The 143,948-nt window shown below is 41.7% G+C and overlaps 8 protein-coding genes across 8 annotated transcripts; all 8 read right to left on the bottom strand.

Moving 5' to 3' along the window:
• Nucleotides 1–14,007: 14,007 nt before the first annotated feature.
• Nucleotides 14,008–14,940, bottom strand: LOC123830985 (olfactory receptor 13-like). The gene has a single exon (XM_045857609.1). It carries the CDS (start codon nt 14,938–14,940, stop codon nt 14,008–14,010), a length of 933 nt encoding a protein of 310 aa, XP_045713565.1.
• A 9,293-nt stretch (nt 14,941–24,233) lies between these two features.
• LOC123830984 (olfactory receptor 13-like) lies at nt 24,234–25,175 on the bottom strand. Its single transcript, XM_045857608.1, has one exon. The coding sequence runs from the start codon at nt 25,164–25,166 to the stop codon at nt 24,234–24,236; it is 933 nt and encodes a 310-aa protein (XP_045713564.1). The 5' UTR covers nt 25,167–25,175.
• An 18,269-nt stretch (nt 25,176–43,444) lies between these two features.
• On the bottom strand, nt 43,445–44,377 carry LOC123830982 (olfactory receptor 2A5-like). Its single transcript, XM_045857603.1, has one exon. The coding sequence runs from the start codon at nt 44,375–44,377 to the stop codon at nt 43,445–43,447; it is 933 nt and encodes a 310-aa protein (XP_045713559.1).
• A 32,159-nt stretch (nt 44,378–76,536) lies between these two features.
• LOC123830950 (olfactory receptor 6B1) lies at nt 76,537–77,490 on the bottom strand. The gene has a single exon (XM_045857574.1). The coding sequence runs from the start codon at nt 77,488–77,490 to the stop codon at nt 76,537–76,539; it is 954 nt and encodes a 317-aa protein (XP_045713530.1).
• A 10,486-nt stretch (nt 77,491–87,976) lies between these two features.
• LOC123830949 (olfactory receptor-like protein OLF3) lies at nt 87,977–88,912 on the bottom strand. Its single transcript, XM_045857573.1, has one exon. It carries the CDS (start codon nt 88,910–88,912, stop codon nt 87,977–87,979), a length of 936 nt encoding a protein of 311 aa, XP_045713529.1.
• An 11,021-nt stretch (nt 88,913–99,933) lies between these two features.
• Nucleotides 99,934–100,869, bottom strand: LOC123830994 (olfactory receptor-like protein OLF3). Its single transcript, XM_045857623.1, has one exon. The coding sequence runs from the start codon at nt 100,867–100,869 to the stop codon at nt 99,934–99,936; it is 936 nt and encodes a 311-aa protein (XP_045713579.1).
• A 13,451-nt stretch (nt 100,870–114,320) lies between these two features.
• Nucleotides 114,321–115,274, bottom strand: LOC123830993 (olfactory receptor-like protein OLF3). The gene has a single exon (XM_045857621.1). The coding sequence runs from the start codon at nt 115,272–115,274 to the stop codon at nt 114,321–114,323; it is 954 nt and encodes a 317-aa protein (XP_045713577.1).
• Nucleotides 115,275–137,479: 22,205 nt separating this feature from the next.
• Nucleotides 137,480–138,433, bottom strand: LOC123830992 (olfactory receptor-like protein OLF3). The gene has a single exon (XM_045857620.1). The coding sequence runs from the start codon at nt 138,431–138,433 to the stop codon at nt 137,480–137,482; it is 954 nt and encodes a 317-aa protein (XP_045713576.1).
• Between the last annotated feature and the right edge of the window lie 5,515 nt (nt 138,434–143,948).

Raw genomic sequence — 143,948 nt, 5'->3', positions numbered from 1 at the left:
AACAGAGGATGGTAAGAATGTCCATAAGAATGGATTAAAAAAGGCATAATACTTACTAATATTAACTTCACTAAATGAAGAAAAAAGAATGCAGGAGCCAGGAAAACAAATCAATTACATACTTTGAAATGAGAATATAGCCACATGAGTTTTAAAAAGCCGGTAAAGACAATAGTTTCTAGATCTAGTGTTAAAAAGGGAAGGCGTATACTGGAAAGTCCCATTTAAGAATCCATCCAGGTTTCAATACACAGACAAAGGGATACACGTTTGAAAGTGCAGTTTAGAGAAACAAACACTAGGTAGACAGACTAAACTTAGATATTATAAAGTTTCTAGAGCAAAAGATAAAGAGAATGGTAAAGAAACATTATCTGAAGAGACTTAACCAAAAACATTACAAAATTAAAGGACACTTAACTCCTTAATATGCAAAAAATCTTTCTGTTTAATGAGTGCAATAAAGAAAGATAAATGTACACTCAAAACTTCTTATACCTAATGATGACATAAATCTTTAAATAAAAAATGTACTCTGCCCTGGCTGGCGTAGCTCAGTGGATTGAGCTCAGGCTGCGAACCAAAGTGTCGCAGGTTCAATTCTCAGTCAGGGTACATGCCTGGGTTGCAGGCCATGACCCCCAGCAACCGCACATTGATATTTCTCTCTCTCTCTCTCTCTCTCTTTCTCCCTCCTTTCCCTCTCTGAAGATAAATAAATAAAATCTAAAAAAAAATGTACTCTGAAGATGGAATAGCACAAATAAAAATTAAATTCTCAATGAATAGAATTTCTTAGCAATGATCTCTTTGACTATTCTCTTTCTTCCATTCCCTACATTTCACTGTGTCTACACCTGCTGGAACCCCATCCAAACAGTGATGTAGTCAATGAACCTCTCTCATGTCTCTTCATTAATTACCCTTTCAGATTGTTTTCTCTTTTGCTGTCTTCACACTGTTCTAGACATGTCACAACTATATTCTAATTGCACACTTATTCTATGACTGACACCTGGGTGACATTTGTTTCATCAAAACATTTTTAAACAACTTTATTTTTGCTTCCTAACATTTTTAAGCAGATTCTTTTTACATCTATTGTTTTGTTTGATCCCTTAGAATCCCTTTACTGTTTCATCAGTGTTATGGTATTTCATAGAAGCTGGAATTTAATTTGCCTTTTAAGCACTCTTTGTTTGACTGTTTTGCACAATCTATATTTTGCAGGATTAAGAGGGAAATTAAAAGTTACCAAAGGAAAAAAAAAAAGTTACCAAAGGTAGAATACAATTACATTCACAGAAACAACCACCCAGCTGACGGTGACTTCTCGTCCATAGGAAAGGGTCTGAGGGCAATCAGATACTGTCTTCAGTGTCCAAGAAGGGGTAAGCTGCTGTTCTACAGTTTGATATCGTCAAGAGCACTCCTGAGTGTATGAGAGCAAAGTGAGGCATTATTAAATATGTGAATATGGAGGTATGAGGACCTACAGATCCTCCATGTACAAATAAAGTGTATTCCTCAACACAAATCCCAGTGAGACCACAGGTAAAGCAATATATGAAAACAATATAGAAACATAATTTGAAAACTATCTTGGCAAACTTTATACCTATTGACTTCAAATAATTACTCTGCTATTTTAAAACGATACAGGTAAACCTTTTGGAATTAATAAGAAAACAGAGGAAGAGACGTCTGATCAGTAAAGACTGCTAAGACTCTTGATGAGAACTGGAACTCCGAGTGACTTTACATTTGTTAGCATAATTCCTCAACTGGGATGTTAACACTTCATATACCTCATCAAAAATAGACATACAAAATATAGTTTTCAAAATTACATGACAAGTGAAAGTAACTAAAAGCATAATTAAGCCAAAACCAGGGGGAAAGCAACAAAGGAGAGATAAAGAGACAACTAAATCTTCCAATAGACAACAGAAAAGAGCTGGTATTAATACATTTATGCATACTGATTACCACAATAGTGTAATAAAACACAGAGATCATCACAATAGGACAAAAAAAGTCAAAGTACAAAATCTTTACAAAAAGGACACCTGAAATACCTAAATTTCCCCTCTCCCTCTCTCCCTCTCTCCCCCTCTCTTGCCCTCTCTCTCTCTCACACACACACACAGACAGACACACACACAAAAGTTAAAGATGAAATTACAAAAAACATGTCTAGCCATAAAGAAACTGGTGGTAGATTTACTGATAACACTTCAAAGCATTTATAAGCATATGGGAGTTACTAGAGAATAAAAATGAATGCAATAATCCACCAAAAAGAAAATTCAGGATCTGGTCCCTTATGAAGTTTAATTACAAAGTGATTCTTTTCATCAGAGAAAGGGTGTCCCCCAAACCTTAAGAAACATTATTTTTAATGGTGAAATATTAAAAAGTTTTTCTCTGAGTTAGAAAATGTACACCACTAACACAATTTGTCTTGGATGTTGACTCAATAACTAGCCAGCAATAAGAGAAAAAGAAGAAATAATGGCCATCAGAATTGAAATGGGGAATATAAAATATCATTATTCACAAAACACAATTGTATCCATAGAAAAAACTTCTACAGATGAACTACTGAAATTCATAAGCAAATATATAAAAACTTTGAATTCAAGGTAAAAATGCAAAATAAAAACATGATGTATGTCACAGGATTGGAAATTTTTTAAAGATTCAAAATCTCTCCAAACTGTCCTATACACTCAATGAAATTCAAGTCAGAATCCTAGCAGGGGGGTTTCTAATGTGAAAATTCATAATATTTTCTTAAATATCACATATGAAAATGCAAAAAGCCAAGGACAGCCAATAGGCCTTCAGAGAAAGGATGAAGGAAGAGGACTTACCTACTACTAGTAACATTAACCACAAAACCAACATAATTAAATCACTGGGGAACTGGGGCAAATGTAAACCAACAAAGCAACACAGCAGCTTGGGTGACTCTGAACTTCAGACACAAAAAGGCGGTGCCAGTGTATTCAGTGAAGTCCCCAAGGTCCGTTTGATATCCGTGGAGAAAACTCTAACCTGGCCCACCACACATGAGGCCCGAGATAAATTTCAGGTGGGCTTTCATTCTAAATATGAAAGATAAACACACCCTCCAGCATATACACCGGGGGGTCCCAGAGGAGCAGCATTTCTCAGAGATCCAGACAAGGAACAGACTGTCTCATGACAAACTTGCACGCACAGGCTGGCTTCTCTCACGTTTGTTTCTCTACTTTTAAAGTTTAAGAACAACACATTTTCATTTCAGCATCATTAGTTTCTAACACCACTACTCAAAGCAACTAAAAAAGTAAAGACAGACAGAATATATTTATATTTACAATTTTGTGTAGAGCACATGTTTTCATGGATTACTATGCGAGGTGCAGAAGTGAAGCAGAGAAGTTGTTTTCCTAGTAGAAGCATTTTATCGTACTTCCGCCAGCTAATACTTTCCCCTAAACTCGGGTGAGTGGCACTGTCAGCCACATAACCCCATTCTAGAATCTGACAATGGGTCTCCCTGGGATCAGGACAGCCATCCACGGATAGTAAGCCTGAAACACCGATTCAGGAAAAGCAAATCAGGCACCTCCACCAGCTTCACTGACACAAGAAAAACACAATGGGAGTTTTACTGATTTTCTATAGGATGCTCTGGTGGCCATGTGTCAGCACCTCTGTACAGGGCAATGAGGAAAAGAAGGCTATTTTTAGGAGGTGGTAGAAGCAGATGATTGTCAGCTAGGAAGACATGAAGGAGAAATTGTGTAACAGCTCCGGCTTCACCTTCCACTGTAAAAGGAGGCAGCAGTATTAGATGGCTTTCATGCCCCTCTCAGGTTGCTACCATGAGGCAGGGGCATGTAGTGGAACCAGGACCTCCCCAGAAATGTGACCAGGGAGGGGTTCTGACTAAGAGGAGTGAGAAACCTAGGCTTTGACAGCATGGGTGTCAGATGTTACTCTGAGCACCCCCACCATGGCATAGTGCAAGAAAAGGGTCTTCAGAAAAGTGTCTTTCTCTTCATCCTAACCCTGAGGACTTGGGCCAACCTTTCGTCCTGCACTTCTGTTAGTCATTAACCAGTTTATATATAACGATTCATATGTAGGAGGGTATTATTCACAGTATTTTGCCCCTAGTGGGTTTGAATACACAGGAAGAGGAGAGGTTGGGCTGAAGCACCTACTGCCTGAGGTGGGCTCCCTGCGAGATGAGTCACAGATGCCCTTTCTGTCCAGACCATGAGGACAGGACACAGGGGAGCTCAGGAGGCTTCTAGATGAGAGAGCTTCACTCTCTGACCACCTAAAGCCCACCCACTTCCCAGACACCTACCTGTGGAGTCCAGGGAACAAATTACAGAGCGTCCTCCCACAATTCCATGTCTTCCCTACTGAGCAGAACAAACCTGTCCTTCTGCTACTGACTCCAGCTTTGCTGTCTGAGGGTGTGAGTGCAAGTGAGTGTGTGAGTGACTGTGTGTGTGGTGCTAGTAGGGAAGTGAGAACTCAGGACAAATGGCAGGGGTGATCCACCTCAGCAAGGTCTCGCATGAAAATGTAACAGGCAGACAAGTCAGATGTTACAAGACGTGTCACAGCACAACCTCCACATCCCCAAACACCTGGATTCTGATCTGAGGTGGAGCCCACCTGCATACCTCCGAGGAGAACAGTTTAAGCTTCATGATGTGGTGTGTGTGGCCCCCGTGGAGCTTGTTAAGATGAGCACCTCAAAGGATTGGTTCCTCCCAAGGGAGTAAACCATCTTTGTCTGCTGAAAAGTGTTATTTTTACTTGGAAACCCATAGAGATTGAATCCTATTTCCTTATTTTTAGGGCCCTTTAAGTGACTTTGAGGACACCGAGTTTGCTATCCTGAGGTTGCATTCTGCGGGTAGTGCTGTTCACATTGACCTGTAATAGTAAACACTGATCTCGAACATTGCAGTTTGGGAAGAGGTTTGGCATGAGATGTTAATTCATGTCTATGAGCATATAAAGTATATTAAGCCACTGGGAGCGATGAGGTCCCATAGAAAGTGGTTGTTCAGGGAAGATGCACAAAACCTCAATAACCTTTACAGGAGTGTAACATAATAGGCAATTGCGGGAGTCCAGATATAATACAGGCAATAAAAGAAACAAATAAAGACTCCAACATAAACAAAATGAAAGAAAAAAATCACATGGTCATATCAACAGATGCTGAAAAAGCATTTGATAGAGTACAGTACTCATGAATGATAAAAACACCCGGCAAAGTGGGAATAGAGGGAGCATTCCTCAACATAAGAAAGGCCGCATATGAGAAACCTAAAGCTCACACCACACTCAATGGACAAAATCTAAAAACTTTCTTTCTAAGATCAACAACAAGACAAAGATGTCCGCTTTCACCACTTTTATTCAGTATAGTATCAGAAGTTCAAGATGCAGCAATCAGACAAGACAAAGAAATAAAAAGCATCCAAATTGGAAAGGAGGAAGTAAAACTGTCATTGATTGCAGATGACATGATAGTGTACATAGAAAACCCTATAGGTTCCACCAAAAGACTACTCAGCCGAATAAGTCAATGTGCAAAATAGTAGGATGCAAAGTCAATATTAAGACTGAAAGCATTTTTCTCCAGCAACAATGAAATATCAGAAACAGAAACTAGCAAAAAAAATCCCCTTTACTATAGCAACAAGAAAAACAAAGTACCTAGGAATAAACTGAACCAAGGAGGTAAAGGACCTGTACTCAGAAACTAGACAACACTGAAGAAAGAAATTAAGGTAGATACAAATAAATGGAAGCATATATGGTGTTCACGGATTGGAAGAATTAACATCATTAAAATGTCACACTACCGAAAGCAAGCCCAGGGGGAAACTGGGACAAGTGAAATAGAACACCAGTAAAAAACACTTCAAAGAACTGTAATTTATGTCAAAAAGGGAAACAAAGTTATAAAGAATGAAAAATAAAGTATTTCAATGAAGTACAAAATCTACAACAGAACAATTATTCATTCTGAAACAGCAATACAATGACTTCAATTAAGAAAACATCAAATACAACAGAGGGCTACGCACAACAGACAGCAGGACCAGTGACATTTCTGAAAACCAGTGATAAAGTACATATTCTCAAAACTCAGAAAAAATATTTGTTTATTACCTATCACCAACAATAATCATTGCTTTAGCTGTAAAAAGATACATCCTACTAGTGTCTTTTGCATGCGGCCCTGCTGGCAATGAAGACTTGGGTTGGTTGCTTGAGTTGTTTGCTTGTTTTATTTTTAACTTGTGTTTCTGTTTGAAAACATGTTCATTTCATCTTAAATTTGGAAGCATATTTTCCCAAACTTTTGGATTGACAGTTATTTTTCCACCACTTCGCAGATACTGCTCATTGACCTCTGACCTCCAAGATTACCACTGAGCAGTCAGAAATTATTATTATTGCTGTACCCCTCACGGTACTACAGGGGGGACCCAGTTCCATGAGGGCACCTGTACTCTAGTTCCCCGCCCTGCATGAGGGAAGCCTGGTCTCATAGGCCATTGCCATCCTTTCAACCTGGGGCCTTAGGGACTGAAAGGGACTTGAAGCCAGGTGCCGGCTGCAGATCTGCCCATTCAGTTGCTGATTCTGCCTCATTCTTGTCCTTGGAGAGTCTGCCTTACTCTCTTTCAAGCCCAGTCATACATTTAAGAGTTACGGTGTTTAAAATATTTTGTTCAATAGTTTTAGGTGCTTTCTCCTAACATGGTTTTCAGGATGGCCACTCTGCTGTATTGCCATGGTTTCTATTCCAGAAATCCCAGAGGTAACCTACCTGGGGAGGGAGTTGGATGCCTGCTATTTCCCCCCACAAATGAGCACTTGATGCAAACACAGCTGCACTGCAAGGATGCCAGCTCCCATCTCCGTCCCTGCCCACAGACACGTGTTCTTCCTGTGATGCACGTTCCTCACCCTTGCCCCTCCCTCCCGCTCCACTTTGTGGCTTGTGTTCTGTCATGGGACGCTTGTCACCTCCCTTTTCCAAATCTCTTGTGCTCATCTTTAATGCATCTGGATTCCAATTTTCTTGGATTCTCCCTTACTCCAGTAGATAGTCTTTCCTTGTCTGTACATGCTCAGATTTATAAACCTCTACTTGTTTCACAGATTTTCCACTTTTAAAACTACAATGTTCATAATTTTTGTATTTATTATGTAGACAATACATTACATATGCATATTTGTTATAGAGACAATTCATCATAGTTGGATTTGAAAATTCACAAAAACACATAGAAGAAAAACCTTTTCCTTATCATCACTGGGAGTTTTCTGTCAGCAATTGTATATTATACATATGGCATCAGTAATCTTCCTTTTTTCATTTAATATGGGTTGTAAATATATTGCAAGCCAATAAATATATAAAACCTGACTTTGAAGAAGATATTATTTAATATGCATATTCGATGTAAAATGTATTTCACCTGTCTCCTAACATTGGAAATTTTGGATGTCTTCAATCTTCAGCTACTACAAACCAACTCTACAGGGAGGAATCTTTGCTCACACAATTATTTCCTTGGATAAATTCTTTAAATGGGAATTACTGGATCAAAACTAACTTGAGGTGTTCATCTCTGCTCTTATGTATGAAATTGTCCTGGGCGAGATAAGCACTGTGTGGTATTACCTATTATCTCAAACCTTTAGTACAAAGTAGAAAGAAGACTCACAGATAGAGAACAGTCTGACAGGGGTCAGAGGAGAGAGGGTTAGGGGGCTGGTTCAAAAAGTTGAAGGGATTAAGCAAAAATAAAGAAATAGATCAAAGCCACAGCCACCTACAACAGTACGGTGCTTACCAGAGGGAGAGGGGAGTCGGGGAGGGAGAAGAGGGTAAAGGGGGAATAAACGGTGATGGAATGAGACTGACTCTGCGTGGTGAACACACAATACAATGTACACATGACATATTATACACCTGAACACCTGAATCATATATAATTTTATTTTTTAACAATTTTATTTATTTATTTTTAGACAGAGGGGAAGGGTGGGAGAGAAACATCAACGTGTGGTTGCCTCTCACATGCCCCCTGCTGGGCACCTGGCCCGCACCTCAGGCATGTGCCCTGACTGGGAAGGGAACTGCTCACCCTTTGGTTCTCACATAGGCGGTCAGTCCACTTAGCCACATCAGCCAGGGCTGAAACCGACATAATTTTATTAACCAATGTCATCCCAATAAACTAAATGAAAACATTTTTTAAATAATAATATTTAAAGACTTATCAACTTTAATTATAGTTAATAGTATCTTCTTTTTATTCTAATGTTTACTATTATATTTGTCCTGATAATTTGGGGAATTATTTTTTAAGTGTTCTGAGAATGCTCAAAAAGATACTTAAATGTTGTGTTCTGATCAAGCTTGGTCTTTCTTTTCCTTGAAACTCTTAAAACACTTTGGGAAAGAAACTAAGTTGTTAAGATACTTCATTCAGAGGAGACATCCAGTTAGAAACTGGAGGATTAATATGGATTACTGAAAGGTGGCTGGGCCAGCAGTCTTCTGTCTCAGAAAGGTCTCTTTCCTGTTCTCCACTGTGAGCACATCCCCAGGTGGTCTCACAGAGCTGCTCTGCTGCTGGCGCTGGCGCTGACTTCTCTGTGTTTTTAAGGCACACCTGCTTACACTAACATGGGCCAACATGCACAGTGCAGCAATACGTGAATGACCTAACCTGCATGACAGCATCTACTGTGGCCCCCGAATCACCATACTCACACCTTTGAGTGATCCCCTCCTCATGACTAAAGAACTATTTTGCAACTGATTGGGAAAGTGAACATGAATTCCTCTAAAAAGTTCTCAAGTTGAAAAATTAACCAACAAAGTTTATACTGAGTCATTTGAATTTCACATCTAAATACTCAAGCACGTTCTATCAAAAACACTGACCAGCTGGCAGCAGACTCCCTCAGTCACTCTGTGTCTGCTTCTCACGGCCAACATGGAGGTTTCCTGTCCAACCCCCCATACAAGTCATGAGACTCAGGCTTTGTCTCAGGAAAGATCTCTACATCACCATGTTTCATGAGTGCATCAAGACCTAGATCTCCGGGACCTACCCCTTAGGGCAGACGCCTCTCCCTCACCTTCTCGGGCCTCTCGGGCTCTGGGACCTCTCTGGGGCGCTCAGGTGATAACTCCGCCTGAGCCTCCTCACTCACGTCACTTCACACTCCTCTTGCCTCCTGACCCAAGGTTTCCTTTTGCCCCTGGGGAAAGTATCTCTGGATTACTTGGTGGCCACAGTGTACATACAATTGTCCTGTGGGATAACTGACATCCCGTGGGGTGAGACACACCATTTATCAATGAAAGTAAAAGTAAGCTATTAACTTCTTCACATCTATTTTCAGAGGGATACAGAGGGAGAAAGAGCGGGCGGGAAACATCAATGTGAGAGAGAAACACCGATTACCATAGTTACCTCTTGTACACACACCAACCAGGGACAGAACCTACACCCCAGGCACCTTCCCTGACTGGGAATTAAACCACTGACCTTTCCCTTTGGGGAAGACTCAGGACTGAGCCACACCACCCAGGGCTTAAGTTCTTTCCTCTTCCTGGGAGTAGCTGCTTTAAGGTGCATGCTGCTTAAGGCCTCTCATAAGGGATTCCCATGGGGTAGAACAGTTCGCTGTTTCTAACATCACACAGAGAGCAGCCTCAGTGAGTCACCCTTGAACATGCTTTCCCTACTCTTTCGTCACTCCCCTTTCCCTCATTTGTAATAAGTGTTGGTACATGAGCTTCTATATAGGGTTTTATTTTGGGGAGAATCCAGACTGGGATGTAACAGCATTGTCTGCCAACTTGGAAGCGTAAAATTCTGTTTCTCTAGTGACAATGAAGTATAAAGAAAAAGGAAGACAGGTAAGAAAGGTAGGTGGTCAGGTGCATGTGCACACTGGCTTTCCCGCTGTGGTCTGAAAGGACAGAGATAGGTTTGTTAGGTCTGACAAGAGTGAACCTGAAAAGCATATGAGTATTTTTCCACATCTCCCATTAGTGCCTCTGGGTGGAGGCCAACATGCGGGTCAAGTGCATAAGGCGTCATGGCCTAGGGAGTGAGGAGAGACAAGGGCTGCAGAACTAAGTTGTCTAGACGGACAGGCCTGAGGAAGTTCTCCTGGCTCCTTGCTGCCTCCACAATTTCTGGAAGAAATTCAGATGATTCTGCAAGTCCCCAGTGGTGGTGGTTGGTGGAAATATTGGAGAAGTAGGGCGACCACTTGCACAGGGAATCGCCATGGTGCCAGGGAAACAACCTGGTACCTGAGGGTGTCAGGATGGTCCAATGAGGCCTGAGATCAAAATGAAAGGCTCGGCCATATTTCCCAGAGGTTCACAGCACCAGGGAAGGCGTAATTAAGGTGGGGGTGACACCCCAAGGACGGCTCACTGACACTGTCACAATATACAAGAGAACCGACTTCGCACAGCCCTGTGCTCCAGGGTCAGAGACCAGACAGGTCCTGGGACACTTCCCGAGAGGCCAGATCTCAGCAGCTCACAGCTGCCCTCACCAAGGAACTCAGGTCCACAGAGAGACAGACACGTGGTCCCGGACGGCGTGCCGTGGGAAAGAGGTTCTTTAAAGCAGGCAAGGAAGACTGACAGAGCTTCAACAGAAATGTCTACAAATTCACGTGGTCCTGACACACATACAGAGCTTCCTTTTCCCCACTCCCAAACCTCCAGTGCTGCTAAATGAGATTATAAAGTCATGATCTAGAATAAATAAATTTCTTATTCCTGGTTCAACTATGCAGAACAAAAGAAAAATAGACTTGTGACCTGGTAACATATTTATGTATATGCTACATTAGAGTAATCCCAATCTCTCTTATTAGATTCTAAACCCACCTATATGTAGTTAGAAATTTCATACACAGATGACCACTGTATAATGAAGGGGTAGAACCCACCTATATGCAGGGAGTAGGTAAATTGATCCCTCATGAATTCAAAAATATGTGACTTCCTAAAAAATTAATTACTAACAGCCTAATGTTGACCCAAAGGCTTACCTGTAACATACTCAAATGATACCCACAAGGATAAAACAAACAAACAAACAAACATGGAAGTATCTTCTAGAGGGTGGGCCCATTGTAGTACAGGCTTCCCCCACTAGGTTACTGTTCTAGGAACTCATCTACATCAGTGTACCAGATGGCATTGTTGTGAGAGGCTGCGTTTGGCGACTATGAGATTTTTTGGGAGACTATTTCAACACATTTGCCCATTGCATGATGGGTGATTTGTGAGTGCACCTGCCCGCACCACACTGAGTGTGCAGCTGTTTTTGACCCACCCTCCACATTCACCCAATCTTGTCCCAGGTGAGTGTTTATTTCTCCCCTGGATGAAAAAGTCCTCAAAGAGAAATGTTTTGCCTACGTGGAAGAGATGAAACCAAAGAGGTAAAAGCACTAAAAGGAATCAAAATCGATGAATTCAAAATTTAGAGCATGGAAAACATGTCTTGATACTTGTGCTGCATCAAACAGAGAGTATTTTGAAGGTTATGATGTTTAAACATATAAGAAAAAATACACAATATTTTATAGAAATATTTCGGGGTTTGGGAGGTCCCTTTCATATTTCTTACATTTACTATACACTATGCTTTTACAATAAAGTAAGCAATAGACAAATGTTAAGAAAATCATGAGGAAGACAAAATACATTGACAGTATCAGTTGAGGAAAAAATCTGCATAAAAGTGAATCAACACAGTTCCACCCTGTGTTGTTCAAGGTCAGCTGTATTTACTCATCACTGTCTCACCAATGTCCAGCTCAGTGTGAGGAACGGGGGAAATGCTGAGTAAAAGGTAAAAATCATGGTACCAACAGCCTATCGGATGTTCAAGCCAAAGCAGATCCAAGTCCAGGACATTCATGACCCAGAATCTCCCTGAGCACGTCTTCAACAGCAATGACTGCATATGGCCCCCAAAGCAGGTGCGTAATAACATCCATGGACTAATTCTGTGTTACAGCCAGAATTGGAGACAACCAGATATGAACTACCCGAAGTGTCATACATAAATTGTGATAGATTTATAGAATGTAATGCTATGAAACAATTAAATGAATGAAAAAGAGGTACCTGTAGCAACCTAATGAATCTCACAAACGGTAATGAGTGAAAAAAGGAAAGGAACAAAGAATGCACATTTGGGGTGTAGACACATACAGACATAAATTTTTGCAATTTTGAATTGTATTTATCCATGTAGTTTTAAATGTTATTTCTTTAGAGAACAGAGATTGCTAGGAAAGACTCTGACTCATTTACTTCACACATTAGTTGAAATCTTGGCATTTTGCATCACATAAGGGAGTACATTATGTAATATTCCTGCCTTTTCTAGTGTAAGAGCAAATTTCATTTTACATTGTTTCATTCTTAAGTCATAGATCTTGATATTTTAACATGATAAATATATCCAGGCTATAATGTTAATAATTATAATTTATTGATCTCTTATTAAAATCTGTGGATACTGCTACACATTTTGTGCACAGTATTTTCTCTCTACAAACCCGTGACTTAGTTAATGAATTTCTTTTACACATAATAAATGTAAATTTCAAACAATTTAAGCATAATGTATAAGTTTGCACATCTAGCAACTGGCAGAACTTGGTAAAATTCCCAACTTTACCTAAATTCAAAATCATTGGTTTTAACATTTTTTTTTGGTAGGAATATTTATCTGTATAGCAGAACTTACAAAATGAATGCTTTCTAAGAAAGAAATCCATATTTTTTTCCTCTTTAAAAACTCTACACACAAAAAAAAACCCACTATTTTAAAAAGTAAATATTTCCTTTTGTCCCATTTTAAGTATTCAGGTTTAATTTAGCATGTAATTTGAGGAAAGTTTTGAAAACCTCTCTTTATACATGTTTTCCCACTACCTCTTAAACACTGTTCTGTCATTTCATAATAGTATTGGAGTTTCATGTTTGACTAAAGTGGTTATTTAACTCACCTAATGTCTCTTATTTTAAAGAGCAAACTATTACTGATAATTTATAGCCTCATATCTTTGGTCAAACAGTCATCACAGCAATTACACAGTCTGCCCTTATATGTGAGAATATTGTAAGTTTTGGTCATTTCCCCATAGGAGACAAGTGACCAAACCTATGAAAGAAAATGTGTAATTACTCCAAGGACTCTCAGCTATGTCCATTCTACCTTATTTCTCTCTTATCCACCATCCCGGATCTCCACTTATGCAGAAAAGGCACAGAAACATAGTGGCAGAGACAGTTCCTGTGTGTCTGTGGGTTTCAGCCTGACATCCTTCAGGGTTCTCTTCTTCTTGTTAGTTCCATCAGAGTGACACCCTTCATCCTCTTTCCCTTGAAGTCCTGGCTCATGCTCTTCCTAAATGAACTTGTTGATGCCTCAGAACACATCACTGGCATAGACATATGCTGGAAAACATCCAAATACTTTAAATATAGAGCACTTTTTGAAGATGACAGTTACTAAATTTAAAATATTTTAATAATTGCTACGTAATCAGTCTCAATTCCTTTATTTTAAATGTTCTGCCAATACCTTGTTTTCTACAAGAAAATTTGGTCTACAAGTCCTGATTATGGAATGTATAAATTTATTTCCTCTATTTGGAATATCCATCATGAACATATTACAAATGTGCACACCACGCAGAGAGCTGAAAGAAGGTTCATTTCCTTGTGCACCATCCTCAGAAGGAGGGACCAGAATGGGCATCTTGGGAGGTAGTCACAGGAAAGGTTCAAGAACATGTAAAGGATGCCCTAGGCCTAGAGCTTGTCTATGTACACTGAGTATCAGGTGGGGTGACTTCTCGGGTCCCTATAAGCTCAGTTACTTTCTATCTGTGAGGCTCTCACGAAGGTCTCCCCTTTTCCAGCCTCCTTCTCAGAGCAGCGTTGACTTCTCTGTTCCTCAGACTGTAGATCAGGGGATTCAGCATGGGATTGAAGAGGCTGTGAAACAGGAGGAGGTATTTCTTCTGCTCCTGGGGGTCCCCATGTCGGGGTCCAACATACATGATCATGGCTGTGCCATAAAAGAGCCCCACCACACAGAGGTGAGAGGAGCAGGTGGAGAAAGCTTTCTGGCGTCCCTCTGCTGACTGGATCTTCATGGCCGTCCGCAGAATGTGACTGTAGGAGACGACAATTGTGGACAGTGGTCCCACCAGCATGAACACTGCCCCAGCCAAAACAATAACCTCATTAAGGTGGGTATCTGCACAGGCAAGTTTGAGAACAGCTAGAATTTCACAGAAAAAGTGATTTACCTGCTGGGGCCCACAGAAGGGCAACAGTAAGAGTAACACCAGAGATAGTAGGGACAGGAGGAACCCTAAAGTCCAGGAAGCCACTGCCAGGGTGATGCAGACTCTCCAGCTCATGATGGTAGAATACCGAAGGGGCAGGCAGATGGCCACGTACCGATCGTAGGACATCACCACCAGGAGAAGACATTCAGTGAGAGCAAAAGTCAAGAAGAGAAAGGTCTGTGTCAGGCAGCCAGCAAAGGAGATGGGCTGGGCTGGGCTCAGGAGGTTGACCAGCATCTGGGGCACCGTGTTGCAAGCATAGGCTATGTCGACAGTGGCCAGCTGGGAGAGGAAGAAGTACATGGGGGTGTGCAGTTTGGAGTCCAGTGACATGAGCCCCAGGATGACCCCGTTGCCCAGCAGGGTGCAGGCATAGAACACGGAGAAGAGCCCAAACAGGATGACCTTCATCCTTGGGCTGAGCGGGAATCCCACTAGAAGGAACTTTGTGACAGAAGTCTGGTTGCCCCCCATTTTCCTGGGAAAGAGACAAGGGACATACCCCACCATGTTTAAATGCCCGAGGGACTCACTTTGCATGGTAGACGTGTGCGTGCCATTGTGTCTTTCCTCAGAAAATATCTTCAATGACACTTATGTCCTGTTTGTCTGTTACTAAGCGAGTACTATCTATGCATGGCAAATGACACAGAAAGAAATTTTTTAACCATGATAAATTAAATGCTAGTGTTCTATTACAGTGTTCAGTAAATCTGACCTTTATTTCCAAACCCACCACGGTTCAAAACACATTGACACACCTACTCCCTCCCTAACAGTGGACACTTTCCTCAGTCACACAACTGCTTTGGAGGCTGGCCTGGGAGGAGTCCCGACCCACAGTGCCCACACACAGCCACCGTGGGGAGGGGGCTGTGGGCCTGAGTCTGCACCCACACGTGAGGGTGGGAAGGAGGACCGGGAGCCTTTGGGAGATCCTCCTATGAGGGGATCTCACAAACTTTTGCCATCATTAGATGCCTTATGTGTTAGCCTTGTAATTTTTACTGGCAGTATCATCTTGAGTTCAGTTGAGCATGGCAGGCAGACTGCCACGACTTTAGCTGGATTTAAGGGAGAGAACTTTGTCTTTTCACTTTTGTACCCACAGACATTCTACTGCAATCAGTCTGTTTCATGATCGGATATTACCCATCACACACTTATCCCTATATAGATATTCATACTCTATGCCTGTATGTGTGGATAAAGTATATGTTATTATATAGTTGCATACACACATGTAAGCACACACATGCACTTGAATCCTTATTGCAATATACATTTATAGCATGTGAATATCATGTGCATATAGGTACATATTATGTGCATATAATCCTTATTATATTCTTATACTGACATAGAATACATTCATATTCTATGCCCGCATGTGTGTGGAAAGCATATATGTTATGTATATAGTTACATACACACATATGTGCACACACATGCACTTGAATCCTTATTATGTGGAACACTAGTAGCTATTTTCTCTATTATTTTCTAGTCTACTTCACTAGTAAAATGCTGCTTGAATGATTTCTTATGGGTCATCGCCTGGGATTTAAAACTGCTGATCAATATCCAAGGCTATAGCTAAAGCTCTAACTATATTCTCATATCCTTAGTACCTTTAACATATTTTACAGCTTAACTCTAAATGAAAACATTATTCATCACACATCTTTACTTTCTGTGGTTTAACAATCTTTAGAAAAGGACTTGTCCCACGGAGGGAACTCCGAGGTTTGACTTGTAACTATTAAACCCCTGCTTCTGTTTCCTTGTCTCTCGGACTCCATGTCCTTCTTCAGTCCAGCATCCATCTGAATTTCACTAAAATAAGAATCTCACAGAAATTCACAATTGTGGCCCCATATCAATTCTCCATTCAAATTTCCCCATAAGTTAATATTTATAAAGTTTGATAAGCAAAAGTGTGAAGGTTTCACCCTGCTTCAAAGGAAGAATCAGAATTCACAGCAGAAACACTGATAGATGATATTGTCTTAGTCCAAGAAATAACTTCGTAACAGGTGGAACCACCTTGGTGAAGAAAACTGGTAGTTTTAGTAGAACCGAACTTTATGTCAGTGGATGCTTTAACTCAGAGATTTGGACTCCAGTGTTATGGCAGAACTCAAGCAAGAAAAATGCTCGGGTATCTTCCAACTATAGGACGCATTGGCCCTAAATGTACAGAAAAGTGTTCACTGTTTTCATTTCAGGTTCGTTGCCACACTTGGGGTAATGGAAGACAGCAGTGGTATTTCTAAAATGTCCTATGATGAAGGACACAAAAAATTAAAGCAGAAGGACCAGTGACTGTCATGTCATCTTCCTCCTATCTGCTGCACGTAGCTAACACACAAAACAAAAATCCACAAATATTTACTAAACATATTCCATGTTCATACACATGTCTCGGCTGAGGACAAAGAAGACAATTCCTACCTGCTGGTGTATAGAACCTGCTTGGAGTGACAGGTCTGTTAAAAAGACTCAAAAGATGGTAATTCTCCAATTCAAATAACTCACCAAGTGGAAGTTCACTTTCAAAAATAAAACCTTCAGGACACTCTTCTGTCACAAACTCCTTTTGTGGACAGTGTGGTCCATTATTTCGTGAAAACATGACTTGATTTCATGGGACAATGGAAACACTTTAAAGCAAATCTCTCAAACAGCTGATAATTTAAACAAGGAATTTTATACTAAATGAATCAAAGTAATTGATCCACACTAGGTGTCTCTAAATGACCTGGTGACTTAAATGATCCTATTAGTTAAGTCTATAAATAGCAGCACCTGGCACTGACAGGCAATAACAATTCCCTTCTGCACTGTGATTTTTCATCATAGCCTGCCTGAAATTGAGTAGTGAACAAAGACTGGACAACATAAGAAACTTACCACAGACTTACAGCTAAAAATGAGAACCAGCTGAATGTGACTTGGGTTGAGCAAAAATACACTAATAAAGAGAAAAGTATCTATGAGTTAGTGTGGAAATTGCCATCTCATAAGGATCTCTTAGGACAAAAGGTGACTGAATAAGAAGAGATGGTTTATTCTCTGCTCTACTCCACCACTTGTCAATATACTGCTGAGTGTTTGGTGCAGGGAGGGAGAAGGACCCGCCAGGCACACTGCCATCAGCTCCCGTCCAGGGGAAAGGGGCCCCACAGGGACTCATCTCTGCTGTTCTCCACAGGGACACATGTGGCAAGACAGTGGTGCTGCTGATCCCTTTACTCACTGTGGGATGTGTGTTCATCCACTTAGAAGCTCTAGAATGACTTCTGGGACTCCTTCACACATCACAATGACCACACCTTGCACTCACTATGGCTCAAGAACTCAGTTTCCCCACCTACTAAACCTCCAAATCGAGTAGGTGGTACACAGGGCAGCTGGGGCCCAGGGGTTTTCCCATCTTCTAGGCTTGGCTGAGTTTTCTCTCACACCTGACCACAACATGTATCCTCTGTATTTTTTCTATGAATCTGATGGGAATCCAACAGGGAACAGAAACCATGCTGGTGTGGACAGTAGTAGAGAGACTTTCATACAACACAATGGTTACAAGGATACTGGGGAACTACAAGAGTAAACACAGAGCTCTCAGATGAACAAGCAGAACTGAGTGAAGCTGCCATCCCTAGGGTTCAAGGGCACACAGCAGAGGCTGGGTGATTAGAATCCAAAAGATCAGAGGAGTCGGGGTTCAGACTTAACCCTGGGAGGAGAAGGGGTGCCCCAGCTGCACTGTGTCCCCAGCAGGGAATGACAAGGCTGGTTCTGGGACCCTGAGTATCTAAGGGTGGGCAGGAGCCCTCTGCAGCCACTGCCAAGAGCTGTTGGGACAAGGCTTACAAGAGCAGTGGGCAGACAGGAAGGAGGAAGGTCCTTTCCCCTGCTCCAGGCTCCCAGTCTGCTTTAGAGCTCCCTACCTACACAACACAAGCAATTGGAAACCACTATAATCAATAATCCGCACTGGCTGGTGTGGCTCAGTAGGTTACACTGTCATCCCATAAACTGAAAGGTCCTGAGTTCAGTTCCTGGTCAGGGCGCATATTGTATTTAGGTTGAAGGATTGGTCCCACTCAGCACACATACAGGAGGCAACCAAGGCATGTTTTTCACATTCATGTTTCTCTGCCTCTATCCCACCCCTCCCCTCCCTCTAAAAATTCAATTAACATGTCTTTTCATGAGGATTAAAAATAAAAATCAATAATCCAGATTTCCCAATTGCATTAAGAAAAGTTGTAAGCTGGATACCAGATGCTGGGGTCTCAAGTTTATCAATCAAGAACAACCTCCACATCACTCAGAGTGAGAGTTCATAAGGGACAGACACAAGAATTACTTAAAAACACTAGTTAGAAGATGAGGTTTAGCTGTAATGCACAGAGAAGTTTCCTGATTCCTTACCTTGAAGTGAACGTGCTAGCTAGTCGCAGGCAGCCCTGTGAGCCACAGGCCCTCCCTCTAGGGTCCAGCCTGCGTCACACTGACAGTGCACAGGGGCAGAGGAGACCGGTGCTGCTCCATAAGGGTTGAAAACCAGAGGGAAGGAGGGCTGGGCAGTGACAGTGACTCCATAAAAGTCAGACAATTGCTGCTTTCTGGTACGTGCATGCATAAAACAGACTGACAATGGGACGTTCTTCCTGGACTGGTTAAATGGCTGGAGGAGAGGTTCTGTGTTAAGTGCTATCGATGTGTAGCGCACAGCACTGGGTGAGGGACTGACAAACACATTAGCTGTTATGATAAGAGCCCATCTGATCTTCATATTCAGTGAGCTCTGCTGCCCACAGGAGGTAAGTAAGAGTTGGGTGGCTTTTTAAAATGATGTTTTACGCTATAGTATTTAAAATAAAGGCAGAGAAAAATGTAAGAGATTTTTTTACATCCTATGAACTTCAGTAGCTAAATTTATTTCTATTTTTTAAATTTTCACGTATATCTTAAATTAAGTATATTTGGTGTACAAGCTAGTACTAGTTAGATTACATCAGGTATAACCATAGTGATCTGACATCTTCCAACCTTCCTACAGCATGAAAGATAATTTTTAAAAATCATAAACAGTCATCATCCTACCACTCTACAACCAATACTATACTATTGTATGTCATAGGTTTCACTATTTACTGCATATATATGTACCATAATTGCAATTATATAACATTTGTAATTGTTGGTTCACATTTTCCCTTTAAATCTTATAACTCTTTCCATGTATCTGTACAATCTATACAGTCATCATTTTAATGACTGTAATAAATAACTCATTGAGTCAAAGTAGTATAATTGCTCAATTTATCATTTTGTTAAATATGAGTTTACAACTTTCATATTAAAGATAATTTTAGTGGGAAAAAAGAGAATTGCACTGAGTGATCACTACTCCCCAAGAGAAGGGCACACACTGACTCTTCTGATCAAGTTCCCTGTGCACTCTCAGTGTGAGATGGAGAAAGACTCTGGAAGCAAGTGTCCACCCTCACCTCAAAGCGGGTTAGAAGGTACAGTTTACGGTAACACCCTCAGAGGCCACCTAAAGTCTGTGGGACCCATCCCCGACCACTGTGTATGAGAAGTAGAAGGAATCAGCAAAAGTCAATCTGCCACCAAGGCAGGAGAGCCACCTACACTCTACTAGTCACCTCCAGTGTCGGCTAAAATGTCCTGTGTCAGGATATGCATTCTCATGAGGGAAATGACACAGACCTGGACTAACCAGGTGAAAGTGCTGGTGAAAGACACTGGAAAACATGCAAAGAGTCTGTACATCTACATCATTCACAACTCAACACTCAAAGATCCTGGGGACCATACACAACCCAAACTGTTTCTCTGAGACCCAATGCCCAGCTCTGCCCTTTGCCGGCTACTGGCTCAGCAGCCTGCCCCCAAGGTTGTGAACAGTGAGCTCGGCTCCCACACTGTCTGCAGGTTTCTCCTTCTCCCCTCCCCCCTTCACACCCTGTGTTAATTCTGTTCCTTCACTCAGCCTGCTCGTTCACTCCCCAATAGGACTCTGTAATTTTCATATGAAATATCTCTGCATCATGCAACTAGAGCTCCCTGAGATGGTCTTTTAAGTGGAGAGTACAATCTGGGAGAACAGACAAGCAGCTCATCAGGTTTGCAGGACCACTTCCTTCCCCCACAGCTTTTTCATTTTTCCCAAATCTCATGACATTATGCAGTTACTGAGTTTACAAAGTTAAGGGTACAGATGGAGAAAGATTGTATTCAACCTTTGGAACCCACAATAGGAATTAATATAATTTTTAAGTTCACAGATATTCAATTCAATGAGCAATAAAAAAAATTGTATCTGATTAAAAAAAAAATCAGTGAGTGTTAACCTATGGAGAGCTTCCTTCAGAGGAAGAGGAAGAGGCCTGACCTCACACCATGAAGAACCACGGCAGAAGGGAGCAGCAGTGAGCTTCTCTGCATTCAGGTGGTAGCTGAGCACTTAGGCTGGGGATTCAAATGTCACCACAGTTAGAAATGACTCTCCTCCCACAGTGCTCTCCACAGGGCACCCTTGACATCTGTGTTCCTCAGGCTGTAGATCAGCAGGTTCACCTTGGGGCTGAAAAGGCTGTAACCAAGGAAAGGATCTCCTGCTGCTCCTCAGGATGGCGTGATTTTGGGGGCGCCCACAGACATGATGATGGGACTGCCATAAGAGAGCCTTACCAGGCAGAGGTGGGAGGAGCAGGTGGAGAAGGCCTTCCTGCAGCCCTCCCCAGACTGGATCCTCAGGAGGGCAAAGAGGATGCACGTGGAGGACACCAGCACCAAGCACAGGGGCCCCAGGAAGATAAAAGGTCAGGAGAAGCTCACCAGTTGGCCCAAGGATGCTAGTCACCGGATGCATGTCTTCAGTCTAGATGGATGGCCACAGTGACCAGGAATCCAGAGCCCTGGTCAGGAGGACCTCTGATTAGCCCCTCTGGCTCTGACTCCAGGTTCACTGCTCACCCATTAGGTGATAAATTATCTTCCAGGGTAGATACTTCTACAGCAAAGGTCAGCACACTTCCTTGCATCATGTGACTGGATAGTCACATTCCCAATTTTACGTACACGAATATTTAAGTATCCTGGCTTACATGTCGTTCCATGGTGCTTTGGAGAACAAGATGCAGTCCCTGAAGAAAGTTTCCAAAATGGATCTAAACCCTGAAAGCCAGACCCACAACCAATTTAACCTCAGTGAAGCAAGACTCAGGAATAGGAATGAATCCCTTTCCAACAGCAAGAGATGAGGTGCCTTTTTTTTTTTAGTAACAACTATTGATAAATTGTCAAATCACCTGGACCAAAAACACATCTAAAGCATGGATCAGACATTCCTCATACAGGACAAGAAGCACCCAAGCAGGTTGAAGGTGATGAGCAATGAGATTTTTTACTGTGAAAACGTGCTTCAGGAGAAAGGGCAGGATAAAGAAAAAGGTTCACATTCAAGATAAAATCCTATAAAGAGAAAATTAAACTACTATTGACCATCTCAGTCTTCCTCCGCTCACTCCACTGGCACCTAACATCTTTGTTTCTTGTCTGTGCTCTCTCCATCCCCACCACAAAAACATAGCCTCTCAGCCTCAGGAATCAAACATATTTAGAGAGCACATGCTAGCCACCTGACCCTGTCCTTAATGCTATGCTCAGTGAGACACACAGGTAAGACATAGAGGTAGTTATCATTTGGCTTCACATTCTGTTGCAGTAAATATGTTCTCATACACTCAGTAGGAACTTGGACTACACTGATAATAAGTAAATGTATAATTTAGACAATAACAAACATGTGAATTGTCCTGAAAGGGAACCTCCCTCCATGGTACACTCCGCTACAATTCCCTTTGGCTGGGGAAATCATTGCATGTGTTCCATCTAGTTCATAACAAAGAAATTTTTTCTTTTCTAGGTTTTATCTTTTCCAAGTAAATCTCTATCGCATGGATACTTCTTCACCAATAAAAATTGACCAAATCTTGAATATCTTTAAATAATTGCTCTATAAAATATACATCTAGTTAGAATCTCTACTAAAAAGATGAAAACAAGGCAATGGTGTACATCTTTACCTCATTATTTACTTATAAGGGAAGCTGTTTGCATTTCATTGTTAAGTACTATTTTTTCTGGGTGAGTTTTCTCACCAAGGAACTCAAGTCCACAGAGAGACTGACACGTGGACCCGGACGGCATGCCGTGGGAAAGAGGCTCTGTAAACCAGGCAAGCAAGACTGAGAGAGCTTCAGCAGAAATGTCTACAAATTCATGTGGTCCTGACACACATACAGAGCTTCCTTTTCCCCACTGCCAAACCTCCACTGCTGCTAATTAAGAACATAAGGTAATGACAATAGAAAAAATAAGTTTCTTAATCTTCGTTCAACTATTTAGAACAAAAGAAAAATAGACTTGTGGCCCAATAACATATTTATGTATACAATATATTAAAGTAATGCCAATCTCTCTATTAGACTCTAAACCCACCTGCCTGTAAGTAGAAATTTCATATACAGTTGACCATGAACAATGAAGGGATTAGGGGAACTCACCAATATGCAAGGACTGGGGAAACTGATCCCCCATGCATTTAAAATTATGTGTACATATTTGACTTCCTAAAAACTTAATTACTAATAGCCTAATGTTACCCCAATGTTACTGATAATTTATAGTCTTGTATCATCAGTCAAATAGTCTTCAGAGCAATTATACAGTCTGTTCTTATTTCTGTAAATGTTCTAAGTTTTGGTCATTTCTCATAGGAGACAATAAACCAAACTAATGAGAGAAAATGTTAATTCTGCCAAAGACTCTCAGCTACGTCCATTCTGCCTTCTTCCTTTCGTCTCCACCATCCCAGACCTCCACCTACGCTCCAAAGGCAGGAACATAGCAGCACAGAAACTTCTAATGTGTGTGCATGGGTTTGAGCCTGACATCCTCCAGGGTTCTTCTTGTTAGTTCCATCAGTTACACCCTAATCCTCTTCCCGTTGAAGCCCTGGCTCATGCTCTCCCTAATTTACATTGCTGATGCCTTACAAAACATCCCTGGCATAGACATATGCAGGTAAATAACCAAATATTTTAAAATATAGAGCCAGTTTTTAAATATGACAGCTGCTAAATTTAAAATATTTCAATAATTGCTATGTAATCAGTCTCAACTTCTACTTTTTGAAATAGTCTTCCAATACTTTATTTTCTTCAATTAAATTTTGTCTACAAGTCCTGATTATAGAATATATGAACTAATTTCCTCTATTCAATACCCCTCGACGCCATATTACAAGTGCGGGTACCGTGCAGAGACTGGAAAAGGAGTTCATTTTCCTGCGCAGCATTCTCACAGGAGGGAGCAGAATGGGCTTTCTCCGGAGGTAGTCACAGGAGATGTTCAAGAACATGAAAGGATCCCCTAGGCAGGCGTGTCTAACCTTTTGGCAACTGTGGGCCACGCTGAAACAAACAGACTTGTCTTGAGCAGCACCATAAATACACAAACAGTAACAAAACTAAAGAGAAAAAAAAAGGTTTTAAGTAAATGTATGACTCTGTGTTGGGCCCCATTCATAGCCAGCCCGGGCTGCATGTGGCCCATGGCTGTGATTCGAACACCCCTGCAAGGATGTCCCTGTATCCTGTGTACATCTCGGGTGAGGTGACTTCTCGGGTCCCTCTACACGCAGTTATCTTTTATCTGTGAGGCTCTCACGAAGGTCTCCCCTTTCCCAGCCTCCTTCTCAGAGCAGCGTTGACTTCTCTGTTCCTCAGACTGTAGATCAGGGGATTCAGCATGGGATTGAAGAGGCTGTGAAACAGGGGGAGGTATTTCTTCTGCTCCTGGGGGTCCCCATGTTGGGGTCCAACATACATGATCATGGCTGTGCCATAAAAGAGCCCCACCACACAGAGGTGGGAGGAGCAGGTGGAGAAAGCTTTCCAGCGCCCCTCTGCTGACTGGATCTTCAGGACTGCACGTAGAATGTGACTGTAGGAGACCACAATTGCGGACAGTGGTCCCACCAGCACTGACACTACCCCTGCGAAAACCACAACCTTGTTAAGGTGGGTATCTGCACAGGCGAGTTTGAGAACAGCTAAAATCTCACAGAAAAAGTGGTTCACTTTCTGGGGACCACAGAAGGGCAATGGTAAGAGTAACACCATAGCTACTAGGGCCAGAAGGACTCCTAAAGTCCAGGAAGCCACTGCCAGGGTGATGCAGACTCTCCAGCTCATGATGGCAGAATACCGAAGGGGCAGGCAGACGGCCACGTATCGATCGTAGGACATCACCACCAGGAGAAAACATTCAGTGTCAGCAAAAGTCAAGAAGAGAAAGGTCTGTGTCATGCAGGCAGCAAAGGAGATGGGCTGGGCTGGGCTCAGGAGGTTGACCAGCATCTGGGGCACTGTGTTGCAGGCATAGGCTATGTCGACAGTGGCCAGCTGGGAGAGGAAGAAGTACATGGGGGTGTGCAGTTTGGAGTCCAGTGAGATGAGCCCCAGGATGACCCCGTTGCCCAGCAGGGTGAAGGCATAGAACACGGAGAAGAGCCGAAACAGGATGACCTTCATCCTTGGGCTGAGCGGGAATCCCACTAGGAGGAACTCTGTGACAGAAGTCTGGTTGCCCCCCATTTTGCTGGGAAAGAGACAAGGCAGCTAGCTCACCATGTTTGAGTCCCCCAGGGATGAGTTTAACATGGTAGACATGTGTGTGTCCTCCTTTCTTCCCTCAGAAAACATCTTCAGTGACACTTCTGTCCTGTTCATCAGTTACTCTGTGAATCCTATGCACTGCAAAGGATACAGAAGGAATTTTTTTCACCTTGATAAATTAAACACCAGTGTTCTATTATAGTGTTCACTAAATCTTACCTTTATTTCCAAACTTCCACCACAGTTCCTAACACGTTAACACGCCTACTCTGGACACGTTCAGTGCACACTTCCTCAGTCAGCACAGCTGCTTCAGAGGCTGGCCTGGGAGAGTCCCGACCCACAGTGCACACACAGCCACCGTGGGGAGGGGGCTGTGGGCCTGAGTCTGCACCCACAAGTGAGGATGGGAAGGAGGACCAGGAGCCTGTGGGAGATCCTCCTATCAGGGGATCTCACAGATTCATGCCTCCATTAGATGACTTAAGTATTAGCCTTGTCATTTTTACTGGCAGCATCATCTTGAATTAAGTTGAGGGAATGGCAGGCAGACTGCCACAACTTTAGCTGGATTGAAAGGAGAGAACTTTGCCTTTTCACTTTTGCATCCATGGACATTCTACTCTGATCATCCTGTTTCATGATCGGATATTACCTGTCACACACTTATCCCTGTATGAATATTTATATTCCACTCCTGTATGTGTCGATAAAGTATATGTTATGTATATAGTTACATACAGTCACATGCATACACATATACTTGAACTATTATTATGTGCAAGTGTGCACAGTACTTGCTTTCTCCTATATTATTTTCTACTCTGCTTCACTAGTAAAATGCTAGTTGCATGGTTTCTTGATGGGTCATGGCCTGGGATTTAAAACTACTGATCAATATCCAAAGCTACAGCTAAAGCTCTAACTAGATACTCATATCCTTAGAACCTGTAACATATTTTACAGATTAACTAAAAAATGAAAACATTATTCATCACAAATCTTTATTTTCTGTGGTTTATCAATCTTTAGAAGAGTATTTCTACCAGGGTGGGAATTTCGAGGTTGACTTGTAACTTTAAACCTCTGCCTCCATTTCCTTGTCTCTCTGACTCCATGTCCTTCTTTCATCCAGCATCCATCTGAATTTCACAAAAATAAGAATCTCACAAAACTTCACAATTGTGATCCCATATCAATTCTCCATTCAAATTTCCTCATAAGTTAATATTTGCAAGGTTTGATAAGCAAGAGTGTGAAGGTTTCACCCTGCTTCAAAGGAAGAATCAGAGTTCACAGCAGAAACACTGGGAGATGATATTGTCTTAGTCCAAGAAATAAGGCCATAACAGTTGGAATCATCCTGATGAAGAAACCTGGTTTTTTTAGTAGGACCAAGGTTTATATTAGTGAATGCTTTAACTCAGAGATTTGGATTCCCATGTTATTGGAGAAGGAGAGCAAGAAAAATGCTCAGGTCTCTTCCAAATATAGGACTCATTGGCCCTAAATGTACAGAAAAGTGTTAGCCATTTTTGTTTCAGCTTCGTTGCCACACTTGGGGTGAATGAAGACAGCAGTGCTATCTCTAAAATGTCCTATGATGAAGGACACAACCAACTAAAGCAGAAGGACCAGTGACTGTCATCTCATCTTCCTCCTATCTGCTGCACGCAGCTAACACACAAAACAAAAATCCACAGATATTTACTAAACATATTCCATGTTTGTCCACATGTCTTGGCTGAGGCCAGAAAGACAATTCCTATCTGCTGGTGTATGGAACCTGCTTGGAGTGACAAGTCTGTTAAAACGACTCAAGAGATGATAATTCTCACATTCAATTAACACACCAAGTGGAAGTTCACTTTCAAACTGAAATCTTCAGGATGCTCCTCTGTAACAAACTCCTTTTGGGATCAATGCAGTCCATTATTTCATGGAAACATGACTGAATTTTATGGAACAATGGACTGACTTTCAAGCAAATCTCTGAAACAGCTAATGTATCTTATCATTTAAACACGGAGTTTTATACTAGATGAATCAAAATAAATGATCCATATTAGGTGTATATGAATAAGATAGTGACTTAAATGATCCTATTAGCCACGTCGCTAATTAGCAAACACCTGGCACTGACAATCACAATTCCCTTCTGCACTGTGATTCTTCATCACAGCCTGTCTGAAGTTGAATAGTGAACAAGACTGGACAACATATGAAACTTACCACAGAATTATGGCTAAACACCAGAAGACCAGCTGAGTGTGACTTGGGTTAAGCAAAAGCACACTGATGAAGAGAATAGTATCTGTGAGTTAGTGTGGAAATTGCCGTTTCATAAGGATCTCTTAGGAGAAAGTTGCCCAAACAAGAAGAGATGATTTATTCTCTGCTCAGCTCCACCACCTCTCAATATACTGCTTAGCATTCGCTGTAGGGAGGGAGAAGGACCCGCCAGGCACACTGCCATCAGCTCCCGTCCAGGGGAAAGGGGCCCCACAGGGACTCATCTCTGCTGTTCTCCACAGGGACTCTTGTGGCACAGCGACTCTTGTGGCAAGACGGTGGCTATGATGGTTCCTTCACTCACTGTGGTGCGCATATTCATCCATTAAGAAGCTCTAGAATGATTTCTGGGACTCCTTCACACATCACAATGACCACACCTTGCATTCACTGTGGCTCAAGAACTCAATTTCCCCACCTACTAACCCTCCAAATAGAGTAGGTGGGACACAGGGCAGCTGAGGCCCCTAGGTTCTTCCCATCCTCAGTCTTGGCTGAGTTTTCTCTCACACCTGACCACAACATGTATCCTCTGCATTCTTTCATCAAGTCACCACAAGGAATACAACTCATAAAGTAAGACCAGAAACCAGAGACAGGTAGCAGGACCTGTAGAAGGGGTCAGGAGAAGGAGAAGGCATCCCAAGGGGACTTGTTAAATCCTGTTTGGTAGGGTTTAACTGCAGTGCCGAAAGGGAAGGGAAACTCTCACCAGGAAACAGTCTCTATCCTATCACGTCCAGAGATCCTGAGTCAGGGGGAAGACATAGGTTCCCCTGGGACTCCAACTACTGCCGTGTCCTCCCCTTCCTGCAGTGGAACTGACCTCCTCTTTGACTTCTGGGCCATGCAGCTGAGACAGTCTGGTGGTGCCTTGGTGATTTAAATTTCTCTTGTACTCTCTTATCTACCTCTGTCCGTATACTGGAATACAAAGGTGGTAGAAGATCATTTCCTAAAGTTATTTCAGTGTACAGGCCACCCTACAAGGAAACAATGGAGGGACCATTTCAACTGCCAGAGCACCACCTGCAGGAGGTCTGAGACGGGCTTCCCCCGTTAACCCCTGTCCCGTGAGAGGCTCATCGGTGACGGGAGTCCGGACACCACCCTCGCATGTTGCAGAGACGCGGTGCCCCCACACTGATAGTGTCATTTTAAAATCTCCACTTTTTGGTCATGTCAATTTTTATTCCCAACACTATTTCATATATACCTTTCCCCTGTTTTTTTTTGTCATCAGTTGTATCTATTTTACTGGTGTTTATAAAAAGACCTAGGCTTATTATATTCTAATGATCTTCATAGTTTTTTAATGTTTGGCAATAAAATTTGCTCTTAGATAAATTATATCATATCTGTATTTTCATTCTTGATCATGGTATCTTCTCGAGTTAAATATTTAACTTAATTTGTCTTGTTTTGTTAATATATATAATTTGGGTTCTAAATTGGCTTTTTATCTACCACTGTGGCTGCACATCTCAAGTCTGATACTCACAATTTTCACCATTAACACCATCAGTAAAACACAAGTTATGTAGAAGTGCATTTTCAGGTTTCCAAATATTTTTATTATCTTTACTGTTTATTTTTAATTTATAATCACTGGTGTAAAATAATGAATCCTTGGGATATTGATTCTTTGAAAAGTCTGAGGACTTTTATTGCTTTGTATATAGTCACTTTGCAATTTTTATATTAATTTTCATGTAACATATTCTCTATTTCTCAGGCATAGGATTGTTTATGTATTTACTAGGGCAAGCTTGTTAATTTTGATATTCACAGCTTGGATATCCAAATTTTTTCAGTATTATCCATTTATTTCTCAAGGCATTTTGTTAAATTCCCCACTATAAAGTGAGGTTTACAAATTTTTTCAATAGACTCCTCTGTTTTTTTCCTAATTCTATACTGTGACCATGTTGTTACAGCTATACATATTAATAACTGTTACATCTTCTTTGTAGGCTATTACCTTTATTATTATCTAGTATCTCTCATTATACCAATTCTTTTTGCCTTATATAAATGTAAATACAAACAGCTGCCTCTCATTCTCTTGTTGCACCAACTAATTACAGATTTGCAGAGCACGTGTTCTTCATTGCCGTTACCCCGGCCTGTCTCTGCGATTGTGTTTTCATTACTCTTAACAACTGTATACAGCTGTGTTTTATGGGTTTAAAAAATCAATGTGAAAATAAGAGGATCTAATCTATTTGTAGTTAATGTAAATACTGAGACATTTAGACCTCTTAGCACTTGCATTGTCTGGGTAGCATCCTTTCCTTGGCTTTTATGCTTCTCTCCTCTGACAGCTTTACAGACAGAGGCCACAGCACTGTCGGGCCTGGCTGCCCCTTAATTTTACCTCTTTCATGTTTTGCCCTCCATTGCAGACCAAACTTCTAAATTTCTTCAGTATTTTCCCTCAGGGTACAAGTAATACAGATGCATACATCGACAATAACAGAATCATTCTGAAAAGCACCAGGTAACTTTAGAAATATTTTATACCAATTTTCTGTTCTTCCACTCTCACACTTGATCACATGATTTGTTTGCAATCATTTGTATAAGTGTCTTAATTTCACAGTGTTTTCTCACTTCTCTTTGCAGCAGATGGGGACCCAACAGGGAACAGAAAGGTGCTGGTGTGGTACGATAGTAGAGGGACTTTCACACCACACAATGGTTACAAGGACACTGGGGAACTACAACAGGAAACACAGAGCTCTCAGATGAACAAGCAGACTGTGTGAAGCTCCCATCCCTAGGGTTCAAGGGCACAGAGCAAAGCTGGGAGATGAGCATCCAGGTCAGAGGAGTTGGGGTGCAGACTTAACCCTGTGAGGAGAAAAGGGCTCCCCAGCAGCACTGTGGCCCCAGCAGGGAATGATAAGGCTTCCTATGGGACCCTGAGTAACTAAGGCTGGGCAGAGGGGCTTTGCTGCCACTGCCAAGAGCTGTTGGGCAAGGCTGACAAGAGCAGTGGGCAGACACGAAGGAGCAAGGTCCTTTTCCCTGCTCCAGGCTCCCAGTCTGCTTTAGAGCTCCCTGCCTACACAACACAAGCAATTAGAAGCCATTAAAATCAATAATCGGCTCCGGCTGGTGTGTCTCAATAGGTTGTAGTGTCGGCCTATAAATCCAAAGTTTGGGGCTTCGGTTCCTGGTCAGGGCCTGTATATACCTAGGCTGAGGGTTTGGTCCCAGTGGGCACACAAACAGGGGGCAACCAATGCTGTTTCTCACATTTATGTTTCTGTGCCTCACTCCCTCCCCTTCCGTCTCTCTAAAAATTCAATAAGCATGTCCTGGGTGAGGTTTAAAAATAAAAATCAATAGTCCAAATGTCCCAATTTGGTTAAGAAAAAATGTAAGCTTGATACCAGATACTGGGGTCTCAAGTTTATCCATAAAGAACCACCTCACATCCCTCATACTGAGAGTTCATTAAGGGACAGATACAAGAATTACTTTAAAAACACTAATGGGAAGATGAGGTTTAGCTGTGATGCACAGAGAGGTTTGCTGATTCCTTACCTTGAAGGGAACGTGCTAGCTAGTCGCAGGCAGCCCTGTGAGCCCCAGGCCCTCCCTCTAAGGTCCAGCCTGCGTCACACTGACAGTGCACAGGGGCAGAGGAGACCTGTGCTGCTGGATAAGGGTTGACGACCAGAGGGAAGGAGGGCTGGGCAGTGACAGTGACTCAGTAAAAGTCGGACATTTGCTACTTTCTGGTACGTGCACGCATAACACAGACTGATAATGGGACGTTCTGCATGGACTGGTAAAGGTGGCTGGATGAGATGTTGTGTGTTAGGTGCTATCGATGTGTAGCGCACAGCACTGGGTGAGGGACTGACAAACACGTTAGCTGTTATGGTAAGAGCCCATCTGCTCTTCATATTCAGTGAGCTCTGCTGCCCACAGCAGGTAAGTAAGAGTTGGGTGGCTTTTTAAAATGATCTTTTATGCTATAGTATTTGAAATAAAGGCAGAGATAAAATGTAAGACATTTTTTACATCTTATGAACTTAAGTAGGTAAATTTATTTCCATTTTTAAATTTTCATGTATATCTTAATTTAAGTATAGTTGGTGAACAGGCTAGTACTGGTTAGATTATATCAGGTGTAAACACAGTGATCTGATATCATTTTCTACAGCATGAAAGATAATTTTTAAAAGTCATAAACAGTCATCGTTCTACCACTCTACAACCAATACTATACTACTATGTCATAGATTTCTCTATTTACTGTATATGTATATCATAATTGCAGTTACATAACATTTGTAATTATTGGTTTACATTTTCCCTTTAAATCTTATAATAACTCTTTCCATGTATCTGTACAATCTATAGTGTCATCACTTTAATGACTGTGTAAACACCTCATTGAGTCAAAGTAGTATAATTGATCAATTTAACATTTTCTTAAATATGAGTTAACAACTTTCATGTTAAAGGTAATTTTAGTGGGAAAAAAGAGAGTTGCACTGAGTGATCACTACTCCCAAGTGAAGGGCACACACTGACTCCTCTGATCAAGTCCCCTGTGCACTCTCAGTGTGAGATGGAGAAAGACTCTGGAAGCAAGTGGCCGCCCTCAGTTCAAAGCGGGTTAGAAGGTACAGTTTGTGGTAACACCCTCAGAGGCCACCTAAAGTCTGTGGGACCCATCCCCGACCACTGTGTTTGAGAAGTAGAAGGAATCAGTAAAAGTCAATCTGCCACCAAGGCAGGAGAGCCACCTACACTCTACTAGTCACCTCCAGCATCTGGTAAAATGTCCTGTGTCAGGATAAGCCTTCTCATGAGGGAAATGACACAGACCTGGACTAACCAGGATGAAAGTGCAGATGGAAAACACTGGAGAACATATGAACAGTCTGTACATCTACATCAGTCACAGCTCAACACTCAGAAGTTCCTGGGGACCACACACAGCCCAAATTGTTTCTCTGAGACCCAATGCCCAGCTCCGCCCTCTATTAGCTACTGGCTCAGCAGCCTGCCCCCAAGGTTGTGAACAGTGAGCACGGCTCTCACACTGTCTTCAGTTTCTCCTTCTCCCCTTCCCCCTACACACCCTGTGTTAATTCTGTTCCTTCACTCAGCCTGCTCGTTCACTCCCCAGTAGGAATCTGTAATTTTCATATGAAATATCTCTGCATCATGCAACTAGAGCTCCCTGGGATGGTTTTTAAGTGGCAAGTACAACCTGAGAGAACGGACCACAAGTGGACCACATCCTTCCACTGCAGCTTTTCCTTCCTTCCCAAATCCTGTGACATATGCAGTTACTGAGTTTACAAGTTAGGGTACAGATGGGGATAGACTGTATTCAACCTTTGGACCCACAATAGGAATTAATATAATTTTTAATTTCACAGATATTCAATTCAATGAGCAATGAAAGAAAAAAAATTGTATCTGATTTTAAAAAATCAGTGAGTGTAACCTATGGAGAGCTTCCTTCAGAGGAAGAGGCCTGATCTCGCATCATGAGGAGCCATGGCAGAAGGCAGCAGCAGTGAGCTTCTCTGGATTCAGGTGGTAGCTGAGCACTTGGGGTGGGGATTCAAATGTCACAGCAATTAGAAATGACTCTCTTCCCACAGTGCTCTCTGAAGGGCACCCTTGACATCTGTGTTCCTCAGGCTGTAGATCAGTGGGTTCACCTTGAGTTTGAAAAGGGTGTGAACAGGAAAAGGATCTTCTGATGCTCCGCAGGAAGGTGTGATTTGGGGGGAGGGGCCCATAGACATGATTATGGTGCTGCCAAAACAGAACCTTACCACGCAGAGGTGGGAGGAACAGATGGAGAAGGCCTTCCTGCAGCCCTCCCCAAGTGGATCCTCAGGAGGGCAAAGGGGATGCACATGGAGGACACCAGCACCAAGCACAGGGGCCCCAGGAAGATAAAAGTTCAGGAGTAGGTGACCAGTTGGCCCAAGGATTCTAGTCACCAGGATGTCTTCAGCCTAGATGGATGGCCACAGTGACCAGTAATCCAGAGCCCTGGTCAGGAGGACGTCAGATTAGCCCCTGTGGCTCTGACTCCAGGTTCACTGCTCAACCATTACATGGTAAATTATCTTCCAGGGTAGATACGTCTACAGCAAAGACCAGCACACTTCCTTGCTTATTATACAGTTGCATTTCCAACTTTAAATAATTGAACATTTATGTACTTTGGCTTATGCAACATCGTTCCATGGTGCTTTGGAGAACAAGATTCAGTCCCTGAAGAAAATTTCCAAAATGGATCTAAACCATGAAAACCAGACCCACAACCAAGTTCACCTCATTGAAGAAAGACTTGGGAATACAAACGAATCCCTTCCCAACAGCAAGAGATGAGGTGCCTTTTTTTTATAACTACTATTGGTAAACTGTCAGATCACCTGGACAAAAAACAAATCTAAAACATGGATCAGAAATTCCACATACAGGACCTGAAGCACCCAAGCAGGTTGATGGTGATGAGCTCCAAGAAGATCTTACTGTGAAAACGCGCTTCAGGGAGAAAGGGCAGGATAATTAAAAAGGTGCACATTCAATATAAAATCCTATAAAGAGAAAATTAAACTATCACTGACCAACTTAGCCTTCCTCCACCTCACTCTGCCCCCACCTAACATCTTGGTTTCTTGTCTGTACTCTCTCCAGCCCTACCACAAAAACATAGCCTCTGAGCCTCAGGAATCAAACGTATTCAGTGAGTACATGCTAGCCGCCTGCCCCTGTCCTTAATGCTATGCTCAGTGAGACACACAGGTAAGACACAGAGTTAGTACTCATTTGGCTTCACATTCTGTTACAATAAATAAGTTCTCACACTCACTAGGAACTGTGAGGACACTGATAATAAGTAAATGCATATTTTACACAATAACCAATATCTTAATTGTCCTGAAATGGAACCTCACTCCATAATATACCCCACTACAATGTTCTTTGGCTAGGGAAATTACTCCATATGTTCCATCTAATTCATAACAATGAAATTTCTTCTTTTTCTAAATTTATCTTTTCCAAGTACATTTTTATCACATGGATAATTCTTCAATTATCCAATAAATTGGATAATTGTCATATTACCCAATAAATTGGATAATTTTATTATCCAGTAAAAATTAACCAAATCTTAAATACCTTCAAATAATTGGTGTACAAAATGTACATCTAGTTTTCCCCTGAAACTATTCATATGAATTGTGAATGATGCGCATGTACGTTTAACATTAATGGGAAGTATTTTTTCTGATACTTAAATGAGAAGAGGCAGTACCAGAGGGACAGTCAACAAAGAACAAGGTGCTACAACCCATCGAATGGATGGTAAAATAAAAGAAGGCAACCTAGTTAGCGCCAATATTTGGATCCAACAACCTCAGAGCGGGGAGCACCTGAAGGTCGGGCAGGCTCCTGCTTTCCGGAAGCTCCTGTGGGAGCTGCAGACCCTCTCCTTCGTTCCTGGTTGAAAATGGGGCAGAATCCTCAGAAAAGGGGGTTGTAGTCTCTAATGGGCTCGACCTAGGTGGCAGCCCTTGGGCCTCACTGGAGGGCGGGCCCTGACATGCAGTGCCTGGCCCCCGCCCCCAGGAAGGAGACAGAGCAACTCTCTTCTGCTGCTCGTCTCAGCTTCTGCTCTCGCCCCCGCAGGATGCGGGGTTAGACCCTCAGACCACCACAGAGCACTGCGCTGAGATGATGCCACTCATTGCAGAACCCAGATAATCGGCGCTGTCTGAATGTCATGCATCCCAGTACAGCCCTGGTCCCCAAATCTGGTCCCTAAACCTGGTCCAGGTGAACCCCTAAGGAAGCAGAACCAGTGTGATGAAGAGTAAGCTCCTGGCATTAACCTTGGTGTTTAAGCTGGGTCTCATGAGTTGCAGCAGAGGTGGCATGAAAGGAACCAGAAAGCCCAGCTGAGTCCAAGTGACAACTCAAGGTGTGGAGATGCTGTAGACAGCGGGTTATGGAGGCAGCAGGGGGTGGCCTGGGGACTCCAGAGTATGGCCATGGTGTCCCCATGGGGCTTATTAGAATCTACCTGAGAGAGGGTTTCCCAGGGCACAAAGCATTGGAGGTACCCTCTAACCTCTATCCTGACGTGGGGAGATTGGGAGTCCAGCCCTTCCAGGGAGGGGAGGAAAGGACCCTCTCCCAGGTGGCTTCCCCTCCAAGCTTCCTGCCTCTTCTGGGACCTGGAGAGGATCTGCTACCTAAGACTTTGTCATATTTACTTGTGCTCTGCTGCACTCTCATACTGAATGTGATGGAGTCAAAACGTTATTTTGGAAATCTCATATCAATAAAGCATTCGGTTTACACACTAATTCATTCATTACAGTGTGATTCCTGACTTTCTGGGATCACAACCTGAACTTGGGAAAACTGAGCAGTTAATCAAGTTTTGGGAACAAGTCCACCTGTGCTCTGACTCTACATTTCCACGGTGACAAGAAACACCAAAAATGGCTTCCGATCATATGAAAAGCCTGGTGCCTACCGGGCAATCCACAAATATTGGCATTTTTCTTCTTCCCTTTTTGTTTTATGGTACAGGTAATCTTCAGAAAATCTAAAAACTGACATATAGGTGACAATATTAGCAGCCAACTGATCCTGTGAAAACAGTAGTTTAGGACATGGTTTTCCAAGATTGTCACCATCTGACCATCAATTATAAAAATAAAAAATTAGAAGACAATAAATAATAAAATATTAATGTTTATGATACCAAACAAACTATAACCTAGGGAAATGAATCATGTCAAAATACTTGTTTTTATTGCATTACCAAGGTGGCATTCCTATAACGTCTAAAAGTGATCACAGCAAAGAACACACATGCACAAAACACAAATAGACACAAAGGACACTGACACACATACAGCACAGCCAGCTCTTAACTGCAATAAACACGTGCTCAGGTATGTACGTTATCCGTCAGCAAGTGGCACTTCCTGTGATCACAGCTCTCATTTCAACCTGCATTGATATGGGTCTGGCAAGGTCCTGTAGAATTTGATTATACTTTCAATTTGAAAGCAGAATGAGTAAAAATCAACACACTAACCGTTTAAATGACTCCCAAACTAAATGACCTGAAAACTGGTTTTCAAGTTGTTGGTTTTTCACTGATGTGGGAAATACCCAACTCGAGAATGAATGGATTCTCAGAAAGCAATGGCAGTCATATAATGGACAGAAAATACTTGTAAATTGTTATTAATTGGAGTTACGAAGTAACTGCATGTTAAAAGGTCAAAAGTCCCATGTTTTACTTGGAATCTTGAAAAATGAGAAAAGAAGCCCAAGTTGTTGGAGCTCATTGAGCCCATCCAGCTGGGTTCTGATTACAGAACTGTGGTTCACGGGGGTTATTTTTCTCTACGGTTTTGAAAAACTACCCTTCCATATTTTTCAGTTTCATTTTCTCCAAGTCTGGGTTCCTTGACCAATGTTTTTGCTTATTTGTTTATGTTTTATTTATTTATTTTTGGGTGTTTTAATCCCCTTTATCCCCCTCCTCCCTGCACCCTACCACCCTCCAGCATCCCCCCGACCCCCACCCCGGCCCTTAGTTCATGTCCATGGGTCGTACATTTAAGTTACTTGGCTTCTCCATTTCCCATACTATCCTTAACCTCCCCCTGTCTATTTTGTGCCTACCTATTACGCTTCTTATTCCCTGTGCCTTTTCCTCCCGTTCTCCCCTCCCCACTGATAACCCTCCAAATGATTTCCATCTCTGTTCTAGTTGTTTGTTCAGTTTTTTTTTTTTGTTTTCAGGTTCAGTTGTTGTCATTGTACTGTCCATAGTCATGTTTTTGGTTTTCTATACATTTCTCAGATTTTTGACGAAAGGCCTGGGGCGTCATGGACAATGGGAGTGAAGACTCCTTTTCCTGGGAAGAAATGTCCCCGCTTCTGGAGGCGGAGATTGGCCCCGGGGTGGCCAAGCTGCTGAGAAGCAAAGACAAGACCTACCTGCCCTGAAGCAAGGTCAGAGGGCGCAGCTCCGGGTCAGGTCTGGTCGCCGTGTCCACTCCTCCAGCCCCTTCGCACCTGGCTGGTGTCGCTGGCGGCCACGCAGAGAAGGCGCCCCCGGCGCTGGGCCTCACAGGGGCGCTGGGAGGTCCCCCCCACCGGCCTGGCCGGGCCGCCCCGCGGGGGGACTGGTGGCTCCTGCACAGGCTCTGAGCGCTCTCTGGCCCCAGGGACCTGGGGCCGCACAGTCCCCGTGTCGCGCAGGCCGTGGAGCACTAAACACCTGCCCGGACCACGGACGTCCCTTAAGGGGGGAAGCCCAGGGCGCGGGGCGAGCCGCTGAGGCCCCGCCCCTTGCGCTTTGACCTCTCCCTTCCTGCCACACGTGCGCACACGCACCTCTCACCTGGACCTGTGCAGGGAGATGCAGAAGCTTCTGCCCCGTTACCTCCAAGTGGGCTGGGGCCGGAGAGGAGTGGGCAGGAAGGAGCGGCTCCCCCTGTGCCCTGCGCTCTTCTCTCGAGTTTGGCGCACCCCCAGGCCCACCCATAGGCAACTTGCGCTGTCAGCTTCGCCTTTCCCGCCGCTGCTGCCCTTTCCCACCCAGTGGCCGTCACCCAGTGGTTTTCCCTTTCGCTGTAATGAAGACTCTGCTGGGCTGAAATCACCCCTCCGCTCCTGCTCCTGCTCTGGGCCCTGATCACAGAATGTTCCATCAGGATTGGGCACTTTTACCATCCGGCCGTTACCTCCAGCCCAGGAGGCGGTGTCCTCTACCGAAGGCCATGGGGACTCCTCTGGGGATCCTCCCGTCAGTGACCTGGAAAAACCCTCCAAGGAAGCCCATGCAGCCTGCTCCTGATTCCATGATGTGTGGACACTCCAGAACCATCCCCATCTCTCCTCCAGGGCACGTATTCTCTCTCCCGCGTTCACCACCTGAGCAAGTACGCCGAGGCTGAGAAACCAGGACCATCCTGACCCACCCACTTTCTTTCCCAAAGGAAATAAAGGGGAAGGTCCAGGAAGAGCTTCCAAAGAATCAAGAGAATCACACAGAGACCAACGAACTCAATCAGAACAGCTTCCTTAGTGGTTCGGATCTATTACCGACATCTAGGTCCTTGGAGACCAATGGTGTCCCCAGTTCCCACAAGCAGTCCGGGCCCCTGGACCTACATCCCAAGCACGCACAAGACAGCCTGAGTGGGGATGCCCAGCCGTCTCCCAGGGGCTCCTCCTCCGAAGGCCAGGGGTTCACAGCTCACACAGCCCTGGGGGAGGTGTCCTGCCTCCTTTGAACCTGAGTCAGATGCGGCAGCGCTCTCTGACCCAACCCCTGCAGCTCCCCGCTGCAGGAGACCCACAGAGGATGTGCTGGGTGAAGACCACCCGCCCCGCTTGCCAGGTTCACACATGTTGGGGAAAGACATGCACCATGTCCTACAGACTGGTCATCAAGTACCGTATTTTTAGGACTATAATACGCCCGGACCATAAGATGCACCCAGGTTTTAGAGGAGGAAAATAAGAAAAAAAATTTTTGAAGCAAAAAATGTGGTAAAATATTTAATAGCATAAATGACATAATGTTCCATCACCACCACCCCCCCACAGCGAGCCGGGTAAGCTACATTCAGACTATAAAACACACCCCCGTTTTCCTCCCAAATATGGGGAGGAGTACATCTTAAAGTCCAAAAAATACGGTACCTATTCTCTCACTGGCCTCTGCTAGCAGGAAGCCCTGCACACAAAACATCTCCTCACCACCTTTGTTACTGCTGCCACCCCTGCTGTGAGACCAAAGGGAGCTGCCCCCCAACCTACTCTTCCTTGCATTTGTCTGGACAAAAACCGGCTCGCTGCGAGAACACTGAGTGTGTCAGGCGGGACAAGAACTCAGAGAAGGAAACGGAGATCACAGCTGCCTGCAATGACACTCAGACTGTCCCTTCTTTGTCTTCGCCACACACCCACCTCTGGTCACCCAAACTTGGCAGGTCCCTGCTAACACCAACCATGTGGCTCCCCCCCAGGACCTGTTTGTCCCTGCACCTTCTCTGACATCAAATTTTGGTCAGGAAACAAGAGACACATTCCCTCACCCACCTCTCACTGATCACGTTGAGTCTCTTTATTCTAATTGCATTTTGGGAATTCCACTTCAAGAGAATATAGTCCTTGTTCATTCATTCATAACCACACAGCTCCTATTTTTGACTCCACACACCTACTAGGACCTCAGTTTCTTCTTTCTGTGGCCTTTTGTGGAAATGAATCCCCAAAACAATGAGTATAGATCCACCCCTTTCTCTTCTTTCAGCCAGCCATCATCCAGTCCCTTCTGGAAGGACGCCAGTTTACACTCTCAAACCCATCTCGTCTGTGGCCACCCCTTCCTGCATCACAACCAAGGCCTCTGCATATCTGACCTCTGAGCCTACATTAGACCCTGACATCACTGACATGGACACTACCCTCCTTCCTGTGCTGTCCCATTCAGATCTTCTCCAGGCTCCCGTGTGAGACCCCTCCCCCCTTCCCAGGTCCAATGCAGTGTGCAGCTGAGGCACCCCGCAGTCTTTTGTGTCAACCCATCTGCATTGAAGAACCCCTGCCTACATCAGTCCATTGCATGGCCCCCAAACCACCCCAGTCCACATTAGAGACCCCTGATGCTCAGCAGAAGAGATCTCTGAAGCCGGTACTCCTGTTAGCTCCAGACTGCCCCTCACAGGTTCTGTAGTCACGAGTGCTCGTGTAGACAGCACCTCTGCAGACTTGAACCCTGCCATGGACACCTGCGTTATGGACACTGCTCCTCTTTCCCAGGCTGTGATTTTCCATTTTCCCTGTGGGTCTGGGGAGAACCACTCCCAACGACCATGGCACTACCTAAATCTGAGAACACACCATTCAGTGGCAGCATTCCCTTGGCTGATGTGTCTGTCCATTTATCTAAAACAATTAGCAGAGGGACCCAAGTTTCCTACCCTCCCTAGGACCCAGGGGCCACCTCTCAGCCCACATCTGGGGCCAGTGATGGTCAGCAGGCTAAAGCACCTGGGCTGAACTTCTTCAGCAGCCCAGCTTGCCAGAGGCAGCACAGTGCTCTCAAGTAGTGCCAGTTTGCAGTGGCTGGACCCCACATTTGATACCACTGTCTACACCAAGCTGGCCATGGGTGACGACCCACATGCTGTCCCCATTAGCCCATCCTTCTTCTTGTTAATCTGCCTTTCTCCTGCATCTTCACTCTTTAACTCAGCTGTAGAGGAAGAACTGACACACATCGTGATGTGTCGAGCCAGATGTAACACGGCACAATTTTTTGCATCCCAGTGTCGGGGATGTGGCAATAGGCACGTGTTATGAATGCAGGAGCTGATCCTGAAATCTTGTTTTGAGTGTAGGGGATGACAATCCAGGAGGAAGTAAGGTCCACAGAGGGAGAGGTGGGGTGACTCACCCTTGCCCCTTCCTTCTCCTTGTCTATAAAAGGAGGCAAAGAATGTCTGCCTCACAGTGCGACTGGTGACATGCAAACAGGATAATATTTGGGAAACACCCAGCAGAATCCTCAGCATAAAGGAAATGCATCCTTTTCCCTGTTTCTCAGCTCTTTGAAAGCGGTGGCTCATGTTAAAAGAATATATAAAGAAGTTATAAGAGCAAAATATAATTTGTTTATTAGAATCCTAAAACTCACATATTAAAACAGTTAATAGAAATCTCTCATATACTCAGACTTTTCCTGCCCATTTCTTAACAAGATACAGTTTTGCTATGTTTTGTTTTATTCTTTCATTTTTTGGTCTGAGCTACTTCTCAGACCTGCTGAAGGACCTCTCTATAATTCACCTGCACCAGTTACCTTTGCAAAAGCTTGGGGCTTTTTTTGTTTTATTGTTTTAAGTATTTTTGAACTGACAAGTATTTTTGAACTGATGTTGGGGAAGTATTTTTTCCCAAAGTATTTTTTTTGTATTTTTGAACGGACATAGAAAAAGTGAATGCCATCCCCTAATTTTTCTAACAGGCCCTTGTGGAAATATTCTAAATTCAGAAAACTTATGGCTCATATTCTATGTGAGAGAAATTATCCCATATTTTCCTCTTCTTCCTTTTTATGGTTTTAACCTTAACACATGGTATACACATATTTTAGAGAAAATAGTAATTTTTCAAGGTATAGTTAAAAAGCCATTTTCTAATTTAAAAATTGCCTGTTTTTTTCCTTTGTACCTTTAAAACAATAATTCCATAGTGGTTTTTGTTACATTTAGAGCCAATATCGCTTGTTTAAAATTGTTTGTATATTGGGGTTGGGGGGTACAGAGCAACATTTGTGGACTCTGGGGCTGGAAATGTCCTGATACTGTGGAGATGACAAGACTAATGGCCAGAGTCAAACGGTTTGCCCAAATGAGCAGAATAGTCCATGAGCAGAAGAGATAGTCAGCAGTGAGGCTTTTGAGGACTGAAAGGAAGATAGGAGGGTGGAAGAGAAAAGTTTCCCTTTTGCCTCCCAATTTCCTGGGAGAAGAAAGATACAAACTAGTAATCGTGTACGAGAGAATTAGGGTGCAAAATGGATCTAGAGAAAGCAGATAGTATACGATCACATGATACGTTAAGTGCAGAGAGGGAGAGAATTCAAAAGACACTACAATTACCATGTTAAAGAAATCACTGTTATACTGTGCTGGCCACGTAGGTCCCGAACTTGTGCTGAAAGAAAATAAGTGCCTCTTCTGTATCATTCTGACTGCTTGGGTCCAGAAGAAGTGATTGATAGCCCCTGGAGCTGGTGTCCTTTGGAATTGCATTGAGGTTCCTATAAGTGTTCATCAGACTTGGTCGTGCTGTGGGTTCTAAGTGGGGGTCTGCCATGTTCCATCAAGCTGTTTCCCTCCTTTCGTGCTTTCTTCCTTTCACAATATTTTCTTACTCCCATAACATTTTATGCGGTCATCATGCTAATGGGCCATTGTCGCGTACATCCAGCTCTGTCACCTGAACCCTGGGAAAAGCAACGCTCCCTAGTAACTGACTCATATTTATTCTAAACATCAGTTCTCTCTAATCAAATGGTGCAGAATGAAATGATGAAATGAAATAACACAAAGATTCTGATATTTCTGCCTCTCACATAACACATTTCATATCACTAAACTTTGCTTTTCACATAGATTCATTAGGCTTGGTTTTTCAGATTGAATGTTGTCGTCTTCAGAGGTGACACTCCAGAGCAGGGAGGTGGCTCTACCCATAGTCCTTCCTGCATTTCCCCGTAGGGGGCTGCTTGTCCAAGGTGAGTATTCCATCTTGTTAGAGGTGCCCTCTTTCTTTTTAAGATTTATTTATTTATTTTTAGAGACGGAAGGGGGGGAGAAAGAGAGGGAGAGAGAAACATCAATGTGCGGTTACTCTGAGCCGTGGCCTGCAACCCAGGCATGTGCCCTGGCTGGGAATCGAACCTGCGATACTTTGGTTCGCAGCCCGCGCTCAATCCACTGAGCTACACCAGCCAGGAGAGGTGCCCTCTTGTAGCAGCATATATTGTGGGACGGTTAGCATATACACACAGCAATAAGGACAATGAATATTACAGAGGAATTGAAGAGGAGGTTAGAGAGAAAGATTCTTCACAGAACAGAAACCGGATGCTGGGTAGTGCTGGGAGCTGGCTGCAGGAATCTGTGGCTGTCTGCCCCTCTGCTTCCCACTGTATGACTCTTGTCTCGGGGCCTGTGCTCTCTGTGACTTTCTGCCTGTGGTCCACATTCTGGACAGTGCCCCATCTTCAGGACAGAATCTGATTGATGCACACTCTTGATATCAGAAATCTAAGACACGAGATGTTTGAGGAGTTACATGACCATTCCTCCAAATCTCACAGAGAACAAATCTTCCACCTTCAAGACTCTCCCTGGCATCCCTCACACGGATTTCTGGGTCCACTTCACTCTCCGCAGGGCACCCTTGACCTCTGCGTTCCTCAGGCTGTAGATCAGTGGGTTCAGCATGGGGTTGAAAAGGCTGTAAAACAGGAAAAGGACCTTCTGCTGCTCCTCAGGATGGCTGGACTTGGGGGCCATGTACATGACGATGGCGCTGCCGAAGAAGAGCCCCACCACGCCGAGGTGGGAGGAGCAGGTGGAGAAGGCCTTCCTGCGGCCCTCCCCAGACTGGATCCTCAGCACAGCAAAGAGGATGCGCGTGTAGGAGACCAGCACCAAGCACAGGGGCCCCACTAAGATAAACACACAGGCAGCAAAGATGACAAGCAGGTTGAGCCCAGTGTCCGCACAGGCCAGTCTAAGGACAGACAGGATCTCACAGAAGAAGTGGTTGATTTCACGAGGCCCGCAGAAAGGCAGCCTGAGGATGAGAACCACATGGACCAGAGCCAGGAGGGAGCCGCATGCCCAGGATGTGGCCGCCAGGACCATGCACACTCTCCAGCTCATGACGACAGAGTAATGGAGGGGGTGGCAGATGGCCACGTACCGATCATAGGACATCATTACCAAGATGAGGCATTCAGTGTGAGCAAAAGCCATGTATAAAAAGGTCTGTATTATGCAAGGGACAAAGGAGATAGTTTTTTTCTTGCTCAGAAAGTTTTCCAGCATCTTTGGGACATTGCTTGAAGCATACGAAATATCAACAATGGCCAGGTGGGAGAGGAAGAAGTACATGGGGGTGTGCAGGCGGGAGTCCAGTGAGATGAGCCCCAGGATGACCCCGTTGCCCAGCAGGGTGAAGGCATAGAACAGGGAGAAGAACCCAAAGAGGAGCATCTGCATCCTTGGGCTGAGCGGGAATCCCAGGAGAATGAATTCTGCCACCCATGTCTGATTTTTCATCATCTCCTGGCGACAGTGGCTGTGTGGGTCACTGCAGTGTGCTTTGTGCTAAGGAGCAAATGCAGATCTGGATTAGTTACTAAGCAGAAACGGGTTTATGGTGTACAACTGTGTGTTGACTCAGCTAGCAAACCTTTTCAGAGTCATTGTGTCAATTCCTTTCCTCCACACTTAGGCAGAAATTCTACAGCATTTGATTAACTTTGATTGCAACATCCACATTTTCACCATCATAATGTTTTCCATAATTGTTTTCCAGATTAACTAGTCCTTTCATTTTTGAGAAAGGCCCATAGCTATATTCTCACATAGCTTTACTTTCTGATTTATTTCATTTTAAAATTTTGTTCCTCTTTTCTCTTTCTCACTTGATTTGCCCCTATTATATAACACGTGCAGAGTACTTTACACTTTGCAGGTGCTCTGTAAATGAGCACAGAGTAAATATATGGATTAATGAATTAGGAAATGAGTTTACAAATGTAATGTCAAAGAGGTCCATTTTTCTCTGTGTCCACTAGGTTTAGGGCTTCAGTAGATGCCCTAGTAAATGTTGGCAGTAAGTTGCTTTACTTACTGCTGCTACACAGGAGAAGCTGGCTGACTCCCTCCTGGGCATGAGCACAGCGACATCACTAATCTGGTCAGCATCCAGGGAAGTAATTTATAGTACAGGGTCAGGGCAAGCAGTTATCTATGTAAGGAGTTAACAATGTAAGATTACCTCAGCCTCTTATGGGGCTTCTCCCTGGTTCTGAGTAGATGCTGTTTCTGGGACCCACCACATTTGAACAGTGCCCAACACATTTGTTGGATGGATGGATGGATGGATGGATGGATGGATGGATGGAAGCCATTACATTAGGAGTGACATCCTAAGTGTACATCCTGGAATTTAATCAAGTTCTTTGACTCTTCTTTTATTTTCTCTGGCGCCATTCCACCAACCATACAGCCACAGGGGTACTGAAAGGGAAAACCTAAGATGTCCCATAGAGGTGTACACCTACTACATGACAATTCATGAGAAACAAGATCATTCGCAGTGGGGAGCTCAGATCTGCACATTCCAACCCAGTCTTAAGCCCAGAAAACTGCCTGCCCGTAACTTGACCCTGTACTTCCTATTCAGTATGCTGATTTCTGGATCCCTTCCTTCCTCCAGACCCCAGCTTCCCTAAATTACCACACTTTGCCAAAGGCCCTTTACTCACTGTGGCACCAGCCTGGTGTTATCTCAGAGATATTAGATTTAGAGGGAATCACACAGAAGCGAGGAGAGATTTTGCAGGTTGGAGCTGAGGATCTCACTCCCTCCAACAGTCTTGGAAAGAGGGACTTTGCAGGTCGCTTCTGTTCTCTCGACACAGGGATTGAGGCCTGCTCACTTCCAGCACCAGCTATAAAGGTTTTAGGCAGGGCATTTCCACTGAAACCCTTCTCAATGGTTCCTGAGGGTCCCTGAGGGTCCCTGAGGGAGATGGGGCAAGGACACAAAAGACACAGACATCATCTCTACCTGGAGAATCAGAAGTTGTTTGTCTTTCCGTCTCCATTGCTCTGGGCTCTGCGGACCGATGTTCAGAAGAAAAGGAGCTGGTGTTATTGACTTAATACCCAACTGGATCCATGCACATGAAGCACATATAGTAATAAGGACAAATATTCTCCTGGGACCACATTGCAAATTGTAACCCCTAAGCATCTGGAGGGTGATGGGCTCCTGGGTCTCAGCCTTGCCCCAGATAGAATTAGTGGAGCTTGGAGGAGGCAGAGCATCATCCTTATGAAATAATGACTTAAAAACTGGCTTTCAATTCTTCCTCCTTTTCTCCTAGATAATTCTCAGTTGGGTATTAGTAGATAAGAAAAAACATTTCCATCAACCTTCCCATGCTTTGGTGAGAAAGACGCTGGGACCTTCCCACATAGTACCTGAGATTTTTATATAGAGTGTAGGAAGTAAGAGAAGGCAAAAACCAGAGAAAGCTGGCCTTCAAGAGGTATCTTGGGGGTTTAGAGGGCAGGGAATGTCAAATTCACATCTTTACTATGCTATACTCATAAAGTTCAGTGAATGTTGTGATATAATGATGCATTGGAATGAAGTGTCATTTATAAAATATAAAGAATTTCTTGAAAATTTTTCTGATTGTCTCTCTTATGGGCCTGCACATGTATATGTGTATATTTACGTGTGTCTGTTCAATGGGCAAAGTTCATTTACCAGAACACATTTGGTTCCTTACTTTAGAGAGAAGCAAGTTTTTAATGTGTATGCATCATGGTTCTCTGTTGACGAGGAAGGAAAGAAAATATGCCTATGGTTTTTGATTCAGATCTTAATGTATAATTCAAAACACACATATTTCCATTGGCAGAACAAAGAAGCTCAAGGAATAACTATCCTAAAACCTCTCAAGGAGTGATAAGAAAAGTTTAGAAGCCGTGTACAGTGATTGCAAACTAACTGAAGCACTTAACTAGATTAAATAAATTTATTGACTATCTAACACTGGAGAATTTAGTAAAAATATTACCAAGATGAGTTTCAATTTTTATATAGCATCTCTCCATAATTATTTATATGTAGACATTTAACTGAATCATTTATTTATTATTCATCCATTCAATTTATACTTAGGGAGTATCTGCGATATGTGGGCATTATCGTAGACACTGGAGAAACAAACATTAATGAGATACTACCTTGAACTTCAAGGACATTACAGTTTTCCCATAGAATGAGCCATGCAAATAAACAATTTAGGGGCTGTTTTAGACGTGTGCACAGCATACCATGGGACAAAGGGAAGGTGTGCTAGATTATTCTGAAGGGGGTTGAGACCGGCCTCACAGTGGATGGGATGCTTAGACACCATGCGGGAAGACATCAGATGGATGGGACATGCCGGATGTACCTTAGGGTATGAGGAGGAGGGCACAGCAGAAGAATAAGAATGACATTGGAAAGGAGGTTCACAGATGAGCTTTGGCCCCATGCCATAGATGTTGGATTTCATTTGAAATCAAGGGTAGAATGGTATGACTAAATAAGTGATTACAAAGATTACTTGTTGTTTAGTGCAGAGGAATGTTGAAAAGAATAAGGTCGGAGGCTGTGAGGCCAAGCTATCTGAGGAGTCAAGATGTGCAAGTGACAGATGACTACCTGAGTAAACACGGGGACAGGTAGGACAGAGTGTACTTGAAACATGTACAGGAAACTCAGGTATCAGTATTTCATGACTTTTTACTGTGGGGTGAGGAAAAAAGCAGAGGTCAGCTATTTCCCTGGTTTCTGGCTTATGTGGCTATATAGAATGGTTTCATTCACTTACACAGACGATACTTGGGGAACAGATTTTGCGGCAAGGGTTTAAAAGGAGTATAGTTTTTAATAGGGTGGGTTTGATGGGCCTAGGTGGTATATAGCTGGGTGTGTCCATTAAGCAATTAACTAAACTTTTTCAGAGTTCAGTAGAGATATCCAGGCCAAAGATAAGGACTGGGGAATCACATGCACTAGGTGATGAAGTCAAGGTTAATTAAAAAGGTCATTTGAGGACAGCAGGTTCAGTGAGAAGAAAAAAAGACAAAAACAGTATCTTATAAATGACCAATATTTAATAGATGGACAGAGAAAGATACACCTCCAAAACTGAGCAAGAAGAAAGACCAGAGAAATAGGCAGCAAATCAGAAAATATGGATGAAGGAAATCAAAGAGCTACGTTTACTACCTATATGTTATGCCAGGACACAAACTAAGATATTCTCTCTAATCCTGTAAGTGATTCTAAGTATGTTTTTAGATACAAGAAAATTCTGCATACAGCTACACTGCGGTTTATATCACAGATTAAAAAGTAAAATAAAGCCTAAGTCACTGACAGAAAGCCACTGTTGGCCTTAAAGAAAAGTGTAACACTTTGAGCTTCATTTCCTGTCTGCACCGACCTGCCCAAGTGTGAGCATCATGCAGCATGAACGGAACATCTCAATCTACAAAGAACCAGTTAGGAAAAGGTTAGCCAGAAATAGCATACAAACATGCAGCAACATCACTGGGAAAGTGAAACGCAGCTCTTACCCTGTGTGAAACAAGGACTGAGTGGGTAGACTATGATGCCAAGGGTGGGGAGGCAGATGACCAAAGATGGCCAATGCGTGACTTTTCAATGGTGCCCCCTACCAGAAATCCATCTCATTCAAAAGGAGCTTCTGCTGGTACTCTGGAAACATATCTATATTCCAGTCATGTATCACATTATTCTTAATTGCTCAATACACTTAGAAAGGGCTGATGACTTGGAAAGCAATGGATATCACTCCTTCTTATTTTTCCCCAATTTGGGGACAAAAGCCAACATGATCTCTCTTATCTACAACACCACAGTATAAATTTAAGGGGACAAACAAGGAGCAATGTCATCTTTAAAGACAGAAAAATCAGAATTGGATATTCAGTATATTAATAAATGTGATTCTGGCCCTGCTTGGTGTGGCTCAGTGGATTGAGTGCTGGCTTGTGGACCAAAGAGTTGCCGGTTTGATTCCCAGTCAGGTCCCCAGCAGGGGGTGCATGAGAGGCAACCACACACTGATGTTTCTCTCCCTCTCTTTCTCTTTCCCTTCCTTCTATAAAGAAAGAGAGAGAGGGGGGGGGGAGAGAAAGAAAGAAAGAAAGAAAGAAAGAAAGAAAGAAAGAAAGAAAGAAAGAAAGAAAGAAAGAAAGAAAATCTTTTTAAAAAATAATGAATTCTGAAATAATGGGATGAATAATGAAATCATCCCTAATTTAAAAAATCATGTGATTCTGAAGGACAAATTGTATGTCTGTTAATTTGTTGGGGTTTTTTAAAGAAAACTATTGTATCCTCCTTTTATCTCTCAACTGCTAAGCATTTGGTAGAGTCTTTAGGTGACAGAAAAGTGTTTCTCAAAGTCTGGTCCAGGGACTGCCAGCATGGAAAGAGAACTTCACTCTTTATAAGGAAACAAAAAGCACTTTGTAAATTCTAAAGCTCAAAGTCAATGTAAGGTGCTGTTTAAAAAAAAAAAAAAACTTTCATGCATGCATGGAATCTTAGAGACCACTGTGACCAAAGGTGGTGTTTTGAAGATGAGAATACTGATGCTAGAAGAGGTAAGACTTCCTCAAGACAAAAGGCATATATATTTAAGGCAAGAACCCAGGCATCTCAAATTTAGTGTATTCAAAATGGAACACTTAATTTTCCTTGTTTTACCTTTCACAGTAGGTTTAATTGCTATGCCTCCAAGTTACTCAAGTGAGAAACTAAGTCATTCTTGATTCTTCTTCCTTTCCAAAATTTATTTATGTTCTGTTCACTTCTCTGCATCGTCGGTGCCACTGCCATAAACCACGGTCTCTGGGGAATGTTTGGGTTAGAAAAGAGGGAGAAAGATTTGTGACCCATCGTTCATAAGGACCTTAAAAATGTACATTTAGCATTCATCCCTAATTTAATAATATAAGCAGATATAGATTTACTACATGAATTAAAACTTTGTGATTTTTATTGATGGGTGGCAACTTTATACTCCTAGGTATCTGCTAAATGGTGTACAATTAAAGACGCAGCATTACAGAAGAGCAGGCAGCAGAAATAAACAGAGCAGACTGAAAGAAAGATCAATCTTCATTATTTTGCCCATCTTTTCATTATGTGTGCACAGAAGCATAAATGCAATTTGAAATCTTTTAATGGCAATAACGTTACAATCACGCCTCTATGTGACCAACATCTTAACTCCAAATATTTGATCTGTAATGTGTATATAATCAATTTCTCATCACACAATTAATAAAATGTATTTTTCCCACTAGAAACCAGCAAGTAACTTTTTTGTGTTTATTTTTTTATTTTTGAAGAAATATGCACCACACAGAACTGTTCTGTTGTGTGGAGGAGGCTCAGCTGAAGAATGAGGAATCACAAAGAACTGATTGAGGCCCTGACTGGTGTGGCTCAGTGGATTGGGTACCAGCTGGCAAACCAAAGGGTTGGTTCCATTCCCAGTCAGAGCACATGCTTGGGTTGCCAGCCAGGTCCCCAGTAGGGGGCATACCAGAGGCAACCACACATTGATATTTACCTCCCTCTCTTTCTCTTTTCTTTCCCCTTCTCTAAAAATAAATAAATAAAATCTTTAATATTAATAAAAAAAGAACTGATTAAATTCATCAGGGCTAAAATCTCCAAAAATATGCTATAGAACCCAGGACCATGGTGGCTGGTTTCTTACTTATTTATTTAGTTAGTTAATTAGTTAGTTTTATTGATTGATTTGACAGAGAGAGAGACACACATCAATTTGTTGTTCCACCTATCCATCCATTCATTGGTTGATTCCTGTATGTGCCCTGACTGGGGCTCGAACCCTAACCTTGGCATATGGGGATGATGCTCCAACTAACTGAGCTACCTGGCCAGGATGTGGCAGCCAGTTTCAACGAGCCTGGGCACTGCCCGACCCCCACACTGCTTCACCCTCCACCACCATCCTGTCTCGCCAGCCCACACACCTAAAACTTTATGGTGTGACCTGAATTCTGTGTCCCACTTCTGGACCACACTGCTTAGAGTGCTCTGTAAATACCATTGTGTTATTGTTTTTGCCTTAACAGCATTACTTTGTTAAATTAAAATACTTGATCTGTATCTCTCTTAACCTGTGTCAGGCTTTATTATTTTAAGTGGGGGGAGGGGGAGGGACAAAATCCACTGTGCTAACGTAAAGTCTCTTAACCTGGCTGTGGGATTCCATTTCTGCCACCAAACAAGACACTCTCTACATAGTAACAATTACTCCTTTCAAATGCAAAGCATATCATAGACTTCTCCTGGTGAAAAACCTGCAACCTTAATGCAGACACCGGGCTGCAGTATCGTGTCATTATGGATAAAATGAGACATTCACACGAACTACTGAGTCCGGTGGAGGAAAAGGGACAGCATGGCTTTTCTCTCCAGGGGAGCAAAAGCCTCAGCCTATAATGACAGGCCTTTGTAGGGTTTCCCTGCCCATTCCATGATGGTCCTGGTTCACTGTGCACAGGTTCGCTTTAGGTGGTTACCTTTTACAGAAAACAAAGGAGCCAATGCTGCTAATCACATCACAGAAGAGGGACATTTGCAAATGAAAAGGGAAATGTGGTTGAACCGGTTACACTCATCCTTGGAAGGTTTAGCATGGATTTTAGGAAGTTACTTTGCAGTAAATGTCTGCTAAAAATCAGGGTGAGGGAGTTTTTAGCAAAAAGCAAGATTCATAGCGGCCTAGGTACAATGCAGGCCTGATTCTCCAAGGGAGAACTTATCCGTGGGCGTGGGTCTTGTGCATCTCCCAGTGGGAGCTGGGCCCACACCACGCAGAATGGCGTCACAAACAACCTGTATTCAATAATACAAAATCCAAATGCCCTTTGAAGGCTTTGAAAGCAGGAGTGGTCCGGCCCTTCCTCCTTCAGAAAGCACATCTCTCTGGTTGTTCCTCTTTAGTCCATGTGCAAAAGCCATAGTGGATCCAGATCAAGCTGCACGTCAAACTGGCTCCTTTCAGACTCAGGGTTCTTTTCACTCACTGGTCCCTATGCCAGGACTATGGTCTTGTGTTACTTGTAGTTGTCACCATCTACTCCAAACACTCTTCCTAGCACAGCAGCACACGTCACAAACTAATATTCGTATACCTTTTCCTTGCTTCTCATAGTAGGTGCTCAATTAAAGTGCCACATAAATAAGCCAACACATAGCTGGTGATGAGCCTTATTTCATAGTGACTCATTGAAAAAAAATAAGGACATAATATATCAGTCATTTTTCTTTATGCTTTTCATGAAATGCATATTTTTATTGAAAATATCTTATTTTATGGCCTTAGAAAAGCAAGTTTTCCTCATATGGTTGCTGGTGAATTGCCACTTTCATTCAACTTTGTATGACTTAAAAGATACTCAGTTACAGTGCCCTCAGCCTCTAACTTCTATCATTCCTGGTGCTTTTTTCTTCTGATCTCCTTTACACGTCTTTCTTTTCCATTATTTTCTCCTTTCTCCCTTAACCCTCTTCCTCTCTTCCTTTTACCTTGTCCTTCTTGCCTGTATGTTCTCTCGGGCCCTTTCTGTAACCGGAAAAGACACCAGCGTTTGGGCTGCCTGTCACTACCAAATCCAATAAGCAATGACAGTGATTGAATCTTTTATAGGCACTTTATTCAGATGGCCGGCGATCCGAGAAGATGGCGGGTTCATACCCTAACAAACCATCTTGCTCTTTTTTTTCCCAGCCAGATCTTTTATAAGGGGGGTGGGGGAGGGCAAACAAGGTGTCAGCGAAAGCCTTTGAAATTCAACAGTTGCCTCCAAGGGGGAAGGGTAGTCGCTTACTTCTTCCTGGTACAGAAGTCTCCAGATGAGGTAATCCCCAGTCAGTGACCCAGGAGGTCAACTGCCAAATCCCAGGTGCCAGGATGGGTCTTATCTGTAGTTACTGAAACAAAAACTTAACATACACATTACTTGCTAGATTTATGACTATTTACCTTAAGCTAAATTTTCCCAAGTCTTAAACCCCTATCATTTCCTCTCAATGCTCTCTCTTCTGAATGTACATTGTTTCCAGGCACAGTTTAAATCATAATTTACTGAACAATACCAGACAGTGTATTTGAGATAACAAGGTAACAAAGAGCAAAAATCAAGTCAAAACAAACAACAACGAAAAGCTTTTTAGCTGTCTCGGACTTTCAAGCTCCTGTACCGACTAATTCAGAGGACCGGTGTCCCCCGCCCCTCCGGCCCCCCCACCTCTAGAAGCCGTAAATGTGAAATAACACACAGGCCATTGAGTTAGGAGCCTCACTGATCCAGCTATCCCTCCTCTTTCAGATGGCCTAGTTCAGGGGTGTCCAACTCATTTTCACCGGGGGCCGCATCAGCCTCGCGGTTGCCTTCAAAGGGCCGAGTGTAATTTTAGGGTTGTATAAGTGTAGCTACTCCTTAACAGTTAAACAAGAGCTCGGTGCTGCCACCGGGCAGAAACAAGGCGCCGGGCCGGATAAAACAAGGTGGAGGGCCGGGTTCAGCCCTCGAGGCTTGTATTTGCCTCCTGTGGCCCAATTCTTTATTTTCAGAGAAATCTAATTTGAAATGTGTCCTTCCCTGTTTTTTTTTAAATACCTTTTAGATGGGTCTTTAATAACATAGTTAAGTAAGGAATGGGTCTTTTCCAAAAGTTTAGTAGCAGACTTCTTGTAATTATATTGATGTTCCTCATTGAGTGCAGCTGGGTGTGAGCTACCATGCATATGAAGAAGGCCCATTGGTTAGAGTGGAGGAGCAGCCATGAATCTCAAGGGGTTTTTTGCAAGTTTTTTAAAAAAAGTTGTTTCATGTCTTCACATCCTGAACACATTGTAGTAGTGAAAGTAGTAGCAATATAATTATCCTGCTCCTCATCTCAATGGCAACTTGCATAAAGTATTAAAAAATCTGAAATACTTGTATATTAGTCAAAGACTAGTGATTTACCATTGATCAAGAGCATAAGAGGGGTTTCATGGTTTTATAACCAGAATGGGACAAACCAAAATGAAGTTTAGGAGGGCCAAGAACATGACGTTCAAAGCGAGTTTTCCTTTCAGTTTCCTAGGCTGAGATCTAGGTGAAATTCCCATGATTTAGTGATTGCTGATGTGGAATTGTCCCACGTACAGAATCTTAAACAGTCCCAAAGCCATCTTATCTCCATGACACGGGGCAGGGGGTGGTCAGAGACTTGAGATTTACTGTCCCCTGCACCCACTGTCACCTGCACAATACCTACAGATGACTGGGAATGAACCCTGATGGTGAGTTTCTTACCTGTCAGTGCCCCTTCGATAAATTAGTTTGAAATACATTTAAGAAATGTCTAGTTTAAATTTATACTCTGCTTGGTCGTATTCTCTATCTGGACTGATGGGGTTTTAAAAAATATTTTATTTATTATTTTTTGAGAGAGGGGAAGGGAGAGAGAAAGAGAGGGAGAGAAACATCGAAGGGAGAGAGAAACATCCACCAGCTGCCTCTTGTACATGCTCCGACTGGGGATTGAACCTGCAACCCAGGCACATGTCCTGCCCGGGAATCTGATTGGGAATAGAATCAGCCATCCCTTACTTTAGGGAATGACTCCCACCCCCTGAACCACACTGGTGAGGGTTGGACCTACATTTTGTTGCTAACTATATCTAAAAACCTCCCAATGCGTTCACATTTATCTCTAGAAACATAATCCTGCCTCTTCTAAGAGCTCAACTGGGAACGGCAACCGACAAGTTGGTTCAGTCTTGGTACATGTCAGGAACTGTTCCGGAACAGCTCCGGAACGGCTCTCTCGCGTGCAGCCATGGTTAACAATACATTGAAAACGGTATGCGTTCATGTGCATGAGAACATTGAGCCTTCAAGAAGTTAAGTCATCTTGAACCCAGGTCTGTCTGACTGCAGCTCCAGGCTCCTAACCCCCGCTCTCTCCCTTGTCTGCCTGCTGCATCTAGGAAGCCCGGAGGAGGCACAGGAGTGAATATGCGTGCCATGTGGCAAGACGGCCACGCTGTGTGACCAAGTACCATTTGCCTTAGTGCTTGTTACACAGGACAGCTTTTTTCGTGTATGCATCCGTCCCTGACTTTAAATTAATGTATAAGCTCAGAGCAGAGAAAAGTAAAATTCACCAAGGCCACCACTCAAGAGGCAAATGTAGTTAACAGTTGCTATATTTTTTTCAGATATTGTATATTTTTAAAACATAATTAAGCTCATAAAATTTCCTCTGCTGTCACACTCACCATAATAATCTAGGCAATCTATCAATAAACTTAATTTTAATAGTTGTATAGTATCCCATTGTATGAGTACATTGGAATTTATTTAATCATTTTGGGATATTGAGTTTTCTTTCATGTATTAAAATATACTATTTTAAAATTTAGACCAATATTATACATACTACAGAATATACATATTTTATATAAGTTTAAAATTATTTCAAGATTATTTATAATAATCAAATAATATTTCAACAAAGAGAAAAAAATTCATCCTTAAAACAAAATCATCCTTGCCAACTCTCTAACCTATACTGAAAATTTTAGAGTTCAGCTTACATTATGCAAGGATTTGGGAACTTACATACCCATGTATATCTATAATCACTTCTATATTTTGGTATATATTTTAAAAAATGATTTCACTAAAAATGATAACTTGTACTTCAACAAAATTAAAAACTTCTGTTTTTTGAAAGGCACCCTTAAGAAATAAAAAGGCAAGCCATAGAATTAAATAAAATATCCCCAACACATATGTCTGACAAAGGACATCTATACTGAATACATCAATATCCCTTAAATTTAATAAGGAAACAAATAAAATGACCCAAATAAATAAATGGGCAAATGGTTCGAATGGATACTTCACAAAAGAATATACACAAAGGCTCAATAAACACATGAGAAGATGCTCAACATCATTAGCCATCAGAGTAATAAACACTAAAACAGGAGATGCCACAATACACCCACTAGAAAGGTTCAAAATTTAAAAAAGCAATCCAACCGTGGTGAAGATGTTTCTCAGCTGGAATTCTCGTACACGCTGGTGGGAATATAAAATGGAACACGTTTTCAGGGCCCTATGAGCTAGAACATACACTTCTATGTGCTAAAGGAAGGAAATATTTTTAGGTATTTGCCAAAGAGAATGAAGGCATAGCTTCACACGAAGACATGTACAAAATGTTTAGAGCTGCTTTAAAAAATAGCAATAAGTTACATGACAGAAGCTAGGCAGAAAAAAATATTCTGTATGTTGTGTTCACGTGAAATTGTGGAACAGGCCAAACCAGTCTAGAGTGGCAGAAATCTACAACAGCATGTTAGTGGTTGCTTAGGACAGGGTGAAGAGGCATAAATCCACTGCACAGGGAATTTAGGAGAATTTTCTGAGAGATGGAAATCATCTACATCCTGCTCATATTGATTTGTCCTAACTCATTGGACTGTTACTCTTAAAATAGACACATTTAATTGTGTATAAATTATACCTCAATAAACTACTGATTTAAAAACAAAATAATTTCATACTGATTGCTCCCATTCCAACCTTTCCCCTCTGGGAGTTTTCTAGCCTGCCACTATTGCAAAGTTATTAGTACCTTTTCCAATTGTGAGGAAGTCCTCAAAGTATTGGCTTATTTGCTCAATGCCTCCCATGTCCCAACCATGCTACCTGCATACTTTGCATCCTGGGTGCCTCTGAGACCTGTTGGTGGGTCCCTGTGTCATCTTCCCAACCCGCACACCCCCCAAGCAACTGGCTGATTACTGGTTTCTAGGAAAAGGAGGTGGGGAAGTGGGACTATTTAATCACTAAACTTTATAGTTACAGTCTCTTCATATATGTTCCCACTGAATCTTTTTTTCTTTTCTGTATTTGCCACTCACTGGAGAACCTCTATGTGGAGGAGCACAGGACCGTCCAGCTGGCTATTTTGTTGATGTGTTCTCCTGAATGTCTCTTGGACAGATGGCTTACCCGACGACTTCGGCAGCCTCTAGTCTGATTGTGAGCAGGAGGGGAAGAACGGACGTGAGAGAGAGAGAGCGTGGGGTGCGGAGAGCAACTGAGCTCACGCGCTGCACCCTTCAGCGCTCAGTAGCTTCGTCCCTCTGCCTTCAGAACCAAGCCTCACTGGATTCTGCCTTGCCTGGGGCCCCCAAATCTAAGGCTTTTATCTTCAGTTTCTACATAGAAGGAGCCTCCCCGCTTCTGCCCAGGGTTCGGTGCTGACTGGCTGTGTGTGGGGGCGGGGCGGGGGGTTGGTGCGAAAGTCCAGAGACCCAACCGCTGTGATAACAGACTTAATAGACTTTCTCCTTATCCCTGTGTTCACCCCTTGGCCTGCCCTTCCACTGTGCCCGCCCTGTACTCGGGTCTGCGGCCCCTCAGGGGCCCTTGGAGGGAACCTGCCTTACTTCCCATGCTTTTCTCCTGCATGTGCCTTAGTTGGTAGCTTTCTCTCTAATCAGTTAGTCATCATTCCTCTGTGTGCTTTCTATATATAAAAAGTGTGCTTCAGTTTCTCTTACTCACTCATATCTCCTCTGCCATTCTGTTTGCTCCTGTGGATTATGCCTTCTGCCCCATTGCCATTTCAATGGTATCTGGGAAGCAAGACGAGATAACTATGCACAATACATTTTCCTTGTGCTAACAGACCCCTTAGTATCACTTGATATTATTCCTATCAATTCTTCACTCTAAGAATTCTCTCTCTCTGTGGTGTGAATTGAATTGAATTGATCTCAATTTTTGCACAAGAAACTTGCCCTAACATATTCAGGAAAATATTTTAACTATTAGTAAGTTGCTGGCTTTTTTTTTGGAGGGATTTGAGAAATGGAGAATTATTTACCTTTGAGTCATAACTGAAGACACTGTATTCAGGTCCCTCAGACATAGCATGTCGATGTCTCTCCTGCCTGAACGGTCTATGATAACTCAGCCATCCCAGGTTCTTCTTCCATTTACCTCCACCCAACCCTTCCACTGGCATGTTTGACAGATGGTGAGCATGAAAACCAAGGTAAACACAGGCCAAGGGACTCAAAAGAATTGGTCATTTCAGCAATAAACATCAGTCTGTTCCGTTACTTAGCTTCATGGACCCAAACTTACTTCTGCAAAACAGTTTAATTAGATGTTTTTCATCATGAGGCAATTGATTAATTGGTTCGGTAAAAGGTCCAAGCTGGTTTGTGTGTACACACACACACACACACACACACCCCTATATACACACACTTTGGGTGCTGATTTCCTGGGATGAAGGTGAAGGGATCGCCTGCCCTATCCATCAGATTAATTAAAGACCTGAGGTAGCCTGAGTCTGGGGTCGGGGTTGGTGAGAGTATTTATTTTCCTCACTGCAGACCTGGTCAGGGATCAAGCACCTAGCTGACAGGACATCACTCAGAGGCCCAGAGCCTGCACTAAAACATGAAACTCATTGAGAAGCCTCAACCTATCCGTGACCTACTCAGTCCTTTTGGAGTTCCCTCCCTCCCTCCCTCACGGCTGTGCAGACATCTAGGGAGATGGCCAGTTGAAAGGCGTGTGTACCCCTGAGCCTGCCCAGGGAAATCACCTTTGGGTTTCTCAGTTTTCTGGCCCTTGCTCCAGCTCCGGGAGCTCCTGCAACTTCAGTGATTTCACTACAGGACCTCAGGGCTTGGGAGCCGTTTAGAGAACTCATTAAAAAAGCACAGCTGGAAAGTTGCCTCAGGCATCTTGACAAAGACTTTTTCAAAAGTTCTTAATTGATCTCAAAGGGATCAAAACTATTTCAGGACCTAAAAAGTAAGTGTCAGGAAAAACATGTCCTTGTGGAGTTCATTAAAACTTTGCCACTATTAATTACATCAGGAGCACTCTTGGCAGGCCGCTGCTCCGGGGACTATGGAGACACTTGGCCTTCTGGGAAAAAATTCCTGGTTGCCCAGCAGTGAGGCCCTAGAATTAATGTTTAAGTCGCATAAGGAGACACTCTCCTCAGAGGCTGAAGCTCCAAGGATCTTATCAGTGGATTGAACTCTTTTCCCATTCTTACATTTATATAAGAGAATAACAAACCATATAAATTACAATACATTCCATGCATAGTACTGAGACCTTTACATGAATTATTTATTACCGATCACCACAATAATATTTAAAAGTGAATAGTTCTTGCCTTCCTGTTTGCTAAAGAAGAAGTATGTTCAATCAAGTTAAAAAAACAAAACAAAACTCATTCAAGGTCATGTAAGTGATAGCCCCCCAATTTAAAACTGATTCCAAAGCCTTTTGCATTTTTCAGCTGATAGAGTCCAGTGTGAACTTAAGCATAGTCTGTCTAGACCCACTCACAGGCCCCAGTTCAGCTCCCCAAACAACCACTCCGCTGGTTTCTTCCTTGACAACAGCAAGAAGACAAAACAGGGCTGTTAACTCAAGACATGATGATAAAGGATATAAACAAGAACTTCAAATTAACGTTAGTCCTAAATTAACATTTCCCACTGCTAGCATATGTCTGCCCCAGTTGCTGTTAGCCCCAGCTCTGAGTCCACCGTCTCCTTGTCATAGTTCATTTAGATGCCTTTTGAGGGCACCAGTACTACAGAATCTTTCCCAATGGACAGACAGCAAGGTGATGCCCAGTTATTCAACCCTCTCAGTTCTCCTGTCAGCCTTAATACCCAAGGCATAGAGGAATGCTTGGGGTTCAGAGGCTACAGGGTTTGTCTGGGTCCTCCAAGAGCCGATGCCCAGACAAGGCTGGGTGTGCAAGGGAAACGCCATGAAGAAAAATGAGGGGGGACCCAGGGAAGGCCGGGAGAGCCATCTGATGAAGGTCCAATTCCTGTGAAGGGAGAGCAAGGCAAATGTATCTATCACCTAGACTCACAGCCAGAAACCGATGGTTCACTCAAATTTGGTAATTTGAAGAAAGCTTAGCAAAGGGTAGTGCAGAATCCTGGGCTGGGAACAGCACTCCTTCACAAACTCTAGGCCTAAAGGAGGAGAGGAGACTGCCGTTCCCAGGACCTGGAGACAGAGAAGAATGTGCAGGAAGGTGGCCAGGTAGAAACTGGAATCCTAAGTCAGTTGGACCAGTGTGCACCGAACCTGCAGAAAATGCATAAAAACTAGAACGTCCTTCTTGCTGGTCTCTTGTCTTTGTTTCCAATGAGCCAAATGCAAGGAGAAGCCAGAGGGCAATGAAGCCCCATCATACCGGACGCAGAGCTGGGCAGAGAGGGGGGGAGGGTTGGTATGGAGGGGCAAGGGGAAGATGCTCACAGAGCATTTGAGTTGTGTGTTTATCAGAACTGGCCGTGGTTTTGGACTCCACCAGATCAGAAATCTCAAGGGCATTTCATACGTTTTATTTACAAATATTTACTTAGAGAAATAAATGACATTGCGAATAGTCACAAAAGGTACACAAGTTCACAGTGATAAGAAGCAAGAGAGAAAGTTTCTCAGAAAAAAACTGTCAACCAGTAGTTGTAAAAAGCAGTGACAGAATTAGAAAATCACAGTTTTGTAGCCAACTTAATAACTGACTTGGGCAGTCATTGGATGCTAAAATTATTGGCTGAAAATAGTGTTAGGAGACAGGTTCTTCACCTGGTCTCCCAGATCCAAACTACAGAATGCTAAGTAATTTCGAAGAAGGAAAAAGGTTCCATTATGACGCAGAAATCTGGTGGAAACCACGTAACCAAGTCACCAAATTTGACATTACTAATAATGCTGCAGATGGACCTCTCGTGCCTCCCGACAGGATGCACTCAGCAGAGCACAGCGTCATCCGTGTAGAATTCCTCCACAACGAGTGTTACCAGAACCTAGACACGAGGAATCCAAATTCCAGACAGTCTACAAAACAACGAGCCTGGACTCTTCAAAGCTGAAGAGTCCAGACAAAGACAAAGACAAAGGCGGAGGAAACCCTTTGAGATTAAGTGAGACAGAAGCGATAAGAAACTAAATGAAATGCTTGATTGGACCCTGAATTGAGAAAAAAAAACACAAAAACCCAAAGAGCCATCAGTACACAATATTATTGTATTGATGTTAAATTTTGTGAGTGCAATAATGGTATTGTGTTTAATATTTGTTTTTAGGAGATACATGCTAAGTCATTCAGGAGTGACTAAATGTGTGCATTCCTACTCTATTAAAGGTCACCTATGATGTCTAAAATCATACTTTTACATGATTCAGTGAAAATACATATTTTAATCATATATTTATTTTGTATGTATTATTGCATCATTACATATAATATAGAATATTTTTCTATAAATTTATAAGTATTTATGATCAATATGTGTTTATTTTATATATACTATTTATATATAAATGTATATATTATTTACTATTTATGCATATATTTATATAATACTATGTATACTATATATTACTATTTGTATATACTATTTTTATCTATATTTATATACTATTTATATATAAATAGTATATACTATGTAATAGTATACTATATACTATATTTACTATACATATACTATATACTATACTTTATACTATATTTATATATATACTATTTACCTATAAATAGTATACTATTATACTATTTACCTATAAATAGTATAGTATAGTATAAATACTATACTATTTATAGTATACTATTTATGTATAAATAGTACATATAGTACATATAGTGTACTATATACATATAAATAGCATACTATACTTATATATAAATAGTATATATAGTATATATAAATAGTACATATATATTTACATATAAATTGTATACTATTATATATACTATTTACAAATACATACTATTTATACTATATGTTTATATGTACTATTCTATATATTTACTATTTATATATGCTATTTTATATATGCTTTTCCTCAGCACCGTGGACTGAACAACTTTGGAGCAGATAATTCTTTGCTGCGGGGGGCTCTCCCTGTGCTTCACCTGCCAGATACCTCCCTCCCCCAAACACAATAATCAAAAATACCTCCAGACGTTGTAAGTGTCCCCTGAGGAATGGGCACAAAATTGCCACTAATACACTGGCATGTGCATGTGTATCTACACGAGGGAGGGCAAAAGTAGTGTCACAGCTGCACTGTGACATTCTTTGAGTTAATAAAACTATTGTAATAAACATAACCTGCGTGTCTGTTCCCATATGACCGAGTATAAACCCACTTTTGCCAACATCTGCATATCTGAATCAAGGTAGCTAGCTATCAAGAGAAAAAGCTAGTTAGAGATGTAGGTAAAAATATGTCAAAATACTGACTATTAGCAATTTAAATAGAAGAGGAGTTATGGGTGTTTATTATATTATTCTTTCCAAAATTCTGTAGATTTAAACATTTCATCAGAAGAAATTAGGGAAGAAGAAAAATTAAATCAAATAATATATCAACCAGATTATTAATATATTATTTGTTATATTATTATTCTATCTATTCTGATAGAAAATGCCTCAGTCTAATCAGAACGTTTCTCCAGGTCTCTTTTTACATTTAAAGCTTCTGAGAAGGAGATTTATCTTCAGCTCATTGTAAATTCAGGTACTTAAGCTAAGCTTAATAATTTTGCCAAGCTGCTTTTTAAAGAATCAGACTGTGATTTTAAAAGAAAAAAAAAAGGAAGTACACTATGTACCTCTTATTCACCTGCATTTCCCATCCTCTTTTACTCTCTGCCATTGTCACACACTGAGCCCTGTGGCCATCCATAACCTTTCAACGTGAAATCCACTCATAAGCGTTTTCCATTCACTGAAGCCCATGTCCCCCCCGCCGCCCCGTTCTTTGATCACATAGGAACATCTAGTCTTTTCATTGTTCCTCCTTTTCTTCTATTACTTTTCACTTCTTCTCTTAGACTGCTTAGACTCCATGAGCCATCATTTTAACAGTGTTTTTAACAATTATCTCAATCTTATTGTCCTTTCAGTGACTGCCTGGAAGATACACCATTCTTGGGTCAATTCCATGGTCTTGTCTTTCACCTTGCACTCTGGCTGTGCGCATGGCTAGAAAAAGTGGCATTACTGGAGAAGTGACTTCTAATATCTGTCCTAGAAAATTCAATGACAGATAATGAACACTCACAAAAGGAATGTCTCCACATAACATGTAAAAATGGTAAACAAACATTTCTCCATAAATTTGTAAGACATTAGTGAAGCTCTTTTCTCTGCACACAAAAAGAAGGCTTTGCAAGAATCAAGACTTTTACGAGAACCAAGAATTTAGGAAAGATATGTTGATGTAGCTGAAGGAGGTGAAGTGTGAAAATACAAAGCTTAAAACAGACATGAAAAGCTATGTCAAAATTCTCCAGAAATGAAGTAGCAATTGGAATGGGGAAAAGAGAATGGACACACTGGTGGAAACACACTAAGGAGTATTGAGCATCCAAGTGATAAAAGCAAGCAAAATTAAATTGAAATAGACAGTTAAAGTGAAATAGCAGGAAAATAAAAGATATAGAATATAGGCAAGTGAGAGCTAATACATTTATTTTCTAAAATATGTAATAAATCATAAACTACAAATATGTTAAAATTAACTCAAGAAAATTTTCCTGAAGTAAAAAAATACATAAGTTTAGAGGTCAAAAAAGCAAACTACGTCCCTGGTAAACTGACACAGAATGGTCATATAAGAATATACCCTACAAATATCATGAGATTAAAAAAAGGAATTATGTAATTAGCTGGAAAAAATTTAAAAGCTACTTATAGCAAAAAAAAAAAAATCAGTCTGAATACACACAATTCCAAAGCAATATTCAATGCTAAAGTTTATGATGGAACCCTACACCATCCTTCAGGAAAGAAAGGGATCACCCAAGTTTTACACCCAGCCAAATGAGTGTACAAAGGCAGAGGCAAAAGTACTGTAGAAAATGAAGAAATCAAAGAATATTAGCTCTAAAAATCTATGGCAAAAGAATTGGCAGTGAGCATTAAATCTTTTTAGTTGTAGGACAATGATGAGTATGAAGATTAAGGGGGTAGAGCAGCAGAATTCAAATGCTTAAAATATGCCCTGACAACCTAGAAACAAATATTAATAACCAAATTTGAAAGGAAAAGATAGGAAATTGTGTAACATTGAATTTCTAATCCTTTATATGTGAAATCCAAAGTGTTTCACTTAAATATGACAAATCAAGTAAAAAAGGATAGATGTACATTTAGTTGATGAGACTAATTACCAAGAATAATAATTAGGGCAACAAAAATCAGGTGGGGGAGGAGAAAGAAAAAAGGTAGGATAAAAACTACATAGACTAATTTCATTATTGCCTATACTAGGTAATTACCTACATTTGGCAGGTAATTTAATTCAATGTAAAGAAATAGAAGAATAAGGATGTTATACAAAATTGTAGACACAAAACATAATATTTAGAATGAAACCATAACTCTGAAACCACATAAAAGATGTGGCACAAAAATACAATGGAATATTGCCCAGCCATAAGAAAAGATGAAATACTGCCATTTGCGACGACATGGGTGGACTTGGAGAATAGCATGCCAGGCAAAATTAGACAGAAAAAGTTAAGAACCATATGAGTTCACTCATATGTAAGATATAAAACTGAAAGCAACACATAAACAAGAAAAAAAAAAACAAAACTCATAGACCCAGACAATAGTATGGTGGTGACCAGAGGGAAGGGGAATGGAGGATTATAAAGGGTAAAACTAGTCAAATATATGATGAGAGAAGCTGATTTGATTTTGGGGGGTGGGCACACAATGCAGTATGCAGATGGAGCATGGAAATGTACACTTAACACCTATCTAATTGTATTAACCAGTGTCACCCCAGTAGCTTTAATTAAAAAAAAAGGAAATCACAAAAATACAACATAGTTTTTAAAGCTATCAATCTACCAAGCTTAACATAAAATCAGATGATAGAAACCAGAGCACTGTCAGCCTGTTCTTTATTTCAGTGTCTTTGGTTATATTTTGCTCGTTTCTTTGTTTTGTTGCTTAGGTTCCTGTTAAAGGTGAGATCATATGGTATTTGTCTTTCACTGCCTGGCTTATTTCACTTAGCATAATGCTTTCCAGCTCCATCCATGCTGTTGCAAAGGGTAGGAGCTCCTTCTTTCTTTCTGCTGCATAGAATTCCATTGTGTAAATGTACCATAGTTTTTTGATCCATTCATTTGCTGATGAGCAGCTAAGTTGCTTCCAGCACTTGGCTATTGTAAATTGTGCTGCTGTGACCAGAGGGCAGAGAGGAGGGAATTTCAGGGGAATTTCAGGGGAGAATGGGAAGGGTTTATAGGAACAAATATAAAGGACACATGGACAAAAACTATGGGGGGTGGAAATGGGAGGGAGGTGGGGTGAGAAGGGTGGGTGGGCTGGGATGGGAGTAAAGGACAAAAAAACTATACTTGAACAATGATTAAAATAAAATTAGAAAAAAATAGAGCAGACATTTTAGTCATAGGAATAAATATAAATAGACTTCAATTATTAAAAGAGTTTAGAAATTTAATAAAAAACAAAGCTCAATTCTATGCCATTCACCAGAAACATGGTTAAAGCGGAGAGATCCGGAGTTTCTAGAAAGAAAGGCGTGTGGAATGGCAGACAGGACAACAATGCAAACAAAAGTCAAGCGTGAGCTGTATCTTAGTATCAGACAAGGTACAACATAGACCTAAGAAACATTAATAAATCATATAAGGGCACCGATAACACCAGGAAACAAAATTAACACAGACTACATAACAGTTAGGACTATGTAACTTCAAATGATATAAGCCTCATAAAGCAAAAACCATAAGCTACTTAAGGTTTATTGAAGATAAATGACAAGGAAAAACAGAAGCAGGGAGAGACATTAATTCACCCTGCTCACTCATATCAGATGGTTGAAAAAAATTAAGATGTAGAACATTAAAAGTATCATAATTAATAAAGTAGATATAATTAATATTTCACAGACTCTTAATCCTGACACAGACAATGAATTTTCTTTTCAAATACTAGAACATCCACCAAAAAGAGAGGAAAAGAAAGAAAAACAAAAGGAAAAAATGGCCATTAGTTCAAAAGTAGAACTAATACAAGCACTATTTTTAAAACACAATTAAAAATAGGAAATACTAATAAAAATACGAACAATGGAATTCCACGATGTCTTTAAAATTTAACACAATGTGTAAAAATTCTTGTGAGGCAGCAGCCTGATCAAAGAGAAAATGTATCATGTTCTTGAATAGGAAACCTGAGCATTGTTTAAGTGTTCTATTTCCCCTAAGAATTCCATCAATACAAAGCAGTCCCAAAGTAGCAACAGGATTTGTTTTTAAATTAGATAGGATGATGCCAAAATCTTAGGGAAGAGTCAAAAGCATGAATAACCAGGAAATTCTAAAAAACAAGAATTACAAGGAAGACCAACCTTTTTGCATTTTTGTAACAGGGTGCAGCCAAGAGGGGGGGCCCAAATAGGGATTTGAAATGGGGTCCAGAACTCAAGGTGTTCAGGAAATATTAGGATGTCCTCACCTTCCCCCCACAGATGTGGGTTGGGGGAAGGGACACATGGAGCAGGGCCATTGAGAGCTGTTTTGCATAGCAACAGCTTTGCAGCTAACCTCTGGCGTGCTCATTTAACATATCTATAACCTTTTACTGGTTGCATAGATACGTTAAATAGCTGTGGCCAAGCTCTGAGCCAGGGGAGTAGAAGTAACTTCCTCACCAAGATGTAACTGTGGGGGGCAGGTCCCCTGAGTTACAGCACCTGCCTGCATGAGAATTTGGAGAAGATTGGCTCCATGACATGGGGCCATGCCTGCCCAGACTCATGATGGCAGCCCAGTGAAGTTGGAAGGATATGGAGGGCTAGCAAGTGTAGCCGATGGTGGGAGGAGTCAGAAATGGGGCTGCAGAGGAAGATTGGCTCAGAGATTTAAACCCAGATGCAGAGGCTTTTGTGCAGGGGAGAGCCACTGGGTCTTTAGCAGAGTGGGGTCTCCCGCAGCCCTGTGAGAGAGAATCACCATGTGGCTTTAGCAGAGAACTGCCACTCGGCTTTGGCAGAGTGGCGACCCCCCTCCTTGCAGCCTTTGAGGAGGGAGAACCACAAGGCTTTGCCAGAGTGGGGACCCCCGCAGCTTTAGAAGGGGAACCACCACCCGGCTCGATCAGAGATCTCAGCGACACAGCTGATGGTGCCGGGAACCGAGGGAGGCCTACCAGCTGAGACGGATTACTGAGAAGAACCGGGGGCTGCCTGAGCCACCAACTTCTATTTTTTTTCCTGAGTTACAGTACCCCAGACTGGGCAAAGGGGGAAGGAAGGGCTGTGTATGTCTGTGGGTGTTTTAAGGGACTTTGGGATTTTGGTGAAGACATTAGGTCACTACTTTAAATTTGTGTAGTATTAAATAAACATTTCCTTTCCTTTTCACGAATCTCTGGCATTGAGAGACGTCTTTCCTCTGGTGGCGGACATAACGAACCTGGGGGTTCCTTTCGGGTAATAGTACATTGCCCTTGGTCCCTCTTTGTTCTGTAACAGTTTCAAATTCCATAAAATTTTAGTAATTAAATAGTGTGTTGCTGGTGCATAACTAGAGAGATACACAGATCAGAATAAAAAGAACTGTAAATAAACAAATGTATATTGGAATTCTGTTTATGATGAAAATGGATCTCAAATCAGTGGCGCAGAAATGGATTACACAATAAATGTACTGGGACCACTAAATGTACTGGGAAAACAGAACGTACAGCTCTCACGTCATAGAGATGTTGTCTGCCACATAACCCAATCCATCCCCAAAACACAGGGAAGCAAGGTTCCCTTTTTCACTACTCTTATAATTTTAAGCCAGTGACAAGAGTATCTTATAATACTCCTGAATTTTAAACCCTGTAAATGCATGATGGTTTTTAAAAAATAAAATGACAAGACCTTTACTACATTGTTTTGAAATCGTGTATTTTCCTGATTATAAAGCTAACATATGTTATAGAAATGTGAATAGGAAACACTCAAGACAAACAAAAAACCCAATCAATGCCAGTAAGAAACAAGCAGCCTCATTACGTTCTCTTTTATGCTTCTATTTGATTTTATTACACTGATTTAAATCACATGTAATATTCAATAATGAATGATTTAGGTGTAATACTTAAAATTGTTTTTACTGATTGATTTCAGAGAGAGGGGGGAAGAGAGTGAGTGTGTGCAAGCTCACGTTAGCAAGAGAGAGAGGGAGGGGAGAGGGAGAGAAACAAACACTGATGTGTTGTTCCACTCATGTATGCGCTCATTGGTTGCTTCTTCTGTGTGCCCTGACCGGGGATCGAACCAGCAAGCTTGGTGTATTGGGATAACGCTCTAACCAGCTGAGCTACCTAGCCAGGGCTGGCATAATATTTTTTAACTACATTTTTTGCACCAGTTTTATTCTAACTCTTATGTAGGCCTTTGACATCAGTGTTGGTCATCGGAGCTACTTTTTAAGTCATCTTACACAATTTTCAAAAACATGCCATTTTCACTTTCCTTTAAGTTATTTGAAGTACACTTTTGGAACTAATGTATTATCCTTTAATGAATCCCATTCTAAGCAACAGGGGCTTGGTCATATAATATGGGAGTATTTGTCTTTTTTCTTCATATACATTTATAGTTTTTAATCTAACCACTATTCCTTAAAATAATTTAAATTACAAGCTTCAAGATATTACCTTTGAGTATATTCACCACACTGACTCAATTTAGTGATTCAGGTTTATGGTTTATGCTTTACCTTCTCACACCAAATTGACTGAAATCGCTTTGAAATATTGTATTTGTGTCAGCACTCATTTCATTTTAAGGAGTCAACGCAGTCTTATGTCATCTTATTCTTATGGCCATTGTCCCCTAAATGTGTCTTTGTTCTGACCTTCCCGTTGCATTAGCTGCCTAATCCTACCCAGCTTTGAGGATTCAACACAAATTCCACCTCCACTAAAAACTGCACTTTTTATTCACTGAACTCTTAGCACATTTTTAATCTTATGAATATATAGAAGTTTTATATATATAGTTTATCTAGCAGATTTTACTAATATTAAATATGTCTAGTATTTTATTGTCACCCTTTACAAATCAACGTCTTCTGTCCCCACGTTGGAGGTAGGGTATGTGAGTTTATGGGCCATGTTTTATAACGCTTAGCACTTAACAGTTTACTCCATATAATAGGTGCTCTGTCTTATGCACACATGGAGAAACTCCTTAAAGTATCAAACCCACAGTTTATTCATTTGTATAATGAAGACTTGTAGACCCGAATATTTTCAAGGCCTGTCTCAGACTACTTCCCCAACGCCAATTTAATTGTTGAAGCATTACTCGTGTTTCCCACTAGATGGTGCCAACACCAAATAAACTCTGCTTGAGAAAACTATGTTCTCTCATGTGTTGTAAAAATGAATAACCAGAAAAGGTAGCGTGTTTTGTACAAAAGTTATAATTTGTGAAATAAAATAGAGAGAATCATTGATTTTTCTCTACTCTTTAACTGGAGATATATTTGGTAATAAATAATTTAATGAATATCCCCCCAAAACATTATTTGGAGTAATGTTTATAAAATCAATCCAAAATACATTATTTAACAAATATTCCCTGAGTGCCTACTCTGTCCACAACAATATGAGAGTATTTGAGGCTACACAAAGACAAATCATACACGGATGCTCTTAGAAGGAAAATGAGACACATGCATTTTTAAAACCATAACACAAGTGAAAAATGGGAACATCAGTGGGTACAGATATTACTTCAGCTGCAGAAGTCAGCATTGCTCTTCATGGGAATTGGAATATTTTCAAGGAATTTTGAATAATGGGTTCAAGTTGTTGTGTCACATGAGAAGAAAAGCATGTTGAAGCAGACACTGGAGAATACTGCACGTCAAACTAAGGTCTTTGAACTTTATTCTGTAGCTGACGGGACAAAATCAAAGACTTCCCACACAGTTTCATAATCAGAGCTGTGTTTGTAAAAATCGTGTCTGCTCTCAGAAAGGCGGCATGATCTCACTCGTAAAAGAGTCGAATGCATAGTAGCAGAGAGCAGTGTGGTGGCAGAGCAGCCAGAGGAAGGCAGAAATGGGGGAGTTGAAATGGGGGAGTTGATGGCCAAAGTGTACAAAGTTTCAATGATTAGAAAGAGAGAGAGAGGGAGGGAGGGAGAGAGGGAGAGAGAGAGAAAGAGAGAAAGAGAGAAAGAAAGAAAAGAAAGAAAGAAAGAAAGAAAGAAAGAAAGAAAGAAAGAAAGAAAGAAAGAAAGAAAGAAAGAAAGAAAGAAAGAAAGAAAGGAGAAGAGAGAAAAGAAAAGTTCAGGAGATCTACTACACAGCATAGTGCCTAGAACTGACAATACTGCATTGTATACTTGAAATTTTTTTAAATGATAGAATATGCTCAGTGCTCTTATTACAAAAATAACAATGAATAATAACAACAAAAGTAAAGAGGGCCAGGAGAAACCTTTGGGGGGTGATGGATATGCCTGTGACCTTCATGGTGGTAGTGATGGCTTCATGAGTTATATACATTAAATATGTACTGCTTTGTACGCGTCAATGATACCGCCAAACAGTGGTTTTCTAAGACAACGTCCTGCTGGAGGTGCGGCTATTCGATGAAAACGACAGGAAGGAAAGAGGGCCGCTGGTGGAAAGGATACAACAGCACGTTCCCGAGGAGGCTCTGGTGGCTTGAAGGTGAACGATGATGACGGTGAAGAAGGATTTAAGGCATCGAGGACGTCAGTGAAGAGTGGGTGCAAGGTGAGGGCAGGGCAAGGAGAACCAAGACGACTGGACAGCAGCTGGAGAAAACTGCAGTCAGTTTGCATTTTGTGTCTTACGAGGGAATGAAAACTCATTCCTTTTGAACATCTTGAGTTTTAACGACTGCCACTACTGCTTCTCTCTCAGTAGATCTTTTTTCTTTCTCTGCTCAGTGGCAGCAGCATGCCACAGATGCGCTGGTGAGTTTTCAAAAGCTCCTGGGTCTGTTGAGTGAGTGCTATGATTGTAGCACCGTCTAAAGCACGTAACTCACGGCTGGGTCTCTGTCGAGTCTGTTAGTAATAGCCACAGAAATGGGTGAGTCTTTTGGTTTCTTCACTTAAGGAACCTTTTCAAGATGTTTAGAGTATTGGAGAAACACCCTGCACAGCCCCCAGGAAACGTCTTTGTCCCTCTGTCCCTTTCCTGTTTCCTCAGAAGCACAAACTCTGCCTTAATTCAGTTCCATTTGGAGGAACGATGTTGATGAAGCTCTCACTGCACACCAGGGGCTGTGACAGACGCCAGGGGCACGAAGAAGAGTCAGATGCCTGCTCCTCCCAGCCCAGGGAAGAGACACTGGGCACCAGACGTGCCCCTGGCAGGAGTGGGAGGCCCTGGAGCCTAAGGTTCCTGGAGGAGGTGTTGCCTAAACTGAATTAGGAGAATGAAAAAATAAAATAAAGTAAAAAAAACATCTAATCACATCACTGACGACAGAGGAAGGTTTCAAGCCCAGAAACGCATCTAAACAAGACAGGGAGGCCATGTTGTACTTGAGATGTGACAGGAAGATGAAGAACGTCAAAAGCCAGCAGAGGACCAGGCGCTGCCCTGGGGAAGCAGGTGCAGAGGGGGAAACGGAGGGGGAAGTGGAGGGGGAACACGTCACCGTGCACCTATGACCAAGGGAAGGACCCCATCCTTGCAGACGATGGAGACAAAGTGTCTTAAAGACGAGTAGACGAGAGCACATTAGCATTTTAATTTAGGAAGGAATTGCTCTATCTTAGAAACAGCAATAAAACATCTATTGGACAGAAAATATGAGGTAAGTGAGAAAGGAGTCAGAGGACCGGTGGAAGAAGGCAGAGATGCAGAAAACATGCAATCCATCCACTCCGAGACAAACATTTCTTCAATTTCTAACTATGCTTGCCATTTTTTTCTCATTTGATTCTGAGTGACCCCATAGCTTCAGCACACCAAGCCTCAGTCTAAACATAAGCAGAACGCTCCAAATGGTAAACATGTTTTATGCAGAGTGATCACAGCTGCTTTGGCTGGCTCTGGGTGCTGAGCCCTGCTGTTGCCATGACAACCTTCACAGCACAAGGCCAGGTTGATGACGTTGATCTGATCCAGAAGCTTTGCCTTGCCCCTGGATGCTTCGTGATTTTTCACATCAAATAAACCCCAGCCGCCATGGGCACGCTCTGTCGAACATCAGGATCTGAAACTAGCTACGTTTCAGATTTCAATGGGGCTTGTTTCCCCTGTGTGTGTACTTGTGCGGTCACAGCCGGGACAATCCACATAGATCCTCCTGGAGCTCAGAAAATCTGACAGCGAACAAAAGGGGAAGTGTGTATATTTAACCACTGAGGGTTCTTCTGCCTTGATGCAAGGTCCTCAGGAAAACGTGAGAGCCAGCAGGGCCCGCAGAAACCTGCCTCGGTTCTCTCCAACGCTGTTGGCCTATTAAACCTTCACCTGATTAATATCTGACCCTACTTTCTCCCATGATTCTCTGAACTTACCAGTGCTTCCTCCCTCTTCCCTTCTGCTTTCATGGAAGCGCGTTTATGCTATACGTGCATGTATTTTCATGGGCTCACACTGCAGGTCATTTTCGGGATTCCTTATTGTAAACCCCATTTTCTTCCCAGTAATATTTTATGAGCCACTTCTATGCCTTTTTTTCTAGCTACACCATTTTCCTTCATGAGGACGTGCCACATTTTAATCTACCCAAGTCTGCTGTTTTGGTTTGTTTTTAATGCGGCAGTTCTATTTTTTCCATTGTTCTCTTGTAAACAACATCACAAAGAACATCCCATTAGTTACTTCCTCACGTACACATGTCCTTAGTGTATGTGTCTATATAGGGGCCATTACACTACAGGTTTCATTGTTCTCCCGGCATCATTAGCCTGCTTCCTAGACGTGCTACCCTAGTTCTCACTGTAGATTAAGATTCTACGCACAATATCTGTTCTGCTTTCAAAACTCTTGCCCCAAATAAAAATAAAATGGACTTTATCAAACACTTAATCTCTTCCAAGCAATAATCTAAGTAGTTTACCTGTATTTACTCATGCAATCTTCAAAACAATGCAGTGGGATATTAGCCTCACTTTACATAGGAGGAAACCCAGGCACAGAAAGGTTAAACTTGGCATATACTCAGCCCCAGAGTCTGTGTTTTTCAGTCACTACACTGTGACAGTCTGGCTGCTTCCTGTCCTCCAGGCTCTGTGTGACATGCTGCCGTTTCAGGCCTGGCCAGACACTGTTAGGAAGCACTCCTCAGCGACAATGAGTCCTCACCACGGTGCTTCTGCAACACCTGCCCCGCCCCACCCACTGCCCCTCCCGCTCCGCCCACTGCCGCAGTCTAGTCTCTGACAAATAAAGGATGAACATGAGCCACTATTTATCTAACCTGCTAGTAAGATTAACAGCAGGAAAACAGAAGAGATTGTTCCAACAGCATTTAGGAACAGAAATTTATATAGTCAGTCAGGAAAGGAGTACCAGGTAAGATACCAGAGTTCTATATAGACCTGGTGAACTTCTTACAGTCCAGTAAGCCATATCGACTTTGGTTCAGCCTCTACCTAGGCTGCAGAATTAGAACATCTTCCCAATGCCCCCTTGTCTCACCTCTAAGGAACTTGCCATTGGATTTAATGCCCACTAAGATACTCCAAGACAGTCTCATTTCAAGATCCTTAACTTAATCACTTTTCAGATAAGTTCCCAACCACAAGTTCCAAGTGGAGGATGTAGACACAGCCTCTGGGGAGCCACCATGCAACCCACCATACTAGGCATGTATGTATGTATGTATGCACTAGGTATGTACAAATACACTCTCTGCTCTGAGGGTGACAAGTCTGTGTGTCGTGTTATTAATGTATCCCTACCACTGAAAATGGTGCCTAATGTGTACCACATACTCAATAAATAGGAGCTGCATGAATTGGTTAATATGGTCACTCAGAAAACATACTATATGTGTAATTAACATATTTTTATTTTATTTTATTAACTTCTTTGAGCTTGGTGATAACTAAATCCTGAAGGCTTACTCTCCGGGCAGTCTGCTAAAACTACGGGAACCTATGTCACGGCTACCTAACCGGAGAAGGCTGGCTCAGACCCTCGGCCCCACGCTACGTGCCCCGCCTTGCAAGGAGCTGTCTTCCGTGAGCGCGTGCCCATCGCACCGCCTCCAGTCTTCTCTCCGTGGATTCCCCACACGGGTCTGACCCTCTGCTCTGTTTAGCCCATGGTGCAGGCATTCCTCTCACAAAGAGGCTGAGGTGACATTACTGATTCCCTTCTGCTCTTCGAAACACAATTTATTATAATTTGTGGAGAAATATTACTTTCACACACTCCCTCGCCCGGACACTTATGGGAAAGAATCAGGAGACAAACAGCCCCTAGACGTGGAGTCTCCCAGGTCACCTCTGCGGAGCTCGGTCGGTGTGGGCTGGTTGCAGACAGACCCGGGCCCTTCCCAGCTGGCTCCCCCACGCAGGCACCACCTGAGCTCCAGCCTGCTCTGACCTTGCACTAGCCCAGGTCTTGGCAACAATCGAGATGTTTTGCATCATGTCCATTGGTCCATATAACCATTACATGAGGGAGGCAGAGCACGCATTTTTATTCCCATTTTGCTTGCAAAGAATTAGTGTCTCAGCAGGTTGACATGGTTTGTCCCAGGCCACCTGATAAAAGTACATCTGGGACTGAAACTCAGATTGTGCGACAACCAGTTGGTTGTTTCTAGGCCTTATTCCTGCTGAAGATGACTTGCCTGCTTTCCATGCACGCACTGCGTAGACCTGTAGGGCTTTGCCATTATGTTTTGATTCATATGAATTGTCTCAGAAAATAATCCCTTTTCTTTATATGCATGGGTTTTAAATGGCAATGTATTCCTAACCTTTTTTAATATTTATTCTCTAAAGTGAGGTAGGCTTGCATTTTACCTTTGCTTCTTTTCTTCCCTGAGGCCTGCACTTCATATTTGTCTGTGTTTATTTTATCAACAGTCCTCCAGATGCAGTCACTGAGGACTCCAGCCACAGCCCTTGCACGATTAGTTTCCACACTCGGCCTGTGGAAGAAGCGTGTTTGCGCTCTAAGGAGATCCATGAGCTAAGAGAGGACCCGGGCTCAGAGTCAGGAGACCTGGGCTTTCGACACTGCTCCCCACTGTCTGTGCCTGGACATGGTGAACTTCCCTAAGCTTCTGTTCTGGGAGTTTATAAAATGCAGCAAAGAATCCCACCAAATGCCTCTTACTTCAAAAGAAAGAGAAAATATTTTTGAAAATATTTGTTCTTAGCTAAAAAAAAGTGGCAAATGCCAATGCCATCTTACGTTAAACTCTTCTAATGAGAGGTTTAAAATCCCACCGACAAGCGCTTGTTTTATGGGATACAGTGCAAAGCCCAGCTCCCTTGGCCATTGGCAGAAGTCTGAACCAGGAGAGGGCAGGCATATGGAGTGTTTGGGCGCGTGTGATCAGAAAGGACTAGTGTGCCCAGCAGGGTGTCAGACAAACACAGAGGGGAATCCAGACTCACTGGGGCATAGAATGAAAATCTGTCAGTTCCGAAAACAACCTCATCGCTGTGCGTGCTGTGTGTGGTGAAGGAGGGGAGAACGGAGAAGGGGAAGAAAACTGGCGAGGAGCGAGAACACCGAGTTCAGAAGAAAAGATGACTGCGGGAGGCAAGTTTCACTCCACAACAGTACATTTGATGATTTTACTTGTCATCTGTTTTGTGCTCATCCACTAGAGGATGCCAACAAACCTGTTGTGACATCTAGAAGGGAAGGGTGGAAGCCAAACACAAAGCAACTGTATAAGTGATATCAGAACACGGGATTCAATTGTATAAGGTACATGTCACGCACAGATAACAGAAAGCGCTATCGCCATTGGAAACAGGAAGGTATCTAGTATGGGGAATCAGGTGCTGACAAAACACGGTGGAAGGCCTAGCAGAGCAGTCTACACTCTCTGCCACCACGACTGACCCCCAGCTCACCATCCAGAATGAAATTGTGGGGAAGCCACGCCCCCACGCTCAGTCTGGAAGCCGGGAGCTCAGGAAGCCAGCACCAGTCTGTGGGTCTCGAAGCCCTTATACGAGCTGTATCCGCAAAAAGCTAACCCATAGGCTGCCACCTCTCTCCCCGCCTAACTCAGCTTAGTATTTACTCACAGCCTAGAAACCTCATCGTTGGGGCGCAGCCAAAGAGAATTCTCTACACAAGGGTTATTCCCACAGAGCACAGCATACATGCTCGGAGGCAGGCCTCAGGAGGTGAGCAGGAGCCTGTGGTTGCTGGGGATGTGCTGACGCCCTGTTCACAGGAGCCCCACCCAGCTGAGGCGTTAAAGGAGAAAGGACTGGGGATGGAAGGGCAGGCCGCACACCAGATCCTGTGTTTCCTTCTAATCATTTGTAAGAGACGACTCGGAGCACATGGCCAGGCAGTAGAGCAGTTTCTTCAGAGCCTCCTTGACCTCTCGGTTCCTCAGGCAATAAATGAAAGGGTTGAGAGCAGGGGTGACGATGGCATAGAAGATGGAAATAACTTTGTTCATGTTGAAGGCGTGGATGGCTCGGGGCCGGGCGTACATGAAAATCGTGGCCGAGTAGAAGACGGTGACCACCACGAGGTGGGAGGCGCACGTAGAGAAGGCTTTCTGCTTTCCCGTGGGCATGCGTAGAACAGTGGCCAGGATGCAGCCATAAGACAGGACAGTGACAGACAGGGGGAAGAGGAAGATGACCAGCGCCAGGATGAAGTCCACCAACTCGGCCAGGGACATGTCGGTGCAGGAGAGGTTGAGCACTGGAGAGATGTCACAGAAGAAGTGATTGATGACGTTGGGGCCGCAGAAGTCGAGACGAGAGATGAAGTAGATCTTGGCCAAGGAGATGCCAAAGCCTATGGCCCAGGAGGCAAGAGCCAGGCGGAAGCAGAGCCCGTGGCTCATAGCGGTGTGGTAGTGCAGTGGGCGGCAGATGGCCACGTAACGGTCATAGGCCATGGCGGCCAGCAGCACACACTCTGTGCACATGAGCGCGATGAAGAAGTAAAGCTGTATCATGCAGTGCGTGAAGGAGATGCTGCTGCGCACAGACCAGAAACTGAACAGCAACTTGGGTACGGTCACGGAGATGTACCAGGTCTCCAGGAAGGACAGGTTGGCCAGAAAGAAGTACATAGGCTTGTGCAGTGGCCGGTTCTGCTGCACCAGCAGGATGATGATGGCGTTTTCAGCCACGGTCAAAATATAGGCCACGAGGAACATCAGGAACATGGCTGCACGAGCGCCCCAGCTCCCCGGGAACCCCACCAGAATGAACTGGGTGACCCGTGTCTGGTTCTGCACTTCCATATTGGAGACACAGGGCTTAGCTCTGCTGGGGGAGAAATCACACAGTCAGGCGCCATGGTCCAGTTAGAATCTTCCATGCTTTCCCTTCTCCAACTAGCCATGACCGTAAGAGGTATCATCTAGTGAAAATATATTATAAGCTAGACCATACGCTGGGTACATTATGTACCTAATACAATTTAATTCTCACATAGCCTCTTTGCATATGTTATTACATCCACTCCAGTGATGAAGACACAGAGTCTTGGAGCGGTACGCATTAAGGAACTTACCGAGTTCCCACTGGTAGCGGGCAGGAATCACATTCACGCCTAAGTCAAAAGTCCATGTTCCGTCTAATGTCCTACATTGTCCTTCACAACCACATTAAACAGTATCGGGCCTCCATGCACATGTTCCCATCACCAGTCCCAAAGAACGTACCTGAGTTTCCTTGCCTGTCACTACTCAGAGCTCTGTAAGTTCTTCTTCACAACCCATCACCCCTCACCCACTAGCGCCCCACCTTTCCTCTCCATCTGCAGAGAGGGACTGCAGCTGTTCACGTCTGCGAGGGGCTCGTGGAACATCTGGACCACGTCTGCCCTTCATCTGCCACACGAGGTGGGGCAAGTTAGGTTTACAGCTGTTTGTATGGAAAATAATACAATAACTAATAAATAACCATACAAGAACAAACCGTTTCACGTACCCATAACTGTAAGCCTACTTCTGCCCCACCCTGTGTGACCTTGAAATATGGTTCTTTCCAAAATCCCATTTCCGCTTCTGTAAGTGGAAATATTAATATCCATTCAGCTTATGTCATTGTGGATCAAACCCAAGTGAAATCGTGTAAATGCAACTTTATATTGCATGAACGATAAATAACAATCAGGGCGAAAGGGACTCGTAGCCCAACACAGGCATTAAGAAGCTAGGTCTGGGCTGGAAGCGGGAGGAGAATAGCACTAGGCACCCGGCGGAGCAGTGAGCAGGAGACATAGGGGCTTCCCCGCAGGAAGCTTTCAGTCCTGGCAGGCGGGGCCAGAGTCCCTGGGTGGAGATTTTTTTCAAATAAGCAAACAAAGACAGAAATACACAGTGAAATATGAGACATTTTCTATGAAGGTTGAAAAACAGAAAATGATACTAGTGCGATCAGCAAAGGCCTCTAACCAATGAGGCCGTGGCATTGGGCAGGGAAGGGTACCAGGTTCCTCGACCTTGGGAGAGTTGAGCTGGGCTGAGCTGAGTTGAGCTGGGCTGGGCTGGGCTGGGCTGGGCTGGGCTGGACTGGGCTGGGCGGGGCTGGGCTGGGCGGGGCTGAGAGGCACAGTTTGACAGGCCCCCGCCAGCATGTGCACGGCGCCCTGGGTCAAAATGAGGGATCTGAAAAGGGTTTTCACACAATGCGAGGCAAGTGAGGGATGGAAGCTGAAGAGGGGCACGGTAAGATTCATGCTCTGGAGAGACGGCTCTGTCATCGCAAAAGACTCCATGGAAGCAAGAGTGGGAGGTCATGACACTGGCTGGAGGCTAATCAGAGGAGGTGACAGTGACCTTGACCACTAGCGTGGTTTCAGAGAGGTGGGTGGATTTAAGGTATGTATTAGGAGAATCTCTCACAGTAATCAATGAGTGGAATATGGAAGTAAAGGAAAAAGAGAAATCAAACAGGAATCTCATGCATGTGCTTATGACACAGCTATGATGCCATGTGCTAATAGGGGGGAAACTTGGGAGGTTTCCAGGCATTTCCCTTATAGCTGAGGACATGGCAAAGGGCAGGAATTTGGGAGAGTTACAGTTCGATTAGTTTTGACATGAAGCCTAAGCAATCAGTCCAGAAAATTCTCCAACATTAAGGTATTGATTACTTACTCAGGGCTGGGAAGTTTGCCAAGTACCTTTCACACAATATCCCACTAACCCCACAAAACACTACTAATGAGGAATTGTTGCCCCGATTTCACAGAAGACTCTGTGATTTAGATTGCATTTCTGAGGGAGAGAGTGGTGAGATCAGAATTACAACAAAGCTGAGATCTGTCTGTCTGGGCAAGCACACCCTTAACTACCGGGACGCCGCGTGAGGGTGCCAGGTGGCAGGCCTGGGACTCACCACCTTTTTATACACTTAAAATTTCTGACTATTTTAGGAAATATTATCTAATCCTATTGAAATTTCATCTTAGGCACATACTATTATAGATAATCCCAAGTTAACTTGGGATCATGTATAAATTTATGTATACTTATATATATTTATTCATACATCTATTTATGTGTTACATATAAATTTATTATGTTATATATTATATTATAGTATACATATACTATATATTATGTAAATATATAATGTACATTTATAAATATATCAGTGCATATTTATAAATACATATTTAAAATATATTTTAATATATAAGCATATAAACATTTATTCATATAATATAGTATAGTTTAATTATATATTATATTATGTTTATATAATATAACTTGTTTATATAGTATATTTATATATTTACATATTGATTTATATAGTATAATTTGATGCATATTCATTATATTTATCTAATTATATATTAATAAATTTATGTAAAATATTTAATTTAGTCATAGATATATAAAATGTATCTTTATATAAGTATATATCTTTATATTAACATAATATCTTTTCATGGATGTACATAAAATATATAACTTTATATAAATATATAAAATATATTATATATATAAAGTGTTTAGTTAGTCAAAAAGTTCATTTAGTTATTTTCCATAAAATAAAAGACACCTTTTTAATTTTCACCAATAACATTATTGTTTTATTTTTCAAGTGTGTGGTCTATCTCCTGCTATTCACTTCTAGTGGGTAGAGGCCAGGGGTGCTGCCAGTGCCTAACACAGCCCCACAGCAAAGAGTTATTTAGCCAAATAGTACCAAGACACTTTGCAAACCACTTTTGACATATTTGACCGGTCAAAGCTCTTTCTCCATACACAGCACAAGTCTTTTTTTGCATTTCAGTTGCATTTTTACCTTTCTTCAAATAATAAAGTATAATACACCAAAAATGTCACATACTTCCTTCCATCTTCAATATCAAAATGGCTGCACAAAAATTCACCAATTTTGATACATTTTTTTAAAAATGCATGCTGATATGACAGCTGTCACAATACAATCTAAGAAAATTCTATCGAATGAAGTGAAAGACAACTAAGCACTACTAGAGCCATTGTACAGAAAAGATAAAAAGAACTTTTTGGCCAACCTAAAATATGTAACAGAGATACATAGTCCATCAGACAGGCAAAACAGAAATGAGCATATAGAAATGCTTGGTAAATGTATCAGAGACAAGACAAGCATTGGATCAAGTCTTGAAATATAAATAAATGGGAGGACAAGGCATTGCAGGCATATGAATAGAGCTATGCAACAGCCTGGCGTTTTCAGGAAGCGTCTCAGTATGGCCTGATTGCTGTGTGAGTGGGCAAAGTAGGAATGGACGAAAGAGTGAAAAGGGACAGAGAGAGAGCGAGAGTGAGAGAGAGAGAGACTGTAACTAGTGTCAATGGCTACATCATGGAGACTTTTGTATGCAATACTAAGGCATTTAAGAATTACTCCATAGTAGCCCTGGCTGGTGTGGCTCAGTGGATTGAGCCTGGGCTGTGAACCAAAGGGTCACTGGTTCAATTCCCAGTCAGGGCACAAGCCTCGGTTGCAGACCAGGTCCCCAGTAGGGGACGTGTCAAAGGCAACCATGCACTGATGTTTCTGTCCCTCCTTTCTGCTTCCCTTCCCCTCTCTCTAAAAATAAATAAATAAATTTTTTTAAAAAGAATTACTTTATAGTATAGACAACAAGTAAGAACTGGATTTTTTTCACCAGACTCTAACATCCTCATATTTCGCCCTGGCTTTTGGTGTTGGGGATGGATCAGGATGGGTCACAACTGCCAGACCAGACACTGAGGGGCTGAGAGACCCTCAGAGCAGACTCCTAAAGATACACACAAACAGTGTGGGTTAAAGAGGCATAGGTGGATGTACCTGTTCAGAAATTACACCAGTAACTTTGCACTCCTAAAGGAAGCTTAATAAAATAACATTTCCCTCATCCTCACTAAATGAAGAATGCCCAGCACTAATTATTGCATACTAACAGGAGGAACTGACCATATTTATTGTCAGTGTATTATTTTTACTGTAAAATGTGTTCACCGTTCCACTCATCATAGTTTCTACTCTGCTACAATGTGTACTTAAACTTGTTTCCATCCCAAGCAGATTTTTATCATTGATCCAGAATGAAATATCTTAGCTCCTTCTCTCCATTCTTATGCCAGTTGTGTATGCACCTCCCTTAATTTTGTCTGGGTTGTGCATGAGCGCAGGTTTCAAGTAATTTAAATTTGGGGAAAGTATCACCTTCGTCCCTGCCAAGGCAGCAACAGTCTCTGTGACCACAAACACAAGTGATTTACCAGGAAGACACAGCAGCAGGCAGGACAGGATGCCAGAGGGCATGGGAAGAGCTGCCAGCTGGGATCAGAATCTGGGGCACTTATTTCTGACCCACCACCAAGAGATGCCCCTCCAGGGTATAGGGGAGTCTGTTCCCTCCACTCACTACACACCAGGCTGCAACAAATATTCAAAAGACAAGACTCTCAGCTGACTGCTGGGAACTGAGTTTGGGTGGAAGAAGGGTGTGTGGCAATAAGATTAAATACTTGGGATTTAAATGCTGCTGAGCCACAGAGCTGCCTGCGTTAATGAGTTGTTAAAAAGTAATTCTCTGGGAGGGGACACTTACCTATGCCCAGCAGCCTCTGGTGGCGTAGAATGTGAGAAATTCTTCAGTGATTCTAAAATAGGAAGAAGCAGAAAAGAAAGAGTCAGGTATTGAACAGATGTGAGGAATCCACTCTCTACACCTAGCAGTGAGGGGGCACAGGTTACCCAGCTGCTGCCAAATGGACAGCCAGGGCTGGGTGAGAGGGGAGCCCAGGGTTCGACGGCCACAGCGGTGCCTGGCGTGGCCCTGGGCTGGCTCTCCGAGCACCCGGGGGCCAGAGTACCCATCACCGTCCCAGGGAAGCTGCCCTGTGAGGTCTTAAACCCCTCGAGCTGTGAAGATCTTTGGATTCCGAGGGCTTTATATGGTATCAAGCCTTGCCCTGACTCTGTGGAGACCCAAGAGAAAAGAACCTGGATGGTGGCAGGTGAGGTCTCTGTGGGAGCCACGAACAATTTCCATGGGTCTGTTGTGGCAGTGTTACTTGTTTTATGCGATATTAGTTCCACAGGGGAAACCCTCCTTATAGCCACATGCTTTGAAAAGAACCACGTTTGAATTTATTTCTCACTGAAACATGAAGAGAAAAAAATGACTACTTTTAAATCTATTTGCAGATTGTCGATTATTATTCAAGGTCTTATCAGTGTTCTAAGGGAGCTATTGATACCCAGAGTAGAATTATATTGCTACACCTTAGTACATTTTGAATTAAAGGTTTTGTTATAAATGTCTGTGCCATAATTGTGTGTAAATAAACTTATCATGTGAGGGGATCAGCATGACTGTGTCAACTGCCTTTGGGAGCCACTTGACCAATAGTTCATGTTCTGAGACAGAACTCTGGTTTACCAAACACCACCTCGCTGTAACCTGCTAAACTGCGAAGTTGCCCTCACAGGAAGGAAAGTGGTCATGTTCACTGTGGTTCCATGATGGGAAATGGCAATATGAACAGTCATAATCAATTGAGTCTGCCGTGCTTGTTAACGGCATAAGCAGCCTTTGATATAGTTTCTCTTGCAGACTGAAACATCAAAACCAAATTGCAGCAAACAAATATAAGGCAGTTCTTTCAAATCTCCAGCCTCAATCTAACTAGAAATCCTGGAAAAACTCTGACATCCTCTAGAATGTACAATTTGGTATCCACAATTTTGCAACATGGATCTTAAATATATTGTGATATGGTGGTCACTAATAGAAATGGAAATGACAGTGTCCACCAAAGGATAGTTGTGTTAACCATGTGTGGTCACCTCTGTGCTGTCAAGTGGGAAGGAAATGGGATCAGGGAGTGCACGTCCCCAAAGCATGCCCATCCATTGCGAGAGGGTTCTGTGCATTAGCGTGACTGTGACCCTTTATACAAGATGGTTGGGGTCCAAATTTCATACAAATAATCCCAAATAGGTTGGAGATGGTCAGCAGGTACAAACTGGCTATAGTCCATGATGCACTGAGACTATCTTATCCTGGGATTCAACTACACAGGCTTTTCTTGAAGCTATTTTTGCCTATGCCTGTTGGCAGTTCTAGTTGGAGAACTTTTCAGATCCCTGTCCAGAACACATGGGAGGAAATCAGGAAACTCTGGGAAATCACTGTCGCATTGTCCTTCAGGTCCAGGCTGCTGCCTGGTTGTCAGCCTTTTCTTTCCCCCCAGTTTTTTTTCTATCTGTGTTTGTGTTATGGCCAGGATTTTCAATCATAAGGGGAAATTATTTATTTTTATTGCTGAGCAGTGTTATCACGGTTCATTATCTAGTCACCATTTGGACAAGTAAGGGGTCCTGAAGCTTCAGGTCATTAGCTTGATGGCAAACCTGCTTCTGGATGTAGGAGAGGAGAGCTATGTAACTGTAGATGCAATGTCTGTGAGGCGACCGCAGAGCACAGGGAAGGAGTGACCGTACACATTTGCATGGAAGCTGCGCTGGGGAAGAGGGGTAACAAGACAAGGTATGGGGGGGCAGGCTGGTAACGGATCAGAAAAGCATGCTAGGGTGAATGAAGTAGAGGCAAAGTGTGTTGGAGTTGTACTGTATGGAGTTAACTGGAAAGGCAGGAATCAGAGGGAGTGGTCAGAGCGGGGAACTTGACACGGAGAAGTTAGAGGTAGTTCGATGACTGGCAACAGAAAGGTTTAGGCAGGGGTGCCCAACCCGGGGCCCAGGACGGCTATGAATGCAGCCCAACACAAAATCGTAAATTTACTTAAAACCTTTTCTTCGCTCATCACTTTTTGTTAGTGTGTGTATATTTAATGTGTGGCCCAAGACAACTCTTCTTCTTCCAGTGTGGGCCAGACACACCAAAAGGCTGGACACTGCTGGTGGGGTATAAGCACAGCAGTAGGTGACCAAGAGTGGGTTAGAGGTCCAGACACTGGAAGGAGATAAGAAGTCAACCAACTGAGGGGCCAGGATACCAAATGGATCTGCACAGATGTAGAAAATGGCTGTAGTAGCGCTTAGTTGTCTTTAACTTCGTTCGAAAGAATGTTGTTAGATTGTATTGTGACAGCTGTCACAACAGTGTGCATTAAAAAAACTTATCAAAATTGGTGAATTTTCGTGCAGCCATTTTAATAGAAGATGGAAGAAAATATGCAACATTTTCAGCATATTATGCTGTATTATTTCAAAAAATGTAAAAATACAACTGAAAAGCAAAAAAAAAATTTATGCAGTGTATGGAGAAGGTGCTGTGACTAATCAAACGTGTCAAAAGTGGTTTGTGAAGTTTCTGGGTCCTATTGACATTTTGGCCAAATAATTCTTTGCTGGGGGGCTGTCTTAGGCACTGGAAGATGTTTAGCAGCACCTCTGGCCTCTATCCACCAGAAGCCACTAGCAAGAGATAGCCAACATACTCAAAATATCCAAATCCATAAAGTTACTGGTGAAAGTGAAAAATGTGTCTTTTATTTTATGGAACAAGCTAAACGGACTTTTTGGCCAACCCAATGAAATGAAGAGGACAGACGGTAAGCGATGAGAAAAAGAGGGTGTGCTGGTGCTCTAGCTTGGCGGCATATGCCTCAGAGAACCTGGGGTCATTCAGAGAAAAGTAGAAAGGTCTGGAAGGAGCAGAGGAGCAGGAGAGACACGCTCTTCCCCGTTCCACCCACCGCCGTCAGAGGAGGAAATGTGGGAGGCAAAGCGTCTGTGCTTGAGAGGGCGGAGGGGAATCAGAGTGAGTTCTCAGTGAACAGTCAGGTTCAAATAGAACAAGAAGGAGAAGACTGCGTTCAAGGAAGACACTCAGAAGAGAGAGGTGTTTGCTGACAACAGAGCCCGAGTTTCAGGTGACCATTAGGAGTGATTGTGGTATCACAGGAAGCTAGCATTAGGCCAAACGGAGATAAAAGTCCAGGTGAGGAAGGACAACCTGTGCGGTGTGGACTTCCTGCCAGGCCTCACAGAAGCTGGGCTGTGAGCCGTGACAACATTGCCCAGGACAGTCCCTTAAGGGAAGGTGATGAACCGGATCTCATTAAACCCACTTTCTCGACTGGGCTCTATCCAAGTCCTCATACCCCGTAGGGGCAGCAGCTTTGTTTTGTACTTACCAGTCTGGCTTTGATTTCTTCACTTTCAACACATGAAAATGTATAGCTTTTAAAGCTTAAGTTTAGAAGGTTTTAGCTTGTTGCCTGTCCTATCACAACTTAGTTTTCATGCCCCCAGTCTTTTACTTTAAGCCATTTTTTGGTGCCTGAAGTTCTTTCCACATTTCTTGTCATAAGCGTAATCATCTTTTAAAGGATAAATGGGTAATAATTTTATTGAGCTCTTGCCTATGTATTTATGTCATTATTCAAAAGCAAATGATGTCAAGAGAATGAAAAGATAAGCTACACCCTGGAAGGAAGTTTTTGTAAAAGACCCATCTGATAAATAACTATTATCCAAAATATATGAAGAACTCTTAAAACTTCACAATAAGAAAAAAAAACCTGATTTATAAATGGCCCTATACCTTAACAGACACCTCATCAAAGATACACAGATGAAAATATGTTTTGCAACATATATCATCAGGACAATGCACATTAAAACAATAATTTAATACTACTACACATCTGTTAGAATGCCAAAATGCAGAACACTGACAAACACCACCAGTTGGTGGTGAAAAGTGGAGCAACAGAAACTTCCATTCACTGCGGGTGGGAATGCAAAATGATACAGCCACTTTGAAAGGCAGTTGGTGGTTTTTACAAAATTGAACATATATTTTTCATATGGTCCCACAATCATGTGTCTTGGTATTTACCCAAAGAAGTCAAAAGTATGTTTACACAAAGCCTAGCAGCTTTATTCATAATTACCAAAACTTAAAACAAACATGATCATCAGGAGGTGGATGGATAAATTGGAAAACATACAGATAATGGAACATTATGCAGTTCCAAAAAGAAATGAACTATTAAGCCATGAAAAGACATGTAGGAAACTTAAATGTATAATACTAAGGCAGAGAAGCCAATCTGAAAAGACTACATACCCTATGATTTCAATTATATAATATCTGGACCCTAAAGGTAGGGTCACCTACCTTTTTGCCACCTAAAGGTAGGTTTGCAGTGAGATACAATTGACATGTACTATTGGGTATTTCTTTTTGTAACTTTTTCTGCTTATTATATTTATGGAGCAGAAAGAGAAGGTAAATTAAATGGAATAAACTAGAGGATCAAACTTCAAAATAATCTTGGCAGATTGGTTTGATGTGCGAAAATCAGTAACAACAATTAGCACAGCTAAATATATGCACTTATATTTAAGCTTTTAAAAAAAGACTGCAGTGGGTGTGGAGACTTTGTAACCAGTTTATAGAAAATAGATCTTAGAAAATTAGTTAGATAAAAGACTATAATCATGAACAATTTTGAAAATAGATTTGGTGATGTTTACACACCACTTTTGAATGCAACTAATGCTATTGAATTGTGCTCTTAAAAGATGGCTAATGTGGCAACTTTTATGTTATATATATTTTACCACAACAAAAAAGAACATAGTAAAGCCACAGATATTTTGCATATTAAAAGCAAAACTGCTTCTTGAAAAGCAAATGAGATCCAATGTGCTGGTCTGAACACATATCGTGTTTGTGTATTATTTATTCCAGGATATGACATCATATTCTAGATGAAGACACAAATGGTGTTAGAAGTTAAAAAATTGCTGTTATTTAAGAAAGAGTTGGAGAAACTATTTCTGATTATTCTGGAGGAAATAAGGTCGTTCTACAGGTAACTGGAGTATTGTCCGGGGGAAGAGGGACAGACATTCTCCACTCTGTTCCACAAGGTAGAAGGAGCCCTAATCTGTGGAAGTCATTTATCTAGTGATGCCAAATACCAGGCCTGCCTGATGGAGCCACAGATCATTCCTGCTGACACTGATACACCAGTAAAACCAAAAGGGTCATATGAAGTCTAAATACCACTGGATACCCGAGACAAGAGGGTCTTAGACGAGCCTCTCTCGTGGCTCACTGACATAAACCATCTATTATTGGCCTGTGGAAGACAATTTATTAATCAGATGGAGGAATATTTCATTTGAATGCAAGGATTTGACCATAACAGTCTTCTTCAGTGTAAATGTAGGAGTCCCATCCACATTAATGTGATCTCCTCCTTGTTTTGATGATAGCTGATGAGAAGTTCTTACAGTCTTTATCTTTTATCTCTGAATTTCTCTTAAGAGTTTCTGGAAAGCAGCCATAACGTCCTTATTTCTCAAGCTGTAGATCAAGGGGTTCAACATAGGTGCCACCACAGCATAGAACAGTGCGACTGTCTTCTCCTTCTCCACTGCAGAGGCCGAGCGTGGCCTCAGGTAGGTGAAGATGGTAGCCCCAAAGCACATGCAAACCACAGTGAGGTGGGAGGCACAGGTCCCAAAGGCTTTGCTACGTCCCTGAGCAGAGCGAATGCGCAGAATGGCAGCAACTATATGACCGTAGGAGAATAGGACCAGGGAACAGGGAAGCATGATCACCAGAAACCCTGAGATGGCCACCATGACCATATTGAATGAGATGTCCACACAGGCTAGCCTCAGCACGGCCAGGGTCTCACAGGCAAAATGATTAATGATATTGTGACACAGGGGAAGCCGGAAGGTGATGATCGCTTCCATCAGGGAATTCATGAAACCAGCCACCAGGCTGCCGGCAGCCAGCCCCAGGCACAGCCCCCCATGCATGATGACCGTGTAGTGCAGCGGGTGGCACACCGCCACATAGCGGTCATAGGCCATGGCTCCCAGCAGGAAGAACTCAGAGCCGCCCATCGCCAGGGACACGTGGAGCTGGAGCACACAGCTGGGGAACGGGATGGACTTCCGGGCTGAGAAGAAGTGGGCAAGCATCTGTGGGACAATGCTGTTTGCATAACAAAGGTCCACAAAGGATAAAACGGTGAGGAAGAAGTACATGGGGGTGTGCAGCCTGCTGTCCAGCCTGATCAGGAGAAGAATGAGGACATTTCCCACAACGGTCACCAAGTACATGGTCAGGAACAAGACAAAGAGTGAGACCTGAGCTTTCCAGTCCCTGGCCAGCCCCAGCAGAATGAACTCTCTCACCCACGTCTGGGTTTCATTTTCCTGGTTCATGAGCTTCTGAGGACCAAACTAAAGATGCTAATGTAAGAAGTCAGGGAAACTCGGGATTGGCTTATAGAACTTTTTGGAACCCATCTGAACTTAACATTTCCCTACCACATCTCAGCCAAACTGTGCCTGAACACATTCGCAGACGAAAAACACCACGGGGTCAGCTGTGCAGCTGGAGAACAAGGAGAAGAGGTTACACTCTTGGAATTCAGTTTATTGGGACGTAATTTCCCCCAAACACTTGTTCTTCAGCAGGAGGGGGACATGAAGTACTCAGACTTACAACTCCACTCCATTTAGTAGTTACGGCAGGGAAGCCCCTGTCCTCCTAGGAGTGAGGCAGTGTTCGTCCACATGGAAGATGGAATTCTGAAAAGGGCTCAGGAGTACCGTTTCACCACTTCTTGTTTTCTGGGTTTCCTCCCTAAATATCTCCGACACACCCCTACTCACCTCTCCTCAGTGGGATGTATCTATGAAATCCTAAGTGTTTTAAATAAAAATATTCTTACAGGGTATTTTTCTTTCATTAACTGGTTTTGAATTTAGCATCTGTAACTTGCCTTTTCTCTTTCAGAGTGTCAAATGGGAGACCCCTTCTCCACCTACGTCACACAAGTGGCCCAGTCAGGCAAGACCAAACCACAAGGGTCTGTCTAATTCAAGAGTCAGGTGTTGCATAGAGAAAGGGTATACATAGCTTCTAAAATTCATCTCTTATGTGCCCAAGAGGAATTTAGTGTCATGTTTATTGGTGTCAGGTAATTACTTAATAACAGTGTTCTCTTAAGGAAAGGACAGCTCATTCCCTCACAGTATAACATCGATATGTCCTCACCAGTGAAGACAGAAAGATAGAAGGTCAGGGCACAATTATAGAACCCAAGGCCATAGACTGTAGTGGTTCTTTGACCCCCAAACAGAAGTTCTTTATGTTTGCTCACCCACAGAAGGAAATTCCCCACAGAGGGATCCACAACGAAAGGATGCAGGTGAGAGTCTGAGGTCTAGGAGATGATTCTGTGATAATACTTGTAACATCATTATTCGAATGGCTTCTAGACTGTTCGGGCCATGACTAGAGATGGACCCCAGACTAGTCACCTCTACTGAAAGCTTCCTGTTTCAATCTTTAGAGTGATTGTTAGATATCAAGTCGCTAATGACACAGGTGGCTTGGGGGACTTAAGACTATAGTTCATTCTTGTAAAGATAGCAACATTCAGACAGTTAGTCATAAAATACTGAGAAATTAGTATTGTGTTGAATAAGGCCCCAAATTTCAAGGGATTTATTAAACACAGAGCTTTCAGAAGGCGAACGTCACACAGTGGACATGATCAAACAATGTCAGACACCACACTGACGGCCCGGCCCTGGCAGCCCCTGTCACCCACACCGAGATTAGCTGGAACATGATACTGAGCTATGAGACTGGCAAAGACATGCAGCATGCTTACACATGTAAGTGAGATTCTTCACTGTGGGGAAAGATAAAATAGAGGATTCAAAATCTTCATGACAAATAGGTAGTTTATAATCAAGAATGATATTTTTCTAGAAGGTTCCATATTAACAGGTTGTTTAGCCTTGTGGCTAGAAATCAATGGTGTCATCTTAATTTTTTGTTGTCCCTCCCTTGTAATTTTATTTTGCATCATACCTAGTTGCACATCAAGTTCTTTTTGTTACTCTACTTTGCACATTGGAATAGGAAATATTGTCATTGTACTGCATGGAACACTTCCTTGTCGTGAGATTCCAATAAAAATATAGACAGGTAATGTTTACAGTGCTTTCTTAGCCTTATGTAAATGGGCTTCTGACACCCTCATGCTTTTTAAAGGTCCACCAACACCTAAAGGGAACACTACAGCTAAATACAGCTAAAAGCAAGACACATCCATCCTTCTCCATCCAGCTGCTTTGTTCCCAAGGTATGACTCCCTACACTTAATGGTTTTCAGAATATTTGGACTGCAGGGTCATGAGGTCCTTGTTGATAGGCAATGGAGTTTTCTGGAAAATGCATTATAACTATTTTCCCTAGGGATATCATTTTAAATCTAAATATTTGAAATGTATTCCCTTTATTTTCCCTTTATTCCCTTTCCCTTTATTTTTCTCCTTTCCACTTAATATCCTGGTGGCTACAGATGGCACAGAAACATATACACGTATTTCAAAACTTGTTGACAATATAGGTGTTGAAGAAATCAATAGTTATGCTGTGCTTCCTACTTTGTATTAGGGTTTCATGAAATAAATTAAAAGGCTATGCAAATCACACAACCTAGAATATACCGAAGTGGGGTAAATTGTTTTGAAGAAGTATTTCTACTGTGTCCTGTTCCTTAAGGCACACCGGTGACTTGTCCGGCACTGTATGTGAGACTTATTCCAAATAACCTTGCTTCAGGCCTGCCTGCCAGGGGCTCAGATGTAACCGTGATGCAGCAACTCCTCCAGGTGTATCGGCAGGTATATATGTGCACAAGGGTGGTGTGGACGTGAAGGGGGTGCTTATTGGTGGATTCGTTTACACTGTTTATACCAGCTCTATAACCAGGACTGAAAGAAAGGTCAGTTTTTAAAAATCAATCTGACAACAAGTGGTGTTTCCCACCTATTTCCAAAAACATATCCGAAGCAGACTATTTGTGCTTAAAGCCACGTAGTCTTTGCTCAGTTATACAGTCCCACAGGTGTACTTCCAAGTGACACGTTACTTGTGAAAGCAACTTTTAAAATAAAATATATATGTTTTTAAAAAATGAAGTTAAAGTCAAAGTAAAATATGTTGCTTTATAAAATTGTTCCAAATAACTTACCCAACTCAATTACCCTGTGAATTACTGAAAGGTCAGGTTCAATTTCAGAAAAATCTTCTCAGTCTTGTCTTATTCTGATGGCAGATGGCAGGAAGAAAAAACACCAGCTCCTGAAGTATTCTCCCTAAGCCAAAGTGCAAAAGTTCCCTGGGGTGGGAAGAATGTTAAGAGATGAATTTAATACCATAACTGCACTTTTTTCAATATCAAGTTGATATAAACACTTAATTTGCCAAAAACCTATTCTACACCAGACATTCTATTAAATGCTTCTTGTATCTATTAATACAATAGAACGTAATGTAATAGAATGATCTTCACAACACTGACCTTTGGTGCAGTGTCTCTGTTGCGCGGATGGAGAAAACAGGTGGAGCGAGCAGACGGTGGAGGAGGCAGCCGGTGAACCGACCGTCTGACAACCCAGGGCCGTGGCTACGCGGCTCCTATGCACAGCACGGCCCTGGGTATGTGCAGCACAGAGATGGCCGTCGTTTAAAGCCTGTGGATTCACCAAACACAAAGATTAGGAGGCGCATCAAGAGGACTGAGTTCCTGCTTTTGGTCCCTTTCGCTTCAGAGCCATGGTGGACCAGAGCAGGCCCGTCCCACTCACCTGTGAACTTGAAGTCTGGCCTTTCAGCCACATCGCCAGCATGACCGGAAGGGAGAGGAACACAGCACACATCCCCCGTTAGGGATTCTCTTCTTGCGGTATTTGATTAACTGGCCTCTTTTATGAACTTGAAAAGGCTATCATCTACTTCGTGTCAGATACGGCGGTGAATACAGCAGCTTAGAGTAGATCTTTTCTTCCTCTAAGAAAAATACGGGGCTCTGATTATGCACAATATCAGAAACAGATAAACTGAGTGCTTATTTCTAAATATCAGCGTGCAAGCAAGATTTGAACCTAAGGGTATTTTTGTCTAGCTCAGAGAATATCCCTGACAGGTGGAAGGTGAGGCATGACAAAGGACCCTGCAGTATGGGGACCAGTCCTACCTCATTGAGAAGACTTGTCCCTTCTGAGCTGTTCCCCACAACCCGAGGAACTTGGAATCTATTCTCCATAGTGGTGTGTGCTTATAGACAGTACTTCAAAGTCCCCCACTGTTGTGTAAATAGTTACTGCCACATTAACATAAAAAAGAGATTATGTTTCTGGGTCGTTTGGCAACCACATCAAAGGCAGAGGTAAAATGTTGAGCAACCCTGCAGCGAAGCCAAAATCACTAGGGAGGTGGAGGAGAGCGCCAGGGGTTCTTTCTGTGGTCACAGGAAAGTCTTCTCTCCAGTGTCCCCTCTGGGTCCCACACACAAGCACACTCCCACGTGCCTGAGCTGTGCACAGACTCCTCTCGTGCCTACTTAGCTGTACACGCACAAATATAAAACCAAGACGGTATTGTGAGCACACTAAATGTCACTGAGTTGTGCACTATGAAATGGTCGATTTTGTGTTACATGAATTTCACCTCAGTGTTTAAAAATGCTGTCACAGACTGGTGAAGTGTACTTCCTAAATGTCTTCCTCAAAAAATCAAAACTAGCCCAAACTTAAATGAATAAATAGTAGATAGATAAATAAATATCTGAAAGGGAAAGCTGTGTAAAATGGGTGACAGAAAGAAAAGGAGAGGATGGTGAGATGTAAAAAAGAATAAATAAATGAGAGGAGTTATTGAAAAGCTAATTATGGAACAAAGTAAAAAGTTAGGGATAGAATGAGTGGTAAGAAAGGAAAAAAGAAAACCAGAGATGAAGACAAAGGAAAAAAGAGTACAATGAAGAAATCAAGGCAATGAAAATAAAACCAAGTAAGGAAGAAGTGGAAATCATGAAAATGAAAGAAAATAAAATTAAAACTAACATTTATAAATACCATTTTCTTGACATTTAGTCAATTTCTACATTGCTAGTTATCTAATATTTTATACATCAGGGATTCCAATATTTTATTTATACTGGTATTCAGTCCTGGAGTACGGTGTTTAGTCCTTCCTTGCAGTGAGATTTTTCTAGAATTTGGTTCTATCATGGTAAAAACCTTGTTCAAAATATATTTACTGAGAAAATCAATGGGTCCCTAGAAATTCTGAAATGTGACATTTTTCAAGACAATTCCCCACACACACACATACAAATCTTCAGGACAATTTTTTTTCAGTTACATTAAAAAAAAATTCCCCACCAAAAGATAGAAGACTGAAAAACACTTAGCTGAGGTACATACTTGGCATGACTGACTTATTTCCACACAAGCTTTATTTCTGTTCTTCGGCCCCATTATGGTCATCCGCTTTGTAAAGGAGGAGCACGTACTCTGCCAGAATCATCCTTGCGTTGTCCAAGCACAGTGGGGCTGATCGCGGGCCCATCTCCCTTTACCCAGAGCTTCTAGAACAGTTCTGAGAGAAGACTGACACAGGATGAAGAAGATGAGACCAAGTAAAATGCGCGGAGAGCAGCATGGAAGCGGGGCCAATGGCACAGATTTGAGGTGGAGAAGAAACGAGGGTGTCCGGGACACCTGTGTCATTTGAAGCAAGTGCAGTCGGATAAAGTAACTTTCTTTAACTTTAGTGGTGATGTCTCCAGGGGCCAATTATGTTTTGTTTATTAAATTTCTTGTATTTTCCCTCCCCCGTCCGGTCACTTGTGCACCTAATACCCTAACCTAGATTTCAACTTTGCCAGTGAAAGTTTCGTTGCTTTGTCCCTGGAGGGTGGGAAGGAGCTCACCAAACTTTAATTTCTCAAGGGGAGGGGGGCATGTCTGAGTCTTCAACCTGAAAATGGTGGGGACTTTATCCCCCTTGACGAGCATGAAGATGTGGTTCCATCTTGACACCTTCATTCCGACTTGCCCGTCTCCACATTCCTTTGAGCAACAGCCTCAGGGGCCAGGCCATCTCTGGGGCGCCCTGGGGGACATTGTCTTATCTGAGCGTGGGCAGGGAGACCTTGGCGTGCCAGTCTCTAGACAGATGCTGCTCCCCGTGTTGGTGATCCCACCACCACATCCTGCAACCTTTAGGAACTTCGCCTTGCCTTTCACTTTAGGGAAGACAACCTTCCATACCCTGGTGTGTACTGAGGGACTTTCAGTGTTCAGCACTGTTAGCGCACTGCGATCTTCCTGTGCGGAAGAACATACTGAGTGTGTTCAGCACTATGCAGTGAAGTGTGGGGTGGGGGGGGGGGTGCAGGGTTTGCCCCCCTCCTCTCCCCATGAGGGAGAGTGACGGTTTCCCCTCATGGGCCCTGTCCACCTGGCGTTGTCCCAGGAAAGGGCTTGTGACGCCCTCTCCCTGGCTTTTTCTGGGAGCTGGCGGCCACAGCATCTTCTCCCAGCCAACTTTCTGAGCAAAAGAGACAGAGGGCTGCTCACGTGAGCGCTGCAGTGGGAAGGGGAAGTGTAGCAGGGGCTACGTTAGCTTTGGGCCTTCAGAAGGCAAAAGAGGCCCCCTCAAAGTTGCTTTCTAGCTTCCAATTCCTTGTAAAATACTGGCATTCCTCATAAAATACTGGGGTTTTTTTTTTCACTGGTTACAGTTGACTTTCAATAGTATTCTATATTATATTAATTGCTGGTGTAGAGCACAGTGGTTAGATATTTATATAATTTACAAAGTGATGCCCCTGATAAATCCAGTACCCACCTGGCACCATCCATAGTTACTTCAGTATCATTGACTACATTCTCTGTGCTGTGCTTTACATCCCCGTGACTATTCTCCAACTACCAGTTTGTGCTTCTTAAGCCTTTTCTTACTTATTGTCCTCTTTACTTTGTGGCTTAGTATCTCATTATTTAAAAATCCTTTTACAGTTATTTAGTGTCTTAGAAGGGAAGGGAACAGACTGAAACTCATTTGTAAAATGTGTTTCCTAACTTCAGATATATTAGAAATTAATTTTTATGCCATACGATAGGATAGATGACATTTCTTTTTCCTGATAGCGTAGTCATTTGTTCCAAAATCATTTATTTAGTAGAACATAGCTTCCTAAATTGATTTGCAAGTATGTTCTTATGATAAACTAAATTCCCACCTACAAAAGTTTCTTTGAGAGGTTATATTTTGATTCATTGATGCATGTCTTTTTCTACACCAATACCATGGCTCTAATTGTAGTTACTTTACTCTATGTTTTGCTATATAGTAAGGCAGGCACTTCCTTACTTTATTATACTTTGTTCTCAGAAACTTAGCTTAGTAAAGGTAAAATGCCCTAAACCCACAGCAAACAGTACGTGTAATGGAGAACCTACAGACGTGCTTCGGATCAGGCACAAGGAAGGACACCTGCTACCACGGCCACTGTCTGACATTAGAGGCCCTGGCCCGTGAATAAGGGAACAGATGAAGATATACCCAGATGATAAGGAAAGCTATCACTGCTTACAGGTGATATGCCTATATAGCTAGGGAAAAACATCAAAAGTCTATTAGACTTAATGAGGGAGAACCAGATACAAGACCACCTTGCAGAAATCAAGAGCATTTCTGAACATCAGCAACAACCAACTAAAAAACAAAATAAAATGCTAGCTATAACAGCAACACAAACTCTGAAGTATTAGGAATTCCTTCACACACAGCGTGCGTGTGCTCCACGCAGGGCTCTGCCAAGGCCTCCAGTCGTCCCTGTCTTCTCTAGCTACCTTCCTGTTTTGCTTTTCTCTATAGCAATGAACACCACACACAGGCTACATGTACCACTTATTTATTATATGTATTGTCTATCTCCTTTAACTAGAATGTAGTCTCCATGAAAGTAGAGCTTTTTGTTTGCTTTAAGAATGTTTTTATTGATTGATTTGAGAGAGAGAGAGAGAGAGAGAGAGAGAGAGAGAGGAAAGGAGAGAGAGAAACAGGGAAAGGAAAAAGGTCAATTTCTGTTGTCCCACTTATACATTCATGGGTTGACCAGAGATCAAACCCACAACCTTGGCATAGAAGGATGGCACTCTAACCAATTGAGCTGTCCTGCCATGGCTTTGTTTGCTTTTCACTGTTGTATCTGTAACACCTAGAAGGGTGTCTAGCACATAATATGTACTTTACAAATCTTTGTCCAACACCTGTGGAGAAAATATTAAACTCACAAGAGGAATGGCAGGATCTGAGCTATGTTTTACAGGAATCGCTCTGCGTGCTGGGATACAAGAGTAAAAGCAGAGACATAGGTGCAGGCCTTTGCAGGAACCAAGGTGGGAGAGGAGATGATGAGGATTGAGTGTGATCTGTGTATATTTTGAAAGTAGAGACGAGAGGATGTTCTTGCAGATTTGTGCTGTTTGTGAGAGAAGGAGTGGTCGGTGGCCTGATCACGGCAGTGATGGAGTCGTGGTGAACTGAGGTGGGAATCAGATCAGCACATGAGGCCATGTTCACATCAATTACTTACCAAGTAAGAAAAAATAAAACAATTTTATATCTTTCAGGCTAGAAGAAAATCAAAGCATGCAGGCAGTGTGTAGATAAGAACTCTCATGCACTAAAGTAGGAGTGCAGACTTTTAAAGCTATTCTGGAGAGAATTATCCATGGCCTAGCAACTGAGCTGCTGTGTATACTCCCTAAATAAATTCTCACTTGGGTCCTTACCTGTGATATTATGATGTGCAATGTGGAGTTACAGGTGGTGCCAGGGAGTTGGGTTCCATGACAAAGAGTGACAGCTAAAATGTGGTGAACACCATGGATTACTATGAACAGTTAGAAGTAATAGATCAGCAATACATATGGCTCTTAAAAATATGTGTGGATTTTTTAAATATAGTGTTCTATAATATAGACACAGGATGAGTAGTTAACAATATAATACACTTTTAAAAAATACATAAATGTACCTCAACACAACTAAATGCCTTAAACAAAGTAGAATAGATGCCCATAAGCAAGAAAAATAATAATAAATGGGATAAAAGAATTAATTTTTAAACACTCATAAGAGAGGCCTTGCACAATTGATGAGTTTGCCATGTACTGAGTAGTATTGTTAATCAATTAACTCAACTCTGCACCTGAGATTTTTTTAAAAGTCTTACTAATATCATAAATTCCAACCAATATGGTCTTTACACACTTCAGGAAAGGCAGCTCCTGCAACAGTAAAGGAAGTTTCCATCAATAACCTATTCAATGAGCAGGAACTGTGCGCACTGTGCAGGCGCTGGGCCTGCTTCTGAAGTCCTTGCTCTCAGGGGGCTTACAGGCTGCTGAGCACAGCACGGCCTTTCCTGAGGGAGCCGCTTGGCTTTTCTTCTTTCTGAAAAGTGGGAGATCAAAAACACCTTTGCTTTTGAGATTTTATTCAGACAGAGATTTGAGCACAGTTGTTCATGATGCTAATGGACAGGACTCAGAATTTCCCGTAAAAGTCAGTATTTATGAATAAGTTATTAGTATGCAGTAGTACATTGAGACATTGTATATAAGTCTCAGATTTCACGCACAAGAAAATGACATGCCAATGATTATTTTCTCCATGAATATGTTCGACTGGTAGAAAAATAAATTTTCCTTTTACACAGATGTATCTGCTTTCTTCCGACCCTTGGTGGATAACCCTGCATGTGCGCAGTTTGCATTTTATTCAGAGCAGGAGAAAGAGGTGGCCTGGTTTATTTTCTAAGATAAAGGTGCCCTCTGCAGGTCAAATGGCCCAGGCCATGCAAATAAACTGTAAGGAAAATAAAGAGTTGGAGGGAACCTATAGATGGAGAGTTCAAAGACATAACAAGTTGAAAAATGGGCAAGACAATTACAGTGACTAGGGGTGTTTGCTTGGGTAATAAAGCCATAAAGAAGTACAAGAAAGGGGCCTTTGCTACAAAGGTCGAGGTAGCAGTTGTTTTGGGGAAAAAGGGAGCTCTGATTAGCACAAACATGTGGAGGGGCTTCTGCAGTGGCTGCCAGTTCTGTTGTTTGACTTGAGTGGTTATTACAAGGGACATTGTCTTACGTAATTCCCTAAGTTACACATTTGTTTAGTGTGGTTTCTGCCTCTGTGTTTTATTTTACAACATAAAGTAAGAAATACTAATTAAAAACTTGAAGCTGCAGTATAAAGAATAAAATGCAGAAGGAACAGGTGGAGACAGAGCAGAGAGATCATATATTTTGCTCACAAAGCTCATGGAATCCATTGATGAATTAGACATGAAATAATGGAATCAAGAATTATTCTGGGTGTGTGATGGTTCCTTTCACTAATACACTCAAAGTATCTTGGAACAAGAAGAAAGGGAGTAGCTTGGCCTGGAGAAAGCAAGAGCATTAGTTCTAGTTCAAGTATGTTAAGAATGGGATTCCTATGCTCCACGTGAAGTTGTTCAGCAAGCCCTTGGACATACGTGTTTGGAGCTCATGAGAAAGGTCTTGTCTGGATTGGAGATAAGAAAAATAAGAACTTTAGCCTTGACTGATAAATAGATTCTAAATAGATCAGAGAGATGGATGAATAGATGGATGGATGGATGGGTGGGTGGGTGGATGGATGCCATGGCTCTGGGTAAAAGCATCCAGAGCAACATAGAACAGTGATCAACTACAGCCAAAGCAATAGGGAAAAAAAAAGTTCATTTGGAATAATTGTATAGAAAGAGAAAGCTGCATAATGCTTAGTCCTGTAACTGTGTCCTAAAAACTGTTTTAAAAATAGTTGAATATTTACCCTATGCCACCACTTTATTACGTGATATTTTACATGGCTTACTCATATTCTTCAAGATGATAACACATACTGGATAGTACTCTTCTTGTAGTTGAGGAAACTGGAGGTAGAGATATTAAGCTTACTTTTTGCATTGCTGGTGAAGGTTGGGTCAAGATGTGAGGAGGGGTTGTTCTCAGTCTGAAAGTTTCAGTTGTCTGCATTGCATGTCATGAGGGAGTATGTGGGGGAAACGGGAAAGGCAAGTGGAGTGTGAGTTCCAGGAGGACAGATTACCCAGCAGACCCCTGTTTAACAAATGAAGGCACTTTTTGCCATGTGTATAACAGGGCAAGGATACATAGTCAAAATGTGGACTAATGTGGAAAGTCCATTAAAAAAAAATGTGCTCACCACAAACCACCTCCTCAGCAAATCTGAGGAGAAAGGGCCTGTCAATCATTTGCTTTTTGTTTGCAGTGTTCTCTGGGCTGCTGGAGGGAAGTAGAAATTCTGTAAATCTTTACCTGGTTTCACTGAGTTTTCTCAGTACTCTCCTTAGGGCACTCATCACCTCCTTGTTCCTCAAGCTGTAGATCAAGGGGTTCAGCATTGGTGTTGCCACGGCGTAGAAGAGCGCCACCATCTTCTCCTGTTCTGCCGAGGAGCTGGCTGCAGGTCTCATGTACGTGAAGATGGCCGTTCCAAAGCACATGCAAACCACAGTGAGGTGGGAGGCACAGGTCTCAAAGGCTTTGCTACGTCCCTGGGCAGAGCGAATGCGCAGAATAGCAGAGACTATATGACCGTAGGAGAATAGGACCAGGGAACAGGGAAGCATGATCACCAGAAACCCTGAGATGGCCACCATGACCCTGTTCACTGAGATGTCGGCGCAGGCCAGCCTCAGCACGGCCAACATCTCACAAGCGAAGTGATTAATGACATTGCGGCACAAAGGCAGCCGAAAGATGATGGTTGTCTGCATCAGGGAATTCATGAAACCAGCCACCAGGCTGCCGGCAGCCAGCCCCAGGCACAGCCCTGCATGCATGATGACCGTGTAGTGCAGCGGGTGGCACACCGCCACATAGCGGTCATAGGCCATGGCTCCCAGCAGGAAGAACTCAGAGCCGCCCATCGCCAGGGACACGTGGAGCTGGAGCACACAGCTGGGGAACGGGATGGACTTCCGGGCCGACAGAAAGTGAACCAGCATCTGCGGGACAGTGCTGTTGGTATAACAGATGTCCACAAGTGACAGGACGCTGAGGAAAAAGTACATGGGCGTTTGTAGGCTGCTGTCCAGCGTGATAAGGAGGATAATGGTGAAGTTCCCCAGCACGGTCACCAGATACATGGCCAGGAAAAGGAAGAAGAGGGACAGCTGAGTCTCCCAGCAGCTGGACAGGCCCAGGAGGATGAACTCCCTCACCCATGTCTGATTTTCCCTGCCCATGAGCCTCTGAAGACAAAACCCAAGTTATAAATCAATCCATACCAGACACTGACAGCGGCAGAGGGCCAGAGGAGGTCATTCAGACCAAAGAGCCATCTCAGATTAAATGGTGAGCTTCACCAGCTTATTTCCTTCAAGGTTTGGGGACTGTAACGGAACCCATTGTTGTGGCTCAGGGTCAAGGAGAAAATAAAATTCTTCTTTTCTTCTTCCTAAAGTAGGAAAGTTTTTATTAAAATGCTTAGACAGTTGAGTTAAAAACTAAACTAAAACACACTTCTCTTCTTTAAAGCCAATTCTAAACCCTGGAGTTTGTTTATTTCTCTGTTGGAAACCAGTTTCCCCCTCCTGACTCTCTCAAAATTCATAGGGAGTGGAACCTAACAGATAGAAACAGATTCTTAAATGAGCTTTTTAAAACCTCTGGATTCTGTACAAAAAGGAAACACTCAGTTCCACCCTTTTAAAATCAGAAACTTGGGGTTACAAGTTAGAAGGTGGCAAATACAAAATAGATATTTTAGGTAGCAAAGAAAATTTTCAAAGTCCCATTTCAGAGCCAGTGACATGAACAATAAAGACCTGGGCCATCAGGCTCCGTCTTGAAAGATCTTCACCTGCTTGTCTTTTCTCTGGATGAGAGGATGGGAGGGAAGAATCTGGTGTTTCCTCCTCCTTCGGAAGAGCAGCAGAGCATGGGTTGATGGAAAGGATGGCTGTCAGGAAACAAATCAAAGTCAAGGACGCATGAGCTATCTTCCCTAATAAACGAGAAGAACTCAAATATTTGCTGTACACATTAGCCTATCAACAAAGAAATCTTGAAAGTTGGCTGCCATTCCCGCTCGTTTGATTGGCATGTATCCTGCATAGCGATAGTTGTGGTTTGGAGACTGTAAAGTGAGGGAAGATAGCTGGAACTAACTCAGTGGAATGACTGTTGATGTTCCCTCTTTCCTTTACTTTTATCCCTATCTGAAATTCGTGACTATGCCTGCCCCCCACCAGAAAACTGTCTTTTCTCATCCTTGCACTGTGCTCCCTCTACTGTGATTCACACAACAGAGGCATAGCTGGTCTGCTCAGTACCACCCCCAGGCTCTCTAATCCTGCTGATAGGTTGCTAGTCAGAAAGCTCAAGCACTCTGGCATTCTCTCTGGAACTCTTAGTAATCCTGCTTGCACCTTATTCAAGTCACAAGTGATTTCCAAAAACCTCAAGGACTCAACAAAGCCCACTTTTGATTTTCCACATATCATCCCTCTAATTACTCTGTCCTTTGGGTAGAGAAAGTGATATCCACGCACAGCTTTGTTGTAAAAACTAGTAATTAGTTAAGGGCTTGACAAAGAGAATGTAAGCCCTGATCCTTGGTCAGTAATTTCCCTTAAAAGCCCTCAAAGGTATTGGTTACAAATAGAAATACCCATGGTTAACATATCATGTTTCTGTACCATCACCATGTTTTGTAAAGTGCCCCTCCCTGGGACTGAATGAACTCCTTTGCCAATGAACTTGAATTTCCCAGTTCAACTCTCAATTATGTTTCCTTTACCCAGACCTAGTTTCTTCTTCTGGGCAAAGGAAACATCATTTTAAGTCTGACTTAATTCATTGGAGACAGAAAAGTTGGGATAAGGATGTAACACCAATAGTAAAAAAGAATGACTTTTTAAGCCCCCCCCAAAAAAGTTAAGAAGTGAAAGGAAATGTTTAAAACACTTTTTGAACAGGTGCTATGTAAAGAGAAGTTACAACAGATTTTCAGAAGTAGGGTGGAGGTGTAATATCTGACAATGATAGTAAAGACAAACAGCATCCTCCCCAACCCTTTCTTCTCAGAATCATGATTCAAGCTTCCTGAAGTTAAAAATCACAAGCATCCTTCTTGAAATAGAAAGCCACCTAGAAACCTTGAGATTTCCCCAAAATGTTACTTGGCAAAGTTGTTCTCCCCACTCCCTCCCAATTTCCTTATGTGTACGTATACTGCTTAGACCATTATCCCTTCAGAATGAGCTGGTCAGCACAGACCTGTCCTCCGGGTCCAGATTTCCAATGGGCAGGCGCTGAGGGCACCGTGCAGACCAGGGAACGTGACTTGTTGCAGCTAAGCCCGGGGACTCCTATGGATGCGGTCGAAGACCTGAGCTAGGTGCTTCATTTCTCAGAGGTATCTGAAAGAAGTCCTTCCTCAGTCTGGCTACTCACAATGAGCTTTCTTAAAACCAGTTGCCAAAATGGGACATTTTTCTCTCCAGTAACCAAATTCAGTACAGTTGTCACCCGAGACTGGGAAGCAGCTGCATGGTAAGGAGACCCTGGTTTCCTGACTTGAGGTCTGAGAACCCCCTGGAGGGCCTCAGAGCGGGGCAGCCTCACCTTCAGGACAGGAGACCGGCGTTGCCCGGGAAGAGCAGAGCTGAGCAGGGTGTGCCATTTGGAAGAAGTAACTTTCTTTTCCCTCAGAGAGAAAAATCTCTGCAGACCAATTATGCTGTGCTTGTTAGACTTCAGTTACTTCTTCTCTGTATGGTGATTCCCTCACCTGAAACGCTCATCTGCATTTAAGAGAATTTCGTTTTCCAGATCCAGAAAGAAAGTCCCCGTTTCCCTGGAGACATCTCCTAAATCTTTGCTGAACTCTCACTTGGAGGAAGTTATAACTTGCCCATGACTTTCTGTCCATGTACTCGTGATTGGCATTATCTGACCTAAAGTCCCCCATTACTCATGGGCCACATCTGAGACCTTCAAACAGTTATCTTCTGTAACATGGCTCTTAAGTTGTCCATGAGCTTCTTCCCCATTATGGCTCACTGTTAGAAGGCTCCTTTTAACTGGGTATTGTCAAACTATTTGACCACTTTTCTTTCTAAATGTCTGCCCGCATGTTCCACATATATTACAGAAAATTACTACCCACTTTAAGCATCTCAAATTATATATCCATTCCACTGGTAGACATTTAGGCTATTTCCAGTTTGTATCTATGGCAAACAACACTGCTAGGAACATTCATACACACATACACTCATCTTTTGTCCAATATATATTGACTTCTGTTGCCCACTAGTAGCATTTGCCCATCACAGTTTATGTGCATGTCCAGTTTCAGCTAATATTGTCAGTGTTGTCAAAACAGTTGTGGCTGCCCTGACTGGTGCAGCGCAGTTGGTTGGAGCACTGTCTCATAAATCAAAAGGTCATAGATTTGATTCCTAGTCAGGACACATGCCTGGGTTGCAGGTTCAATCCCTGGTCGGGGTGTGTAGGAGAGGCAACCAACCAATGTTTCTCTTTCACATTGATGTTTCCCTCCCTCTCTCTCTTCCTTTCTTTCACTCTCTCTAAAAATAATAAGTGTGTCCTTAGGTGAGAAGAAAAGAAAAACAGCTCCAAGCTCTCTCTATCCTTGGATTGTAAGTCCTTTTCATTTTAGCCATTCTGTTGAGTCTGTATAGTGATATCTCATTGTTAACTATATTTTACATTTCTCTGATGATTAATAAGGTTGTGCTATTTTAAAATATTTATTGGTGACTTGGAGATTCCATTTTCTGAGGTGTTCAACCTTTTGTCTGCTTTTCCATTGGGTTACCTCTCTTTTTCTCACTGATTTTAGTTATTTTTATATTTTGAGTAGGGGTCATTTGTCATTTATATGTATCACAGATATTTTCTACTACACTGACTTAACTTTTCATTCTCTAAATGGTGTCTCTGATAAAGAGATGTTTTTCATTTCAATGTAGTTCTACTTATCAGTTGTTTTCCACATAGTTCTTGCCCTTTTGTGTCTTCAGAAACCTTTGTCTACCCCAAATCATGAAGTTACATTATTCAGTGTTATCTTCTGGGAGCTTTCATGTTTTCTTTTTCAGATTTAGGTCAACAGTATATCTGGACTTTATTGCTGTGCATAGTGTGAGACAGGAACCCACATTCACTTGTTTCCTATGTGAATATCCAAATTTATTGGGAGTCCATTCTTTTCCTACTATTCTTGGTGTTGCCATAAATCAAATTTGAATTTATATTTGTGGGTAAGTGTCAGTATTCTTTTTTCTATCCACTGGTCTATTTATCTGTTGTTATAAAATAGTACATTGTCTTAATTACTGTAGTTTTACAATAAACCTTGTATTATAGTGTAAGTCTTTCAACTTGATTCCACATTTTCAAATTGTTTGACATATTTATGACCATTTGAATTTTTCATCTGATTCTAAAATTAGCTCAAACATTTCCAGGAAAAAAAAACTTGCTGAATATTTTGATTGGGATTTTTTTTAAATCAATTTTGGGAAAAGTCACATTTCTGTGCTTTTGAGTATTCCAATCCTTTAAAAAACATATATTCTTCCATTTATTTAATATCTGTTCTTTTTTCTCAATGTGCAAGTGTTTTGTCTCTCATTAGATTTGTTCCTGGGTGTGATGTTTTGCCATGCTGTTTTAAATAATATCTTTTACATTATATAAAAATATAATTGGTCTTTGTATATTAAGTATATATACATAAAATAACTTTTGTGGATGACTGGTTTCATTTCTTTACATTTTTTTGGTAGAATTCGCTGGTGAAGCTACCTGACCTGAAGTTCTATTTGGTAGAAAATTATTAAATATGGACTTAAATATCTTAGTATATAGGACTATTCTATTTCTTCATGTGTTCATTTTCGTAAGCTTATTTTTCTAGGAATTTTTTTATCTAACTTTTCAAATTTATTAGCCTAAATTTAATATTTCCTATAAAATTTGAATATACATAGAATCTGTAGTAATGTCTCTTTCTCTTTCCTAGTATTGTTTATTTCTTCCATTTCTCTCTCTCTTTTTTATTAGTATTGGCAATGGATTATGGTTTACTATAAAAATTTTTAAATATCATTTGCTGCAAGGAGAGCAAATGACATGGCTATCCCATCCCTTAACAAATACCATTTCATAGGTAACAAGAAGAAAAAAAATCCTTCCTTCCTTAGAAGAAAAATATTAAAAACCACAAAAGAAATCAAACATCCTAAAATGTATGTGAAGAGAACAAGATAATATACAGTTCTCCTAAGTTATCTCCAGGATAGAACCAGAGAATCAGGGCCCTGGGGTGCTGAAAGAACCAGCAATATTATAGCAAACCTATTTCTAGGGATTTTAGAAAATCCTTTTGGGTTACATAAATCAATATCCAAAGTCATTGTGAATTGTTATGAGCCATAATGGAATAACAGGGATGGTATTTATCCTCCTATCTTGGTGTCCACCCTGCCTGATCTCAGGAAGCTGTAACCCCCCGTGGCTAAGGTTGAGTAAGAGACCTCTGGACCAGGAGACACTAAGGAGACAAAGCTTATCTTACTGGCAGGAGCACTGCCTGCTACTTGCCTGGCTCCCATTGCTTGGTCAGATAGTCAATGACGGGTAACAATTCTCTGAAGAGAATGAATCTAAGACAGACAGGGTCACGTGGGAAAAGCCACCAGGGAAGAGACTTGGGGCTGTGGAAATGAGGGGGTGATCGACCCCTGCCCCCTCGGCTTTGACAAGCCTGAGTCCTTGTTCTGGCTGTGAGAAATCCAAATCTCCCGGCTGCCTTTGTCTCCTCTGCCTGACTCAGGCCTGCGGAAGTAGCAGGGGTGGTGCAGTCTAGACCAGAGTCAGTGGACTCTCGGGGTAATCAGACCCGGGGCATAGAATATGCAAGATCCTGTGAGACCTGCTTGCTGGAGGATGCTCTTGAATTAGAATATGAAGGCACGGGCAGGAAATGAAACTAGCTTTTAGGTCCTGTAGCTTTTTAAGTGATAAAACCCCCAAACTCAGTGTGAGCTCTGTCAGCCCTTTGAAAGCTATCTATTTGTTTGATCTTCCCTGCCAGACTGTAATCAACAAACTGTATCTGTATTCTTAATAAAAGCCTGCTTGGGCCGGAAGGCATGGCGCTCTTCACTAGAGAGAGTGGCCATGCTGTTCCTATTCCTCCATAGGACTCGGTAGTCTGTGTGTATTTCTCTCATATCATGAGTAGCTGCAGCATTCGGGGTCACCGTGGGCTGGTGACTGCAACACTCCTACATAACCATCTAGAAAATTAAAATTCACAAAGCAATGGTTTTCATATGTTGGACAACAGGCAGTGTAAGACAGTGATCCCTGAGAGGTGGGAAACAAGTGAGGTGGGGGCATAAACGCCCCCACTCCTGGCCCCAGGATGAAAACGGGTTACCCAGACAGAGCCTGTGGTCCTCCTAAGTTGAAAAGACAGAGTTCCCAGTCTGGCACAGAGTACCAAAAAGGAGGCAGCTGCAAAGAACAGGACATTTAATATCTGAATACTGGTTGTCTTAAGTCTTTTGCTGACGACTAATCTTTGCAGGTTGTGAGGGACCTACCAAGGCCAAGAAAAGACCCACCAGAAAGCAATAAATGGAATGGTCTCTAGAGGGAATGTGGGGCCTGGGACAGCTCCTGGTCACACCAGTCAGAAAGGAAAGGCCTGGAATACCCATGCCATTGAGCAGAGCCCTCAGAAAACAATGACCTCAGTCGTGGTACAAGCTGACCCCACACTCAGGCCTATTCTAGATCCAGTTTTTATGACCCTTAAAAGAAAGCCTCAAAACATCAAAAAAAAAGTGCAGAAACACTTAAAGGAAAACAAAAGTATCTAGCACACAAAAACATAAAACACAATATCTGTGATTTAATAAAAATCTTTCCATGCATGCTAAGAGGCAGGAGAACTTCCAGGCCACAGTACAAAGCAAGGAAACCCAAACAAGCCACAATGAGGAAAAATAGCAATCAATAGGCACAACACAGATGGCATAATTAGAATACAAGCACATTAAAATAACCATTATAAGTATACTCACATGTTCAAAAAGATACTGGAAAGCCAAAGGATGATGAGGAAAGAAACCAAAGATGTAAAAACACTAATTCATACTACAAGGATGAAAAATACAATGTCTAAAATGAAAAATACACTAGATGAACTCAATAGAAGATTAGACCCTGCAAAAAAGAAAAAATAAGCCCTGGCTGGCATAGCTCAGTGGATTGAGCACGGGCTGTGAACCAAAGTGTTGCTGGTTTGATTCCCAGTTAGGGCACATGCCTGGGTTGCAGGCCATGGCCCCCAGCAACTGCACATTGATGTTTCTCTCTCTTTCTTTCTCCCTTCCTTCCATCTCTAAAAATAAATAAATAAAGTCTTTAAAAAAAAGAAAAAATAAATAAACAAAGATATATTCAGTTGTACAAATGATAGAAGTATTCATTATTGGCAGAAAAACAGAATTATAAGCAAAGTTAAGGATGTGAACTAAAGGGGAAAAACAATAAAAATGAGAACAGAAATCAGTGAAATGAAAAATAGACAAATAGATAAAATTAAGGAAATCAAAAGCTTATTCTTTAATAATACCAATACAATTGATAAACTTCTATCCAGACTAATTAAGAAGGGAGAAAATATAAATGATCAATATTAAAAATGAAGGGATGACATCACCACTGATCATACAGATGACAAAAGGATAAAAACAAAACCTCTTGAATATATTTTAAGTCAATACTCTGAGTACTTAGATGGAATGGAAAAAAAAATTATAGATTGTGCTGCTAAAGTTCACACAAGAATAAACACAAAACTTGAATAGCCCTCTATCTCCATCTATAAAAGCTATTGAATTTATAGTTTACAATCTTCTCACAATGTAAACAATGGTAGAAATAACTTCACTGGTGAATTGTACCAAACATTAAAGAAAGAAATATTAACAAAGTCTACCTATATAGTCTTCTATAAAGTTGAAGCAGAAATAACTTTCCCCAACTATTTATTTAAGTATTACCATGGTATCAAAACTAGACAAAAACAGAAAGCAGGATGACAGCTTGGGGATTAGAGAGAGGGGAGGGATTGATAAAAAAAGAAAGAACTCATGGCCATGAACAACAGGGTGGTGACTGCAGGGGTATGGGTATGGGTGGAGGTGGAAGAGGGAATGGGGGGATAAATGGCAATGGGAAAATACAATTAAAAAATAATGTAAAAATACTAGACAAAAACATCATAAATTTTTTAAAAACTACAGATAAAAATCTTTCATGATTATAGATACAAAAATGCTTTTAAAACATTAGTAAATTGACCCCAGCTGTATAAAAATTAAATATATTATTTCCAACTTGAGTTGTTTCCAGGAATGCAAGTTAGTACAACATTCAATCAACCAATAGTCCCCAAGTGTCAAGGCATGAAAGACAAAGAAAAACTGGAACTATTACAGAATGAAGACTAAAGATAAGAAACAAGCAAATGCAGCAGATCTTGGATAGCATCCTCAATTTAAAAAATCAATTAGTGGGAAAACTGATAAAGTTACATCAAGCATTATAATTGAGCTAAAAATTTAAATAGCTAAAAGTTGTACCAATGTCAATTTTCTGGCTTGTTATTGTACTATTCTATGGTTATGTAAGATGTTAACTTTGTGGAAACTTTCTGTACTATATTTGCAGAATTTCTTTAAGTCTAAAATGAGTTTAAAATAAAACCTATTTTAAAAAAAAATCAATCAACCAATGTCATTTGCCACCGAGATTTACACACACACACACACCCATCAGTGTATGCAAAACTCAAAATTCGTTAATGTTTGACAAAACTCAATATTCATTAATGATAAGAACTAAGGATCCATAAATGAAAAAGAATTTCATCAGCCTATAAAGAGACATCAACAAAGTTCTAATAATCAACATCATTCTTAATGGTGAAGATCAAAAACAGCCAAGGATATTCACTCTCGACACTCCTATTCAACACACTACTGGCAGTTCTAGTCACTGTAATAAGGAAAGAAAAAGAAATAAAAAAAGAATCTAAATGGCAAATATGTAAATGAAAGGTGCTCAACATCAGTAGTTATTAGGAACTGGCAAGTAAAATCATTAAGATGCCACTACACATCTATTAGAATGTTTAAACTTAAAGAATTACCAATAGCAAGTCTTCGTGATGACATGGAGCATGTAAGACCCTCATGCATGGCTGGTGAAAATGCAAAATTGCACAGCTACTTAACAAAAGAGTTTGCTGAATCTGCGTGATGTTAAGTACATGCTTGCCTTATATTCTGACAACCCAAAAATATGTGTCCACAAAAAGACTTGTAACGGATGCATATATCAACTTAATTTATAATTGCCAAATATCCATCAATGGGTGAATATCTAAACAAATCGTGGTACATCCATACAATGGGGCACCACTCAGCAATAAAAATAAACAAACCACTGATAGGTACAATAGTATGTGTGAATCATGCCAGTATTATTACAAGTGAAAGAAGACAGACACAAATGCTTGCAATCAATATGGTTACATTATTTTAATGTGCTGGAAAAGGCAAAATTAAAGGCACAGCAATGAGATTAGCAGTGGCCAGGGCTGCGGGGAGAAGAGGGTATTGACCACAAATTGAAACAAAGGAACTTTTGGAAATACGCCATATCTTGCTTATGTTGGTTGTAAACATTTGTCAAAACTCATATAACTGTACACTTTAAAATGATGAATTTTTCTGCATGTAAAATTTGCATCAATAAACATGACTTTAAGAAACAAAAGTGATAAAGGACAAATAAACAATGTCAAAATGAAAAAAAAGATATAACTACAAACTCAAAGGACAATAACCAAAACTATGAATAAATTTATGTCAACAATTTGAAAAGTTAAACAAAACAGATAAATTTCTGATAAAATATAACTTACCAAAAGCCAATAGAATGTAAGATAGCCTGAAAAAAATCCTACAAGCATTAAAGATATGGAACTTGTATTAAAAGTATTCCCATAAAGATGGCTAGATGGTTGAGTTCCATCATATTTTCACAAAGCAGAATGGTTTGCATCTTACCCTGTGGAGCTAAAGTATGTAGCTGTGTGATACACAAAGGGAGAGAGATGAGGTAGTAAGTAAGACAATAGAATCATGTTTGACTTGGCGGTGAATGGCCCCTGGCATGGGACCTGTCACCCTGAAGGGGTGCCTTGGTGTCACCAGAACCAAGACCGTGCCATTTTCCTGAACTGTCAGACCAGCTGCCAGCCCTCTACTGACAGTAGAGAGCTGAGTCACATGGTCTCTGCATTCATCCCATGTCTACCCCACATATGTTTAGACAATCTATCTTAAAGCAAAATTATCATCTTGCCATAAACTGGCTCTTCTTCCTAATTTCTATGTGTGTGTGCCATCCAATCATGCCTTTGTATTTCAAAAATATAAGAAAAATCAGAAAAGGGCAAAGAATTGTTCCAAGTTACACTGTCTCCTTCCTCTTATGTGTCTTCTTAGGACTCTCTGAATGCTCTTAGACAACCACAAATTTGTCTTTCACTTGACCTCTGGTAATAGCACTTAGATAGCACTTAGCACTTACTGAATCCACACAGAGATTTTATATAATACTTATGAAATACTTAAATAAGAGTTAGATAGCACTTAGTACCCATGACAGCCCTCAGAAGAACTGCACCTCTTTAAAGTTGTCTGCAATGAAAAGTTCTTTTAAAGATCTTTACTTGCCTTAGAATAACCCTCAGTAATTTTGAAGAAAATAAAATATCAAGCAAGTTAAATCCTTTGTATCTTTTCCAAATTCTCTCCTGACATTGGTCTCCTTGTATTTTGAGGAGGAATACCAATGCCACTTCTCTTGGCCTTGCTGGATAAAGGATAAATGAAAGGGCTATAACAGTCACAGCAATAATCTTCACTAAATATGTGAATGTTCTGGGCCTGACCCAATGGTCTTCAGAGATACTTAAGTTAAAATGAAGTCATTAGGTTGGGCCCGAATCCAGTATGACTGGTTTCCTTAAAAGAGGAGATTAAGACACAGACATGCAGAGGGAAAACCATATGAAGATGACCATCGCCAGGCAAGGAGACAAGTCTCAGGAGCGAGCAACTCGGCGAACACCTTGACCTCAGACGTCTAGTCTGAAGAATTGTGGGAAAATACAGTCCCATTGCTGAAGCTGCCCAGTCTATGGTAGTTTGTTCTGAGAGCCCTTTCAGTGAATTAATAAAGCAAAAGAAATGAGGCAATAGATATCAAAACACTTTAAAAATCAAAACTATTCTAATGTAAAATAATAGTGCCCAAATTAACAATAATCAAAGCAGTACTGATACCCATATCTCAAGATGCTCAATGCATGATTTACCCATTAGTACGGAGTTCTTAGATCTTGGACAATTGAACCTAAATGACTGTGATCAATGAGATGCCTTCTGAAATGCAAACTGGAGTGAGAATAACTGCATCTTCTCTTAGAACACTTCACCAATATAACCTTTGGTCTCACATTCAGGAAAAAAAAAAGCAAACTTTTCTTCTTTTGAATCCCCTGAGTTCTTTTTGTGCATACCTTGTGTTCTAACTTTGCATTTTGCCCTATTTGCCCTACAATTGTGTAGAAAACTATACCCACAGGTCAGTTTACTCACCATCAGTTTGTGTATGCCCCACAAGAACGCTTTTCATTTTTTTAAATGGTTGAGAAAAATCAAAAGAAGAATAATATTTGATGACTTCTGAAAATGATATAAAATTCAAATTTCGGTGTCCACGAACTGAGATGACTCGTGCTGGGCACACTCCTTCATTCCTACTTTGCTCTGGCTGTTTCAGCGCTGCAGTGGCTGAGTAGAGTAGCTATAGGAGACCGTATGGCCCACAAAGCCTAAAATATTTACTATCCAGCCCTTTACAGAAACGGTGTCCCAATCCCTGCCCCAGAAGACTGTCAAGTTCCTGCGGTAGCGGCCGTGTCTAAATACAACTCTGACACTCCCACCGTGCCTACAGCAGTGTCTTCACCAAAGTGGATGCGCACAAACCGATCATCTGTAACTTTGTTAGAAAAGGCTGGGAATAAAGATAAAGTTGGTCACTTGAACGGAAAAAAATTGTGGCCTTGCAGTTGAAGACGCCAAGAGGAAACCTGAGATACTTCTGTGGAGAGTGATGTGCACAGCCAGAGGGGGCACGTTTTCTGTAACTCAGGTGGACTTCTAACCTTTGTCATTCCCAGACCTCTTCTTCCTGCGTCTCCTCCTCTGGACTCTGAGCAATGGGCACCACATGTCCTTTCACAGAAAAACAGGGGCCACCAGATGCACTTCAACTTCTGTTGCCCAACGCCCAGATGCAAATCAACCAAATCAACCAGCTAAATGAAGAGACAAAGGAAAGGAGAGAGGGGCCCCTTTGAGACTTTTTAAAAAGAGGGAGAAGGCCTACTACCATCACAGTCTTTCTCTTCTCTCCCATACCTATCCCTTGTTTAATCTTGTCTTCCCCGCTTTACCTTATTTAGCTTTGTTGGCACAGGCGATGCCAGCCCACTAGATCCACAAAGGTTGAGTGGGGCCTTGTGGGGTAGGGGGTACAACAAGGCTCTTAGCGTGGACACTTGACAGTAACACCTACGTGACAGACTGACTTATTCTAATAACCCAAAATCCACATTAAAGCTGTAAGGAAATTGCTTTGTTTGATTAACTATACCTCTGATATTTTGTGCATTTACCACATTGTTTAATTGCTTATTTTGTTTCCAAAGTTTCAGAGGATAGCTTTGCTGGATTTTCTGAAATCAGACAGTTCTGTCCTTTGAATGAGACCCCATGTATATGCAGTAACTTTCTTCTTCAATTATTCATATTTTTTTTAGTTGTAACTGAATTTCATATGTTCCTTACCCAATAATTTCATTGTGTACAAATGACCCTTGGTTATATCCTTATCAGAGTAAATTTGTTGATGTTTCTCCACTCAGTTATTTCCACTATCAGACAGAGAAAGTATGTTCACATGTAGTGGGTCCTAAACAAACACATTTTAGTCAACTTTGATAGCAACATTCTCCTAAGAATAGTGACTTACACAACTATTGGATATGGCTACATATGCCACCCATTATCTTAAGTGAGGCTTCACATATGAAAATCAATGGTTCTCAACAGAAACATGATAACCTTGTATAAAATTTGGATGAACAAGAACTAGTGGTGCAAATTAAATCCATGACTAGGTCCTTGGCAATAAACAATGTGATGAGTCAAAACAGTAAATGGTATTTTTTTTCATTCCTCACACACCATATGAATGAAGATTGAGTAAGGGTGAGCTCCAGTACAGCAGTGCTTAACTCCACTGAACATGCCGCTGGGACCTAAAAATGCCCCTCATATCTCACACCCCACTCAACCACTCAGCCTCCTACCCACATTATTAGTACACATTACATCATCTTCTTCCTGGTTGCCATGGTGATGCAGTTGATGCCTGTCATGTCTGAGTTAAGTGGGAGAACACACAGTTGAAGTCCTTTTCTCTAACTGGTGCTCATGATTCATCAAGTTGCCAGTTTTGATGTGAATCCAGATAATTGCCCTAAGAGTTTCTGCCAGGCCCCCTTGACCTCCTTATTCCTTAGGCTGTAAATCATGGGGTTCAGCATGGGGGTCAGAATGGCATAAAAGAGAGAGATCAACTTCTCCTGAAGGACAGAGGGGCTGGAGCGGGGCTGGATGTAAGTGACAATGGCCATGCCATAGCACAGGACCACCACTGTGAGGTGAGAGGCACAGGTGTGGAAGGCTTTCTTCCTGCCCTCTGTGGACCTGATCTTTAGGATGGTGGTGATGATCCTGATGTAGGACAAGAGGACCAGGCAGAATGGGGACATCAGCAGGACAATGGCAGAAACCATCATTGCGATCTCATTGGAGGAGATGTCCACACAGGCCAGTCTGACCACAGCTAGGATTTCACAGGATATGTGATCAATAAACTTATTTGAGCACATGGGCAGCTGAAAGGTGATGGCAGTATGCATGAGAGAGTTGACAGAGCCACTGACCCAGGAGGTGATGGCCAGCCTAGTACAGAGCCCTCCATGCATGATGACTGAGTACCTCAGGGGGTCACACACAGCCACATAGCGGTCATAGGCCATCACTGCCAGTAGAACAAACTCAATGCCGCCCAGTCCCAGGGAGAAAAATAACTGTGCTGCACAGCTCACGTAGGAGATCACTTTCTCTTCAGCAAGAAAATGAACCAACATCTGAGGGACGATGCTCGTGGCATAGGAGACGTCGACGAGGGAGAGGTTGGTGAGAAAGAAGTACATGGGAGTGTGGAGTCGGCCGTCCAGTCTGATCAGAAGGACAATGAGGAAGTTCCCCAGCACTGTCACCAGGTACATGACCACGAACAGGACAAAGAGAGACACCTGAGTGTCCCAGTCCCTGGACAGGCCGAGGAGAATAAACTCTCTCACCCACGTCTGGTTGTCTCTTCCCATTAAAAAATGTCAGGGTTATGAATCTGCAGAGAGTCAGAAAGAACAGAAGCTGTTGAATCAGAGAACAGTAAGAACAACTTTCTGTGAACACCTACTGCCTACTGCTGGCCAGCCTCAGCCAGATGTTTCCGATCGCTTGTGGGCCGTCACCACAGGCTGGATCCCGATACGCATCAGAGACAGGCCAGCACCTACGAGGACATGATGTGGCCTCTGGGAGACCAGCTCAGCCTGGACACCATGCAGCGCAGCTTCGGGAGCTCGACGTTTTCACCACGTTACCTCAGGTTTCAGGTGTGGAGAGCCTGGTACATGACAAAGGTAGGTAAAATGATAAACAGTGAAGAAAAACCTTGTTGGGAAGGTATAAAAGCTGCCTTAAATATATCAGGTAGACCTATCATAATGAAATGGATCAATCCACTACAAAAGAAGAGATTGGGAAGGGGTCGAGCTTGTGACGAGTTCCAAAATCAGAGTGCCTGAGTTTGAAACCTGATTTTATTTAACGGTTATGTGATTCTGGTTTAGTGACAAACTTTTATAAGTGAAACAGGATAACATTTTATAACTCACAAGTATATGTAAGTTCAAATGTACAATAAAAAACTTATGAGGAAAGAAAGAAATGAAAAAATAAATAAATAAAACCACATTAAATTAAAAGCTTCTGCACGGCTAAAGAAACTATCAACAAAATGAAAAGGGAACCTACTACATGGTAGAACATATTTGCCAATGATACATTGGATAAGGGTTTGATCTCCAAACAATATAAAGAACTTATACAACTCAACACCAGGAAGACAAACAATCAATTAAGAAATACGCAAAGGATCTGAATAGTTAGTTCTCCAAAGAGGTCATAGAGAGGGCCCATAGACATATGAAAAGACTTCACTAATCAAAGAGATGCAAATTAAAACCACAATGAGGTATCACCTCACACTGGTCAAAATGGCAACCATCAATAAATCAAACAAACAACTAATGTTGGCAATGACGTGGAGAACAGGGAACCCTAATGCACTGTTGGTGGGAGTGCAGACTTGTGCAGCCACTGTGAAAAGCAGTACAGAGTTTCCTCAAACAATTCCAAACGGAACTGCCCTTTGACCCAGCAATCCCACTTCTGACACTAGGAAACCTGAAACACCAATTCAAAAGAACAGAAGCACCACTATGTTTGTGGAAGCCAGGATCTGAAAACAGTCCAAGTGCCCATCAGTAGATAAGTGGATTAAAAAGCTGTGATACATTTACACAATGGAAATCTTACCTTTTGCAACAGCACGCTTTGACCTGGAGATTATTATGCTAAGTGACATAAGCCACTCAGTGAAAGGCAAACACTTTATGATCTCACTTATATCTGGAATCTAATGAACAAAATAAACCGAAGAACAAAATAGAATCGGAGGCATGGATACAACAGAACAGACTGACAGCTGTCAAAGGGCAGTAGGGAGGAGGGGACTGGTTGAAAGAAGGTGAAGGGATTGGCCAAGAACCTATATGCATGATCCACGGACACAGGCAACGGCGTGGTGATGGCCAGAGGGAAGGGACAAGACTGGGTGGAGGTGGGCAAAGGGGGGAAATGGGAACATCTGTAATAGTATAAACAATAAAAATGAAGTTAAAAACTAATGAGAAAAGTACTTGTGACTTGTTACTGCTAGTAGTACGTAGTAGGACTAGTATTTTTTCTAACGTGGCCTCTGTCTGGGGGTAGATAAGGTAGCAAATGTGATTTTCTCTCAGATATTTCTCACAAATTCAGACATAAATGAAATTGGAGGCAACCTTTAATTAATCTACAGATTTAGGAATAAATGAGATGCTTTGAGGACATTTGGTCGTTTTGGTCTTTTTGATAGCTTTGATTTGTTCACCCTTTTGTGGGATGGGATGGGGAAAAGGATTTTAATTGTATCTCATTCTTCTTAGTTTTATATTTTTGACTACTCCCATTAATATTTACCCTTTGTAAATGGAGTCAAAGGAAAGCAAAGAAGACTTGATACAAGAAGAAAGGAAAAGCAAATGTTTAAGAACTTTGTTGCTTAAAGCAGAAAAGAGGGTATGAATTCATGGAGATGTACATTAAAATGAAGTTTCCCTTTTGTTTTCTTTTGCTGAGGATTTTTTTGGTAGCTCTAGTATATTATAATAATAATTTGAACATTAAACAGAAATGTTTTAAATTTTAAAATATATTTGAGAAGTACCAACTCTATCATTTCTTCATGCCTGCTTATTCATGAACTTTGCTTTTCTTGCAAAGTACAAAATAAGGGAACAGAGAAGACAAAGGCTTCGGAAGGGATGGAAGTAATTACAGAGGTGTTTTTCTCATTCCAGAACCCATACAGGGGTCAGTTTAGGGTCTCTGAGCAGAAAGGGGAAGACTGTCTATATTTAACTCTCTTGCCTCTTAAAGGACAAAACAAGTAGTTCCAGAAATGCCTTCCTTATTCATGATTAGAGATATACATTTTTATAAACCTTTCTCTAATGTCTTCCTCAAAAATGGATGTCTCATGTCAACAGCTCCTCCTTTCTTGCTATATCATGATAACTCCACCCCCACCCCTTCCTTTGCTTTTTTCCCATCATGATCAGCCTGAGGAAACATCTACTTGTCTTGAAACCAGCTGAACAAAGACCAGTTAAGAGTCAGCCCTGTTTAGCTCTTCCTCCTGTTTAGGTTTGTGTTCTCTGCTCAAAAATTGTTACAAACTCTGGCTACTTCAGCTTTTTGCCAGGTACCTAATGCTTCTTTAATGGACAAATCTGAGAAAGGATGTCAATAAGGTGGCAGAATAGGAAGCTCCTGACTTTCTGGCCTACACACAGATCAACTCCCTCTGAGAGAAATCCAGAAACTAGTTGAGAGACTCCTACACATTAGATGTTGAGAAAATACCCACACCAGAACAACTAGAAGAAGCTGAGACACATTTGTGTTGTAAACCCCACCCCTGGCACCATGCTTTATAATTCGGAGGGAACCCACAACTCCCAGCTTCTTTCTGAAGATCTAAGGGATAGGGTCACACACCCAGCAACCCAACTTTTGTGGCAGTCACCTCAGGTACTGGCTCCCAGATCACCTGCTCAGCACTCAAAGGTCCCCTAGGTCCACAGAAAATAAAGAGGCAGTTTTAAAGGGACACATAAGCATTCCTGGGGCTGTTCCTCTAGGCTCACTGCAGATGGAGCAAGCAAAAATGTACGGCTCCAAGTGGTTCCCTGGAAGGGGTAGACTTCAGATTATTCCAGCTGTTCCCAAAGGGTCAAGCTTCTAATTATCCTGCATCTGAGAGTCAAAAGGGCAAGTAATTAGTAGTTCTCCATAAGCAGGATCAAGCAAGTGAGCACTTTTCAGTCATTTTCTACCCAGAATACTCCCACACTCATGTTAGGAGGCTAGCGTTACCCTGGTACCACAGCCAGACAAAGGCATCACAAATAAAGGACACTATAGGCCAATACCTCTGATGAACATAGATGCAAGAATTCTCAATGAAATAGTAACAAACCAGGTTCAACAATATAGCAAAAAGATTATTTACCATAACCAAGGGGGCTTTATCCAAGGGATGCAAGGATGGTTCAATATCCATAAATCAATGTGACACATCACATTAGCAGAATGAATGATAAAACCACACGATCATCTCAATAGATGCAAAAAAAGCATTTGACAAAGTTTAACATCAATTCATGATTAAAACTCTAAACAAAATAGATACAAAAAGAAATGTTTCTCAACAAAGTAAAAGCTATTTATGAAAAGCCCTTAGGTGATGTCATAATCTAAGGGGAAAAACTGATAGCTGTTTCTCTAAAATTCAGAGCAAGGCAAGGATTCCCATTCTCACTCCTTTTATTCAATATAGTACTAGAAGTACTATAGAAAAAAGGAAAAGTACTAAAAGTACTAAAGTACTTTAAGTACTAAAAGTACTAAAAGTACTAAAGTGCCAGAAGGAAAAACGGCACCCTAATCAGAAAGGAGGAAGTAAAATGATCTGTTTTACAGATGACATGATCTTATATATAGAAAATCCTAGAGTTCACCAAAGCAGTTAGAACTAGAAATGAATTCAATAAAGTTGCAGGATGAAAAGCAATATACAAAAATCATTGAAATTTTCTACGTCAACAACAATCTATCCAAAACGGAACTCAAAGAAACAATCTTGTTTATGAGAATACCAAAAAGAATAAAATACTTAGGACTAAATTTAACCAGAGAGATGAACAATCTGTCCACTTAAAACTATAAAATATTGGTGAAAGAAATTTTAAACGACACAAATAAATGGAAAGATATCCCACGTTTACGTTTTGGAAGAATATTGTTAACATTTCCATACTACCCAAAGCAATACACAGATCCAACTCAATCCCTATCAAAATTCAAACAGTACATAGAAATGGAAAAACTATTCTAAAATCCATACAGAACCAAAAACACACGGAACAGCAATCTTGAGAAAGAACAACAGGCCTGGCTGGTGTGGCTCAGTGTGTTGAGTGCAGGCCTGTGAAACAGAGAAAGAAGGACAGAACTGGATGTATAACAGTCCCTGATTTCAAATTATTGCAAAGCTATAGTGATTAAGAGAGTATGGACTGGCAAAAAAAATTTTTAAATAAAATACAAAATTTAAAAAACCATACACATAGACCAATGGAACAGAATAGAGAACTGAGAAATAAACCCAAACATACAGTCAACTAAATTTTTGCAAGAGTTCTAAGAATACACAAAGGGAAATGGGGCAGCCTCTTCAATAAACAGTGTAGAGAAAACTGGGTAATCGTATGCAATAAAATGAAATAGTCCACTTACACCACACACACACACATACACACACACACACACACACACACCCCTCAAAAATGAATTAAAGGTATAAATGTAAGACCTGAATGTTCCCAGAAAAAAAAAAACAGAGACCACCTCCTTGATATTGGCTTTATCAATGCTTTTGGAGGGTACTGACACCAAAACTTGGGCAACAAAGACAAAAATAAATATGTGGAACTACATCAGACTAAAAATTTTCTGCACAGCAAAGGCAACAGTGAAATGAAAAGGTAGCCTAGGGATTGGAAGAAAATATTTGCAACCATACTTCTCATAAAGAGCTAATATTTAAAATACATAAAGACATATATGAGTCAATAGCAAAAAAAACACAAACAACCAATTAAAAAATTGACAAAAGTCCTGAATAGACATTTTCCCAAAGACGACACACAAATGATAAACAGGCATAAGAAAAGACATCTCAACATCATTAATCATCATGGAAATGCAAACCAAAACTACAATGAGATATCACCTCAGATCTTTTAGGATGGTTACTATCCAAAAATTAAAAAAATAAAAATAAAAGATAGCAAGTGTTGGCAAGAGTGTGGTAGGAATGTAAATTGCCACCGTGGAACACAGGATGGAAAACAGGATGGAGTTTCCTCAAAAAAATAAAAAAATACAACTACCATATCATCTAACAATCCCACTCCTGATATACACCCAAAAGAAATGCAATCAGTAGCTTGAAGAGATATCTGAACTCTTATGTTCATTGCAGCACTATTCACAACAGTACAGACATGGAAACAAATTAAGTGTTTGTCAGAGGTTGACTGGATAAAGAAATTGAGTTATATATGCATACAATGGAATATCTATCAGATTAGAAAAAGAAGGAAGTCCTGCTATTTGCAACAACATGGATACAGCTGGACAGTTTGCTAAGTGAAACAAGCCAGACAGAGAAAGAAAAAGAACCTGCATGACTTCACTTACATGTGGTGTCAAAAATGTCAGATACAGAGAAACAGAGTAGAGAAGTGGTTATGAAGGACAGAGTGGTGGAGGAAAAGGTCAAAAGGGTACAACGTTGTGGTTATTTAGGATGGAGACGTCTGTATATCTGATGCACAGCAGGATGACTACTGTTAATAATACTGTATTTAATACTGGAAACTTGCTAAGAGAGTTGATTTTAGGTGTTCATCACAAAAGAAAGGTAATGACTTGAGAGAACATTGTGTTAATTTTCTTGACTACAGTAATCATTTCACTAAATACATAGAAATATATATAATCATGTCGTATGCCTTAAATAAATGTAACTTTATTTTTAGATAATTAATAATTAACTAAACAATAAATTCTACTTTACATTCTTTGGATCATATCACTCTCAGTCTCAGCACAAATCTCAAGCCACAGGTTTGTATGTATGTTTTGAACTTTGTCTACTCAAAAATACAAAATCCATGCTGCCCATTCAGGACAATGATATACCCCTGTGGTTCTTCTCCTGAGATATGAACAGCATGAAAAAAGAAATTCCCCATGTGGTTTATGAATCATGGTGTATATCGAGTAATTACAGTGGCCACAACTAATAGAACACAGTATATGATATAATATGATTGGTGTCATTGAAATAGTCCTTCATGAATTTTCTCCTTTAAGCATTATCATTAATGAAATTGATTACATTTATGTTGTACATTGTCCTTTTTATCAAATGATCTAAAAAATAATTATAAATGAGAGTTTTAAAATATGAAGTATTCAATCTTGTCATGAACCTGTAACTCAGTTACATAGAGCCTTAAACACAGGTCAAGTAAGAATAGAACCTGGGAGTTTTGATGTGAATGACCCTGATGGGCAGGAAAAGTTTAATATGGACTGCGAAGAGCAGCTTTTTTCATTTAACATGTTACCTTTGCTGGATGTTAGTTCAAAGTACTGCCATGTGCCTTCTCCCAGGATCTAGTAATTATTAGTTACAGCAAATATCGAGACTAAAATGTTTTATGTCCATGACAAAGAAATAAAAAGAAATAGGTGTTCATATTTCACACACACAAAAACACATGTTATACCCATTTACAAGTTAAATTTTAGTCAATCATTATAATCATTTTTTAAATAAAGCAATTTGGTTCATTGATTCTGTGGAAGCTTATATTTTCTGTAAAAACTGATGTAAATTGTAACAAGTTAAATGTGATTTTTCCACCTATTCTACCTCCATAAATTCAACCACAATTATTTTTCCTATTGTTATAATCTCCCACTACCTGATAATATCTCCAGTTGAAAATATATGTCACCTGAACAAGAAGGTGAAGAGTGAAAAATTCAGACAACCATGCTAGCTGATGTTAAAACCAGAGCACGTCTTTATCTGGGGAAGAAGTCAGGGATGAAACTTGGCAGCTTCCTGCCTTCCTTTTTCTGAATCTGTCTTTCAGCTCTTCCTCTATGAGCCAAATAGTTTCATGCCATCTCTGCAACTCTCTAAACAAAAGCCTGCTGCCACTAGAAATGGCCGTAGCTCTAAAACTGCCCTCTTCTCTCCCCACTTTAAAAGAGAATAGCACGAAAGTCAAGATCTTAAGTCAAGTTAAATATATTTCTAATGGTAAATCAAGCAGTGAGTTTTGGTAATATTTTTTTCTAAGCAGCTAGCATTTTGAAATAACAGAAATCAGGATTTTCCAACTAGTCCATTATAATTGGCAGTTCATCTCCTGGACAGGGTCCCCTCCCATGCCCAGCTCCCCATAGCTCTGCAGTATGCCTGAGAGGAAAGGGCATCAATAGCCCCAAGTGACAAGACTGCTTCTCAACATAAGACACCCTGTTAGCTTTCCCCGCACCCTCCCCACACTCCTGTTCCAACGCTATTGATGAGGCCTTGAAGAACAATGAGCTACTGCTCATCTAGAGAGATGAGAACCCTGCCCCACAGATAAAATCAAAGGAACACTGGTGGAACTTCTCACATGCTGGTGCCACACAGACAGGGTCATCACTTGTGGTTCTCTGGAGATGCCTTCAAATCCTGCTATTCACATTTTTAATCCATTTTTAATTGCAGTTAGTTTCCATTGCTACTCTGTGGACCAACACTAAAAATACTTGATTAAACTTTGCCAAGAAGGAAGTACCCAGGGCTTGACACATGGGCGTACCTTTTCCATTTCAGTGTTCAGTGCAACATCTTAGTGACCCATGCTGAGGAGCATATTTTACACTTGAAACTTTATTTTCTACTTCTATTGACTGACTGCTTCATAAATGACTTCTCCTTTTCCACCACATTAGGAAGAAAGAAATATTGATTTGAAAAGACTCGGGAGATATGCACGCTATCGAAGAATATACTCCCCTTATAGTATTATTGTATTTCAGAATAACAATCCTTTCATTATTCATGCCAGTTCAGAGTGCATGGATAGACAAGCTATTAGATCAGCCTCAAAAATCCAACTTGAAACACAATGAGGCTTAAAGATGAGCTTAATACCCTTATTATCTCCCATTCATATAGAGATGTTGCCCAATAGCTAAAGGATAAAACACCAAAAACTTTATTTGCCCTGAAAGTCTGTGTCTCATCTTTTGTAACACTGAGTTGAGTCTTAATCACATTGGCCTTCTTATTGGAGTCCTCTACAATCTTAACAGAGACACATAAAAGTCCTGAACACAGAATCAGAGCACAGGGAGGCAAGTCCCACGTGTACAGCTGTGTGTTCCTTCATGCTGATCAAATAACCCAGAGCCAACCTTGACACAGTTGAGCTGTCAAGGCACTTGTATTTAGAGAAAGACCCATCTGATCTGTGGCTGAGTACTTGGATGTTGTCTGCACCAAATGCCTTGTGGGCAAGAATATCTGCCTCACCTTAATGTTTGGAAACAGATAATCCAGTACCAGTTGGGTAGGTGATGTTTCAAAAGTGGTTTTATATCCTGAGAGGGCAATTAGTTTTTCATCTGAGGTCTTTTTATCTACTTCATATGTGGATTTTATTGTCTGATTTTTCACATACACTGAGCCTAATTATTGAGACCCAGTTTCTCCAATATGTGCAATTCATCTTTTGTGACATGTTTTATCATGGCTTTATTCTGTAAATGCTTGCCTTCTTTGTGTCTCTTATCCCCTGCAGGCGAGATCGGGGTATTCTTCTGCAGTATAATTCCCTGAGGCTACCTTGTCTCTACTGTGCAATCCCCACAGCCCATTCTAGAGGAACCAACCCTGAAATGAGAGACAGAGGACCTCAATTCTAGTCTCAGTTCACATTCTGAGTGTCTATAAAATTAAGTAATCCATTTAATCCTTTTATATTTCAAATTTCTATCATTGGGAGAAAAACCCAAATACTATGTATACATAACTCTTAGGAAAATAATGGAGAAAAGATACTTTAAACCGATTGAAAATTCATCTTTTCTGGAAAAGTAATATACTTCTACTAGATGTTCAGAAATATCAATAGCTAACTAAATATTGTATAGATATGATTCTAAATGTATTCCTCCCAAAATGCAAAACTCATCTATAGGAACTCCAATTATTAAAGATGTGCTTCCCACCCAATTTCCCTCATTTCACTCTTTGTCTCTGCCAGGACTAAAGTTTAGAATTGAGAATCCTGCAGAACAAAATGATCCTCCAGCTTCTGGAAAGCAGAATTACTTTACTACAATGACCATACTATTTAGGGTGAAAAGACTTCAACATCCGTGCTTCTGATCCAAAGGGCCTAACAAATCAGATCGGTTCTATTTCTGCCCCTCTACAAACCTCTGTTTACATCCACCCTTTGTTGATAGGGCTCTATTGGAGCTCTCAGAAGTCAGTTCATGCCTGACAAAATGGACATGTCTACATCAGTCTGGATTTAAGGTGGATTTTAAGAGTGCTGACCTCCAACAAAATGAAAGGCCATAGAGATGAGGTCTCCCAGGTTCTTTGACTGCTAGGCTAAGAACTCACTGGTTGGACTAGTTGACATGTGAGGGCCACTGCTGGGAGCAAGTTCACAGGGGCCCCAAAACTGGTTCAGATGCAGCCCTAATGAGATGTAGCAGTGGCTGAATTAGCCATGTGGGCTGACAGATGTCCCCAGGAGCTCTATGCATCAGAGTGTTCATTGCTGTCACCTCTCCCAATTCTCAAGGACAGGGCCTTGGTGATGCCCAGCTTCTCCCTGTGATGGTTTATCCTCTCTACCCTCTCTTCTGTGCCCTTCTTCTCCCTCAGTAAGTTATTCTCCATCCTCCTCAACCTATAGCCCAAGGCTCAGATCCCTCTAGAAAGTCAGAGATGCCTGCTTTCTGAGGTTGTAGGATATCCTCCAATAGTCCCAACCTGGCTTTTAGCACTCATATGCCTAGTCTAGTGAGCAGTAACTAGGCCATCATCCAAATGTGGTGGAAAATGCCCCCACAATTATCCCCTTAGGCTCCAGAGTGTGGGCTCATCTGTCCTTCTGGCGATAAGAGCTTTGTGCTTCACTTCCCTGAGATGTGGGCAGAGACTGTGGGGCTACTGTGAGCATTGCAAGGATAGAAGGACACCTAAGAACACTTTTCATGGTGCTGTTCAAGTTGTTAGCATGACACCTTACGTAGAAAGACTTAAGACTCCAAATAAAATCCCAAAAATGAGATGAAGAGAATGTTATGGTTTATAAGGCATAAAAGAGCAGGGCTGAGGGGAGTCATCCAAAATCCTCAACAAAGAAGGGTTAACTTTCTGTGCCTCTCCAAATCTTTCATATTTATGAATAGAACCAATGGATTCTTGAGAGAAAACAGTAACATTGCCATTCTTTGACGTAGTATTTGTGCTCATGTACCCTTTAAATGAATCATTTGTCCATTTTCCCAAGTAGAATACCAGAATCTCTCAGTACTACCGCTTATATATCTGCTCATATACCCAACTGTCTATTACCATCTCCACAGTCACTCACCCTTTTGCTCATATGCCCATCTACCCCTCTATACATTCCACAGTCATGCACAGAGTAACCCATGTATACTCCTGATGTCCATTAATGATCTACCCAGTCTTCTATACTCACCCAACATGTTGTCCTTCTGCTTATCCACTAATTTATTTCATCATGATACCATGGCCTCTGATATCACCACACTCAGCGACTCTGACAAAACTTCTGTGAGATCCCAGGAAATAGGAAGTGGAGCTGTTTCTCTTTCCTCACTTGAATTTATGAACTCACATAGAATTCAGAGCGCTGGTTGTATATTTTCTCTGAGGAAGGCTGAAAAAAGTCACGGCTATGAGGGCTTCAGCCACAGTATCCCATAGTTCATATCAGTGCTGCTTTTCTCCTCTCCTCAGTGGACAACAGGAGTAAATGCCCAAACGCCAAGCTTTTAACAAGAACTCTACTGCACTCTAGTTATCCCTGCTCAGAACCCTGGGTAAACCTTCCTCTCATTCAGGCTCTATCACTCAACAAGTCATATCAACTCTTACTCTGGAATATGCTACATTGACTCTTCCTTTCCATTTTTAATATCTCTGACTTCTATTACTTTAGCATTTTGTTCCTAAGTGCCTTTCAAAGCTTGATGGACTTCATCCTACCCAGACTTAGTGTCAGAAATTACACATATATGGTCCAGCAAACTACGTTCTTGTGAGACTTTCAGGTGTTTCTGATAGAATAAAATTTGAAAACTACTAAAACAATTCACTTGGTAGAACGCTGTCATGCCGGTCCTGCATTACCACACTCTCTGGTACCGTGACCCACTGCACAAAGATTTGCTCGGAAGTCCAATGACTTTACTGCCAAAGCTCAACAAACTCAGAGTGAAGAGTTTCAAAGTCACCCACAATCTCAGTTTTTCCCCACTTCTCCCCCATATGAGTCCACCTGCCTTATAATTCCTGCTGCTCCCAAAACAGGAAATGCTCTCTCTTCTTCCCAGGGAGGTCATTCCATTGGTGTCCACCTAGAAATTCAATAGTTGCTTCAAGAAAGTTTTGTGACAGACATGCTAATATATACTATCAATGTATAGGCATGGGTTTTGAAAAATAATAAAATAAAACATATATACCAAATCATTCTGTTATAAGCACTATGTATATAATTTTGATAAACTACTTCCAGAAAAGTGATTTGTTTGACATAAAATACCTTGGCCTGTAAACATTATTTGAAACTTATAGCATTTAGTTGAAAATTAGCACCTGTAGACCTCATTTTACTTTGTTTGTTAACAGACCTTAAAAAAGTAATTTGGCGTCTTCTAAACTCCATTTAGGTTAGAAAGCTGGAAAGAACATTGCCTCCATCTTAATTCTATAAAATCATAAAATAATAATTATTCTTGAAATAGAGAGCTGAGGTTGCAGGAAAACTAGAAGAAACCCCTATTAAAGGTAGGTACATGCAGGGAGACATGAGGGTGAGCCCTGCCTTACCTGGGCCCAAAGGTGGGAGAAATACAGTGCCATCATACAAGCCCACAAAAATTGTTTTATCAAATTGCCCAAGGCTCAGTTTGTGAGAGCTATGGGTATATAGTGGCTAAGAGCCACAGGAAAGAAATGAGTCCCCATCAGTTCTCAAGATTTTTTTCCAGACTTGGCAAGGTCCTCCGAATCTGGGGTCCTTCCCCATCTAGGCAATGGTGGACAGCCAGACTGAGCCTCCTCCATGGCTCAGGTCTAGCCGCAAAGCAGCCCCAACCTCTGCAGTGAGCAGCAGGCATGCTCCCAACACCAAGCCCATCTCCCTAGGGGAACAAGAGCCTGAAGCCACTGGGGAAGGGCAGCAAACACTGTTTCCCTCAGAGACAGATGAGGACTCAGTGCTGAGAAAGAGAATGGAAAACACACACATACACACACATTCCAGCCCTGGGATTTCCACTGGGCAGGAGACCACTCTGCTGAGACCATGATCCACCTCCTCATACTGTAGAAGACCAAGGTCACAAAGCCCCAACCCTGCCTGAGACACATGAAGAAAGCATCTGCCTAAGCCTGAGACAGAAGCAGGACAACAGAGAACAAACCCTCACCTTCCACCGAGCAGGAACTGAGGAACAAGGAACAGCAGTTAGCCCTGGGGGAGAGGCCACATGTGGGAAGACACACACTCTGACGTGCACTTCCACAGGGGAGCTGGAAACTAAAGGCGGAAGAGCGATGCTGCGAAAATCCTCCCTCCACTGATCACCCCACCCCAGGCATTGGTGATGCTGGCGGAAAGGGAATGGGTTGGTGCACTGAGAATAACCACAGCAACAACAAAGCTCAAACCATGGCTGCAAAATTTTCACACCCCACACACTCTGTTCTAGAGAATAGACAGAAGAGATAAGTCTGCTGCAAAACATAATACTGTTTATCTCACAGTCTATTATACTCCACACACAATGTCTGGGTTTCAATCAAAATTAAAGAGGAGAGAAAAAAGAAAGAAAAAATATTGTCCTTGGACTAAGCAACTAACAGAACCAGAATAGGTATGATTTGGGCATAGGAACTATCACACAAAGGATTAAAATAATTTTCATTAATATGTTACAGGGTCTACTGGAAAAGATGGATGTCTTGTGTAAATGCATGAGGAATTTCCGCAGAGAAGTGAAAAGTGTATGGAAGAATCCAATGAAATCCTAGACAGGAAGAACACGGTAACAGAGATGAAAGATGCTTATGACAGGAGTCAACAGAACCAAGAAATAATCAGCGAGGATAAAGATGAGTCAATAGAAAGCAACACAGCTGATGCAGAATGAAAACAATCATAACAACAATAAAAAGGGCAGAGAGTGTACAATATCAAAGAAACTAGGGGACAATCATACAACCTAACATGCATGCAATTAGAAAGTAAGGGGAAGAAATTGGAGAGAGAATAGAAAAATATTGAAAGTGATAATGGTGAGAAAAATTATGAAAGAAATCAGAACAGAAATCCAAGAAGCTAGATAAAAAAAAAAATAAACTAAAAACAAACAGAGCAAAAACTAGACACATCATATTCAAACTGCCAACAATGAAGTGAAAACCTTGAAGGCAGCCTGAGGGAAACAGACACCACATACAGAAAAATAAAAATCCAAAACAATTTAGATATTTTTTGTTAAAAAATAATGCAGGCCAAAACACATGGAGTGACATTTTAAAATGCTGGATGGGGTTGGGAGGAGCAGCCACCTGAGAACTCTGTATACAGGGAAATACTATATACACAGGGAAAATATCTTTAAAGAATGAAGGAAAATCATGAATTTTCCAGAAAAAATGGAAATTAAATTAATTCATTGCCAGATGGCCTAGACCAGCAGAAATGTCAATACAATGTTTTCAGGCAAAAGAAGTATTACCACACAGAACACTGGATCTATACCATTAAAAAAAGATAGGATGAGGAATCATCATCTTGATTGCATGAAAATGAAAGAACTCAAAATTTGTGAGACGCAACTAAAGTAGTGCTTAGAGAGAAATGTGGATCATCACATGATTATATGAGAAAACAAGAAAAGCCAAAAGTCCACAATTTAAACTTGGAGCTAAAGAAACAATAACAAATGGAAGAAATTTAACTCAAATAATCAGAAAGAAGGACAAAATAAAGATAGAGGCTAATGTAAAGTAGTAAAAAAGGAAAACAAGAGAGAAAAAGCAATAAAACCAAAGACTGGCACATTTTAAAAGATTGAATTAATAAACCGTTAGCCCACCTGACCTACAGAGAGATAGAGAAAGGGCACTAGTCACCACTACGCTTTGCCCCAAACATTGGGAAGAAGGCAAATATGCCCTTTCTCACAACTCTATTCACATTGCACAGGAGTCCCAGCCAGTTTCGTCAGGCAACAGAAACAAATAAAGGGCATTCAGATTGGGAAAGAAGAAATCATGTTGTTTCTATTCACCCATGACATAATATCTAGGTAGAAAATCCTACAAATCTACAAGAGAGATACTAAAACTAACTAATGCATTTAGCAAATTCACTAGACATGATGTCAATATACAAAAATCAGTTGTACTTGCAATTGTACTTGCAATTACGAGAAATAAAAATGGAAAAAAGAAATTTTAAAATCAATGTCATTTATAATAGTACATGAAAACATGAAAGAACTAGGTATAAATCTAATAAAATATATGCTAAATTTGCATGTTAAAACACAACAAAGCACTGATGAAAGAAACTGAAGAATGCCTCAAAAGTAGGTAAATATTGACCATTTTCATGGAGTGAAAAACTTAATATTTTTAAAACATTCATTCTGTTCCAAACTGACCTAAGGATACAATGCAATATCAATCAAAATCCCAGCAGAAACTGTTGTAAGAATTAAGAATCTGATTTTAAGATTTTGGTGGAAAACAAAGGATCTAGAATAAGTGAAACAACTTTGAAAAAGAAGAACAAATTTAGACAACTTTCACCATCAATTTCAAGGCATGCTATAAAGTAACAGTAATTACCACAGTGTGGAATAGATGAAAGAATCAAAAAAAGGAGAGTCCAGAAATAGATCCATCGATATATTGTCAATTATTGGAAAAGATACAAAGAAAATTTAATGGAGAAAATATAATTTTTAACAAATAATGATGAATGATTAGACATCCATGTACAAAAAAATAAAAAGTAACTCAAAATTGATCTGAGACTTAAACACGGAATTATCTTTGTGACTTTTGATTAGGCAAAGATTTCCTTTTCTTTTTCTTTCCTAATTTTTATTTACTGATTTGAGAGAGAGACATCCATTTGTTTTTCCACTTAGTTGTGCAGTCACTGGTTTTTCCTGGATGTGTCCTGACTGAAGATGGAACCCACAACTTTGGTGTATTGGGATGACACTCTAACCAGCTACCTGGCCAGGGTCGGGCAAAGATTTCTCACATAGGATACCCAAACATGATCTACAAATGAAACAAATGAATAAGTTAGAACTTCTGCTTTTGGATAAACACTGTGAAGACAATGAAAAGACAAGCCACAGACTGGAAAAGATGGTTGCAAAACACATACCTTATAAATAAAACACTGGTACATAGAATATTCAACAAATCCTCAAAAATAAATAGTAAAAATATAAACAACCTTATAAAAAATTAGGCAATAGATTTAAACTAACATCCCACTAAAAGCATACAGATGGCTGAAAAGCACATGAAAAAATACTCAACATCATTAGTTCTTAAAAAATGCAAATTACAGCCACAAGGAGATGTTTCTGGTGCTAGCAAGCATTGGCATTGAGATGGAATAATCTCTATTGTCATATATTGCTGATACAACTACAAATGTGAAAATAGTTTGGCAATTTCTTATGAGCTAAAAGAAAGACTTTTAAACAGTATGGTTCACCATCACTTTGCCCAGAAAGAAGATACTCTAAAGCCAGGCATACATTGATTTAAAGACCATGCCTAATATTCTGCCTGGAAATAAAGTTTGGAAGATTGGGGATGCAGAACACTAAGGAAGACACAGGAGTGAATCCATGCATGTTCCATGTGATTTCTCGTGATGAAGCAGGTTCTCAGTTTCCATGTGGACCACAATACTGGCATATGTTAGGAGTGGTCCATTCTCTTCTCCCATGCACACCAGTGGTCATGGGGCCAAAGACGATGACTGTGGGTTCAAAGTGCTGGACACCACTTAGCCAACACTAATTCATTTCCTGCCACTGCTGACTCTCCATCTTGCCAGCAGCAGTGCCAACACTACAGCAAATAAGTTTATACTGATTAGTTCATAATGATTTTAAAAGTCTACTTCTTTTGTTGCATTGCAAAAGAGGTAAAGAGGAAAAAAATCAAAAATTTATTCTGCCTTTCTCATACTAATTATCTCAGGAAGAAAAATAGTGGTGAGTAGGAGGTTTCTACCTATAAATATATTCCAGGTAATAAAGAGAAAGGGATAACAGAACATCACCACGTTGCAACTCCTAATAAATTAATGAAGCTAGGTTAGTAGTTTTATCCAGGAGTGACTTTGCCCTCCCAGGGGACTTTTCATAATGTCTGCAGACTTTTCTGGTTATCAGAATTGGCAGGTGTGGGGAAGGGGTGCAACTGCCATCTACTGGGTGGAGCTCACAGCATTAAATGATCATTTAATCCTACAATGATCATTTCATGAGCATTAAATATCTGTAATGATCCTACAATGCACAAAATAGCCCCCTGAAGAAAAAGTTATCCAGTCCAAAAGATATTTCCTACTGTTGAGAAACCCTGAGCTAGGCAATGTAATAACTGCATTTAATCTTATGAAAGAAGGAGGGAACACTTTATACCTCCTGACAGAAGTACCTGCTACCCATCAAGAAATACTCTTGCCACAAACAAACAAACAAACGCACCCACACACACATTTAAGTCTGATCAAGCCTGTCTCACTCTAACAGGATATACAGGGGCAATGGAATGTGCAAAATTACACTCCCAGGATGTCATCAAAAAGTCCAGACTGCACGGAATTCCACCTGGGAAAAGCATCCCTGTTTTACTCAACGAACAATGGCAAGGGGAAAAAAAGGGAAATTGAAGATGAACGTACAAATTAAACAGGACATCAAAGATACAGAAGACAATTGCAAGGTGTGGATCTTATTCAAATTTTTATTTGAGCAAATTGTAATTCATATATGTACATGTTCACTTGTACATATATGCACATGCATGTACATATATGGCTTAAAATTTATATACATATACTAATGTATTTGACTATTTTTTTACAAAATACCTTAATAATGTTTCTATGGTTATAAAATAATGAACAAGATTTTTATTCTCAAATATTTTTCAGTGTTCCACTTTTGGGGGAAAAGTTCTGTTTGATGGGTTGGTTGTTTACAATTACATCTTACATTTCCCCTTCATCAACAGCGCTTTTCTCCCTCATACTGGGAATGTCATTCACAAGCAGTTACTAATGAGGAATGTCTATCATCTAAAGGTATCAAAATAGTTTAATTACATAGCATTTAACTTACTGAGAAAAGGCAGTCCTAAAATTAAAAAGTCTATAAAACAAAAAGACAGAAACTTAACACATGGTATATAAGATTGCACTAACTGGTTTCTACATGTTGAAAGGCCACTCTCAACATTTATATTTTCTGAAAATAGATTTAGATGACTCTTCAGATGAACCCAAACAAGCTCAAGTTTTTTCAGTTTATATCCCATAAAATGGTTCTAGGTGTCTTTAATTTTCATTCAAAAGAATTTTGTTATATTGTATTGTGACAGCTGTTGTTTCAGTGTGCATTTAAAAAAGACCTTATCATAGGAGTTCTGGCCAATATGGAGGCATAGGTAGAAACACTTTGCTTCCTTCACAACCAAAAGAAGGATAAAAACTAAAAAAAAATAAACAACCAGAACTTCCAGAAAAATCAAACTGCACGTAACTCCAACAACCAAGGAATTAAAGTAACATTGATCCAGCTGGGTAGGAGAGTCAGAGATGGGCAGCTGAGTGGGAAGGAACTGCCCCAAGGTAGTGGACCATGTGGACAAGGCAGAGGCTGGCCAATCTGGAAACTGAAAAATCAAAACCTCTGGCTATACAAATCTCTGGGGGTTGTGGTGGTGGGAGAAACTCCTAGTCTCCCAGGAGAGTTCCTTGGAGAGGCCCACAGGATCCTAGAACATACACAAGCCCACCTACCTGGGAATCAGCATCTGAAAGAGCACAATCCACTTATGGGTAGCAAGGGAAGTGACAGAAAGGCAGATGAGAGCTGAACAAGTGGCATTGTTCCCTCTCTGACTGCTCCCCCACAGAGAGCACCACAACACAGCAATATGCATTGTCTTGCTCTGGCAAATACCTAAGTCTCCACCCCTTACAATGTAACAGGTGCACCAAGACAAAGAAATATGGCACAAATGAAAGGACAGATCAAAACTCCAGAAAAAGAGCTAAGCAATGAGAAGATAGACAACCTGTCAGATGCAGAGCTCAAAACACTGGTAATCAGAATGCTCACAGAATTAGTATGGTTGCAAAATAGAGGAAAAGTGAAGGCTATGAAAAGTGAAATAAAGGAAAATGTACAGGAAACCATTAGTGATGGGAAGGAAACCGGGACTCAAATCAACAGTTTAGAGCAGAAGGAAGAGAGAAACATTCAGCCAGAACTGAATGAAGAAACAAGAATTCAAAAAAAAAAAGAGAGAGGCTTAGGAACCTCAAGGACAACCTTAAATGTTCCAACATATGAATCACAGGGGTACCAGAAGGAGAAGAGCAAGAAATTGAAAACTTATTTGAAAACATGATGAAGGAGAACTTCCCCAATCTGACAAAGGAAATACACTTCTAGGAAGACCAGGAAGCTCAGAGAGTCCCAGACAAGTTGGACCCAAGGAAGCACACACCAAGGCACATCATAGTTACATTACCGAAGATTAAAGATAAGGAAAGAATCTTAAAAGCAACAAGAGAAAAGGAGACAGATGTCTACAAAGGAGTTCCCATAAGACTGTCAACTGATTTCTCAAAAGAAACCTTGCAGGCAAGAAGGGGCTGGAAAGAAGTATTCCAAGTCATGAAAGGCAAGGACCTACATCCAAGATGGCTCTATCCAGCAAAGCTTTCATTTAGAATGGAAGGGCAGATAAAGTGCTTCCCAGACAAGGTCAAGTTAAAGGAGTTCATCATCACCCAGCCATTATTATATGAAATGTTAAAGGGACTTATCTAAAGTGTATCTTTTCATTTTACTGTAAAATCCAACGAATTGTTTTTGGCCAACCCAATAAGTTGCTGGATAGTAGAGAAAAGCCACACTGTGGCCACATACCAGTCACAGAAATGAGGATGCAGATCCTTCACACATCCTCCTCCTACAAGTGTTATGTGCATATTTATATTTTTGACTAATTTTCCTCTCTTGCTACTACCATTTTATATAGGGTGTGTTTATGGTGGTAAGTTTTTCAGTTTACAAGTTACAGAATATTCAGACAGAACCATGACGTTTTAGGGACAAATGGACCCACATGGGGATTCTGAACTGGGAGAAGGTGAAGTGTTCCTCTAGTATGCCTTTCAGTAAACTTCTTAAAAAATGGACTTTGGAGAGAGATGGGAAGGGAAAGACAGAGAAGGAGAAACATCAGTCTGTTGTCCTACTTACTTATGCATCCATAAGTGGTTGATTCTTGTGTGTGCCCTGACCAGGGATCAAACCTGCAACTTTGGTGTGTTGGGATTATGCTCTAGACAACCAAGCTGCTGGGCCAGGGTCCCTCTATTATGTCTCTTAAATCTCATGCAATGACTTCTCCTTTCCCATTGCCACATCTTCAGTTCTGACTCCTCTACGCATGTCTCAGTGATTGTGCTGCAATCTCCTACCTGGTCTTGGCTCCACTTTTCTGCTTCTGAATCATTAGCCAGAGCGATTCAAAAATGTAAATTTCATTAAGGCATGCTCTGGCCAAAATTCTTACTGGCTCCCAATGCTGTCAGGATCAACTTCAAAATAATCTGACATTCATTCAGTGACCTCCAAAACATGGCCCCTGTCTGCCACCAGCTTCATCCCCATTACTTCCTCCATCTCCTCTGCCCAGCAAGAGAAATTCAGGGCATTACTGAACTCTCACACTCTCTCCCACTTCAGCACCTTTCACAGGTCAGCCTTTGCTCAGGTTAACTGGATCATCTCTTCTCACTTTCCTGGTCTCTACCTGCAACTCTTCTGGTCCTTTCAGACAGGAAGTCTTCTACGATCACCCCCAAAGCCTCACTCTCTCTGTGACACAACACTGCATTTTAACTGCTTCATTGTCATCTCTGCTATGTGACCCTATCTTTGTCAGGATTGTATCATCCTGTGTTTCAAGAACCACTCGATGTCACTGACATACAGTAGACAGTCCACTGATATATCTCAATTAACATCAACAGTAATACAGCCCACTAGCATTGACATTTATTGGGATATCTGCCTAGATTGTAAAACTCCAGATAGATTACCTTTAGATAAAATTAAAGTGTCAAATGGGCTCTGGTTTATCTGAAACTTCAACACTGCTTGCACACTGAGAGTCTGTGATAATGTGTCCCCAAATGGAAGAGCTGCACACCAACCAACTCAAAGAAGAGACAATGGGAAGAAAGGGCTTTGAGACTTCTTCAAGGCGGGGAGCAGGTGAGCTGGCACACTCTTTCTCTTCCTCCTTCCTTTCCTTCCCTTGTGCAGTTATTCCTCCGCCCTCCTTTACCTTGTTTAACTCAGGTTTCTCTAGAGAGATGGTCACTCTCTGACTGTCCCAGCTCAGACATGTACAGGATGAAGTAGGCCCAGTGTTGTATGTGGAGGAGAGTGGGGGGAGAGCTCCAGGGACAGACAAGCGGGAGCCATAGGCACAGGTGATGGAACCATCCTTATCCCCAACCCATGTGAAGACTATTTTATCTTCACTGCCTTTGCCTCAGGAATCTTTCCTTTCCTAGATGACCATTAATTTCATATCTATGCATTATCACATATTTTGTGTGTTTATGTTGTTTTTTAAGTCTAGGGAAAAGAATTAATAGAGTTCACAGTTGTACACCTTAAATGTTTAACGGGTACACTTACATATGCAGTAAAATTCCTTTCCAACAGTTTGAATACCCCAGCAGCACCTGAGACACCTTTCCCTTGGCCAGTCATACCCACGTGTAAGAACAACCTTTACTTAGCTTCCTGTCAGTGTAAAACAAGATCTTCTGTGGAACCTTCTCCTGCATTTCCACCCACACTCAGACACACACATTATGTCCACATGACGTAGGTCAGGCACAGAAGCATTTAATCAGCCTTCATAGCAACACCCTCCTCAGAACAGTGACTCACCCAGTTGCAGGATGTGCTTACATATACCACCTGTATCTTTCAATGACTTAAAATGTGAAGTGTTTTGCTCCCAATGGAAATACAATAACCTCAGACAAAATGTGGAGGAACAAGCACCAGTGGTCCAAATGAAGATCCAAGATAGGTCCATGATTCCAAACAACATGACAAATCAAAACAGCAAAAGGTAGTATGTTTTTCAGTTACTGTCAGGAAAGGAGACTGAGTGAGTGTGAAGTTCTATGGCAGCAGTCCTTAACTCCACTGCACATGGGGCTGGGACATTAAAATATGTATACATTCAACACCGCGAGCCAACCACTCAGCCTCCTACCCTCATCTTCACCATACATTACATCATTTTCTTCCTGGTTGCCATGGTGATGCAGTTGATCCCTGTCATGTCTGAGTTAAGTGGGAGAACACACAGTTGAAGTCCTTTTCTCTAACTGGTGCTCATGATTCATCAAGTTGCCAGTTTTGATGTTAATCCAGATAATTGCCCTAAGAGTTTCTGCCAGGCCCCCTTGACCTCCTTATTCCTTAGGCTGTAAATCATGGGGTTCAGCATGGGGGTCAGAATGGCATAAAAGAGAGAGATCAATTTCTCCTGAAGGACAGAGGGGCTGGAGCGGGGCTGGATGTAAGTGACAATGGCCATGCCATAGCACAGGGCCACCACTGTGAGGTGAGAGGCACAGGTGTGGAAGGCTTTCTTCCTGCCCTCTGTGGACCTGATCTTTAGGATGGCGGTGATGATCCTGATGTAGGACAAAAGGACCAGGCAGAATGGGGACATCAGCAGGACAATGCTAGAAACCATGATTGCAATCTCATTGGAGGAGGTGTCCACACAGGCCAGTCTGACCACAGCTAGGAGTTCACAGGATATGTGATCAATAAACTTATTTGAGCACATGGGCAGCTGAAAGGTGATGACAGTCTGCATGAGAGAGTTGACAGAGCCACTGACCCAGGAGGTGATGGCCAGCCTAGTACAGAGCCCTCCATGCATGATGACTGAGTACCTCAGGGGGTCACACACAGCCACATAGCGGTCATAGGCCATCACTGCCAGTAGAACAAACTCAATGCCGCCCAGTCCCAGGGAGAAAAATAACTGTGCTGCACAGCTCACGTAGGGGATCACTTTCTGTTCAGCAAGAAAATGAACCAACATCTGAGGGACGATGCTCGTGGCATAGGAGACGTCGACGAGGGAGAGGTTGGTGAGAAAGAAGTACATGGGAGTATGGAGTCGGCCATCCAGTCTGATCAGAAGGACAATGAGGAAGTTCCCCAGCACTGTCACCAGGTACATGACCACGAACAGGACAAAGAGGGACACCTGAGTGTCCCAGTCCCTGGACAGGCCGAGGAGAATAAACTCTCTCACCCACGTCTGGTTGTCTCTTCCCATTAAAAAATGTCAGGGTTATGAATCTGCAGAGAGTCAGAAAGAACAGAAGCTGTTGAATCAGAGAACAGTAAGAACAGCTTTCTGTGAACACCTACTGCCTGCTGCTGGCCAGCCTCAGCCAGATGTTTCCGATCGCTTGTGGGCCGTCACCACAGGCTGGATCCCGATACGCATCAGAGACAGGCCAGCACCTACGAGGACATGATGTGGCCTCTGGGACACCTGCTCAGCCTGGACACCATGCAGCCCAAGTTCAGGAGCTCGACGTCTTTACCAGCTTACCTCAGGTTTCAGGTGTGGAGAGCCTGATACATGACAAAGGTAGGTAAAGTGATAAACAGTGAAGAAAAACCTTGTTGGAAAGATATGAAAGTTGCCTGAAATGGAGGAACCCATTACAAAAGGATTACAACTTGCAAGTATATTTAAGCTCCAATGTATATAAGGTTGGGGAAAGTATTTTGTGAACTATACTGTTGGCAGGACTGCAGCAGAATGAGTATTGGGAGAAACATGACCTCTGCCTCGGGGTTCATAACAGTAGCAAAAGTGATTTTCCCATGCAATCCCTCCACAAATTCAGACTTCAGAACTCTTTAATGGAACTGAAAGGTTAGGAAAGTTGACTCGCTTTGGGACTGAGGGACCATTGTTGGTTTGATGATGACCTTTCATCTCTTCAGAATCAGTGGCATACCAAGTGGTAGGGGATTATAATTCTATGTTGTTCTTTTATTTCTCCCTTCCTGGCCAGCTGCACTTAGGAATCTACCCTTTCCATACAGGCCCATATTAAAGGCAGTGACAGTATGAGCACCTGACTTTCCCTTCACAAGAGAGGACAGGAAGCAGGTCTCTGAGGACTGCTCTTCATCACCTGCAGCAGGGGCAGATGCATGAATTCCTGGCAACGGGAGTGGGAGTGAAGTTTCACTCATTTTACTGTGTCCTGGAAGTGTCTTTCTATTAAAACTCTATCATATCAATTTGGAACATTAAACAGAAACTGTTCACATTTTTTAATTTTCTGGGATTGATTTATTCTTATTCTTTCTCCAAGCCTACCTATCAGGAACGTTCCTTTTCTTGCAGGGTAAGAAATTAGGGGAAGGAGGAGAAGATGGCAGTGAGAAGGCTACCATTGGACAGCAGAAGCTGAGCTGTTTGCACCATTCCACACCCAGGCTGGGGTCTCTCAGCAGAAAGGAGAAGATTGTCTGCACTTCAAAACCCTTATCTCACAAAAGACAAAAACCACACACAAACAAACAAGTTAAAGAGATGGCCATCTCTTCTTTCATGGTTCAGACACACACATTTTTGAAACTTCTACCCCAGTTTCCTCCCCCAAACCTGATTTCCCCTTCCAACAGTTCCTCCTGTATGGCTGTATATGCAAGATCCTTACCCTCACCCCTCACTCAGCTTTTCTTCAGTCCTGGGCAGAAGGACAAAGCATCCACTTGACCCAAAGAAGACACTCAAATCTAACTTTAACACCTCAAGAAAATATTTACTTTTAAAAATCTGATAGCTGTTGTTATACACACACACACACACACACACACACACACACACCCCAGATCTGCAGCAGAAAGCAGACATTTTTTTCTTTTAATTTTGAAGTAAGTTATTTTTTATTTTTCAATTATAATTTACTTTCAACACTCTTTTGTATTTTTTATTAATTTGGCAAACATCTATAAAGTGCCATATTTCATAAATGCTCCTATTTCATGGTGAATATTATAGGTCCCTGTGCTCAAAGACCTGACCCATCCAAGGAAGAAAGGACACAAAACAAATCATTACATCATTTGTTCCCCTGTTACCTGTGTGACTTGCCTGCAGAACATGACAGCTGGTGACGCCCCATGTGTCTCTCACCCACCCTGCACATCCCTCCAACACAGCCTTCACCTCACCCCCAGGGAGGGGCACCGACTCATCCTAGCAAAAGTCTGAGCTTCAGAGCTAAGAGTTTCTGCTTTGCATCCAATCTCTTTTGCTTCCTGGCACCTGAAGCCAATCCCTTCAGAAATAACACTTGTTCTTTGTTTAAGTCAAGTTACATATATTTCTAATGGTGAATTCTCAGGTGGTGATTTTTGGTAAAGTTTGTAAATATCTGGTATTTTGGGGTTATGGAAATGGGGCACGTCCCAACTGGTCCATTACAATGGGCAGTTGATCTCCTGGACAGGAGCCCTTCCATGCCCAGCTCCCTGCAACTCTGCAGTTCATCTGACAGGAAAGAGCATCAATATCCATCCGCAAGTGACAATACTGCTTCTCAACATAAGGCGCCCTGTTAGCCTTCCCCACACCCTCCCCACACTCCTGCTCCAACACTATTGATGAGGCCTTGAAGAACAATGAGCTACTGCTCATCTAGAGAGATGAGAACCCTGACCCACAGATAAAAATGAAATGAACAGTGACAGAACTTCTCACATGTTGGTACCACACAGACAGGGTCATTACTTGTGGTTCTCAGAGATACCTTCAAATCCCGCTGCTCACATTTCAATCAGTTTTTAATTACAACACCCTGAAATATTCAGTTAAACTTTGCAAAGATGGAGGAGTTCAGGGCTTAACACATGGGTCCATTTTCCATTTATAACGTTCATTGCCATGTTCTATTTTCCTACCCTGGTTAGTGTCTTATATTTTAAAACAAAAACATCTTTACTTCTGTTGGCTGGCTGCTTCAATAAATTATCTTCTCCCATGCCTCCTATATTAGAAAGAAAGAAGTTGATTTGAAAACACTCAGGAGGTGTACATGTTATAGAAAGATTCCCCAGCATCTCAACTACCAGAGTTCTGTTGTATTTCAGAATAATAATCCTTTCCACTGCTTATGCAGATACAAAGGGTACCTGGATGGACAAAACTTTGGACCAGCCTCAAAAGTCCCATCTGGGACCATTGCCCATATTGTCTCCCATTCATTACAGAGATGAAGCCCTACAGCTGAAAGTCTGTTTGTGTATCATCTTTTATAACATTCCATTGAGTCTTCATTATATTTGCTCTTCTCATTGGAGCAGAGACACACGGAAGTCCTGAACACAGACTCAGAGCACAAAAGGTAACTCCCACAAACTAAAGATGCTTTCTGTCATGCTAGTCAGACAAACCAGAACCAACCTTCACAGAGTTGAGTTGGCAATAAAAATGGAACTTTCAATTAAAGGAAGAGTCATCTGACATCTGGCTGAATACATGGATGTTGTGTACACCAAATGCCTCCATCGTGGCCAGGAATACCTGCTTCATCCTAATGCTTGGGACAGAAAACCAAGGGCCACCTGAGTGGGTGATTTCCCAAGAACAGTTTTATATCCTCAGAAAGCACCTAGTTTTATATTTCCTCTCTGGATTAGATTGTCCGTCTTTTCACATAATCAGCAATTTGATATATTCTACTAGGACTTCATTTTGTAAATGCTCACCTTTTTATGCCTTTTCCACATAGGTAAGGCTAGGGTAATTCGCTCAGACTACCATGTCTCCACTCTGCACTCCCTACAGTGGATTCTAGAGGAAGCAGCCCAGAAATGAGTGTCAGGAGACCTCAGGTCTAGCCCCAGTGCACGTTCTGAGTGTCTGACTTTGAGCAATCCATTAAATCACCTTATATTTCTAATACTGAAAAGGAAAATTTCAGGTACTTCGCCTAAGTACCTTCAGGGAATAATTAAGATAACAGTGATTAGTAATTTTTCCTTTTGGAAATGTAATAATCTCCTACAGTTTTATGAATTTTAATATCTAAGTATTGTTTCACAGATCTGGGCTTGTCCTGTAGCATCTCACCCAAATTACTTACAGAATTTATCCATGGAATCTACAGTATCTAAATACTAAATCAACTTGTTCCTCACCTCCCTTCATTTCGCCCTTCCTCTTTCTCTCTGCCAGCACTAAAGTTTGGACTAGAGAACCCTTAGAACAAAAATGCACCTAAGCCTGTCATTTCAGGAAAGCAGAATAACTGGACTACATTGACCACACTATTTAGAGTGAGAAGATTTCCACATCCACACTTCCTATCTCTGATCCAAAGTCCCTAAAAATCAGATGAACCCACCCATTTTTGATGCCTCTGTTAGAACTCTCAAATATTGAAAAGGGGCAGGAAAAAAATGGAGATGGACACTTCAGTCTAAGTTTAAACTAGTTTCTAAAGACTGCTGCCTTCCAACAAAGTGACAGACCATGGAGAGGATATGAAGTCTCCCAGGCTCCTTGCCTCCTGGGCTGAGAACTCACAGGTTGGACTAGCTGACATGGTGAGGACTACTACTGGGAAGAAGCTCACAGGGGCCCCAAGGTTGGCTCAGACACAGTCCTAATTAGGTGTAGCAGTGGCTGAATTAGCCATGTGGGCTGACAGATCCCCCAGAGCTCTTTGCATCACGGTGTTAATTGCTGTCACCACTCCCAATTCTCTTATGCTGCCCTCTTCTCCCTTGATGAGCTACTCTCCATCCTCCTCAGACAACAACAATCCACTGCAGCCTCAGGTCATTCTAAACAAAATCATAGCAGCCGCTTTACTGGGGTTTTAGGATATCCTCCTCTACTCCAATCTTGACATTTAGCCCTCATGCCCTTGTTCCAGTGAGCAGTGACCGGCATGCCTCCAAGCTGGAGGGAAACCAATTATCCCCCTCAGCTCCAGGGTGCCCTTACCTCTCTTTCTGGAGTCAAGAGTTGTCTTTATCCTCTGAGATCTGTCAAAGGGCTGCTGTGAGCCCTGCAAGTGTGGTGGACACCAGAATGCATGTCTCATGGTACTATTTCAGTTCCAAAAACAACAACAAAGACTTGGGAGACTTTCAGATGTTTCTGATAGAATGAAATTTGAAAAGTACTAAAACAGTTCACTCGGCAGGACACTGTCACATCAATCCTGCATTATTACACTCTCTTGCACCGTGGCCCAAGCACAAAGATTTGCTCTGAAGCCCAATGACTTGACCACCAGACCTCAATAAACTGAGTGTGAAGAGTTTCAAAGTCACACACAAATTCAGTTTTTCCCCACTCCTTGCCTCATATGAGCCCCACCCATCTTATAGTTCCTGCTGCTCCCTAAACAGGAAATGCTCCCTCTTCTGCCCAGGAATGTCATCCTGTAAGTGTCCACGTGGAAATTCAATATTCCTTCAAGAAGCCTTTGTACAGATGTGCTAATATATACGATCAATGTGCAACCTGGGTTTGCAAGAACAGGAATATAAAACAGTTGTTTGGTCCAATCTTCATGCATACAATTTGAGTACACTCCTTCCAGGTTTGTTTCACTTAAAATTTATTTGCTTAAAAATCATTATTCCCATTGCTATATTTTCTCTACCTGTAAAATTCACATCCCCCATTTAGAATTCATTTATCTGTTAAAACAGACCTTTAAAAGTAATCAAAAATATACCAGTTTGGTGCAGGGTGTTAACAGTGGGAAGGCTGTGGTGTGGGCAAAGAAATGTGCACTCCTGTTCAT

The sequence above is a fragment of the Phyllostomus hastatus genome, unplaced genomic scaffold (genome assembly GCF_019186645.2).
Source record: "Phyllostomus hastatus isolate PE091 unplaced genomic scaffold, TTU_PhHast_1.1 phas_scaffold_142, whole genome shotgun sequence".
Taxonomy (NCBI): Eukaryota; Metazoa; Chordata; class Mammalia; order Chiroptera; family Phyllostomidae; genus Phyllostomus; species Phyllostomus hastatus.
This window is presented reverse-complemented; position numbering and strand designations above follow the sequence as displayed.

What these genes read in the sequence shown, in the direction of transcription:
- LOC123830985 (XM_045857609.1), bottom strand. Translation starts at nt 14,940, where the DNA reads ATGGGGGGCAACCAGACTTCTGTCACAAAGTTCCTTCTAGTGGGATTC.
- LOC123830984 (XM_045857608.1), bottom strand. Translation starts at nt 25,166, where the DNA reads ATGGGGGGCAACCAGACTTCTGTCACAGAGTTCCTCCTAGTGGGATTC.
- LOC123830982 (XM_045857603.1), bottom strand. Translation starts at nt 44,377, where the DNA reads ATGATGAAAAATCAGACATGGGTGGCAGAATTCATTCTCCTGGGATTC.
- LOC123830950 (XM_045857574.1), bottom strand. Translation starts at nt 77,490, where the DNA reads ATGGAAGTGCAGAACCAGACACGGGTCACCCAGTTCATTCTGGTGGGG.
- LOC123830949 (XM_045857573.1), bottom strand. Translation starts at nt 88,912, where the DNA reads ATGAACCAGGAAAATGAAACCCAGACGTGGGTGAGAGAGTTCATTCTG.
- LOC123830994 (XM_045857623.1), bottom strand. Translation starts at nt 100,869, where the DNA reads ATGGGCAGGGAAAATCAGACATGGGTGAGGGAGTTCATCCTCCTGGGC.
- LOC123830993 (XM_045857621.1), bottom strand. Translation starts at nt 115,274, where the DNA reads ATGGGAAGAGACAACCAGACGTGGGTGAGAGAGTTTATTCTCCTCGGC.
- LOC123830992 (XM_045857620.1), bottom strand. Translation starts at nt 138,433, where the DNA reads ATGGGAAGAGACAACCAGACGTGGGTGAGAGAGTTTATTCTCCTCGGC.